Source organism: Crocodylus siamensis, chromosome 3 (assembly GCF_052110815.1).
Source record: "Crocodylus siamensis isolate JL-2025a chromosome 3, ASM5211081v1, whole genome shotgun sequence".
Taxonomy (NCBI): domain Eukaryota; kingdom Metazoa; phylum Chordata; order Crocodylia; family Crocodylidae; genus Crocodylus; species Crocodylus siamensis.
Window position 1 is genome coordinate 58,233,703 of NC_143397.1, and position 144,179 is coordinate 58,377,881.

The 144,179-nt window shown below is 41.9% G+C and overlaps 1 protein-coding gene and 1 non-coding gene across 3 annotated transcripts; both read right to left on the bottom strand.

Moving 5' to 3' along the window:
* Window positions 1–1,442: 1,442 nt before the first annotated feature.
* On the bottom strand, window positions 1,443–88,787 carry PJA2 (praja ring finger ubiquitin ligase 2). Of its 2 annotated transcripts, XM_090038360.1 has the most exons (10): window positions 88,488–88,787; window positions 47,521–47,688; window positions 43,421–43,621; window positions 39,387–40,458; window positions 31,888–32,073; window positions 24,890–25,075; window positions 20,947–21,058; window positions 6,645–6,759; window positions 6,245–6,366; window positions 1,443–2,097 (listed from the first exon to the last, which is right to left on the bottom strand). In XM_090038360.1, exons 3-10 carry the CDS (start codon window positions 43,617–43,619, stop codon window positions 1,975–1,977), a joined length of 2,115 nt encoding a protein of 704 aa, XP_089894486.1. In that variant the 5' UTR covers window positions 43,620–43,621; window positions 47,521–47,688; window positions 88,488–88,787; the 3' UTR covers window positions 1,443–1,974. The 2 variants fall into 2 exon arrangements, with proteins under 2 accessions (XP_089894486.1, XP_089894485.1); XM_090038359.1 differs by lacking the exon at window positions 47,521–47,688 and having other exon boundaries at window positions 88,488–88,786.
* Window positions 88,788–91,742: 2,955 nt separating this feature from the next.
* Window positions 91,743–91,816, bottom strand: LOC149868302 (small nucleolar RNA SNORD36). The gene has a single exon (XR_016441517.1). It is a non-coding gene; the product is annotated as a small nucleolar RNA SNORD36 (small nucleolar RNA).
* Between the last annotated feature and the right edge of the window lie 52,363 nt (window positions 91,817–144,179).

A 144,179-nucleotide genomic window follows, 5' to 3' on the forward strand; every position in this document is an offset into this window, starting at 1 on the left:
ATGTGGGGGCTTTTGGGAAAACGCACTTTTGGAGATGCATTCACTACCCTTCCCTATCATTCTGCCAGGACCTGTTTCAGCTTCCCTGTACTCTAAGGCTGAGAAACAATGTTTTTTTTGTTCAAACACTACACTAGATACAGGATACCTGGATTCAATACCTTGCTCTGTTACAGACTTCCAGTGTGACATGTGGACAAACCATCTAACATTAGTGTTTTCCCTTCAAAATTAAATACTACTCTGTGTTTCATGGTGGTGTTTTCATAGTGTGTTAATGTTTATAAGGTAATCAGATATTCCAATGGGTGCCATAATTTTGAATAAATCTCAGAAGTGGAAGGAAGAGAACAAAATTTGTATGAAAAGAGCTTATTTACCAACAGCTATTCTTCTCCAATGGCCTAGGTTCAGTTCCCTTCACAGTAAGGGGAAGAACTGTCACTGTTTTTAATGACCTGGATTTAATTCACAACTATGAAAAGGTTTTCAACAATGATTGGTTACTGAAGGGCACATACAATTCCTCAAACCTATATTCTTGCCATATGAGATTTACTTTCAATAGAAATAAAAAGTTTAAAATAACATGTTACTGATGGCAAAACAGTACAGTTTGAGAAGTCCATTAAAATCCAACCTTCTTCAGTTCCCTCCTCTTAAAAATATTAATTTTAGTACAGTCCACTGCAACCACCAGAAATACCAAACTTTTACTCCTATTTTTATACTACTGATAATACTCTGTCTTCACTCACAAATAGTTTATTCCATTACCATATTCCATTCTTTGCCTTCAGGGAGATGCTACAATTCAGCTTTAGGAGCACTTGCTCTAGTTTTCAGGCACAATATTTCCAAGAGAAAAGAAAGTATTAACATCCCTGCACACTGAATCGGCCAACTCCTCCAAAGCCTGAACATTTTTAGAACTGGACTTTAAAAGGAAAAATAAAGAAATAGAAGCCCAACTCAGAGCAATTTAATTCTTTATATCAGAAATTGGCAACCTACAGCCTGCAGACCAGATCCAGTCGGTAGAGTCTTTGGATCCAGCCTGCACTGCTGGGTGGGAGAAGGGAACACTTTTCTGCAACTAGGGGACAGAAGCTTCAGTGGAAGGGTAGCTCTCCCTGTGCTGTGCTGCAGTTGGGCACCAAGAAGTGGCAGAGGCACCTGGGTCTTAGTACCTACCTACCTCAGTCCCAAGCTGGGTCATTCAACACCCCTGTTGTAGACTGTTTTGATAATACCAGCTTTAAATGTCCATGTTCCATACATCTTAAAAACAAACAAACAAGCAAAATCCAGGAACCTTCATACATACACTCAGAAACAATTCAAGTATTTGTTAAATTCCAGGTCAGTGTCAGTAGTGATTAACCAGTGCTTCAGACATTTGGAAAAACAGATATTATGAAAAAACTCATATGAAAAAATGGTTGAATTATGCAAATTTATTTCCAGTGAAACCAAATTTTACTACTGCTGTGATCACAGAATGTCTTCACATTTGATGCAAATATGAGAGATCAATTACAAAGTCACTCAGTGGCACTATCTTTGACAAAAAAAAATAGTTATATTAAGTAAAACAGGTTATACGCGTAACTTTAATAAGCTCCAACTGCACTGCAGTTGCAAGAATTTGAACGTGAAGTGCCACATTAATGATCAATCTTTTGGACAAATCTGGCGGGTTACAAGCTTAAGACATTACAACAGAAACAGTCTACTGCAGAGAATGGGTGCAATGCTTTTTCCCCGACTTTCAGTTTGAAAATTTTAGCTATTACCATAAACCTAAACATAGTTTAGAAAGTCTTACATTCTCTTTCTAAACTAAAATATATACTATATATAGCATTTTTCTATATAATATTCTTATATATAATCATTTTTCACATTGTAATTAAACAGGAAAGATTTACATTTTTAGATTGATGGGCCAAAATCTCATTTCAGATACTTATTTTATTGTGTTCCTGAAGTGCTGTGGACTGAGGGAGGGGAATCATGATCAGACAGGAAGGAAGCGGCGGCTGCTTCAGGGAGGACAGGTGCAAGTACATGACGGCATACAGGGCATGTTCCCGACTACAGAAGACAAAAAGAAACAGATTAATAGAACAGCACGTGTGTGACTGCATGCTTATAGGTAATGTTTCTAGAATAGGATCATACATTGTAATACAGAATTACTTCAAATTTGGATAGAGTGGCTGGATGGAACAATAACAATAGCAATAAGTTAGTTAATACTGTCAGTTAAAGTGAAAGTACTATTTTACTTCCAGGGGAGCACCACCCTTAAAATCAGGCAAAAATAGATGTGACATTTAGATTACAGCCTTCTGTCAGTGGTATATATTATAAGAAACCCTGCTTTGAGGGATTCACTGTTAAGACCCATGTGCTGTTTCTTGCTGTATAACTAGGTCAAGAAGTGCAGATAATCTGTGCTTGCTCCATCTTCCTACACCAGTTCTTCAACAGCATGTAGGATTTGGTGATAAAGCAGTTTAAACAAATTATTAGTTGCTGAAATAGGAATCTTAGAAATTCTGTCAAACTGCATCCTAACATGACTGCAAAAAAACACTAATAGGACGTTATTGGGTTAAAATCACCAGCAAATTAAAACCAAGAATATTTGCAAGCAGTCTACCATTAGCTAAAGATACATACCAAGATTAAAGACAAGAAGAACTATCCAGAAATATGAAAACTTGAACTGGGACAAACAGTTTTCATTAATAACACAAAGGCATTTAACGCTGTATTAGAATCCTCTACAAATAGGTTTAGTCTAAAATAGATGAATAAAGATGGGGACTGGGCATGTGTACACGAGACGCCTAATGCACATTAGATTATTTTACTGTGCATTAGCATGGTGGGCAAAACTCATCCTATTGCACAGCAGATGTAGTCTAATGCGCATTAACATCACAAAAAAGCACTCACCTGTGCTAATGTGCAGTAGTGCCAATTATGGCACATTAAGTTAGTACTGGTCATTACAGGTATTAAAATTAATGCACATTAATGAACACGTTAATGTGCCCACAAAACAGAGTGGACCAATTGTGGCTTGCAAGTTTAAATGTTGCTCCTGAAGAAAGTCATTTTATGATGAATTATTATCTGAGCAGGTGCACTGTGCACATATCACTGATTCTGGGGCATGCACATCTCAAAAGGTGTTGTATCATATGACTTTCAGCCTCATTACATTTTTGGTTTGTAGCGAGAAACTTTAGGAATTTTGGCCACTCCTGATTTAGAATTTGCCATAATGGGCCCCTAACCTTGACTGGGGCTTTTGAGGCTGTACAGACTTAGGGATTATATCAGACTGAAAAGTTAGTTTTTACTTGATTATGGAATGATTGTTTGGCATGCTTGAGACAAGGAACCACAAGATCAGAATGATTTTGAACTGGTTAATTTAGCTGACAATAATAAATGGCTATAAGGAGTCTTAGTTTTCAATCTTCCTTAATATTATACAGTAGTAAAAGGAACACAGAACTCAGAGCTGGTATTAGGTGGTCTTATCCAAATCTCTAACATTGCTGGAATATTCCAGCAATTCACAGCTGCTTCATTTAGTCGCTCATAATCAATGAAGCATTTAAAGCCTACCCCCCTTTGGAGACAATTCCATAAACTAGCAGAACTCAGTTAAGTGTTTTTGTACAGTAACACTACTACTTCTAGTTAAATTGCTCTAAAACACCTTAATTTTTCACCTTTAGCGATGTAGCACCCTTATAGGCTTGGCAGTGCTACGCTGGCTAGCACTACAGAAGAAAGAGACTTGGGGGTCATCACTGACCACAAGATGAACATGAGCCTGCAATGCGATGCTGCGGCTAGTAAAGCGACCAAAATGCTGGCGTGCATCCATAGATGCTTCTCGAGCAAATCCCGGGACGTCATTCTCCCCTTGTACTCGGCCTTGGTGAGGCCGCAGCTGGAGTACTGCCTCCAGTTTTGGGCTCCACAATTCAAAAAGGATGTGGAGAAGCTTGAGAGAGTCCAGAGGAGAGCCACGCGCATGATCAGAGGTCAGGAAAACAGATCTTACGATGATAGGCTGAGAGCCACGGGACTCTTTAGCCTGGAAAAGCGCAGGCTCAGGGGTGATCTGATGGCCACCTATAAGTTTATCAGGGGTGACCACCAGGATCTGGGGGAACATCTGTTCACCAGAGCGCCCCAAGGCATGACGAGGTCGAACGGTCACAAACTCCTGCAAGACCGTTTCAGGCTGGACATAAGGAAGAATTTCTTTACTGTCCGAGCCCCCAAGGTCTGGAACAGTCTGCCAGCGGAGGTGGTTCAAGCACCTACATTGAACACCTTCAAGAGTAAATTGGAGGCTTATCTTGCTGGGATCCTATGACCCCAGCTGACTTCCTGCCCTTTGGGCAGGGGGCTGGACTCGATGATCTCCCGAGGTCCCTTCCAGCCCTGAGGTCCCTTCCAGCCCTAAGGTCTATGAAAGCTATGAAATTAAATAGTTATATGGGCCTTTATTCTTCTTCTTGCTAGACAAGTTAAAAAGACAAGGGCTAAGTGCAGACATTTGGGGAAGTTAGCGGGAGGTTAGATTGGGTTAAAAATGGCCACCTGATCTAACTTATTTCACCCAGATGTGGACTTTACGGTTAGACCTGGTCCCAGTGATTGGAAATCAATCTAAACCCGTAATAGTACCGAAGTTCCGCACACATAAACAGATCCAAAAATGGCAGAACCTAGTCTACAGCAGACTTGGATCAGTGTACACTCAAACTGAATTAAGTTAGACTGGTGCACTGAACTTCAGTACAGTCACCTGCGCAGCCCAAAGCTGGGAAAGCCAGGCTGCTGACTCCAGTACCAGGATTGTACTTTTTGTGCACCTGCCACTAAACTATTTTTAGTACCTCAGCCCTTTGCCACCTCCACCTCCTCCCTCCCCACTCCTGCAGACCAGCCAACCCCCTTGCTTCAAACCCCCCACCCCACAAGCTGCTCCAGGTGCCAGAATTCATCCCTGCTGGGAATCAAGGAAGTAATTATTGGTTGGGGGAGGAACGGATGCGGTTATAGGTTGAGCCTGCTTGCCCCCCACCTCCCCAAGCCTCCCTGAATGTCTTCATTAGTCAAAGTCCGAACAAGTTTAAGACTACTATTTCAAATCAGTAAGAATTTTGTCTTACCTAATCAATTTACTTTTTTTTGGTTTGAGTGTTTTTTTCTAGTAATGAGGAGCCCAAACCAGAGCATGGTATTCTAAGGGTTAGTCTTTCCATCTCTTAGCCAGTCCAGAACTAGGGCTCTGCACAGAAACTGTGCCTCTTTAGTTGTTTATTTTATCTGTAGATCTTTAATATATCTAATGGTCAAGACCAGCTGGTTTTGGCTCCTGTATTATGACTGCACCCTTTATAGGCAGTTTTTTCCCCTCCCTCACAACTAACAAATTTAGTTCCTAAAGCAGTAGTCTCTAACCTTTAAGTAGATCACCTTTGGCATTTAAAAGCAACCCAAGATCTACTGTGCACTACTGCCCTGCCCAGCAAGTAAGTCTGTGGGGAGGGAAAGGGGGGGGCAGATCAAGGCAGAAGAGGAAAAAATTATTTGGGGGTGTGTCTCCTAGCAGGTACATCCCATCTGGCCAGGACCCCACTCAACTTATCCCTACTTCTGCCTCTGTGGCACGGTCCCTCATTGTGGGGACCTTGATTTAGCCTCCTCCATTTCCCTCCCCCATGGACTGACCTGCTGGGCTGGGGCACGTGCGTGCATGCACACAGGCATTCAGTCACCCACCCCAGCCTCAAATCGAGTCCAAAAGGCTGTGAGATCTACTGCAAGAGGCTTTGAGATCTACCGGTGGATCTAGAACCACTGGCTGGTGATCACTGTCCTAAAGTGTTAAACTTGAATATAAATAAGTATAATGCAGTAATTAATAACAATAAATTACAACAGATATTGTAAAAATAAATATTAATATCCAATAATATACATACTAACATTACTTTAATATTTCTGGATACCTAATGGTCAAGACCAGTCAGTTGCAGTTCTTGTATTATGACTCCTGTACACTCAGAGATTTCTCCCTCATCACCAATTTAGTTCCTAAAGCATTCAAATAGCTAAATTAACTGTTTAATAAAAACGGAATCATAAGTTTTCAAAAAGTTACACAGAAAAGCACAAAAACAACCAAAGGAGCACGTACCTTCTGTAACCACAAAGTTACACAGGGTTTGTGAAAGAAATGGTGACAGGGCAGCTCTGTTATTATTTCATCTTTTATGTATTCACTGCAACAGATAGCACAACATTGTTCCTGACCTACAGCTTAGAAGAAAAAAACAAAACATTTTAACATTTAATTTAAAACTGAACCCAAAGCAAAATATAATTAGAAGGCATCACAACAGCTAATCATAATACAATGAATATTACAGAGTAAGCATGTCACCATTTCCAAAGTGATCTCAGTTTGTGTTCCTAGTGAATTTACTACACAGTACATCAGTCTAATTTTCTTAAATATTTCACTTACACTGTTATGCAATGTTATGACTGGACTCTAACATATTATAAAAATGAATTTTTAGTTAGTTCTACCATACCATTATGATCTTCTGTAATAACAGTTTGTGGCAGACAGTCTATGCTTTCTTTACTGGCTGGTGGATGAGCCTGCTCCACATCAACTGCAAGAGATTCCAAATGTGCCAGAGCAGTCTAAAAAGGAAGTTAAGAGGAAAGGAAAGGTCAATTTTCCTTACTCAGAAAGGGTACACGCGTCACAGTTAACAAGACAAAAAACAACATAGAACAAAAAACTTCCTTAAAGTATTACGTTTTTAAATGAATGCTTTGTACAAGATATTCAGACCAATATTACCATTTTTTCCAGTGTCAGACGACACAAAAAAGTAATACAATCACTTTATATACACATTTGGTTTCAAGCATCAGTTAGGTCATTAGCTAAGAGTTATGGTCTCAAACTACTCCCAAGTGAATATCTGCACAGAGCACAAAATGAAATTGTCATGACTGACCATTTTCTTGATAACACTGCTATCATCACTCATCACCTCCTAAAAGCAGTACCTGCGGTCTCATGTTAACAGATTTCCTAGTTTTGATTCCAATATTTCCTAAAAAATATAAACTGGTAATATTTCTGGAAATAAAAAGGGTTTGACTACATATCATATTGACTGCATTCACTGTCAATAAATGAGATGTAGATCAAATATCTAAGACCTATGTAATAAAGGAGGTGGTGATAATCTTGTTTTTGACTCATTAAACCAACATATAAAGCAGACTGGAAATGCACTGTACTCTTACAAGAGCTATGCGTTGGTTGATACTTAAAACTAAGATCTCAATTCCTCTAAGGTCATTAAAAACCTATTAGCATTTTTCATAAAAATAAGGTGCTGGTGCGATTACACAGATAGTTAGGGTCTATCTAGCTCAAATCCAAATTTCAGATTCAGCTGGATCAAGTATTTTTAATCTCCATTTACCTGAACTTACGTAGCATAACATTAAAACAGATAACATGCTCCATCTTGAGTGGAAGCTGCATTTTAGTGAACAGTGAAGCAGTCCTTTGGTAACCTTTACTTAACGTTAAGGGATTGTGAAAGACATGCAAATCAAGAGTCTCTAAAGAAATAAGTATTTTTTGGAAGAAAGATACTGTGGAAATGTAGCAGTTTATTATTTTCCTATTGTCCAAACTACAAGAATATCTTCACCACAGGACCAAAGAACTGTTGCGGCATATATTTCAGTATTACATAGAATGGATTACTTTACTGTTAAATAAATAACTAGTCTATAATGAATCAAAACAAGCAAAAAATGCTTGAATAATGGGTCACACAAAACCCCCCAAGCAAGCAATCATATTTTGAAGTCAGAGGATATCCACTGAACCACTTGAATTCTGCTTGGCAGTGAATTAAAACCACCTTAAAGTATGTGAAAGTATCATGTTGTTTATGGCGAATTACCACTGACCCCAGGAAACTATTTTGGCAGCTGGGAGTATGTTCTTTGTGCTGTAAGCCACTCTGAGCCTTTTGGACAGAGCAGAATATAAATCAAAAACAGGCAAACAGGAATGGAAGTGAAGGAGTTCATCAGCTGCACACACATCAGTGGGAGCTGTCCAGGTAGCTGGTATGGCTCAGGACTAACATGATGTGGACACATAGAGACATAATAGCATTTCAACTGTTTTCCAGACTGATGCACCAAATTCCAAGACATCAAGGGTCATGTGGTACCAGATTCTCTCTCATTAGAAAGCATATAATACACAAACATTACGTATGCCTACTTCTGCATGCACAATATGTCTGACAGAAATTCAAAAGCAAAGGAACCAGAACAATTAAGACCAACTTATGATTTATCTCCTTGACCCATTCGCCCACAGATGGACTTCATTTGTAAAAAGCAATTAATCTCAGCTATTTACAGATGTTAAACCCCCCCACCCAGAAGATGGCACTTTAAACTCAGTGTCCTTCTGCACTGAGCCCAGCACACGCCCAAAAGAGGCACTGCATTAGTTAGACCTGGCTCCACAGCATCTGTGTAGATCAATTGGTTTAGTGTGGCCTTAGTGGGGCTTTCATCTAAAACCTGATTGAATCAGCTATTAGATAAAAGCATCCAAAAGCCCCACTAAAGCACTTGATCAATACAGGTGCTGTGGAGCTAGGTCAAACTAACATGCTGCTTCTTCCAAAACAGTTATTTGTTTTTAACATTCGTAAGCAGCCATAATGACCAGGGAAATAAGCTCAGCTACTTTTTAATTTATTTTACTTTTTAAAAGAGCATACTAAAATTATACTTCAGGTATAAGGAGCCCAAATTTGAATGTACAGTTTGTCCCAGTTATGAGAAAAAATTTGAATTAGTGTGAAATACTATTGAATACTTGTCAACTCCAGTCCCCACTCTATCAAATAACTAGTCTGCAATAACACGTTATTTTAATAAGTTTGAAAATCCAGTAAAACCAGAAGAGCGGTTTTAGAATTACAGGTTATGATGCAAATTCAGTTCTTTAAAAATCTAGAACGCTTCAGCAGGTAGGTACTGAAATATGTATCAGTATCTATCGTCCTCCAAAGTGCATACAATTCAGCACAAGAAACTAAGGAGTAATAAGGAACTTGCCATGAAATAAACTTGAATTAGGAATGATAAGAAATAGATGAGGAGAATTTAGTCTCACAAAGTAAAAGAAACAATTAGAAATGCAATATATGTATGTCACAGACAAATCTTTAAGATTGTAAAAGACAACAATAAGCAATTAGTTTATTTCTGTTTTAATGGGCACAAAACGCCTTAAATAACAGGACATTGTAATATTCCCCCTCTGATACCAAGTTCTACAGCAGTCAGTAACAGATGCAAGACAAAAGAGAAAAATAGCCAATACACAAAGCTAGTGGATTAACAAGCCGCTCATTTGAATATTTTGGAGCCCCCCCCCCCACCAATCTTTAAACAGTGAGACCAAGAGAAAGACAGTTTACAGATATTTAATTCAAGGGTCCTGTTTACTGTAAATCAGGATGCATCATAGCTCATTCCTGAACTAGCTTTAAACTAGTTAGCTCGGGTGCTGGTAGCTGTGGCTGTGGAAGCACAGATCTCAGCATGGGTGAACCCCTCAAATGTTTACCTAGCTTCTTGTGTGGGTTTTGTAGCTTGTGCTGTGTTCCAGGCTGCAACGCCCATCCTTACCAGTTTGCTAGTTTAAACCTAGCTTGGGGATATCTACCAGAGCTGGAACTTCCAACTCCAAGACCAATCTCCCTTCCAAGGCCAAACAATGAAGTAGTCAAAAGAAGCATCTAAGATTCTGAGTTGAATTCAGAAGTGCATGTTATTAAAAAAGAAGTTACAGAAAATATTTGTAACTCAACATCAGGCTTCTACTTTTTGCTTAGAATTACACATTCCTTTATTTTATTTTTTTCTGTTTTTTCTGCACCTCCTGTTCATTGATTTCCAGTCAGATGTTTTAGCTCTTCCCATCCAGGTCTCATATCGACCTTCTTAAAACTGACACCATGGATTGAACTGGGGCAGCTGAAATAAGAAGCTACTACAACTTGAGCTGAAGAGACATGGGAGGTTGTAAATTATTAATATCTGCTGATGAGTAGAGGGGAACTTGAAACAGACTCACTAGTGCATTATACAGGTAACACGATCTATTTTATACCCTGATATTAACAGATGGTGATGCCAACATTTATAATATACAGTTTAATTGAAAAAGAATGTAAATGAACAGAAATAATGTGTTAAAGGTTAGTAAGTTTGCTGAACACAGGGCAAGAGTTTTCTTTGACATCACTATATGATTCTGGAATCTATTAATAAAAATTAGCCAGCCATTTTTCTCCCCCTAATTGTTAGAGTTAATTGTGACAGCTCAACCTCTCTCTTTCCTACAGAAAGATAAACCTGGATTTCTTACTTTCCCATCCCTTTCAAGTGTTTCATGGCTATAGTAAATTGGTTCTGCTGGGTAAAGAAATTTTCTAAATAATTTCTGAGCTACAGACTTAGATAAAAGTTATATTGTCATGGTTGAAAAGTATCTGGCTAATGAATTTGCTAGTTCAGATAAAGAAATTTTGGGAGGGTTGAGAAAAGGGGGTGAAATAAATTAGTAACTTGGGAAGAATAAATCACAGTTACAGGAAAGACAGGTTTTTGTTATGGAATTCAAATCAGTCACTGAAGCATCAAAACAGTGCATGGCATTTCTAGTCAGTGGTTATACTTCTAAAACACCCTTAACCTCAGATGCAAAATGTTACCATGTTGTGAAACACCTGGACTCACCATCATATACCTCATGGAAGTAGCCAGTCTGTCTGCTTTCTAAACTACAGAACAAAATGTCATTTTAAGAATATTTCCTACATTCTGGATGCTGACCTAGGGGGACCAGAAGTCCAACCCAGGAACTAGATAATCAGGAAATACTGACATGTGAAAGTGAAAAGTATATTCATGGAAGTGGTTTATCATCTGAATTTGAAAAAAAATTCACATTAATGGAGGGGAGTGTCAAATTTTTAACTGTAGGCATCCCAGAACAGGCCAGGCCAAAAGTCTTTCCCTTGCTTCCTCCCCCCAGAAAAAAATGCAGAGCTGGGACATCTGAGTAAGCAAAAGAGGCACTAAAGAGGAAAAGACTTTTTACATCATGCCTGTGTTTTGAGACATTTAAGTCATTCTCTAACCCAGTGATTTTTTTTTTTTGTCTTGCTTGGCAGTCATTTTAGTTTATCTAGTTGCAAGTTAAGTGATTTTAAGGCTACATCTACAATGGCAAAAAAACAAGATGAAGTTTTATTTAAAGCTTCCTTTAAAAGCAGTTCTTGGAACAGATTTCTAGCATTGTGTATTTTGCCACGACAAAATGGGGCTGCACTTTGTTCTGGTTTAGGTAGTTTGCACTCGCAATTTTAGTATGAAATTTATCTAGCAGAACCCAGTTTTAAGAGAACATGGAACATAGCTTCTAACTCTTCCTAAATCAGACTGTTGGAAGGCAGCACCCTAGATAATCCTAAAGGGCAGAAAAAATTTAAGGGCCCTGGTAGACATTAGATTTATGGTGCAGTAAATGTTTTAATCATGCCATAAATTGTAACATGCTACATACAATTTATGGTGTGATAATACAGTAAACAAACCACAAAGATATTGAACATTACATGCATCTACTTTACCTCATGCCTTAAAATTAAATGCGTGGCATGGATGTTCATGATCAATCCTGATGCTTAGCTGTGTACTGGGACCGGACATGGGGGCAGCCTTGGGGCCTGGGGCACAGCTGTCCCCTGTCTGATCAGGGAAACAGCTGCAGATCAGGGGGCATGGTGAGCCCAACATCAGACAGTCTCTTACTAGTGTCAGCTCATGGCACCTGCTGCATGTCCACTTTTTAAAAGGTGTGGAAAACCATAAGCCCAACAGGTAGAAGAGGCTGCCTGATGTTGGACTTAGTCCTCCACACCATTAAAAAGTAGAATGCAGCTGAAGGCCACATACCTACTTTTTAAAGTTCTCCAGGCACCACGAATCCAACATCACACAGCTTCTCCTTAGTGTTAGGCTCACAGTAATCCTGCATCTTTAGAATGGGCATGCAGCTAGAAGCCCAGCTGCATGGCTAGGCACCCACGGGAACTGCCTGCAGAATCCTCAGCTGCCACTTCACATGCACAGTGAGTGCAGCTGGGAAGGAGTGGGGTACCCACACTGCAGCATCTCACTCTGCTTCAAATTGTCTTGCCCATCAGCTCCTATCAGGGCCATCCCTGGTTGCGGGGGGAGCAGGGTGAATCAGGGCAATCACCCCAGGCCCTGAGGAACCGGGCAGAGCAGCACAGCGACTCCGTGCTGCCACCGGCTTCACATCTGGCCCCTCAGCACCTCCCCACCTCTGAATCTGGTGCATCTGGCTGCTCACCACCCCGCTTCCGTCCCACTGCCAAATCTGCTGCCAGCTTCCTTGCATCCGGGGTTGGGCCCTGCACCCTGCTCAGGTCACCTCTGGCTCCTGTGCAGGCTGCAAGACAAGGCAGGAAACCCGTTGGTGTCGGGTAGCTCTGCAGGCTCTTGAAGCAGGGCACTCCATATGCTGGTAGTTGTACAAATGGGATTTAGGGAATTTTATGTGTCGTCCCCCCAAGAAATCACACTACTTGCTGCACACCTCTGGCATGGCAGGTTGCACCATTTTGGAGAAAGGGCATAAAATTCTCCAGATGCCAATCATATGACTGCTTTAACAGTCAGCATGGGCTCACCAAGGGCAAGTCATGCCTGACCAACCTGACTGTCTTCTGTGATAAGATGAATGGCTCTGTGGATGTGGGGTCAGCAGTGGATGTAATATACTACTGCCTTTAGCAAGACTTTTGACACTGTCTCCCACAGCATTTTTGCAAGCAAGCTGAGGAAGTATGGGTTGGATGAATGGGCTGTAAGGTGAATAGATAGCTGGCTGGATTGTCAGGCTCAATGGGTAGTAATCAACGGTTCAAATGTCTAGTTGGCAACTGGTATTAAGTAGAGTGCCCCAGCGGGTGGTTTTGTTCTATATCTTCATTAACCATTTGGAAGATGGGATGGATTGCACCCTCAGCAAATTCACAGGTGACACCAAGCTGGGAAGAGTAATTGATACACTGAAGGGTAGGGCTAGGATTCAGAGTGACCTAGACAAATTGGAGGACTGGGCTAAAGGAACCTTATAAGGTTCAGCAAGGACAAGTTCCAAGTCCTGCGTTTAGGATAGAAGAATTCCATACACTAGTATAGGCTGGGGGCTGACTGGTTAAGTAGCAGCTCTGCAGAAAAGGAGCTGGGGGTTACAGTGGACAATAAGATGGATATGAGTAAGCAGTGTGCCCTTATTACCAAGAAGACTAACAATATACTAGGCTGCATCAGTAGGAGCGCTGCCAGCAGATCAAAGGAAGTACATATTCTGCTCTATTCTGTACTGGTGAGGCCACATCTGGAATACTGGGTCAAGTTCTGGGCCCCCCACTATAGAAAGGATGTGGACAAGTTAGAGAGAGTCCATTAGAGAGCAATGAAAATGGTTTGGCGGCCAGGACAGAAGACTTCTGAAAAGAGGCTGAAGGAACTGGGTTTATTTAGTCTGCAGAAGAAAAGACTGAGGAAGAGAAGACTGAGAGGGGATTTAATAGCAGTCTTCAACTACCTCAAGGATGGGTCCAAAGAGGATGGAGCTGGACTGTTATCAGTGGTGACAGGACAAGGAACAATGTTCTCAAGTTGTGGCAAGGTTGGATATGAGGAAAAATTCCTCTCACTAGGAGGGTGGTGAGGCACTGGAACAGGTTACCTAGAGACACGGTGGAATCTCCACCCTTGGAGGTTGTTAAGGCCCAGCTTGACAAAGTCCTGCCTGGAATGATCTAGTTGAGGATGGTTCCTGCTTTCAGCTGGGGGTTGGACTAGATCAGCATTTCTCAACCTGTGAGTCTTGTCATTTTTGTCATCTGCCTGCTTCTGGACCCTCTCCAACTCCTCCACTAAACCAGTGTATAGCATAGACAGGAAATGCCCTGTACCCTTACAAGAGCAAAGAGTCAGCTGATACTTAGAACTAAGGTCTTGATTCCTCCAAGGTCATTAAAAATCTTTTAAAATTGCAGAGTCCCAAATTGCATGCACTACTCGATATAAGACCTAACGAGTGATGAGTAAAGGGTCACTATCATCTCCTGTGTCTTGCACTTAATGCTCCTATTGATGGAGCCCAAAACCTCATTCACTTTTTGTGAACCTGCATCAACACAGAAGACTCATATTGTGCTTATGAGGCATCAAGACTCCTCCTCGATCCTTCTCTGCAGTGCTGTCATCCAGCCAGTTGTCACCTATTTTATATGTGTTTTTGATTATTCTTCCTAAGGTGTAACACCCTGCATATATCAGCACTGAATTTCACCCCGTTAGCTGCAGCCCAGCTTTCCAATCTCTGAAGAGCTTTCTGAATGGCACTCCTGTCCTCCAGTGTGTTTGCAATCCTTCTAAGTCGGGGTGGGCAATTATTTTGTGCAGAGGGCCGCTTACTGAGTTTTGGCAAGCCATTGAGGGCCACATGATAGGCAGTCAGGGGCAGATAAATATTAATTCTCTAAATTTTTAGGGGCCCCACAGGCCAGATAGAAATGGCCTGGTGGGCTGGATTTTGCCCACCCATATTCTAAGTTATGCATCACGTACATATTTGCTTAAAATCTCTATTCCAACATCCAAATCATTAAATAAGCACATTGAACAGCACCAGGCCCAGGACAGACCTCTGAGGGACTCCACTGAAACATCCCAACGTTCTGACATCGATCCATTTACAATTAACCTTTGCTTGTGGCTATTGAGCTGCTTGCCTAGCCACCTTGCAGTAGTTCCGTCTAGCCCATAGTTCTCCAATTTATTTATGAGAAGGCTAGGTGGTACTTTGTCATGAGTCTTGCTGAAGTCCAGATACACTATATGCACTTCATTCCCTTCATCCACCTAACTAGCAGTGGTTTGCCTTTGAAGCCTTCTGAAGGAGATGAAGTTTGCTTTGTATGCATTTTATTCAAATCTGTTATCTGCGATGCAGCCAGACGTAGCATAGGTCTGTTACTTTTAATTTGGTTTTGGTTTCAATAGGAATTTGAGTTTTGTTACCCACTCTCCAGGGTCAGCCAATTCTAAAAAAGGAAAGAAGAATGAAGAAAATGGAGTAGCTGCTCAGGACTACATACACATTAATGTAAGGGTGCAAGTCTATAGTGGGAATCAAAATCCTTGTTTAAATCAGACTCAGCAATTAATCAGAATGCTAAGACTGTTGTCTTGGTTTTTTGGCTAACAAGATTTTGATACCACTATTATACTAAATCTACTTGTCTTTATTGTAATTATGTGAAAAAGTTTCCTTCCTTTCATGGTGTGAAACCTATTTCCCCTCCAGCCTAGTAGGAAAATATTAGATATGCAAGGTTGACTTCTGAAATGCATAAAATTAGTAAAGGATTATGGATCGACTGTTACCTGGAATAAGGTCATTCGTATGTCAACAGCTAGAGCCATCTAGGTAACAAAAGAGAACACTGTCTAAAGAAAGCACAACAGACAGAACACCATCCGAATTTCAAACTGCTGAGTTCCTATGCCCTATAAAAATTCTTTCCAACATAAATGGAACTATACTGGCTTAAGGTCTGTTCACCCTGATAATGACACAAAACTGGAAAACGGAATAATGCTTTTAGTAAAAAACAAAAACAAAAACCCCAAAACAATGTACCAGCACTTGCAGCAAAGCCAAGAACTACTAACCCTTTTTTTTCTTTTTACGAAAGGCAAGACTCAGACTCCAAGATATTACTAACAGCATGTTTTCCAGTTAACAAGATGCAGTGGCATATAATATTTTTTGAGGTGTATCTTAAACTATGCCTTTGTTACACTCTACCACCTCCAACTTTCCCTTTTGGACCCTGAGGGACAATCTTCCAAGTGCTGCAGGCCACCTAGAGGGAAGGACAGCGAGTTACTACAGCTTTCCCTACCTTCCACCAGCCGCCTTCTCAGATGACAACGTGGGGATGAAGCATGCCTCAGCACGTGCTCAGGCTTCCCAACATAGGGAAGCAGGCACTGTCACATGTCCCTTTTTTCACTGTTTCCTACCTGGATCTGAAGACTCTCACCAACATTTCTGGGTTGGTCTTCAAGATATCAGTATGTGCCTACCAAAGTTTCCTTTAAGTTCCGTTTAAGAACACTTTTTTGGTGATGGGTGGTGAATAGGAATCTCTATTTATAAACTAAAAAATATGGTATTCATAAATGAAAATGGCACTCTCTCATAGGATGGTGTATTCCAGAAAGTAGAGTGAAGAGATACATGAACCAGAAATATCATAAATGCTATAGGTGGCACAAAGCCATGCAAGCTATTCTTTGAAACAACCTATTTGGCATTTATGGTCTGCTAAAAGAAGTCGGCTCCATCAGGCTGCCTTGTCTGCCACGTAATTTTGGACAACTTATTTCAAGCGCCAGTACAATCTAAGGATATTGGCTTCCTGTCCAGTCCAATATCTAAACTGAGAAGGAATAAGAACTTGGTTACAGTCATCCTTCCCCCTATTAAGTGGATTGAATGGCCCACAGCTCCTACTGATACTACCATAATTATAACAACTTTCTTAGTCAACCATGCATATAGCCACTCAGTACTGCTTTTTAAAGGTGGTGGCTGGTACAGTTATTTCTTCTGCCGTACACTAAATGATAAAGAAAAACTTCAGGTGGCCTTAAGATGCGAGTCTGATCAAGTATTAACATACAGGTACAAACGCTGCCCCCCTCCCCCAAATAGTCTGGCAAGTATTAGCAAAGAGGATTCCCCCTCTTCATACCAACTCTCATGTTCTTATGCAAATTAGTTGGGTAGTTGTCTCTGCAGTCCTGATCCCTCTGGTAAAATGAAAATCATGACTGAAGATGCTAATGACATGTACTTTTCCCATATAGCACACAAACTGATGGAAAGTTAAGCATTAGCTATTTGCAGCCTCCTGCACAAAGGAGACATGTCCCTTACCAGAGCAGTTCGATCTGGCTACATATGTCTAATTAATGTCCCTAACCAATTTACATTTAAAGCATGTTTAATGTCTTAATGGAGCAATATATTGTACTGGGGGATGGGGAGAGGAATGACAGCCCCTGCCAGCATCTCTCCAGCTCCCCTTCCTGATGAGTGCTCGCACAAGAAGTTCCTAGGGCATTTTTTCCCCCTCTAGGTAACTTGCCCTGTGAACACAAAGCAGGTCACATGGAGCAAGTTTCCAGTGAGCAATATTACCTATTGCCTGATGGAAATTATGTCTGCCAGAGGCCTAAGCAATACCATCAAAGTCAAGTAGTGCTGTAAAGGGGATAGAGAAGACATGGTGGCATGACCTTCACTGAAATTGTCTTAACCATCTATGGATTATGGGGAGAACTGGGAACAGAAATTACAGCTGATTCTGAAGAGCAATGGAACAATCTGAAGAAAAGTGATGACTACTTTCCAGTTCCCCTCTTTTGCATGTATAGTGCCATGAGAGAGAGAATGAAGAGGTCCATGATCATTACACTGAGAAAATGCATTTTAGACAGGTTTTTCAAGTGCCCTTAATATTATAACTCCATAATTTTTACAATAAATAGGCTAATTTAATCAAATGGAACAATTCGCACTTGCTATATCACCTACTAGTACTCAGTCTGGTGATTATTTCAGAACAATACATTACACTATTTAGCTCTAATTTTGCAAAATGTAATCTTGAACTGATGTCTCTAGCAACACAGGAATTACCAATCTGAATTACATCCATCTAGTTCAGTACCCTGTCCAATGACCACCAGCACGTTCTTTAAAAGATGATGAAGAACCCCACAGTTGGCAGATGTAGGATACTCTGGTGCTGCATCCAGCTCTCTAGTAATTTAAGAGAGACTGGCTTAAATCCTGAAGCATGCAACTTAATATTTTTTCAAACATATTTCCCATCATTAATTATAAGCCTGGATACTTATATGGACACCAAGAATATTCAATTCTTTTTGGAATATGTTAATGTCTTGGCTTTAATGATCTTTTGCAGCAACAAAGTTCAACAACATAAATATATATTACATGAATTTCCTTCTGGATTTGATTTGCCATCCTTTAATTTATTGATTGTCCTTTTATATTTGTGCTATGGCAAAGGAGAATTTCCAATCTACCTTTTCTATGTAATTTGTTACTCTACATATTATTCTTATGGCCCCTATTATAAGTTTCCTTTCTAATGCAGGTAGTTCTCTCACATGAGAATATTTCTACTTCTTTGATCATTCTGTTTCTGAAGCCTACCTAGGTTAGCCATTTGTTTTTTGTGCTGAGTTAACCAGTAAAGCGCACACAATTCTAGATGAAGCCATGCCACTGATTCACAGAATATCATTCTAATCATCTTTATATTATTGACAGCTCCATTCATAGTTCATCTAAACATCTTGCTGTTTTTTCTGAGTGCAGCTGCACACTGAACAGATCATTTCACAGAGTTGTCTATTTTTCCAGGATTCTTTCTTGGTTGATACAATTAATTCAGTAATATGCACAAGTAATTTAAGTTTCCCCCAGTCAACATTTCCTTTGCATAAATTCAGTACTGAATTTCATTTGACATAGGTGAATTACAAACCAACCTTGTTTGGGTTTCTCTGCAGTTCCTCAGACTCCTCCGGGTCCTGACGTTCCTAAATGACTGTCATCTTTCCTAAATAATTGTCACCTACAAGTGTAGTCACCTCGGCTGTTTACAGATGTTTTTCTAGGTTTACTCTGGACTACAGTTGTCACTATATACCTGTGGATGTTTGTAGTTTGAATTAAAATTGGCTCCAGTCTGAATTTACTAATCCTCATTGAATGAGGATTAAAAATTAATGCAGACTAGGGCAGTCCAAACTAGGCAATTTAAACTGTATTAATTAACATGTATATACAGTGTTGCTTTTAGGAAAAACAGCCCTTAGGAACTCAGGAGATAAGCACTGCAAATATGAATCCCCACAAGGGAAAGTCAGTTGGGTTTTTACAACAGAGACTATCAGACACAAGGTAACGCCTTTACAACAATCAAACATGCCAACACCACCTCACCGTGACTAAGTATCAGTTTCTGACTAAGCCCCCAGCTCTGCACAAGCACACCAACCATAAACAACTCCTACCTCCTGGAACCGAAGGGGACACTATGGTGGCAAGCATGGACCTCTCGCAGCTACATCAGCAGCAAAGGGCGGGGGGAGGGAGAGGGGGCAGCGACTGCCTGCAGAAGCCAGCAGTGGCCATTCAGCGGGGGGGGTGGGGCTGCCATGCGTTGCCTATGACACCAACTACTAGTCTGTGAAGGGAGCAGCCAACCTTGGCCCTTCCTCCCCCCACCCCACAACACATTGGCTAAGATACTCATTATCAACACTCAGGTGAACTGCACCCATTACAACTTCTGGAATAGCACTTCAGGTATCTGTCAGGAGGTTTGCAACAATGTAGCAGTGCTTAAACAGGCTTATTATTGCCTCCTAATTACTTCCAACTGCAAATGCCAAGCATGAGTCCACACAAAGAGGTTGTGAATTGGGTCTGTTAAGGGGCTGATGGTGAATGATTGTCTATTAACCCTTAATTCTACATGAAATTTGATTTGAATTGTGTGATGCAAATCAGTTAACATGGTTCAGAAAAAAATGGTGCACACAGCTACAAACGGCCCTTGCTACTAACTCTCCTTTTTCATTTATTCCAGCTGTAGGGGAACTTGAAAATTCAGGATTTACTGTCAAACAAGAATACCATACTGGAGATTGACAACTGTATTTCAGTTCTGACATAAGAATGCAAGATGCCAAAAGTTTAGAGCTACAGTCTTTATGATGCATCTGTAGCTGACCGAAGCAAAAATAAAATTTTAAAGTGTTCCCATCTGTAAATAGATCCACACTAACAAAATGCAGATTTTATTCCTGCACTGCTGTCAAATGAGAGGTAGAAAGAAGAAAAATGTACCTACAATTTAGAAGTTAGCAATAATAAAGTTTAGGTATGAATCCAGCCATATTACTGAATATCCCATAGTAAGCAGTTGTACATATAAAAGAAACTAGCAATATTCCTGAAATATTCTGAATAGCATATACACAAGGACTACCATTTCTGTTCTTTCACTGAGAGAGAGAGAGAGAGAGAAAGAGAAAAATAAAATTATTTTAAGAGAAATTAAAAATCAAATATACTCTGGCAAAATTAACACTGAAATGGCATCATGGCTATTGCTGTACAGTGAGTTCCAGGTCTAAGTATGGTAAGTACAGATGGTTTTTCAAGCTGCTAGCCCTACAAACTCGAACATAAGTTTGAAAGTGAAATTGTGTTCTTTCTAGTTCTTATTTCACCAGGAATTAAGATTTGGCATTTAAAGCTTATTTAGCAACGTTATTGATGATATCCTGTCATCAGTTATCTAGTTAAGCCTTTCAATGACTGTTTTGAACACTGAGAGAAATAAATAGAGAGTCATTAAAAGTGAGAAGATAAGGCTATCAGTACTCAAAGGAACCTGACCTGATGAATAAACGTCTGTCATTTTTAGTTCAAGATGTTACAGTATGTAGTTCATGATGACCATATGTACTTGATACAATTCATTTTTTAATCTGTTCAGTTTTTATTCATTTCCAAGGAAGTCAACTACTGTATTTCAGTACCTCCATGGCTTGTGCTAAGCGCTCTTCCAGTGCCATATATGTGAGAAACTGAGGATCCACATAAGAAATGGCTTGAGCAACTGCTAGGCCATCACCAAATTCATCAAGTAGTCTGAAAACACACAAAAATATATAATATTAAGGAATAAAGCTTCTATTTTAAGTACTGTTTTAACAATTTAAGACTTAAGTCTAGACTACAAACATGCTCAAAGACCTTTTAAGGCAGCCGAACACTGTACTTTGCTAGTGACAAAACATTGCTCTGCCACCTACTGAAGGCACATGAAGCACTCCTGCATCTTCAGGAAGTTGGCACACTTCCCAGGTGTACTTTGCAACTTGACAGAACAACAACTACTGTAATGAAGCATTAGAAGTACCAGAAGCACATAGGTAGAAATGTACTGTGGTGCCTTGGTGTTGACAGCTACTTAGCATAGACAGCAATTTGGATTGTAAAGTTTGATGAAATATGTCAAATAAAAGATGTGGCTAAATCCTCTCTTTATCAGTATTCATACTTAATCCAAAGGTAATCAGCAGTCTTAAACTGTACAAGGGGAAGCAAGAATTTAGGACCAAAATTTTAAAAAGGCACATGAAAAGCTGCAACTCCTTTGGCATATACTAAGGAGGCAAAACCTGAATATAAACTTGGTAATGCATATGTGAACTAGGTAACACAAGATCATCAGTGAGGCACACAAAAGTGGTATGTTTGACATGTTACCATTCATGACTCTGCATACAGATGACTAAACAATCTGCATGTATATTTATATAAAATAATAAAAGTCTTTTTAAAGTTATGCACTATCAAAGGAAAAACGGTATACTGGACAACCTTCTAAATTGGTTGTAGCAGTCTTGCTTTATGGAAGACAAAACATATTAATTTCAGCTCTACACTTCTGTAAAATCAAAAATACTTTAGTGATAAAATGTTGACATTGTGAGATACAGTTGTTATTATACTGCTCATGTACCCAATGTGCTTCTTGTGTTTTTATCACCCCTAAAAAGATGAGTACAAACCACAACTCTTTTTTTTTGTTTAAATTGAACAGGTCCTGCCAAGACGACAATACTGGAATTTGTACATCTTATTTATTATGCAAGGAGACGATAAGAAAAAAATATCCCAGACAAAAATAAAATAATGCTATATTTACTCAAATATGACTGACAGCCTTCACAGCCAATCAGTGGTGAGGGGAGAAGCCACCAAGCCCCTTTGGCCAGAGGCATGGCAGAGGCCTGCCAAACTCGGCCCGTGAAAATGACTGCCAGCCTGGGGTTCTGCCCGTAAAAGTGGCTGGCCAGCGCCTTGAGATGAGTAGACTGCCACTTATGGAGACTATATGCAAGTTACTACAGGTATGCTTCTTTCAAGATCAGTGTTTTCAAACTTGCCTCTCATTTGTGTGTTCAGACATAGCAGGGTCTGACAGTAAGGAGGGGGGGAAGTTGCTGTAGGGGGAAGGCAGAGGGCAAGGAGGCTACCTGATCCTCCACACCCATATTTCTTTTCCCTGCAGTAGCAGTGGGAAAGGGACAAATTCAAGGCAAACCTCCAATAGTTAGCTTCTATACCTGGAAAATTATAACAAATTTATAATTTTCCATATATAAAATCCAATTATTGGGAGGGTCATCTTATATTCTGAGTCAGCTTATATTTGAGTAAATAAGGTAATACTCTCCCCACCCCCTCTTTTTTTAAGAATATGAATTCATGTCCAATCTAGCCCTGAAAAAAATCTGATACCAGCACAGTAGCTTAAAAAGTGAAAAATAAAATAAAATGAAAAAATAAAAAAATAAAGCAACTAAATGAAGAAAAATGTTTATGGCAGGCTGTTTAAACATGTTCTTATTAATATTTTTTAATTTAAATGTTAAACTAATATCTTCAAAAAAAATCTCTCAACTGAACATGTACAATATCAAATCTTTAAGTGTGAAGGGCTCACTCAATTGATCTTTTAAAAATTTAAGTCACACACACAGAAAACCCCTTTTTGCATCAGATGTAAAAGTTAGCTATTGCAAATTCACAGAATTTAAACAGAGAAGAACCATTAGCTATCATGCAACATGAAGAGAAGGTTTATAGGGAGCAGGGCAAATCTCAGCCCGCTCTGACCAGGGCTAATTAATGCAGGTGAAGCTCTTTACTAATCTGCTATTCTTGCTTCTAGTATTTGAGTTATCTTGGGTATCTCTACTTGGTACTGCATTTGGCCACAAATACTTGCCCTAAATTTCACTCAGTTATCCCAATTACCTGAGTTCAGCTATTTTCAGCAGGCATGCCATAAATTAGCCCTGTGCCCTCAAAGTGCCCCTCCAATTCCCTTTTGCTGTCTGATCTGCTGCTCTGCCTTTTTCTCCCTGCTGTGCGCTCATTGCCTTCTGTTGCTCCAGTTTTTGCTCCCTGCCCTATCTGCTACTGTGCTACCTTCCACCTCACCCAATCTTCCTTATGATGCATACCAGCTGCCTGTGTCACTTGTTGCATCTGTGCCACAGGTTGGTCACCCTGAGGTAAAAATGTAGCTTCCAGGAAAGCAACCAGTTTTGATCTGAAGACATTAAGAGATAAGAATCCATTCCCTACTAGCTTGCTCCAACAGTTGATCACCCTGAATATTAATATCCTATTTCCAATTTGAACTTGCCCGACTGATATCCAGCCACTGGCTCTTATTATGTTTAATTTAGCAACAAAATCACAAGTTATTAATACCTGTTATTTCCTCCTCACAGGAGGTACCCCTACAACATAACCAATATTTTGATCTAACTAGTGCAAGCACCAAGTCTTTCCCTGTAAAACATTTCTCCATCTTTTAAGCCATTCTTGTGGCTTCCCCCCCGCATCCTCTTCAATCTTTTTCAACGTCCTTTATAAAGTGCAGATGGTAGGTAGTTTTCTATCAATCTCACTAATGTTGCATAGAGCAAAAAAATCTCCCCATAGGCATTTTTTGATATTTCAAAGGAACAGTATGATAAACTAGAAAAGAACCAAGTACAAAATCATTTTCTGTCATTTGCATGTGCAGCACTGTAAAGAGAAATACAACAAGGCTTAAAATACTATTTTTCAATTGTAGGGACTTGGACTTGTAACTAAGGTAAGCCTGAATCTTTACCAAGCTCAAACGCATAAAAGTGAATCATGTTCTTATTCTTGACAATTCAGAGATGAATCCAAAAATGCACCCATAGCTATGGAGGGCAGGTCCACTGAGATTTACTAAATGGAACAATCAGGGATGTATCCTCTGACATTCCTAAACCATAAGGAGTGGATGGCAGAGAGGTTATAACAGGGGGGTCTAGACATGCCCCACTTGCATATAAATCATGATGTACACATCAGAGGTCTAGCCAGGTGCCCAGTGAATCCACTTGTGGTTGATAAACCCAATTCAAGAGCGACACAGCTTGTTACCAGTTTCTCAGATCTGTGTGTTGTCTGAACTGGAGTCCAAGTTTACAGCAGATTTTTTCCTTCTTTCTCACTTTCCTTCCATCCTCTGGATCAAAGCTGCTTCAAGCTGAGTTGCACTCAAGGCCAGATGTTGTTTTGAGACTGGATGGTATTCTGCACACTCCTCCCATTCACATACTTCCACCCTAAAGCATCTATTAGTCAATATCTGACAGAACACTGGACCCAGTATGGAACTTATGTTCTTACCCTTACAGTAATAATTAGGTAGATCATAATGATTTCCAATTATACCCTGCTTAACCAGATAGTGTCCATCTGTTGGAAGAACAGCACATACAGCAAGTTGAGCTTTAACATACAGTTTTATGAGCGTGTTCAATCAGTAATGAATTTGTGATATTTCCTAAATACAGGAAGGGAATTAATTATTCTGTCACTTTAAGTAATGAGGTCCCACAGAGAGAACCTATTACATACCTCCACTCCACATCTAAGTCTTCACTCATGCTGGAGTCATCTTCAAGATTATTGTTCCCATCCAACATGAAGAATCCTGGGTGCACAAAATGGCTAACTGGGTCATTTTCCTCATCACTGCTACTTTCAATTTCTTCGTGGTACTGTAGCCAAGGAATCTCTCCTTCTTCCAAAGAGATCTGTTCCCTTTAGATAAATATTAGAAGATTAGTAATTAAAAAAAATATCATTACCAAATCATACTTAAGCAATGGAACATATATCTATTAATCTTAGGGGCTGCAAATCCACAGGCCTCAGAAGCAATTTTGCACAGGAATCTGAACCAAGTGATGCTTGCCAACTTCTGAGCCAATACATCTGAGCATAACCCAAGTCAAGCCCCTATGATATCTGTGCTCATGGAACTCGGTTCCCCAAAACCAAACAGAAATTCATTAACTTTACTGCACTATTTGTCAATTTCGTGTAGCCATTTGCAGTCTGCTCTGCCAGGACCTGAAATCTCACTACTATTTGGTATTACATTCTTTGTGCGTAGTGAAGTCACCACATTTACTCAAATCCAAGATGCAGCCACCTATCCCCTTGCACTTATCCTCCATAGATCTGGCTCTAGCCCCACTCTGGTCTGGGCAGTGGCATAATCGACAGGGGAGGGGATGCGGCCTCTCCAGCCGGCACCCCCAGGTGCCGGCTGGTTGGGGAAGCGCTGCCTGGAGAGGCCGCAGCACCTCCCACGTTTTGTGTGTGACCCACCTGCCAGGTTGTAGCTTTCTTTAGCCAGAAATTCTGGCTGCCCTCCTCCCGCAGCCAGTGTGTCATGCTACTAATCCCCCTGTGGAAGTGCCATGGGGTAGGCGGCAGGGCCCCGCACCCTGCCTGGATCATCCTGGGGGGTCACAAATGCAAGTGTTGACTCCCAGGCACCACAGACCCATGGTATGCTGCTGGATCTGGGGCACAAAGCACATAGTAGCTCTGGCTCCTGACCAGCCACACAGCAGCCCTGCAAGGAGCAAGGGTCAGGAGCCACTTGACTACCCTACCCCCTGTCCTCCCATCATTTGCCCTCCCAACTGATGCTTGCCCTATTGCAGCTATGAGGGCAATTAATTTAAGATGATCCTGCAATAGTTAGATTTTGTACATGGAAAAGTATAGCACATTTACAAATGTTCCATGAATAGAATCTAATTATTGGGCGGGTCATCTTAAATTTAAAATAATCTTAGAATTGGGTAAATATGATAATTGGGTCAGAGGGCATGCTCCTTGAACTGTCCCACTAAATGGCAGCATTTAGTGCACAAGAACCAAAAGATTGGCTTGTAAACATGAAGTAGAAAAAGCCAACTGAGCTGCCTAAATAACATTACTAAACTGTTCCAGTTCATTTGCTATTATGTCTACAATGCAAGTAGAGAGGGAAAGTTCTTTATTTTTATTTCAGATTTCTCCTGGGAAAGTTAGAGGCAAACGCTGTTCTATAACAGTGGTACTCTTGGCCTTGCAGGCCAAATGAATGCCATAGTGCCATACCTCCCGGGCCAGGAATGGGCTCTGCGCTGTCCTGCACATCAGACAGGATCAGGTGCCAAACAATGGAATCAGGTGCACAGGGCCATGCTATCTGCCCCTCACCAACTTTTCAGAATCACTGGGAGTCCCATGGGCTGGAAAGCACGATGCCAGGGCCCAGAGCTGGCCTGTGGACAAGGAATTGAGCACCCCTGTTCTATAGAATATGAATCCTAGCAAAAATGCTGATGGTTCCAAGGAAAAAAAAATTGTTTTGAAATTAAAAAAAACAAAAAACAAAAAAACCCCAGTATTTTAAAATCACATCCAAATTTTGTACTTCTGTACAGAAACAAAACTATGGAAAAAAGGACTCTTCTGGTTGTAAGCCTTTAGACTTTTTTTTTTTTTTTTTTTTATATACGAAATCTAGCTCCATGCTTCAAACCCAGTCATCATCCAAGATGTGAGGAGTTCAGGTCTGGGTGAAGCATCTTTCTTTTGCTTTGGGGCAGCAGGCTTGGGAGCACTGCCAAACCTCTGGGCCCTTGAGGCAAGTGAAGAAATCTGAACTGCCTTAGGTATACCAGAGCTATTATTATTAGGATGACCAAATGATGTTATGCTTTGCAAAACACCCTGGGGATTAGGGGAGTCAACACACAAGCATGAAAAAGCTTATGATTATTATTCAGATAAAGCAGCTCAATCCTGGGATATACCCAGTCCTGGATAACTTCTTAAGGATGAAGTCTTTGTCCCCATCTTTATTTCTAGAGATGTGTCTGCTTACAGCATTGCTTTTGCTTTGGATGCAATGCACATGAACCAAAAGAGACGTATCTGAAAGTCTTATGAGCCAGTTCAAAAGTGATGCTGTAAGCCAGGGGTGGGCAAGATGTGGCCCGTGGGCTGGATGTGGCCCACCAGGCCATTCTATCCAGCCCATGGGGCCCCTAAAAAATTTAGAAAATTAATATTTATCTGTCCCGGCTGCCTGTCGTGCCTCGATGGCTTACCAAAGCTCAGCCCTCGATGGCTTACCAAAACTCAGTAAGCAGCCCACCGCCCAAAATAATTGCCCACCCCTGCTCTAAGCTTATCTACTGACATAAAACAAAAGGTCCTGGGACAGTCCATCATTATCTGTACTAGTTGTCTAGAAACGTACTTCCAGAAGGAATCATTCTCCGCAGACTGCTCTGTACTCCAAACATGCATTCTTATCCCTCACTGGGCCCAGAAATTCTGAACTCAAGAGAACATGAAAATCCCAAACTAGCAGGGAAGAATCTGTGAGAACAACTCTGAATGGTAAAGAAAGGAAGGAGAACTCACTTATAAACATTTGCCAGGTCCTTCAACCATTTCTGGAAAGGCAGAGCGTGAAAGAGAAACATCACTAGCATTTATAAGGAATGCCTGGCCTTTGGGACATGCTGACTTTAACTAGTCCTGTGTACATTGGAACTTATTTCTCTTCCCATAGACTGGAGGTACTAAATCCAGGCCTAACAGGAGCAAGGGTAAGAAAGGAGGTAAACAAAACCAACAACTCTCCTCAGCATCTACTGTACTTCCAGAGATTACGCTATGGCAAGAAAAATCGCAGCAGCCACATCTGCAATAAAAAGAAGGTTATCCTTACTATTACGTGTTTGCCTTTCTGCTTCCATTTTTGCAGCATTCTGGCACACTTACCAGTGTATAGGGAAGTGTTTGGAAAGGAGATGGGATCTCCTGCTAATTGCTGGAGGGAATTGCTTCCTCTTTCCTCTCTGCTTATTAACTTTAAGGGAGGGGCTGCCATTGCCTACCCCCTCCCTAGGGGTACAGGGTTTAGAATACATGTAACTCTTCTTCTTTCCCCTTCTTTCCAGCCCTGCACACAGAGTTGAGAGCAGTAGGGCTATAGACTTCCCCTGCTAGTGGAAATAACTAATTTTTTTCCTAAGTTAAAGGAGCCCTTCAATCCCATGCTTTGTTTGTCTTTCAAGTCGCAGCCCATGATGACCCTGACTTTTCTATGCTTAGGATCAGGGAATAAACAAAAGGTAGTTGTCCTTAAAAAACTACTATAAATATGAAAATGTGAGTTTTACTTCTGCTGCTCTGCAAGAAACATGCCTTCTTGATAATGTAGTGCTCAGAATAGAATCACATGACTTAAGTCTCAAAAAACTGAAGCCACAAGCAATTCCTTTTTCAACTGTTTTTATGGTGTAGGTGGAGAAAACAAGCCATTAGCTATATTTTTCTTCCAATTAGAAAAAGTCCAAATGCTTCATGAAGATGAATCATACAAATCTCAGCAGTTGTTTGTAACAGATCATTACCATGGCTCTGATACTTCATCTGGTGTGAAAAAGATGTATTGAACAGACCAACTCTAATAAGACAATGGGTCTTTTGTAGTTGTATTTAACACTCACAACTGAACAACAGGATAAATTTAGACACTGATGTGATGTAAAGCAATTTCAGATGGCAAGTTTACTAACTAGAGTTCTTGCACTTTGCTGGCTGCAAGCCATTTCCTGCAGTACAAAGAACTCTAATTTTTTCAGGAAAGAAAGCTAGTCTAAAAAACATTAAGTATGTTCAAATAATTCTTCTATTTCATGTAGCAAACAGAGAAAATACTATACCCTGAGGAATACAAGGTTATACTTCAATAAGGTTTGTTGATGCTACAAACCACAAGAGTGAAATCTGAGTGGCTAGAATGATAGTAAAAAAAGAAAAGAAAAAAAGAAAAAGAAAAGAAAACAAAGAAAGAAATCCGTAGAGAGGAACCTACATAGCCTTTTACTCATTAGATAACTAAATGTACAGTCCAGAAAAGTGTCCCTGGTAAAATTACTTTTTTAAAAATCCATTTCCTTTTGCATTACATAGTCAATGACCTCTCAAGTGCTGTGTTAAATACTTATTGATCTTCCCACTGTGACATACAGTGCAACTCAATGAAATGCCCGTGTCATAGTAGGTCTCAAAGTTTTGACAAAGATGTAGAATGTTAAGTTACAAGGAACACAACAGCAGTTCATATTTTACTGGAGCTTTTTATTAAGGTTTTAATGGATTTTAGACAAAAACGTAAGCATCCTTGTCCCCCTTGCCAATTCCAAATCCCAGACTTCTCTTTCACTCATTACCTTAATTTTCTGGTTAATAGAAAGTCATAAAGAAGTTGGAGAACATTAAAACATTGTATTATAAAAGTTGTTTTATTGTTTCTTAGTTATATTCCACATTTGGTACAATATTATTTCCTTTCTCTGAATGCAGAGCAAGTAAGTATCTGTTATTACCAAATCTGTCTTTATCATCTACTCCTAATTTCCAGATTGCCTTACAGTTTGGTTCCTCCTTCTTATGTTTTTGCTACTCTTTCAATTTTTTTGGAAGAAAATTTGATCATGGGTGAATTTATATTAACTACCCATGTAAAGGCAAAAGTTTACAGACAAATTCTTGTGCAACACTGGACAGTCATATAATGGAGCTCCAAAAAAATTAAGTCAGATCATGCTACTTGAAGACTGCTCCACGCACAACAAACTTTTTAGGACTCTCTCACTTTAACAACATATGTTTCACCACTGTGATATATGCAGCTCTATAAATCAGCTTGAGAACTGCTGAGTTAGAATATTTTTAATTACACTTAGACTGTCAACAGAAAAGCAAAGTTATTTATTCATGTTTTAGAATACTGTTATTTTCTTTAAAAGATTCAGATAGTACTACCTATTTCATTGGCAGCCATTGGTCTCAGAAGTCCATGGAGACTGCACCTTTGGTGGGTTACTGGATACCACCACAGCTTCTCGAGTGGCTGAGGAGTCTGATGCATGACAAGTTGCACATAAAAACTAGGTTGAGCTTGTACTAGCATGCTGAGTACTGTTTTGTCTTGCCTGCCTCTGATGCCTCTTCTCTAGTTATGCTTGAGAAGTTATGCTACCTGTAGTAGACAATGTTTATTAGCAGAACTACCTGAGCTGTACTGTCAACTGCCCATATACAGGCATTCAAAAATCAGTGCCTAAATACAGACATAAATGACAAGTCAGTGTTGTGCTTAGAGTATCAGCAGCTTGTCAGGAAAAGAAAATGACCAACCAGAAATTCCCTATATCTTTTAAAGGGAAGATTTTTTTTTCTATATATGCTGCACTTCTGAAATAGATTTACTGTGTACTATTAACAGACCTTGCTGTTATGTGACAGACCAAAAGCTTTTGCTTTCTTATAAAAATGAGAGGAGTTTACTCTTCATGACAACTTGATTTTTAAACAGAGCCATGGTTATTGTTTGATATAAAACTTTTCCTCCTCCATTCATGAAATACCTTAATTAAGCGGACTTTAGCCATTTTTTTCTACTCCCTTAGGAAAATACCAAGTATCTTGAGAAGTCAAAGGCTTTACGTTTTCATAACTTAAACTTTATTTTAGGCCAAAATCTTCAAGGGTTTAAAGTGGTAATAAAAAACAACATACGCGCAAAGGCCAAATACATACCAATTAATGTTTCACATTTATTTCACCCAGCAAGTAATATATCTGATTTCCAAATCATATCACTATGGTTACAGTTGCAAAGATAGGAACAATCTTGTGCCTGGACTGAAATGTATGTAATGTTTTAAGATGCAATTTTTTCACAAATTTGTGAAAAAACATTACATATGAAATACGGGGGAAAAGCATAATGGAACAGGCTTGTGCTGAAAAGCAGAGAGCACCTGAGAATAGGAAAAACCAGGGAAGGAAGGCATGACTGCTGCTGTTTAATAAAAACGTCTCTAGATAAATTGAGAAACTGACTCACAGGGCACTGTATCTAAATCCTCATAAACACAACATTTCTAAGCTTAGTATTGGGTACAGGTTAATGCGTTCACTGCTATGACTGCAGGAAAAATAGACAATGATAAGTTCAGTGATCATTAAAAGAAGAGAAGTGAGAGGAATTGTACAGAAGTGTGGAAATAGATTTATACAAGACCGTTTCTAAAAGCTGTAGAAATATGGTAAAGAGAAGGAGAGACAACAATGAATATGGCCAAAGACTAGATAAATCGTCTCTCGCTACGTTAGATGAATTTACCCACTCTACCAAATCATCTCTCTTTTTTTTCTTTTTTGGCTTATATGATTTTAGTAATTCTGTAATTGTACTAGAGTACTGATATCTACTATTAGAAGTCAACAGTCACCCAAAGTTCATTTGTATGACTCACCATGATTATTTCCTAGTCTAAATATAGGCCAATACTGTATTGTTTCTAATACAATTGGGAGACGATTGTAAATCTGAAGTAAATGCTGAACTCATTTGAAATAATATTATATATCTACAAACACAATTGGGCATACATCCTCTTAATACCAACTTTCTACTTGGAGAAAAAAAAATCATTGCTGAAGAAAAAAAACAACATTCTGAAATAATAAAAAAAACATACCCTCCTTGCAAACAGAATTCTGGGTTCTCTTCTTCTAAGCCACTACTGTTGCTCTGCACTTCAGGTTCATGTTCTTCTCTGCCTGGAAGAGTCTCCCAGCTCTCATCACTGGAGGACTGGTCTTTTTCTGTAGTAGCGAAGTAGGAGGGTAAAGAGGCAGACCATTCCCCATCACTGCATTCAGAGCTGCGATTAAGACAAGTCAATGTTACACTTAGAGTATCAACAGCTCAGCAGGAAAAGAAAATGACCAGAAATTTATTATTTCCTATTTCTTTTAAAGGGAAGATATTTTTTTCCTATATATGCTGTACTTCTGAAATAAATTTATTTGTGTACTATTAACAGATCTTGCTGTTATGTGACAGACCCCAAAAGCTTTTGCTTTCTTATAAAAATAAGAGGCATTTACTTTTCATGATAACTTGATTTTTAAACAGAGCCATGGTTATTGTTTAGTATGACTTTTTCTCCTTCATCTTATGTGAAGTCCATGAAATACCTTAGGAAAGCTGACCCCTGCCATTTTTTTCTACTCCCTTAGGAAGATAACAAGGATCTTGAGAGAGGCCAAATGCATAAGTGAATGGTGAAGGCCTCATCTCTGAATATGCAAGGCTTTATAAACTTGGGCAAGGAACCTGTTGGCAGGGGGAGGGGAATGCCCCACACTCCAAATTTGCTTGATATGCAATTTTGAGGTTCCCACTGAAAATATTTGTCCGAGAAGACAAAGTAAAAGGTAAGAAAAATGAAAGTATTGAAGATTAATTGGTGCATTGGTCCAAAAGACCAAATAGAAAGTCTGCTTAAGAACAAGGTGAAGAATTATGAAATTTAGCCTTTAATCATTAGACCAAACAGTAAGGTACAGGAAAATGTCTGGCTGGATGCCACTCTTATGACCTAAGCTTCAACATAACAGGAGTATTAACTGATTATTTAGAACTAGGGTACAGAACTTATCAAACAGCACTCTAAGATATAGCTCTTAGATCTTTTGTTAACAAGAAGAAAGAACATATCAAAGCGAAAATAATTGTGTATGTTACTCAAAGAGATACAGGGAACTTTAATGGACAGACAAACAAAAGAATCATTGGTTGGATGAGCAGATAACATATATGACTGTAAATAGTCCTGGGACTTCTACTGTTCAAAAGTTTTAATTTGATAGTCTTTATGAAACCTGTATGTCAAATGTGATACCTTCCAACTCACAAGAGGAGACTTTTCTTTCCATCTCACAGTAAAAATACAAGCTGAAAAGATTTGCTGAAAAGTGTTTAACCAAATAAAAGCATCTTTGGAAGGCCACATTTCAAATGAAAGATGAAGGAAAAGTTGCATGAACTGTAAATGTATTTATTTCTCCCTTTGAAAAAGGATTTACAGTTTTATTACTCTCTTGGATTATTCTGACACAATAACAGTAAATAAAACCTGTCCAATAAGAGCTTTCAGCCACATTAACTGCTATTTTGGATTAGTTCATAAATACCTTTGAGAGCCATCTGATCTACACAGGAAAAGATACTTGCAGGTAACAGGAGTTTTTGTGATGTGATATCCATAAGCATAGTTTCACTGGGAATGTGCCATGTATCTCAAGCATTGCAGCTCATAGACTTTTCTGCCTTACCTTTATCCACATAGTACACTTCGTAACCACTTCTTCATGCATAGTGCTAAACATGTAAAGAGGACTGCACACTTCTTGCTACTCAGTTGCTTCAGACAGGGGTGGCCAACATTTAGAAAATTTACATTTAACTGCCCCGGCTGCCTGTCATGTGGCCCTCGATGGCTTGCCAAAACTCAGTAAGCAGTCCTCTGCCTGAAATAATTGCCTGCCCCTGCTTCAGAGGGATATGGACTATAAATAAAATACCCCTCAGAAGAAAAATTATTCTACCAGCAGATGGAGTTCTCTCTCCTTTGAGGACTTGTTCACGTGTGCACTCTCACTGTGGGCGACTCCAAGCACACTGCCTAGGATTTAGAAACCCACTTCCTGGTAAGCAGCAGCCGCAGCATTAGCCTTAAAGACTTCCACAAGAGTAAAGATATGTACAGTGCTGCATGCAGCTTCAGAAGATGCCCAGTTCTGGTGGAATGAACTCTGACAACTAAAAGTGGGTCCATCTTGTGCTCTCATAGCTCATTTGAACCCTTTAATCTGATCAGATTCTCAGCCGAGGCATGGGTGGAGGGGGAGAAGGCACCTTTGGTTTTCTTGCTTAAAAAGGCAAACAGCTGAAGAGGCTTCCTGAAAGGCTTATCCTATACCAGTACAGGGACAAGGTTCTCCATGTCAAGTGCTTATAGTGCCTCAAACTCTAGAGGAGGAAGGCTCTAGGAAAATACATCAACAGCTTGATTTGTTGGCCCAATTAAACCTTAAATGGCAAACTTAGGTAAGGAATTTTGGACAAGTAACAGCTCTGTGACAATTAATGTTGCCACCTCTATCCTGCCACCAAACTTCAGGACCCACTGGGGAGCCTCATAGGTTGGGTGACATGATCTCATGAGCCAGATCACACCACACCAACATGTGGGGTCAATCTGCAGCCAGATCCAGCATGCAAGTCTAAACCAGCGGGCTGGACTGCACCAGTGGACCTACCCCACATGCCACCCCACAATATATAAGGCTTGCATACCAGCCCCGTGCCACTTACCTGGCCCATGGGGCTGGACAGGTTGAGCACCACCGACATAAAAGATAGTTATTGATTTCCCACTCATGAAGCAAGGGTGCATGCACACTAAGTCTGTCCATTGATATTCTGGAGCCCTGGAAGATGCACCATTAAAAGGTGCATCTTAGGGCTGACAACTTTTCCTCACACGTCCCTTTTTGGCTGATATCAAACTGACTACACTGTCCTGTCATGCTCTCCATACCACTCCCAAATCCAGAGCATTCAGATTAAAACTTTGCCTCTGACAGGCAAAAGAACTCTTTTCCTTGAAGGCAACTGACAAATTCTTGCCACAGCGGTTACTGACTACTTAGAGGGGAGGAATAGGGCTTCCTTGCATATATTGGATAGGAAGGATCTGATCAGCAGATAATTTACCTTCATAGCCAGGGAACATCTTCCTAAGAAACATACTGACCATAACCATGACTGCATGTCTAGTATACAGGATCACAAAGATATGAGAGACTATGTGGCCTAGAACGGACACAGTAATCCTCACCAGTGTCGTTCAGTGAAGCTGCAATGTGGGTAGGGTAAAGCCTAGAACAGGCCCAACAGCAGATGAACTCTGGCCAGAAGGGAGCCCAGGGTAACTCCTATGAACTCCAGTCCCTGAACAGACAACAGGGTTGGTTTCTATATGGTCTCTACGAGACTCAGTGCTTGAAGCAAACACCTAGACCTATTTTGTTGAAAACTGCTTGGATATGAGGCACACAGCAATTTATGGTACGATTAACATGCAAGCTGTGCCATAAATGCAATGCCTGCCATGGGTCTAAAATGCAGTTGCTGAACAGTCCCAGACACTGGAGTCATAGGCATATGAGAATAAATGAAGTTTTCAGACCTCATGGTCTGTGAAAATATGAACCAAATAAACATTAAAAGAAGTCTAATAAAAAGAACCTAACTGTTTAAAGTCTTATGATTTCTGTGGTCCACTAAATGTTTGGGGTTGCCAATATTGCAATCTCTTAACAGTTCTAAATACTTTTATTTTACACTGTGTTTAATCCAAATCAGTCAATATTAAATTAAGATGCGAGACATACAAAATGAACAATTACAGAATATTTATCCACGTTTTAGGACGTCAGTCCCAGAGATATTTCAATTTTAAGACTGTAAGCTGAAATGCCTAGAGGCTAGTCATATGCATAAACTAAACCTAACTGAACCAACTACAGAGTTTATCTTAAAGGGTTTTTGTGTTTGAAATACTGAGAGGCTTCAGGAGCGTTTAAATCTGGCTATATTTAATGTTTTGATTTGTGAAGAGAATGTAATGATTTATTTAAATTAGGCAGTAATTTTATCCATGCTTGAAATAAATTGAAGCTATTGTGTGTTGCAATACTAAAAAGAAGACAAGAAATTTGCATGCAATCTATATCTTGAAGCATAAATATTTTCTCTATCTTACCAGTTTTATACTTTGACCAGTGTAAGGCATGGTTTTTTCAAGCACAAAACCTATAGCAGTTGAGAAAGAAATTCTGGTGTTTTATCATATGGAACAGGACTTGCTAAAATCTAAATCTGAACTGATAATACTTTGCATTTTACAGTCCTCTATAAAAATACCATTAAGAATATACTGTACTAAAACTCCGGCTATCTTCCTCTCTAAACTCTTATCTCACTTTTCCATGTATCACTAGCTAAAAGTAACAAATTTTAGAAGAAATTCACTTTTATTTATATAGAAATTTTAGTGCAACTACATCATTTCTAATAGTGATAGATGTATGTATTCAAGTTGTCCCAAAGTTGTCTCTAAGTTTACACAGATATTTTCTGTTTAAAAATAATGTTCAAAAGTTCACACTTTACAGGGCTGCCCATTTCAGCTCATCACAGTCAGACTTTTTGATACCCAAAGTATAAGAATTAAGGAAAAAGGCTAGTGCCCACACAGGATTCCTTCTTACGTTATGCTATCATCATAATAGCCAAGCACCTCTTGTAGGGGAGAAAGCAAGACTGTAATGTCACCCATTTCTGCAAGCTAGCCATCTGAAAGGTGTGTTTGAAAGGTTCTGAATATGAAGTTGGAGGCTGCCTGTCATGATATCCATGCTCTCTTTAAAATCCTTTTATCGTGTATGGGTATGAAATTTTAGAAACCCTGAAACATGCAAATTTTTCAAGATATTTTTTCCGCTTAAAGAATTTTCCAGGGTAGAGTCACATGCACTTTACTAATTTACAAGGATAAGTCTGTAGATGAGTCAAAACTTTTATATATAGTACATTTTCTACTACAGCATTTGTAGGTTTGCTTGGCTTTTTTTTTTAATCTGTGTGTCCTATTCAGTGGTTTCTTTTATTTCCACCATTACAGTGCAGAGTACACACAAGCATATGGCCCATATTTTTCTTACCTGCCACTCTACAGCAAAGCAATAGGCTGCATCATGGGAGCCAATGCTTAAATTGTAAAGTGCAGTTTCTCCTCATTTAACATCTGGTAGCAACAGAGGAAAAAAAGCAAGGTTTTACAGCAATAAACCCCTAGAATACATACCTGTTAATGAGTATACCCTCATGTTCACAATCCTTTTCAGTCCATTTTTTTAAATTTAAAGGCTTCAACTTTTGAATTTGTTTTGTTTTTGAAGGTTGGTTATTTTTAATAACATGGTCAATTTTTCTTTTATAGCAAGAACTTCTTGCAGTACTGGCCTTAATAGTTTATGCAGAAAATTTTTCATACTCTAAACATCACTTAAGTGATGGAAATAAACCAGTTTAATAGGTCTCATGTAAGCATAAATAAAGTCCCTATCAGCCTGATTTTTCTATGAGTCTACCAAAAACTAAAGAGGAAAAACTTTGTTAGTAGATGCACAGGATGAGGAGATATGTTTCTAATCTGTAACCTATCCTGTTCTTACTGAAGAACTGACACCCCTAAACCAACCCTACTGGGCTGCACCAGGCAGTAGCAGGGAAGGGAAAAGTTCAAGTTACTGTTTTCTTCCCACTTGGGCAATAATTTTAAATAGTATCTGGAAAAGAGCTTCTAGAATACGTAGATTCAAGGTCATGGGAACAGAAATACTTAAGCATTTTTACAGGACTTCCCATAACATGAGCCTGACCATGGCTCTTAAGACAATTCCTAAACATGGTAAAGACAGTAGTATACCACTGCATTGACCACGTATGTTTTGCAACTTAATTAAAAAGTGTTGGGGAAAAAAAGTTTCAGACCCAGCTAAAGGCCCAGGTTTGAAGCCCTTTCTCACATCATTAAGTTCTTATCCAGAGAGTCCAACTTATTTCAAATCGGATTTCTCATCAATAAGTGCTCATCAAATTAAAAGGTGCTTCATTTAAACAATAAAAAGTTCAGTTTGATGCTCGAGAGGCAATGAAAAACGGTGGGAGGGTGAATTATACCATATGTGTTCCTTGCCCTCAGTCACTTATGGCCCTAATCCAGCTCTCAAATTTGTGTTCATGATTATACAGGGCCATTTTCTATTCTGTACCACACTTTTCAGTAAGAATTCTACAACTGCTTGTAGAGACAAGACGGAATTATGTCTTTCTGTGAAAAAGTAGTTAAGGGCCAAAAGATGAAGGGATGTTATCCCTAACAGATGTATGCAATTTTTATAGAAAATAATACAGCCTGCTCAAGAATACTTCTCTCCCAGTCAAAAAACCCATTGCTCCCTAAACAACCCAGCTGAAGCAACTAGATGAAACCGCCAAAGTGAAGGTGAATGAATTTACCCTCTTTTCACCAGCCCTTCAAGTAAAATGATCTTTGAACTGTAGGCAGTTTGCCTCTAAAAAGCTTGGCCACCTATTTAAGTTTATATTCTGATGGGCACTTTAAGAAGCTTGGCTTGGATCCCTTGGAAAGGGAAGAATTATGCACGCGAGTATGGATGACCTGGGAACTTTGCTATATTAAAGTCACACTGATTAAGGCAAATCCAATGTCCCATTATTGCAGGGTTTTTGTATTAGTATTTTTTATAAACCAACCGCCTCAACCCCTGCCAATCCAAAGGCTGAATAACTACTTTAAGACTGTTTTTAAGATCATACTTTCTTAAGCATTTAGAATAATTCTTCTTTTTGATACTATACCTGCTTTTTTTTTTGCTTACCTAGGGCTAATTCTTCTATCTATATTAATTAAAATTCCAGTGAGGATTATAAAAACCAGTAAATTAAAATTGTGAATTTATCTCTCATTGTGAAAATTAAAAAAAGAAAGTATTTTATGGATTTAAAAACTTAACATTTCATTCATGATGCAAGGGTATTACATAAGGCAGGTTTCCATCCTATACTAATCACTAGTTTGCTGTTGTCAGAGGATACACAAAGCAGACTGCATCATGAAAAATGAAAAACAAAAGTTCCAGATGCTAACAAGTTTCACTTTGCTGCTGGGCACAAACACTCCTTGGAAGTCATAAAAGAAATAGGAAAACTTTTAAAAACAATACAGGCTGCTTACTACAGAAAGTTGCCAAAAAATCTCTTTAAATTCCATTAACCCACTCCAATTTCCAGCATCTTTACAATTTCTGCACAGAAATCTCAGACAAGAGAGTTGTTTAATACACAAGAAGGTCAAGGATAATTTAAATTTCTTGTAACTTGTTTTATATGATCATTCCTGCCTCCCCACAAACTTTTTTTATTTTTAGATATTGCATCTTCATGTTAGTTGCTAGTTATTCAGGTCAGTACATTATTTTACAAAGTAAGATGTGACATTAACACTCAAGCATGCATGCACAGAGAGTAAAACCTTACCTGTCTTCATCTTTGTTGGAGCCAGATAAATGTCTGTTGCAATCTTCAAACTCATCCCAGAAAGTGCTATCATCTAATATATTTTTTCTTTCTTGAACAGTTACATTTTTTATTAGATCACTTTTTGTTTTCTTTTGAGCACCTTCATAGTCCTTTGGGTCAAAGAATATACTGGAATTCATTTTTTCTTTGCCATTTCGCAAGGCACAATCTCCACTGCCTGGCTGGACTTCAACAATCTCACTCCGCCTTCTAGTACTACGTTTCTCTTCATCATCACTAGTAACTAGCAGCTTCTTTCTATCCAACTGGTTAGTAGCATTCTGTTTTCTAACTTTAGGCCTCACAACCAGCTCAGGTGAATTTCCTTGTTCAGTCTTACCATCATTGGCATTTGATTCATTACAAGTTCCTATAGGGGTTCCGATTACAACATCTGCTACAGTTTTTCTTTGTTGCGTTTCAAAACTAGCACTACTTAAGTTATTTTTTAGGGCAGCTTCATCTGCAGAGGTCTTTTCAAGTGTCCTGTTGTTTTGATGGGCAAGGTCTGAATCTATGCTAGAACGCCTCATAAAAGGCACTGATTCTAGTTCTACCAAACCTTCTCTAGATGTATTCTGGTTAAAAGTAGACAATCGTGACTGCAGACCATCCGAGGACTCTACCCCTTTCTCTAACTCAGAAATCATGCTATCAGGACTTTCTTGAAGTGTTTCTGCTTCCTTTTTTGTCAAAGAAACACCAACTTGATCATCATCATTGTCTTCTCCATCACTACTATCTGGCTCATAAGAGTCAATATTTACAAAAGCAATTCCATTTTGACCGTTCAGATCATTACTCTCGCCAGAAATAGAATCTGAGCAATCTTCTGACTTTTCATCAAGATTTACACTGCTCCCTGAGGTTTGGTCATCTTCCACATTGTAACAAACTGGAGAAAATGGCAAGTCATTTGTTGCAATAGTTTGGCTCAATATAGTTCGACAAACAGGAACTTCAGATCCAATGCTTTCTATCAAAGGTTCATCTGATAAAGCAGAACAAACTGGAACCAACGGACTGGAACCTTCATAAAAATTGCAAAGAATATATTGAAGTGATTGAATCTGCATTTACATATTCTTTTTAACAATACTCATGAACAAGCTGGCAATTGACTGGAATTACAGTGCAACTAGATGATCAGACAGTTACCACAGGCATTCATTATCAGCTAATACATTAATAGTTCCACCTTTTAAAACTGAGCCCAAAGATGGCAATGAGATTTTTTTCCCCAACAAATATTATATTAGACTACTCATATACTAACTGGGTAAACAGCACTTATTCCCATGGTTTAGAAAAGACTACATTATGGCATTTTATAACAGAATAGCTTGTACCTGCAATATACAACGCAAGTCTTGATTTATAAAGGAAAAATTAATATGAAAAACAAATGCAGAAGCTCCACTTGGCAACAGTGAGTCCCACCCAATTAGGTTTGATGGACTCTTCTGAAAATAACATGATAATGAATATGAAGACAATTTTCAGACTCTGAAAACTGCTGGCAAACTTTTAAATAAAGAAAATTATTACATAGGATTAGCTTTGAAGTTAAAGCTGGCTATAAAACTTCAAAAGCATGCACATTTCTGTATGACCTTGATAAATGCACATGCAAACTAGAGTTTGAACTTGCACAGACAGTCCTCAACTTGCACATTCATGCACTTAAATTTAATTGCTGTTAAAGGCACAGAAAGCTTTATGTATATGAGATACAATGGTTTCAGATAAAGAATGAGATAAGCATGGGTGAACAGATATGTATCAGAGAATATATATGTGCTTAAAGAAGAGCTAGTAGTGAAAAGTCCTGCACAATAGGGACAGATGCAGGGGGAAAGAAATATTTGGCTAAATGAATGTTAATGTTCAAAAGCAAATAATTCAAATATATTTGTAGTGAGGAAACTGCTTAAGAAACATTTGACTTGTGCAAATTTTGTACTTGTATTTCCTTGTATTAGAAGTGGCCACTACCTATGATGGTTCTCAGTCTTTTTAGATCCAAAGCACCCCTCCATAACTTCTCTGAATCTAGCATCACCGCAACGTAGAATCACTGCTGAACTGTCCCAGCTTACCTCAGTGGTTCTCAGCTGGGGCCCTGCTGCCACCGCTGTCAAATGAAAACTTCCCCGTGCACCTCATGTGGAATCAGATCAAAGAGCAACTGCAGCAGGAGTCCAGCTAGACTCTGCACAACATGAGTAGGACAATTTTACTTGGCTGCAGCACCCAGGCCACAGAACCCCTAAAAAACGGTCTCACGGCATATTGGGGTGCCATAACAACCCAGCTAAGACACCACATGGTAGCTCAATATTTGGATTTAAAATGAACTTATTAGGCTTATCTGAACAGTTACTGCATGCCAGAAATAAGTTAAGTGATAACACTCATTTCTGAAACAGAAGGCTGTGGACTGATATTTCCCACATGAGGATTATGTATGCTACCACTGGAGTACTAGGCATTCACTGTAATGTTAGAGGAGGCTCTTTACCTAACATTAAACTGAAGTCCTTTCAATCCATGTTGTGGCTGTTCAGATAGACAAGGATACCCCGGAAGTAGCAGGGAATGCCTTCCAATGTTTTGGTCAGGTTTTTCCTCAATATAAAAGGGGAATTAATTTACAAATATTCAAGCTAGGGCATCTGGGAAGAAATATACCAAATACACAAATATTTGATGAATGAGAGAAAACTGGAAAATAGTCATGGCAAAAAAGACAGAGAGATAATATGACACAACATTATTAGATATAAGTTGGCAAGGAAACAATATTAAGAAGAAAAAATATTCAGTAGATTTCATGGCTGTATAAAGCAGAGGAATAAGCATGGACGAAGACAGTATATATTCCCCAATTATGTATTTCTTGTAAAAACCTGAAAATGGAAATACATAGAATTGTACTATAAAAAAAACAACAAAAAACAGAGACAAAACTAGAGGTATTTGAGGGGATAAACTGAAAAAAAAACCCAAAGAGAGTCAGGGTCTAGCCCTCACTTGAGGCATACACTAGCTAATGATGCAAATGAGGTAAATATCTGAACATAATTGAGCACTAACTTTTGCAAGATGTAAACAAAGAGAAATAATGGAATAGCTCAGCATTATAAAAACCTTCAAGAATAACAGAAGGAAATTTAGTGTCAACTGACAGCTAGGGAGAGCATAAAGAAAGGTTTCCAAAAAGTGAAAACTTTTAGCTGGTCAAATAATTTCCCAAGGGAAGAAACAGAATGTACTAGATGGAATTTAAAAATCTAGACTGTTAAAAAAACCCACTAGCAGATGCATAACAGGTACCAATCTTGCACTTGAAAGGAAATATATATATTATCTAATAGGTCATTATGAATTTCTACACTGAGTTATTTTAACTGCACTCTAACTTTGTAAACAACTAATATAATTGGAAAAAAAACCCACCTAAGAGAACTGAATAATTATGATGCTATGGAATTATTAAAACTGAAATACAGATGGAATTTTAGTCTTTAAATATTCACATGTGGTTAAATTAATTCTCAATATAGCTCCACCAAGGTAGATGGAATTGCACCACAGAAAAATGTGTTGTTCAGTGGTATGTAAAATATTTTGTCTTCTGGTTATGTTATGAGAAAACATATAAACACAAGGTATTTTCTTTCCAAGTGGAAATTATGCAAGAGTTTGCAGCTGGTAAGATATGGCAAGATATTTATCATAATATATTTACGATTCAAATGATAATATTTAGCTAGATTTTATAAACTAATTCAGTGTAGTCCAACTTTATTCTATGACGTGAATTTAAACATTTTAAAAGACAAACTAGTTTTAATTAAACTAGTTTTAATTAAACTGCTGTGAAAGACGGGAAATATGGTTGTATTCATATAATTTAACATATTTTGTATATTCCCACCTCCCTCTTCTCCCACAGAAAGCATCTCAGTTTGGAATTACATGGCACGCACATAAAGACTCCTCTTTTGGAACATCATCTAATTCTAATCCTTCACATTCTTCATTGTGCTGGTTCACATTTCTGTCTTGATTGGTCAAAGATGGTCTAAAACTGACATAAGCATGTCTTCTTCCATATCTTCTGCCTGTAATAGTCTGATATCCTCCTGCTGGTTTGGGCCAAGCAGGTTTACCAGCCTCTTGACCCATTGCTGTAAGGAAAAAAAAAAAAACAAACCAGAAACTAGAATTAGATTAAATAGAAGTGAAGGGAAAACAAATCCTTGCAAGTTTCTATTTTTTTCACCATTTTTATAAGCCAGAACTGTTTTTTTCATAGAATTGGTTTCCCCTAAATTTCCCATTTTTCCTCATTAAGGCCTCATCTTCCATAGATAAAGAACCTAGGCCTGCAAAGAATTAGCTCTACTGTAATTTATAGCGCAGTCCAGTTGAAAACAGGAATATGACACACAAATTTGCTGTATTCCTGATCCCTATCATTCCTCATATCTTTCATGTCTCTGAATGATGAGGCCATGAATCATTATTGTAAGCCTCTAAAAAAATCAGACTTCAGTTGACAAAATTGTCCAAAGCACTATTAAATTAAGCCCCATTTTTTCACAACAGTCTAAGCATATTAGGCTCTTTCAGATCTGCATACTTTCATGTACTGCACACTGAGTTCAAAAGTTACAGTAGCTCACCAGCCACAAGGAAAGAAAATATACTGCCAATAAACATAATGACAATTTTGTCTTAAATACACACTAAGAAAAAGAATGCAAGGACACCTGCACTTTGTATGTGGCATTTCTTAAATAGCACTGAATTAAAAACAGTGGTTCTGTGAAGCAGCTGTTTCAAAAAGAAAGTGATTTTTATCCGAACTGATAAGACAAAACACAGCAGAAAGTTACAAAACCCTGCTTACTCCACTCTACCAGGTCAGAAGACTGGCATTTATCCATAAATTTCTATTAACATATTCCCTGTTTTCTATAATTTGTAGTCTCCCAATCCCCATAACTTTATGTGCAGAATTAAAAAATAGAGCAAGAAGAACATTTTACTCTTCTTCCTTGAAAGCCACGCATTGCTGCTAACAGGTCTGATATATGGCACAAACTTCTGTTTGTGATTAATCTCATTAACGGTGGTATTCTCCCTTTCCATCCCATAGGATGAAGGAGTGATGTAGGGTCAGTCTGCCGGCCTGATCCACTGTGGGGTTGGAACGTACTGCACCCCGCTAAGCATGACCCTGAGTGGAAGCCCAACCCATGAACTAGAACTGACTCTGATACAAGCCTGCACGCTGGCTCAATCAGGCACATGGGGCCATGTCATCTGGACTACGGGACACTCCGTGAGTCCAGAGATTTGGTAGCAGCATTAATTACCACAGCTCTGGGAGTAATTAATCCCAATACTGTTACCCTGCCACCAAATTTCTGGACCTATATTGAGCCCCACAGGTCGGATGGCTCTGAGAGCAGGAGGTTGAACACCACCGCTATACAAGTTAAAACTAAGAGCAATATCACAGGAGTTAACTGGCCCTAGTTCATCTTTCTCCTGGATGGAAAAAAGAGCATTAGTCAAACCACATCTCCTAGAACAAACATTCCAGGTCATAAGGGATAGTGATGGATTCTTTACATTAGGTAACTTCATTAAGTGTAGCGATGCAAGATAATAACCCATGTGGGATCTTAACTCTGTAATAAGACTTATACTAAATGAATCATTCTGCTTTTACTAAGAGGGTACAGTAAAAGCTTTAAGACAACCTGAAATAATATGTAAAAGATCCTGATCTACTACATAGCAGGATTTCTAGTGCAAAATGGATTTCAGTTTCAAACAACCTAAGAGAAAAATGCTCTCAAGTCCAATACCAAGGGTATATATTAATAAATTAAAATTCACTTCAATTGTTAAACTGCTTTTCAGCATTCCAAATAAGTAATTTTTTATTCTTCAACTTGGAAGATCACCTTTTACACTCCTTGGATATACAATTAATTTTTTTTTGCTCTTGAAAGCCACCAAAAAGGTGGATGGAGAATTAAGTTTGTGTCTTGGAGCCCATGATTTTAAGTAAAAGTTCTATTTTTCCTGGTTATTCCAGGAATTCTTTCTTCAAGAATCATGCAGGTCTCAGTAGAGTCAAGCAGGATCAAGTTGCTTGTTTAAGCTGATGGCAGGGTGTTTCTTTATGTGCACTTTATCTATGTAATGTCAATACCTACATTACATCAACTGCCAGGAATGGTGCAGCTGCACAGGTGGCTTTTACATTCTGGCATGAAAACCTGAAGCGCTGCTCAAATGCATGCTAAATTTGCTGGTGATGACATACCTACAGAAGGTTATTTTCTGTGTTAAGCCGGATGCCACTAAAGGCTGTTCTTGGAATCATAAAAACTGTTCCCCTGACCCTAGAGCAGGGGACACCCCAGAACTGTGGTTATTTGAAAGCATAATTTGGCTGTAGAAGTCAGCTATTTTACTTAAAGTTCTGTGGAATCAAGCACTTATTTTCAGTACCGAAAGCCAATCTATAGAATTTCTTGTCTGGTAGATATTACAAAAGATGTGTGTAAGCCACACATTAATGGACTATTTTTCACTTAAGTTTTAAGAACTGCATTATAGGCTGCTGGCAGATTTTATAATTAAGACAAGATTGACCTGTTAACTGTGCCATAAATAGTAATATTGCCCCATGTTCAAGGACTTAATGGTGGGACAAAAGGGGAAACAAGCTGCAAAAATATTCCACAAAACTTGTAACATTTGTGGCTGATTTCCATTGCGTCTTAATTTAAGTATGTGACAGAAAACAGAGCTGGCTTAATAGGTAATAATTCCTACCTGTATACCACATCCAGCATCATATTGTTTAAGCAGTATCTTTCATAGCTGTTCTGCTGATCAAATTAAAAGTTTTTCTGCACTGAATTGTGCCAAATGATTTATATTAGTAGAGGATGGGAGTATTTCCATCTTTAAGTGAACTGATGGCACAAGGGGAAAACATTCTATCCAAATACAGAATATCCCTAAAAAAATTAAGAGCCAGATACACAAAATAACCTATGTAGGATGTTTGTACCTAAACATTCATTTACATTTTGGTCAGAGCTCTCCACAAGCCAAAAGTTCTGCTTCTGTACCGAAAGATCCTCGGTCTCAACCAGGCTGAACAGACGGGACTTAGGGGTGAACAAAATTCCAACCAGGATCATCAAATCAGGAGTCCCTTTGACTCCCTCCCTGGCAGGGTCTAACCCTGGCAGCACACTTAACTTTTATATGGAACATCACTGGATATACAGTCATTGAACAGGTACCAGAATCCAGGACTTCTACCTGAGTCAGCATCCTTCTTACCCCTGGACTGCAACTAATTGCTTCCTCCTTCTGGCCCAATGAATCTTAAAAGGCTTTCTGCAAAGTGACACCATTTCAAACAGCCCATTCTACTGAACAGGCTATAATGCCATAATGTTGTATGTTTGAACGACTGAGTTTTGCTCAATCAAAAGGATTCAGAACCGATTTGGTTAATTTGACCTAGAATATGAAAAAATTTCCACAAAAAAAAAAGATGAGAGATAACAGACCTGATTATCCACCCATCAGCCCTACTGTCTCTCTGCAAGTTTGTGTACACAGCCAAGCCCTTACCCTTCTCTAAAAGTCTAAAAAGTTTCAAGAAGTTAAACAAATAAAGGCTATCAAACAACAAGAATGCACTTTCTGTAGATTAAATTGAGGCTTCCTAACTAGTGATTTAAATCATGATTTCAATCATGATTCACACTCACATCATTTGGCCCCAGTATTCTTTCCTGCCATGAAACTATCAATTAACTCACCTGTGTACTAGGAGAAGGAAAAAAAGAAGAAGAAAAGTTGGGTGTGAGAGAGTAAAGTATATAGTACACACTTCTGATGTGGTCCAAGTAATTAACAGACAGTTGAACCAATAGCTGATCTAATAAGAGAGTATCAGATTTACCCAAAGAACCCCGTCTGCCTATGTCTTTTGCCCAAGATGGCTACAACACATACCCTTGAACCAATACAAGACACTAACCATAACCTAGATGCAGTTTTTCAATGGGAACATTGATTGCAGAAGCCTCTTTTACAGGTGCCAAGTTTTTTTTCTTTTGTTATCCTTAGGGGCTGCAAGCTCTTGAGGGACAGTGAAGCAGGATCATCCTACTTTAAAGTCTGGAAACTGCCTAGTACATAGAAGTGACTGTAAAAATAATAACATTGGAAAATATAGATTAGGGAGTAGTGACATTAAGAAGGCTGGCTATTCTTGCTCCAGGAAACAAGCATGTAACAGATGATATCCTGATCACTGAATCCATCAACAAGTCCTGGTAACTCACTGGGACCTGCCAAGATCTATTCCTTTCTCTCAGTAAACACTGGCTATATTGAGTCAATGTTATACTGGCTGTACTACCTTTTTAGTTTACAGAGCTTAATTAGATGCCAAAGCAGTGAGAAGCTGTCCCATTTACTCATTTGCTAATGCAATTCTTTCTACATTGTAGAGCCTGGTTTGCAAGTGCTCAGCAGATTCCCACCCTGGCCGCCCAAAACAGTAGAGGGACAATATAAAAAAAAAAAAAAAGCAGCAAAATCTTGCATTAAGATAGCTCTCCGAGAGACAAGTTTTCAAGGATAGAAAGCATTTCTCACTGTAACAGTTATAGCCAGATTGTCAAAAGGGATTAGCACATTTGCCCCAATTATGGTAAATCTTAAAAACCTATCCTTCTGGTCCTAGCACTTTCTCCAATCCAGGGTTTTTGTTTTGTTGTGTTTTAATACATCAAGCAATAGTGCTTACACGACTTCCACTTCAAGGCTTTTGAATACCTTTTCTCTCATATTAATATCACCATGTTAAGTCTAACCCATTCATTCCCTAGCTAGCATGTTTCTGAATAGGGCTGTAAATATGGTTTTAAAAAAAAATTCCTTTAACCTCCTCTAATTATATCGGTTAAATGATTGACTGATAACACAGCAGCTCAGACAACTGCTGCTGGGATCCACTCCTGCCTCCCAGAGCCCTCTGACTAGGGGGAGGTAGGGAAGAGGCAAGCTCAGCCAGACAACACAGCCCATGTGACGCCCTCTGCTGGCAGGGAGAAGCAGCTAATTGCTTAACTGATGAGTCATTAGGTTGCTCCTGTTTTCTTCTTAGGCTAGGGTGCTAGTCCCCCTCACCCCTCCCTTCCTTTTGCCTGCCCTGCCTCCTGCTGAGGCACCATGTGACTTCCCTTCCCCCCCTTCCTTGGCCCACCCGGAGCTAAAGGATAAGCTAACCAGTTGCTCACTTATCAGTTAAACAATCATTTCTTTCACATCCTTATTTCTAAACAAGTCCTCTCCTTCCTTTTGTTTGTATACTTCAAAATGTTAGTAGGTACTTGACCCATTCCTTTCTATATATATTACAGTAGCTAATTGCCCATCAAGAATGACAGGGGGGATGGGGATGGAGCCCCATGAAAGGCTCCGCACCCCACCTTCCCCAACCATTCCTTGTCTAGCCCCACTCCAACCCCCCTCCTCCCCTCCCCCCACTGTTTCAGGTCCAACCCCATCCCCCTTCCCCACTGCCAGTTGGGATCCGACCCCACTCCTCACCCCTTCCACTTTGGGTCTGACCGTGTTCCCCCTGCTCCTCCGTTGCTTTGGGTTCACCCAGCCTGCGCCCGTCTGCTTCCCCGCTCTCCCATCCCACTCCCTTCCCTCCCCACCACTTCTCGCCCCACCAGCTGTTCGCGGGGGGGGGGGGGGGCAGCAGGTGAGCGCTGCCATCATGATCCCCCTTTCACCCTCTGGCACAGAAGTGGAGGCAGGGCAGCCCTGCTGCCCAGGCAGCTGGGGCACGTTCCCTGCTGCCAAACTTCTCCGGCAGTGGAGCAGATTTAGGCCCATGCAGACTGCCCAGCCAGGTACATGTGCAGTTGGTCAGAAACATTAGACAGACAGACAGACAGACAGACAGACTAAGCCTTTTATTATACTAGGATAAACACTAAATGAACAAATACATTGTATTTACAGATAAACACATTACTTCTTATAATTCCTTGCTTTCTGGATGTCCTCCCATCTGTCTGTATTTTCTAATATTGATGAAAATTCTAGATTAGGGGTCTGAAACGGGAGTCCTGAAAAACTTACGTACTATTTGCATCAACCACTTGTTCCTTTCAGTTCAGTGCTATAAATCTTACTGCAATGATTATGTAGGGATGCAATTTGTAACACAAGGGGGGAAAAAAGTCAATTCACTATATTCAATCAATTTAAATAAGAATTTATAGTTCAGCTTCCTCTCTTCTTCTGTAACTCTCTCAAGAGCAAAGACACTAATTTTAATAGATTTGTTGCTTTTTAAGGCTAAAGGAACTATTAAATCATGTACTGTGATATCTTGTATATCATAAGCAATTATATTTCACTCAATTGCCTCTGTACTGAGCCTACATTTAAGTCCGACTAAAGCATAAATACTAGAGTTCATCCTTCAGAAAGGCAACCAGTCTTGATGTGAAGACACAAGAAATGAAGAATCTGCTTCTTCCCTTCATAGTTTGTTCCAGTGATTATTTATCTTTGCAGTTAAAAGTGTCTCTAGTTTTAAATGAGAATGCCAAGATCCAATTTCCAGCTTCTGTTCTTTGTTCTTCTTACATATTTTTCTACTAAAGACCTAGGGCATTTGTACATATGCTTTTGCTGCAGCGCTAGGTGCTTTTAAAAGCATCTAGCGCATGCATTTGTATATGCGGCGAAATGCACATCAGCGCTGGGAAAATGGCAGTGGCGCACATTTGAACTAAAACACATTGAAGGTGCTTTAGTTTAAAAACGCACAGCGCTGGGCGCATCAGCTCAAATGAGGAACAGACTCAATTAATCAAGTCTACTGATGTGCTAGACCTCCAGCACATCTTTGGGTGTTTATACCCTCACAGCTGTTTACTGGAGTAAAAATCACCTTCATTTACACTATTTACTATTTCCCAGCTTATACATCTAAAAGAATCACATTTGCCTCTTGCCACAGTGGAACCCACATTCAATTGTTAGTCTTCTATAAACTTAAATCCTTTTCAAAGTCACTGCTTTCTTTACAACTTCATCCAATATTCTAAATTGCCTCTATATGGCTTCCCTATTCTCACCATTCTTTTCCATTGTTCGTGTCATTTGCAGTTTTTGTTAGCAGTAATTTTGCATTTTACTTATGGACCATGATGAAGGAACTGAACAGTGTCATATCCAGGGATCCTGGTTTTCTGTGTTTAAAAATTCAAAATTTAACACCTCCTTCCCAACCCCCCAAATCTGTGTTTTTCTGTGATTATTCATCTGAGAGTGAGAGAGAAAAAAAAAAAAAAGAGAGAGAAAGGGAAAGAGAGAGAGAGAGAGAGAGAGACAGACAGACAGACAATGTTTTACTGATATATTAACACTTTTAAAGCAATTTGGAAGCCTACCAGTCCCTCAATCATTATAAAAAATACATTTGACCTATATATGTTGGTGTTTGATTTTGGTTTTTTATCACAGAAAAACAGCTCTTTCCTGCCCCCCTTTGATCACCAGGATGAGGATCCAGCTGCAGCTGTTCCCAGAGCTGCTTTGTGACACTGAACAGCACTTATATGCCAGTGACCTGACCCTGCCCATGCTGTTGCCACCCACTCCCAACCCATAGCCCCCCCCACTTGCTCCCTCCAGGCAGCAGCTCTGACCCTGCACTAGGCCACAGATCCAACTGCAGCGGTCCCATCTGCTGCTTTGTGACTCTGAACAGTGCCAACCCCGGCTGTTCTGCTCCCTGCACCTGTGCCCATGCTGCAGCAGTCCCTATGCCCTACCAGGGAAACTCTGGACTGGGATTCAGGGACTGGACTGGGTCTGCCTGTGGCTGGGCAAGCCCCTTCCCTTTGAGGCCAGCCTCCCCCTTCACAGACTGCTTTAACAAGGCCAGAGGTACTCCAGGCCTGGCTCTGGAGACTGTTTCTACCCAGTGCGCCTCCCCCCACCCCTCCGCCACCATCTTTCTCACACACACAAACACCCCCTGCTGCCACCCATAGCCCACCATACACAAACATAAACCCTGCTGCCACCTCCACCCCCCTCCCCCAACCCATCACAACCCCGCTGAGTGGTTCCCAGGACCAGAAGCCCCCAGGGCAAGCAAGGCTGACATACCTATATATGTTGGTGTTTGATTTTGGTTTTTTATCATAGAAAAACAGCTCTTCCCTGCCCCCCTTCGATCACCAGGATGCGGATCTAGCTGCACCTGTTCCCACAGCTGCTTTGTGACACTGAGCAGCACTTATATGCCAGTGACCTGACCCTGCCCATGCTGGGCTGGGCAGAGCAGCAGGTGGGCCAGCTCTGCTGCCCTTTCCTCACCTTCCAGTGTCCTGCTGCACAGAGCAATCCAGAGGCCCACATTGTTACAGGGCTCACAACGACAGCAATGGAAAGAGCTCTGCCCCTACTGTGAGCCTCCTGAGGTGCAGAGCTTGCAGCAGGGTTAGTGCGGGGCAACACTGCTCCCACTGTGAGCCCCACAGCTCAGGAGCCTTGCAGTGGTGACAGCATTCCCCTATGGAGGGGAGCTGGAGGAGGCTCACAGGAGCAGCAGCGTTCTTTCTGCAGCTGTTTGCCCCACAATGATGGGGGCTGCCATTCCCCATGTTGCCACCTCCGTAAGCCCCATACCTCAGAAGGCTCAAAGCAGGGACAGCAATCCTGGCACTGTTCCCTCTGGGAACCCCACAGCCCACATTGAGGCTCACAGTAGGGGCAATGTGGGGAATGCTGCCCCTGCTACAAGGCGTGTCAACTGTGGGGCTCGTAGCCGCAGGAGCTGGTGTAGGGGAAGCCCAGGATCATCATCCCAGGTTCCACCTGCACTGGAGATAAAGCAGTGGGATCTAATGAGCAATCCCACAACCACACCTCCTGCCATGTGTATGTGGCATAATTGGGTGGATTGTGCATTTGATTCCATTGTGCCTTCACCTGCACATGTAAAGGGGGCTTAATAATTTTAAACATGGTATTTTTGACTCCTAAGATACTCTTAGGCAAGCAAGTTAATATACCACAGTAAAAAGGTGTACACAACAGACCGCTGTTTGCCTCTTCCTGTTGACCCTTTGCCATACTTTTTGCCATTTAAGATAAACACCTTAAGCAGAGAGCATCTAGACCCTCATCCACACCTGCAGCAATCAACAAGCAGCAGTACTTTTCCAAGATACCCACAAAAAGAAGTGATTCATGCCCTTGGTGCTCAAACACTTTTAGGGGGCAAACAGTTTTAACATCTGAAACATGTCAAACTATAACTTGGTTTGAAACTTTTAAGAACTGGAACATTTCAGCCACAATCTGTTCCATTTCAGCCTCCCAACTTAAACGCCTCAAAATCAGCATAACTGCATGAAACTTGCTTTTCAGCCATGGGAAACCACCGGGCTCTGCTTTTTCCCCTGCCCCACGGGAGGAAAAAGTGGAGAGGACTGTCATTGGGCCTCTATTGTTCCCATCTCCTGCACTTCCATTTCTACCCCCTTCTCTCAACCACTGAGCCTCCCAGACACTCCACCAGCAGTGGGCATTTATATACACACCTTTTTGTGCTGTGACACACCAGAGATCTGACATATTGGAACAGACTTGATTGAGCCTTGCCACATGTGGGCTGACATGCAGTATGCTGCGTCGCATGCAGTTGTATAAATGGTGAAATACACATCAGTGTGAAGAAAACGGTGGTAGTGTGCTTTTGAACTAAAACACCTTTGATGTGCTTTAGTTCAAAACCATGTTGCTGTCAGTTTTCCAAATGCTCAGGCACATTTTGCAGCTTATACAGACGCATGCACTTTTAAAAGTGGCTGGTGCTGCGGTGCAAGCATGTGTACAAAAGCCATGTGAGGAGGGAGGGACACAGCATCAGCCAGGACAAGCAAAGATGCCTGAGGACCCACCCGCAGTAGACCTAAGGTAGAACAAAACAGTACAAAATAGTACCTGCTCCCTCCAGGTTTATTTTTTCCATGCTTTGGAGCTTTCTGCATGTCTGTGGACTAGTTTTTTTTAAAATATATCACATGTAATGTTTGTTTGCACTACAAGGAGAAAAATATAAAGCAAGACAAAAGGGGGGGGAGGAGCACAGGAAAGACTGTATGAAGCAGAGAAGCATGAAGAAGAGTACAAGGAAGAAGATATACCATAGTAATAGTGCTTTCAATTCTTGCTCTTGACATTTCTTCCCTCTTACTCAGTAATTATATGGTACACCAAAACGCATAAGGTCAGTATTGTTGTGACCTTCTGACTATGTCAACAGTGGAGCCTCTTTTATCAGCTGCCAGTTTTTGTTCAGTTACATTTTTCATGCTTTCTGGTTTAGCCAATTCTTTCTGAGACTTCAATTAAAACATCACGTCAGAAGTTTTCAAAAACAAAAACAAAATCAAGGACCGATAACTGAGTTGTGAAGTTCTTGAAAGGAGCTTTGACATCAATAATTAAATTAGTGACTGATATTTAATACTCAGAGATATATTTGGAAATTTTTGCAAATTAAATAAAATACATTTGTGGGAGAGGGAAGGAAGGTAACAGTTATTCCAGTCATTTCATGTCACAAAAAGAAAGGTAAAATATTGAAGGTGCTTACTTTAAAATACAGAAAGTGACAAAACAAAAACTAGAAGTGACGAATAAAAAGAAATTATTGCTCTTCCTTCCCCAATATGGTCATTCCTCATTCAGTCTTATCACAAAACATTTTGAAATGCATTTAGAAACTGCAAACTGAACCCATGCTACTCTTCTACTTCAAGAACCAGGCTACAAGAAATATTTTAATATTCACTTCAGGCAATTTGATTTATTCATCTGGAAGTAATTTCTCCAAGATCTCAGGGATTAGCATTTATTCCAAATTGTTCTGTAGATTACTTGAGAAACATACATTGCTTGTTTCCATATGCAGACTACATCCTGTTACAAGGACATTAACAAATGGTTGCGTTTCAGTAGTTTATTCTTAGGCCTTAATTATTTTTCTCTTTTTGTTAACCTTCCAGGTCAATATGCTTTCCTCTCCAAGAATATGTATGCCATTGAGTTAATGTTTTTATTACAGCTCATTATCTTTGCCTCAGGTTGAAAGCATCCTATAGTCTGATTTTAATAAGCTGGCAGGTGGGTTTTCCATTGAGTTGACTTTAAATGAAATTAAAACCATGATTTTTGGTTCACCTCCCAGATTATACAAACTGACTGCTTCATTAATGACTGAAACACCAGCTGGTGATGTCTTCAGTGAAAGTGACCAATTTAACTATCAGGAATCTGGCTAAATAACTTTTCAGCAAACATGTGAAATATATTTTCAATATAGGAGATCAACTTTGGAATTACTGTATTTAATATAAAGTCTGAACAACTATTAAAAAAAGCAGGTTCCTTGACATAAGCCTGCCCATACTATGGACTACAGGAATAACTCAGTATTTGAAGTCAGTGGAGGTCTGACATACACACACACACACTGGAAAAATTTAAACACAACATGTTTAAACGTTTTTGTTACCTTGAAACACACCACCAGATCCTCAACAGTGAAAATCATAATCTAAGTCACTACAAATTGAATACATAGTATAACATCATACCGTATCTACTGGGAGAATCGCCATTCTCCTGGTAGAAATAAAGCATACAAGCTTTCATTAAATTTCTCTTGCAGAAAACACCTCCAGTTTGGAAGAAAGGTCTTCTTCTTTCCCCACTACTGCTCCCTATGCCTTTCCCAGACTAGGATCATCCTGGTATGGGGAAGACACAGGGAGCAGGGCACAAAGGACAGCTTCAGGCTGGAGAGTCTGTATGCTCCTTCTCCCAGAACAATTTTTAGTGGTGGAAATTTCCCAGATGTTTTCAGTACAATAAATGAACACGTGCTCATAACTGTACACCTATACCCACATCCACAGAATAGCTTGGCACAAGCATATTTACACTCACATATCAGGTGTACATACAGTGCATGCTATTGGCTTGAAAAATCTATCAGATTTTTAAATGTTAGAGTCAGCAGACTTTACATGACAGGTGTCTTCAGTTTTGCACAACTGAAATAAATTATTTATTCACATACCACACTCACCGCCCTCCCCTAAACAAGGAAACAGATTGTGAACAGGAAAGGAAAGTTGAAAGGAAAAAATATTTATTTCTTCATTTTTCCTTTCCAAAACAAGGTAGTGTCTGTCTTCCTTGGGGGGGGAAAGGGGGGGGAGTATCATATGTGAATAAATACAGTATCTATTCCATTAGTACAGCTTCCAAGATGCTTGGATTTGAGGGCACTTTTTATTTTTTGGAGGGTTTTGTGATAAACAGACTTGTTAACATAAAAAAAGCTACATTACAACTCACTGATGCTGTTATAGCTAGAACTTGATAATATTATTTACATGGCACTAAACAATGCTGTTGTAATTTGCCAGATGTCCCTTTCAGCCCTCTCAAAAAGGTATTTATTTATCCAACAAGAATGCACTAAATAGAGAAAACAAAACTCAAAACATAACAACCCCCTCTTCTCCCCACATACACATAGCATGTTACAAATTAATTTCTCAACAGAAAGAAGATCAACCAAAAGTTCTTCCTAAATTCAGAGGAGAAAAATATAAAGTAAAACATTTAAAATACTTCAATATTAAAATGGAGCTTTCAGGGGAAATAGGAACTCCAAAAATCCTTACAAGTCAGGATGTGTTTGTGGATTTTGTATCATAAAAATAATTCTACACTGTTCTAAGAAAAGAGATAAATCAGAAGTAACTCTTATATTGCACAGAGGGCTTTTTTTTTTCAAGCTACAAGATTAAGATGCTAGGCAATAACAAGTTAAAAAGGAGGAGGAGGAATATTAATATTTCAGTGGGTATTCTTCTTTCAGTTAAATGCCATAGTACAATCAGATCTCCATTCAAATCACTGGGAGTTTTGCCACCAGCCTCAAAACGGACAAGTGCTGGTATGGTGAAATAAAGAATTTACAATTGCAGCTTTTTTATGCATACACAATTGTCACAGGAGAAATGTATCCTGAATGCAAGGTAAAACATTTTTTGAAAGCACTGAAGGGGGACAAATAATTGGTGTTTCACCTTTCTTTTTAGACCCTTCCTGTAGTAAAGCCCAACTATCCTCAGTTCCTCCACTTCCCCCCCACTTACCTCACCAATACCCTCAGATAGCAGTGCACTGATAGAGATTTTGGGGGCTGATATCAACAGCCGATTTTTAAGGAGGCATATTGGCCAATACCAACCAGATTTCCAATACAGCTGCATGCAGCTGGTAAGTCTGTTGTAGTGGAAGGGGAGGGGAGAGGGAAGGAGCGTGGGGGCAGATCAAGGCCCCTGCAGTGAGGCAGTAAGGCTGGGGCAGGTGCTGCCCATCTGGGGCAGGGAGGGACACAGTAGGGTACAGAGTTGCAGCTCATCCAAGGGGCACAGAGGGGGGTGGTTCCCACCACTACAATTACCCCAAGAGGGCATGGTACAGGTGTGCCCCCATATCTGTGTGGAGAGGGGCAGGGCAGGCTGCAGCTGTGGGCTGGGGATGTGCCAGGCTCTTCCCAGAGGGGGCTGGGCTTGGGGCAGGCAGCAACAGCACTGGTAAGGGATGCAGCCACCCCAAAATTCACCATAGCCCCCCCCCCCCCCACAGCGCTGCTACCACCTGCCTGAGCACAGCTCCCCCCACACACATGCTAGGAAAAGGCCGACACACCACTGACCCCAACCCACAGCTGCAGCCCTCCCCACCCCACTCTCTCGTGTCCCCCCCCCACACATCTGGGGGTACAGGCCTCCGTGTGCCCTCTTGTGGCGCACAGTGGTGGGAGCCACCGCCCCCCCCCCCAAGATGAGCCATGGCTCCCCCTCACACTCCGCCCCACACAGACAAGGCCCGGTGCAGCCCCTGCCCCAATCCCTCCCTGAAGGGGCCGTTGATCTGCCCCCATGCCCCTTCCACCAAAATAGACTTACCAGCTGCACACAGGTCTCCAAGCTGCCGGGCTGTGCTCCTTGCTGCCTACCTGCCATGCTGCAGCTGCAAGCATACACAGGCATTTATCCACCAAATTATCAGCCACATCAGGCCAATTTCCGATGCAATCTATTTTCTTTACATCGGTGCCAATATGATAATTGGACCGATGCATCAGTGCACATCTACCCTCAGAGATCGTTTTGCTGCTGGCAGGTAAGAAAGCCACAAAGCATTACCTTTACAGCACATTAAAGTGTTTTTTTCCCCCCTAAATCTAAGTGGTGCCCATCTATGACATACCTATGGTTTTCAACATACTCCCTTTTGTATCTTAATATCTGTTCTCTTTCATCTGTTCCATTTCTGTAAGTAAGTCTTGTTATCCTCACGCCTACCAGATCATCTTCTCCTGTGTCCTAATCTCCCTCCTTCCCAATTCAAATCCAAAGAATGTGTCCATATCCTATTTATCTGTGGTGACAAATTCCCCAACCCTAACCACCTCTTCATCCCCACCATCACCACCCCACCCCACCAGTCCCTCCTCCCCTTATGTGCACTCTGGTAAAAATTACACCTAGCTGCCTCCTTTTTGGGGTCTTTAAATGCCCACCATATTACTGGAAAGATTTCACTCATATGCAACTTCATACCTCCCTCCTGCTTCTTGCTCTTCTAAAAGTCTGTGTAATGGCACTGGGGTGAACAGTGGCAGCCCATGTGCCCAGTGCAGGGTGAAACCGGGATGTGGGATCCTAGAGTCAGCTCTGATTGGCCTGGAGTCTGGCTGGAAGGTAAAATTGGGCTGGCTGAAGGGAAGATTTCCCACAGACGGGGAGCACAAGCAGGATGGAGCTTGTGCAAGCTACACGGAGGCGTGGAGTTGCCCGCAAACCAGACAGACTGGAGATGGTGCAATATGAAGCGGGATGTCAATGGCCTACAATCATCTACCAGCAATGAGGCTCTTAAAGCCACAGGGAAAACAAAACTGTACATGGACCAGTAAGGCAACAGTTTACAAGGTTTTGTGGCCTGAGATACGGGACTAGATCATAAAATATGGGCTAGTGAGTAATGGACACTGGCCATTTAGACTTAAATAAGAGAGTTGCTCTCACCAGACTCAAAGAATTAACAAACTAAATTAATTATTTGTGGCTGGTAAGCCAACCAGTTGGTTAGACCATTGGGCAAACTGATTAATGAGATGCAGACAGACTTTAGGGCTGAGCATCCAAGGGTTGGATATAATACAAATGAACTGAAGACCTTAAAGGAAAGATGCTGGATTGATATCAGCTGCAGATGGGACATCAGTTAACTGATAGCTCAAGTCAGTAATGATGATGTGACGGTGGGTATCAAGGGGAGGTATAAGCCTCGATCAGTTAAAGACAGAATAAACTGGATAACTGCAAAGCAGATGACCAGCCAATTATGAGGCTTCAATTCTCTATCTGCGAGAGGACAAGACCCTGAGGTAGGTTATACACTTCCACAGGAGCAGTAAGGATAGACCATTAAGGGAGGCGGTCCAAAGTGAAGGAGAGTGGCGGCTGATCAGTCATTATCAACTACAAAACTCCCATAGACTGTATCCCATTAACTGCCTTTGGAGCTGCCTTCTGCTGGAGAGGTCTTTCATAAATGCAGCATGAGATGAGACACCAATGGGGGTATTAGGCTGCTCCTCTTCATTTCCTGATGGCTTCAACTTCCCACTTTTCTTTTTTCCCAGTAGCATTTTTTCATGTTGCTGTCATTAACTCTCCATCCAAATCTTCAAAAGCAATCTTTTTATTTTCTGACTCTCTCTCTCTCCACATCATTCTTACATTCATCCCTGGTGACTTCAGCCTCAGTGACCAAAGTAATCTTTTTCAACTCTCAACATCACACATACCAGTTTACTAAATTAATTTACCCACAACATTTCTAAAACAAAAATAAAGTGGAGAGAAAATTGGTTTGCTTGATTCTTACCCCCCATCCTTAAAATTTAGACCAGGGGATAATTTCATCTAGCATTCAAAAGGACACTCTACTTTATGCTCTGAACTAAACATCAGAAAGATCAAAGGGAGTTTATAATATTTGAAGACCAGAGGTGACCTGGCAAACCAGAACAATGCATTCTAGATGTTTAAGGAGGAGTGTTTACATATACTTTCACAACTTTTTTTTTTTTGTAACCATGTCCATCCACAACTCACTCATAGCTCTCTCCATAGCTCTCTCCTGCCTCGAAGCCTCTGCCTTCCTCCTTGCTTCCTGACTTGTTGGCTTCAGAGATGTTCTCCCTACACAGTACCTAGCACAGCAGGATCCTGATCCGTAACTAAGGAGCTTTGGTGTTACAGCAATATGAAATGTAAATAATAGTTTTTAGAAGTCGTAACCCAAATACTTTTCACAATTTGGAGCTAAACATTTTTATTTCTAAAATGAAAAGTTGCTTTCACTGTAAAGTTCTGCTTCCAGTTATTGCTGATTTCTTTTCATGCTGTTTCTGCAGTCTAAATAAGAGTGCTTATTATTTTAAGTCTTTTCATTTAACTAGTTATAAGATCTGTCTGTATCTGTTCTAAAAGCATATTAAGACCCAATCCACAGGCTAGGGTGACCACCCTTTCAAAATGGAAAGGTAGGACACATGCCTGTTTTTCTTCCGCGTCCTGTCACCTCCCCCACCCCCGCAAACAGTATCTCCCCCACTGCCAGCAGCACGGCCAGAGCAGAGCTGAGTGGGAGTGGGAGTGGATGCAGGCTTCCCACCGTGGGCTTGGGGCTCTCCGCCCTACTGCCTTTTCCTCAGGAGATCTGTACCAGCTGTGCACCCCTACCTACCCAGCAGCATTGGGGGGGGGGGGGGCCGTGGCTCCATGCCACTGCTACCCCTGCTGCTGCCAGGAGGACAGAGGGTATGCAGCCAGCACAGGGCTCCTGAGAGAAAGGCAGCAAGACAGGGAGCCCCAAGCCTGCATTGACCCCTGGCTCCTGCACAAATCTGGGGGGGGGCACATGCCCCCCCCCGAGGGTGTGCACAGTGGTAGGGAGCCACCCCCTCCCACACCAGCTGGATGAGCCACCTGTGGCTCTGTCCTGCTCCATGCCCGAGCCCCACACGATGCCTTGGCTGGGAAGCACCTCCAGTCCCACTCCCTCCCTCACCATGGACACCTCCTCTATGTCCCCGCAGTCCCCCAGCTTACCTGCAGGGAGCTGCTTTCCATGGTGCCTGGCTGCATTTCCCAGCCACATGCATGTGCGAAACACTGCCGGCCTGCAAGGGGAAACCCACAGTTTCCTGATCCCCGCACAATACCACGAATCTGGGACAAATGCTGTCCCAGAGTCATACAGCTTGGGACCAGAACTTGATGATCCCATTCCAGGAATGTCCCACCCAATTAGGGATGGGTGGTCCCATAAATCACAGGCCCATAAATCAACTGAAAGGGTCTTAGACTTTTAATGAGTTTGGATGAGGCTTATAAGACTGAAATTAATGATGTACAGGTTTTTGTGATTAAGTGTTATAGTATGTTCCCCAACCCATCCTACTATTCCTTTTTTCCTATCATAGAAATTGAAGCATAACTAGAAAGGAACCAAGTTCTTTAAATAAAGCAGGAACGACAGATTTTCCATGATATGGTTTATTCTGAAAAGACTGACTCTACATAGCAAAGAAAGTTCAAGGAGATTTACTAGAGCAATCTTTTCTAAAAATCTAAAAAAGTATATGGTCGAATAAATAAATGTTTCTTAATCAGATTATCAATAATCTTACAACCACTCTACTATTGTGTCTGTGCAGTTTATAGCACTGTACAACATAATGAAATTACTCTAGAAAAGCAGTAACATCAAATTATATAATCTATGCATTTATTTTCAGTTATTATTGATATCAAGATGACATTCGCTTCACAGATTTCCTAAAGCGTATTAAACTCTTAAGTCTAATTTCACATGTTTGCCTCCTCCTTCTGAGTGGTTCTTTTTAAAGCCATTAGCTCTTTATTTAAAGAAAGTATTAAAGAATGAAGCTTTGCATCACCTGAAATTTGTGTAAGCATTTCCATTACAACAGACATTCCTAAATATATTTTGAATTGACTATGGGAAGAAAGCTGTGCATATATACAATTCTCAATTTAAGTGTATATTTTAGTTGTTTCTTAAAATACTTACTGAAATAGTGGTTTAAAATTTTAAAAAAGCCCAACAAAACAAAAATGCACAACATTCCTTAAGTTTCTAATAAGAGTAGTTTTGCATTATAAAAGTAGGACAACTTAGACTAACCTCTTTCGTTATTCAGGAAAAAGGAAAAATATTAATTATTTAAAAGTACTGAAAGTCTTTGGAAGCAACTACTATGCATATAAAATAAGTATACGGTCTAAGTAAAGATAAACACTGCTCCATCTGAAAACCACTCTTCTACTTTAAAAAAAATATACAAAAAGGTAAATAACTAGTAGATTAAGAGTCACTACTGTGGGGCACTGTACTGAAATATAGTTGCCACTAAAGCCATGATTTACTGCCTATGGCTTGGTGATTTGTGCCTTTTTCCCAACAGTACACAAATAGTTTACATAGTTAAGAGTCACACTAAACTATCTTCAACAAACTAGTAAACCTTTTGTGTTGTTTTTAAAAACCAATGAAATACCTTTTTTCCTTAAAGAGATCCAACTGCCGGATGCATGCCATCTCTTTACAATCTCAACCCTCCCCAAAAACAGGCATGAATTGAAAAAACAAAATTTTAATTGCCTATCCTCTTTTCCCTTCTTTTGACATAATACTGTTCTAGGCTTTTTATTTAAGTTTTATTATTTGGTGAAGGGACTGTGACATTTTTAAAACATAGGTATCTGAACCGTTTAATAACTGTTTTATTAATAATGAGACTGGTACTCAGGAAAACATGTTTTATTTCTAACTGACTTTAAAATCTTGGATAACTCACTTCCCCCCTCTGGCTAAGTACAGAGGTTCAAAAAGCCCAAAGTGGAATCAATGTAATCTTTGCAGGTTTTCATAAACTGCATAGATTTAATTAACAATGAACTGAACTGACATTCACTGTTCCAGCGGCCAAAGCAGGCAGAAGCCTGAACTGGCCCAAGTCAGGAGCCTGGGGGCATTCACACATGCCTCCTGTCATGCTGGACACTGACAAAGGCTGCTGAATCCAGCCCAACAGCAGCCCACACCTAATTATCTTCTGGCTCTCACATGCTATGGGGGTAGGGGGGAGGACTAGTGCCAGGCCCCCCCCACCTCTCAGAGGGGCCAGCGAGGGGGAAGGGCTGGGAAAAAGCCACTACCAGGGGGGATTTCACTCCACACTGTGCAGACCCAGAGCCAGGGGGCAGAGGGGGAGACAGATCTGTTTTGCCATCCTGATAGGTACAAGCAGGATGCAGCCTAGGAAGCAAAGACTTTCTTAACTGAGCTCTGTGACAACTTGGGGTGGAGCCAGCCCTGCTCCATCAGAATAGACAGCACAGCCCAAGGATGCAAAGCTTCCTGGGATACTGGGAGACTGTGAGGCAACTGGAGTTAGGGAAAAGTTTGATTTAACCTGAATACGTTAAGTCTGATAGCTGGGTGGATAACAATAATTTTTTTTTATTTCAATCTGATTTTTTTTATTTAGTCATATTCATAGATTTTCGGGCTGGAAGGGACCCCAGAGGATCAGAGTCCAGTCCCCTGCCTCAGGGGCAGGAAGTCAGCAGGGATCATAGGATCCCAGAGAGATAAACATCCAAAAGTGTCTTGAAGGTGTGCAAAGCGGGTGCTTGAACCACCTCCGGTGGCAGTCTATTCCAAACCTTGGGGGCTCGGACAGTAAAGAAGTTCTTCCTTATGTCCAGCCTGAAACGGTCACAGAGGAGTTTGTGACCATTTGATCTTGTCATCCCCTGGGGGCACTCTGGTGAACAGACGTTCCCCCAGATCCTGGTGAACACCCCTAATAAACTTATAGGTGGCCACCAGATCGCCCCTGAGCCTGCGCTTTTCCAGGCTAAAGAGTCTCATGGTTCTCAGCCTCTCGTCATAAGGTCCGTTATCCTGACCTCTGATCATACGCATGGCTCTCCTCTGCATTCTCTCAAGCTTCTCCACATCCTTTTTGAATTGTGGAGCCCAAAACTGGAGGCAGTACTCCAATACTTCATTTATTTTTGTTAAGATGCTTTTTAAAAAAAAATAAAACTTGTATACAAATACCTTTAATTTAAAATATGTTAAAGCACAAAGATATCATCATGCAAAAGGGATTATAACTTCTAATTATATACTATTTGAGACAATATATTCATGTTACCTTTTTAGAAGTTTTATAAATGGGTTACAACAGGACATAGACTATATTAGGGGCCCAATCTTATGGGGTTTCCAGAGGCCCCTCTACAGATTAGTAAAGATTAAAGATAACCACTCTACCCAGTGGGACTCGGGGCTCACTCTAGAAGATCCCATTAAGCATCTCTATGATGTGGATTTGTGTCTCCACATATCAGAGACAGACAAGGTTCTTTGGGTAGATGCAGTATCTTTTATTACACTAAATAAATAGTTGGAAAAATTGTTCTTTGCAAGCTTTCAGGCAGAATGCCTTCTTCAGGCCTAGGGAGAGTTTGTCATCTCCAGAGATAACATCTTTGTTAACAGCAGTATATAAAATGAGAGATAGCAGACTTGATTACCCACCTATCAGCCCTACTGTCTCTCTGCAAGTTTGTGTACACACAGTCAAGCCCTAACCTCTCTAAGTGCAAAGTTTCATGAGGTTAAATAAATAAAGGATATCAAACAACAAGAATGCACTTTTTGTAGAAAAAAAATTATTAAAAATCTTCCTGACTTTCTGATTTAAAAACAATTCGATTTAAACCAAATCTACCCTGTCTGGTACTACATCCAACCAAGTTTAACTTAAATCAGGCTTGGCCATTTTGAAAGCAGTTTGTGTACACTAAACTTCTGTTGAATTACAGGTTAGAAACCACTTATACCAGTTTATGTGCAATTTCTATCCCTAGCTTCTGTATCTCCAGCTGTGATTTTTTGGAAGGCAATTTCTTTGGGGTTGGAATACAATGATTGATTTCAATCAGCAAGCAGTAAACCATTAGGCAAGAGAATATAATCTTGTTTTTGACTTGACTGTAAGTTATTTGATTAAATAATTTACCAGTTCACATCAATTGGTAAGATATGGTACTTCTTTTTCTTAAGCAAAAAGATACAAATAGCTATATATATTTATGTATAGTGTACAGCAGTATTTCCCAACCATTGTGCCGCAGCAAACTGGTGTGCCATCAGGCACGTCCAGGTGTGCCATGGCATTTTGGGGTGGAGCCATTTCCCCCACCTGCTGCTGTGGACATAGACAGGGAGCATGGCTCAGCCAAGCTGGGGGCATGGCTCCAGCCCAAAATGTCATCCAGTTGGCCATACGCCACCCCCTTCCCCACCCTCCATCAGCATCTGGCTGGCTGCATGCCACCCACCCCTTCCTCCTCCATGTCCAATGTGCTTTTTTTATTTAGGTAAGTGTGCCATGGGGCGAAAGAGGTTGGGAAAAACTATTCTACAGTTTAACATATATTTATTCAGATTCTTTATATTCTAACATAAATGTAGGAAAGAATAATATATTTTATATTTACTAGAACCTGATCCAAATTCACCTTGAACTAAATCACTGAAAATTTAAAAGGAATTGAATTAAAAAAATAAAATAAAATTTAAAATAGTTATTAATTGACTAGAATTACTTTAAGGGAGTTGAATATACAAAAGGAAACATGTTTTCAATACAAAGTGTGTTCTGATTAAATTGATTTGTCCAACAGTATCAATTGTAAGGAATCATGACCAGAAACAAATCCTTCAAGGTTTCAGAAGGTATACATCTCATCTTCCTGGACCTATTATTTAATTACTGATTTGAGGAGGAAAAGGAAAACAAGCCTTCCTGTTTTCTCAACTTCCTATTGTATTTTAACCTCCGAATGAGTTTGTCACTGACCTGAAATACTGAATAAACTAAAAGGAAGAAAACATTTTCAGTCCACCAGCAGAAAAAGCTAATGCTGTCAAAAATTATTTACAACTTTAAGAAGCTTTGGTTTCAACTATTTAACTCATGATCCCCATGTAACCGGGAACCTTAACCCTGTTACTAAGAGACAGGGTGGTCCCTTTAAGTCCAGAACCTTCCAGTCACGGCCAGCCAGTCAAGTAGGGATTAAGGCTCAAGCCCTGCCAGCCAGCCAGATGACAGGGAGGGGAAGGCCAGGACCCTACAAATGACAAGTGGAGAAGGCTAGAGGGGCAGCAGGGAGGTGGACTCCCAACGACCACGGTGCCGTGGCTGCAGTCTGTTGGAAGATTATGCCATGCCCTGAGCCATCCTCATGATCATTTGAAGCAAGCAGGCATGATGCCTCTCTTGTTTTTGTATTAGAATTTTTCCATTACGTGGCCTTAGAAGCCTATGTTTTGTGTTGAATGTTAAGACCAGTGGTTTGGGTGAGGCTATGTGAGGAAGAAGGAGGCCTCATTGGGGGGCTCACTGCAGTGTGGGGACGCCAGCGCCAGAAAGGGCGCAACATTCAGGGGTGAGCATACCCAAGTGCCAGAGAGGGCACAGTATTCGGGGGTGAGTGGACCCCAGCGCCAGAGAGGGGCAGGAGCCCGAGCGAGGTTTTTTTGAGAGCTAGAGCCTGGGAGTCCAACCCTGATTAGTGGGGGGGGTTTTGACTAACAGGCCTAGCTAGAGAGAAAAAGGGTAGGCCCACAGCAGCCGAGACCCCAACATAAAGAAGAATTTACAAATACCATCTGCAAGGCTTGGGCTGCAGCGTAGGGGAGGAACAGAGCCACAGATAGCTCCCCCTGGGATTGGGGCATACAATGGGCAGCCTGCTGCTTGATTAACAACAAGGCATGGCAGACAAGAAGGCAGGCGGTTGACCCGTAACAGGTAGGTGGGGCCAACAGTAAACGGACCCCCAGCAGGCCCCCCATTACACCCCACTTAATCTGTGTCCTCTCTCTTTAAAACTTCAGTAACACATTCATCATTTGTTTTCCTTTCTGATCCATTAAATATAAGTTTCAGCTCAAGTTCAACCCTAACAAAAGTTATCATTACTCCAAATTTTATTTTAAATATTGTATTTTTAAATGCATTTAAAATAAAAAAAACTTGACAAATCAAGATTGTGTTTTTTAGAGTATAGATATTTATTCGGATTGGGATAAAAAGCTCTGAATACACATGTACAATGCTTAGCATAATAGGATCTGACTGCAACTGCAGCTTCCACAAGAGAAATATTTTCTATTTCTTACCTTGTTTAACCAAGAAACTGTATTTCTTTTATAAAAACAGTTTATCACAAAAACTACAGTCTGCTCATAAAATTAAGACTTGATAAGCAAAGTCAGCAAATTTTAAAGTCAGAAAAAGAAACTTTATCGGCCACATGGAACAACCTTTCCCCAGGGTAAGCCCAGGACAAATACTCCTAAAGTGGTGGGTTAGACAGACACCACGAAGAAAAAAAAGCCTCATGAAGTGTTTTTCTTATGGCCTGGAAATGGGGAAACTTCATATTATGATGGAGCTGACTGATTTTGAGATAAATGACCTAAAATCTGTCATGAAAATTCAGAGACAGGACTCGCTCTTTGAATATGTAAGAATTTCTACTCCTACCGTTCTAATCTCCCTACTTAAGCCCTCTCCCCCATAAGCTCACCAAACAAACTTTAGTTAAAGCACCCTCACCACCATTTTGAAGCATGGGGATGCTGATACACAAGATGTGGAGGCTGCTGGGGTGCACACTAATTATTAGCAAGCTCCAGCAGACTTGATTAGTATGTTGGAGCAGCATCACTGCATGTCTATAGGCACCCACCCTTTCTTATAGAGTTAAATCCTGTTTCTTTAAAAGATCTGCTGTTTGTGGATGTTTCAAGCAGCCAATCACTAGTTTCAAAAAAGGAAATGTTTTTACCTTTAAGCACTTCTTCCACTAAACTACCTGCTCAGTCTTTATCAAAGTTCCTGGACAAACCTGTCCTACCCAAATTAAATACAAGCCAGTCTCTTGCAGAAAATGATCTCAAAGCAGTAGGATGACAATGGTGGTTACAGATTACAAAATATCTATCTTTATGAAAATTAGGACAGTACAGTTGTTGTAGCCCCAAGGACACTTGTGTTCAAAAGCTGATCTAATATCTCCACATACTATACAGCTGGTCAAAAAAAAACCAATTACCAAAAGACCTTGCTTTATAAAGAAGTATAAGAATGACTCTGATGAAAAGGCCTTTTTTTTTTTTTTTTTTTAAGAATAAAGACTCCTATAACTTACATTTAGTACAAGAACTAGAGCTTTAATAATAAATTATTCTTGAGAAAAGTCTGAAGATCAATATGCATTCATCTCCAGAAAATAACAACTTTAAGTGCCTTAGGAAAGCTTTTTAAATGGATATTATCGTTAGCACAGTGACTGAAATCATTCACTGATCTCAAAAAGGTCAACTATTAAGCCCTGAAACTGTGGGCGCCTATACATGTGCAGCAAGGCTGCTCTGACACGATGCAGTTAATCAAGTCTGCTGGTGTACGGTAATTACCATGTGCCAGCAGACTCCAGTGTCATGTGTATCAGTGTCCCTGTGCTGAAAAATGGCAGCGGGGATGCTTTAACTAAAGATAATACACGTGACATTCTGGGAACTTTAATTAGAACGGCTCTTGAAGCCACTCTAATTAAAGCCTCCCCCCAACCCACACACTCCTGAAGCATAAACACCCTTTGGCACTACCTTCTGATAACGTTTGTAGAACTGCAAATTCCACTGAGGCCATCAAAAATATTCTGACCTCCACCACTCTTCCCTTCCAGGACTCAGAGGTACAGAACTGAGAGAGAATTTATGATGTACCTTCCCATTATCGGTACTGAAATGAGTACACATTTACTTGCTTTTGAGAGTTGCTTTCAATAAAAGCCCCAGCCCCACAGTCTCAGACTAGAACCACAAGTCTCGTGCAGTCCACAGGGTTTGTCCAGGGCACATAATGCACATGGCTGGTCTGCAAGCATTATCCAAACTGCAGACTGGCTCTGAGCCACCAATCTAACTTGCAGGGCTTGATGTGTTTGACAGTCCTGCCATAAGTAAATTAGAGAAATGTAGGCTAAACAGAATTACCACTGGTGGAAAAATAATTGGTTGTGTAATTGCAAACCCAGAGTAATTTTTAATGGATTTATGTCATAACAACAAGACACTTCAAGCAAAGTTCCAAAACAGTCTATTCTTATCTGGAACATTTTTATTAATGACTTATATTCAGGGAAATAACATTAAGTTTTCAAATGACAAGACTGGGTGGGTATACAAATACTTTGGAGTACCTTAATAATTAGAGAACTGGGCAATAGACTCCAAAATGGGGAAAAAAAACTCTAGAGAGGAAAAAATAAAAATAAAAAATCAAGTATACACATATAGAACCATGGCTATTGCATAGCCAGTTGTCACTGCCAAGACAAATTTGAGGCGCTCAAACTCTGAGTCAGTAATATGAGGTTGTAACCTGCCCCCCCCTCCAAAACCTCTCCCAAAACAAACAACCACACACCAAATGCAATATTGGGACGCATTAACAGAAATCACAGGAGATTATAATACCACCAATTAGACCCCAGCTAGGATAGCACATCCAGTTCTGGGTACCACATTTTCAGAAGTGTGTCGAGAAACTGGAGGGAACCCAGAAGTAAGAAACAAAGATGATAAAGGTGCTAGAAAGCAAGGTGTATGAGGAAAAAGAGAGAGCATTAAGTGTAATGCAGATGGGGAGGAAGGGGCTAGACATGGTGACAAGTTATTGTTTTTCTAATATTTGAAAGCTGCCATAAAGAAAAGGAGGAACAACTTTGAGCTGCTCCCTTGCCACAGAAGGCAAGACTCAAAGCAGTAGATGAAAACTGTTTTTAAAAGTTTAGATTTAATCTCAGAGGAAACTTTCTGACTAATAATCATAGGACAATGCAACAAGCTGCCTAGGGAAGTTGGGGGATCATTGTTGAAGATTTTCAAGAAGTTAGACAGGCATCTGCATGGGACAGTTTAGAAACAGTGCACACTCACGTACTGAGTTGTGCTAAATGACCTTACTCTTCAGCCCAACAATTCTAAGATATATTTTTGAAGAATTCTCCTGTGACATTTCACTTGTTGCAAGGTGACTACATTTACCTCAAAGTAAGGCGATTCTCCTGTATTTTCCTGAAAGTCTAGTTACTGCTTGTAGTTAAGATTTTCAAGAAGCTAATATCTAAAAGGTACTCATTTACTTTGAACAGTAACTGCCATTGTTATACATCTTCAAATGGATGAGTGATAACTACTGTAATGAGTTATAGTAGTATCTATTTGAGAAGGTTATGCTGATTACAAATCTACTGAACTTTATTTTTGTGGATTTTTTTATCATCTGCTTTGCTATTGGTGTACAACTGCTTCTTTCAGTATGTTTTAAGAAACTAAATCCCTATTACTTCAATGAAGAGAGTGATATAAGCTTAGTACAAAATACAGTGCTCAGAGGAATTTCAATGTATCCATACCTAACCCTGGCATTTCATAAAAATCTAAGGGACATAGTTGACCATAACAAAAAAGTACAGAAGTAGAACGAGTTATCTGCTAGGCCCAATACAAGACCACTGTATACCATACGGAGCTATTCAATCTCAGGGTGTGAACATAAGGTACCTTTTATCACAGTGGGAAGGGTGACATTTTACAGGGCACCAGCTATTTTGTGGTAGGGTACAACTTTGTGGTAACTATGCATATATATGTTGCAACCCGTAACCCATGGCAAGCAAAAACTAAAATGTAACAAGCTACCACTCATCTACTGATAGCTGAGCTAGCAAAATTGAGCTGCTGCTCAAAGTAAGAGCATGCACATGGACAATTACCAAAAAACCCCAAAACAACGAATAATTTACAGTAGCAGTAGGCAACCTCCCGCATGAATGCTAATGTGGAACGCAAAGCCATTCTGCCTGGCGCACATACCTCGAAGCAGATGGCAGGGAAGAGGCTGGGGCAGTGCTGCTACAAGAATCAAGCCCCTCATGGCTCCTCCGCCATCCTCCCCCGGCATGCCAACATCCTACAAGTCAAGATTGCTGGTGTTTTTAGCACCCTGCCCAAAAACTTTGCTGACCCTTTCACAAAGCCGATGTTCACACCCTCATTGCTGCCTTTAATCCCATCAGTTCTATCCACCTGCTCTCCCACCTTTTATATACGAAAAACAGTCATGTATACAATAAAGTTTGCTCTTTTCCATGGCACTTAGCATGCCATGTCTCTGGGTTGTAACAGGCCAGGGGGCAGTGCTGAAATACAAATAAATAAGAAAAAAATCAACATAAAAGCTAATATTTAATTTACTATAAGCGGTACATTTATTTGTTTTAAGTTCTTCCAATTGATCACAGATTTTATTTCTAATGTCTTTTGAGCTAAAAGACTTTGACTGCTGAAAAATTGTTGCCTTTCTCTTGATATCTGAGTTTTGAACTCTTATCCTGATGGTGTGTCTTAACAGGGTTATCATGTAAAGCATGCACTTTTCCAGGAATTCACCAATATTTGTTTTGCAACTTACTACTGTTCTCTAAGTCTTATTCTGAGTCTAAAAATTATATCCTTCTGCATACGAAAAAAAATCTTAACATGGAACATCAAATCTTATACAATATCTTGAATTCATCTGTACTTCCTTAAATCTTTCCTTCTACACCCTATAGTTTCATAGTAGCTAGAGTCGGAAGGGGCCTAGGTAGATCATCTAGTCCGACCCCCTGCCTTGGCAGGAAAGAGCACCGGGGTCAGATGACCCCGGCAAGGTGCTCATCTAACTTCCTTTTAAAAATCCCCAGGCTAGGAGCCTGCACCACTTCCCCTGGAAGCCGGTTTCAGGCCCTAGCCGCCCTGACTGTGAAGTAGCGCCTCCTAATATCTAATCTAAACCTACCCTCCGCCAGCTTGTGACCGTTATTTCTGGTCAGTCCTGGCAGCACACGGGGGAACAGGGACTCCCCCAATACCTGCTGATCCCCCCTGACCAGTTCGTAGCAGGCCACAAGGTCCCCCCTTAACCTTCTCTTGTGGAGGCTAAACAGGTTCAGGTCCCGTAGCCTCTCCTCATAAGGCCTGCCCTGCTGACCCCTGATCATACGAGTGGCCCTCCTCTGGACTCTTTCCATATCGTCCACGTCCCTCTTGAAGTGTGGCGCCCAGAACTGGACGCAGTACTCCAGCTGCGGCCTGACCAGTGCCGTATAGAGGGGGAGGATCACCTCCCTGGACCTGCTCGAGATGCATCTGTGGATGCATGACAGGGTACGGTTGGCCTTCTTGACTGCCTCCCCACACTGCCGGCCCATGTTCATCGTGGAGTCAATGACGACTCCAAGGTCCTTTTCCGTCTCTGTGCTGGCAAGAGGGGAGTTCCCCAACCTGTAAGTGTGGTGCCGGTTCTTCCTCCCCATGTGCAACACCTTGCACTTATCAGTGTTAAACCCCATCCTATTCTCATTCGCCCACCGTTGCAACCTGTCAAGGTCAGCTTGTAGCCTATTGCACCCTTCTAGTGCACCCACATCCCCCCACATTTTAGTGTCATCAGCAAACTTGAACAGGGTGCTTTCTACCCCCTCATCCAAGTCACTGATGAAGATGTTGAACAGTGCGGGCCCGAGGACCGAGCCCTGCGGAACCCCACTGCCCACGTCCTTCCAGGTCGAGAAGAACCCATCCACTACCACCCTCTGGGTGCGGCCCTCCAACCAGTTAGCGACCCATTTGACCGTGTGGGCATCGACACCACAGTCTCCCAGCTTTTTGATGAGGACAGGGTGAGAGACAGTGTCGAAAGCCTTCCGGAAGTCCAGAAAGACTACATCCACAGCAACCCCTGCGTCTAATGATTTGGTGACCTGATCGTAAAAGGCCATCAGGTTGGTCTGACAAGACCTGCCACTGATGAACCCATGTTGGTTGCCCCTGAGCATGCATTCCCCCGCAAGGCCCTCCTGGATGTGTGCCAGGATAATTTTTTCAAAGAGCTTACCCGGGATTGAGGTAAGACTAACTGGCCTGTAATTTCCCGGGTCCTCTTTTTTTCCCTTTTTGAAGATAGGGACCACATTGGCCCTCTTCCAGTCCTCCGGCACCTCACCAGAGCACCACGAGTGCTCATAGAGCCGCGCCAGGGGTCCCGCAATGACCTCGGCCAGTTCCTGTAGAACCCTAGGGTGAAGATCGTCCGGACCAGCGGACTTGAACACGTCCAGCCTCTCCAGAAGTACCCTAACTAACTCCTCGCTAACCCCTGGCCCAGGCGTGTCTCTCCCGGGGCCTGAGGGGGGCCCAGCAGGGAGGTGGCTGAACTGGTCCCTACTTAGGAAGACAGAAGCAAAGAAATCATTAAATATGTTAGCTTTGTCATCTGGCGTGACGACTAAGTTGCCCATCGTGTCCTGCAGGGGCCCCACATTACCCGGGACCCTCTTTTTACCCCCTATGTATTTGAAGAAGGACTTCTTATTGTCCTTAATCCGGGAAGCTAGTCCTATCTCCATCTCTGCCTTGGCCTACCTGACTGCCCCCCTACATCCTCGGGCAACTGTAACATAGTCCTTCTTGGTGATGACCCCATCCCTCCATTGGGTGTATGCCTCCCTTTTAGCAAGGAGACATTCCCAGATGCTCCTAGTGAGCCATGGGGTTTATGTGCCCTCCTGCTCCCTTTGACCCTTGTTGGGATTACCTCCCTTTGGGCATGGAGGATCGTCTCCTTAAGGAGCAACCACTCACCTTGGACATCTGGCTCCCTTCCCCTCTGGGTCCTCAGCGCTTCCCCAACGATCCTCCTTAGCTTGTTGAAGTCAGCCCTCCTAAAGTCTAGGGCTGTTGCCTTGCTGCAGCCCTTTGCCACCTTATGCTGTTATCTCTTTGACATCTGTAACCAAAGGTCTTCCTACAACCACAAGAAGTAAAATGCATCTTCAAGAAGTTTGTATCTTTTAATGTCCTTCATGGGAAGCAGTTAATGTATTCTTGCATGCTCTGACAAATTCTACAAAAGCTTTCCATCACAAGAACATCTGCAGCATACATGTCCTTTTACACCATTCAAGGAAGATACATGAATCCCTTACCCCAAACACATTTTACTCAAAAAGGACAGAAACACCAGAGTTGTCTTGTAGTCTGTGATGAATTTTATTATCACTATCAAATTTTATATGCAGGTAGATTTGTTATACTGTCACCTGTCACTGTGCATCTAACATGCTATTCCAAAACAGCTTACTACAGAAGCTAGTTGCTGAAGTCTCTTCAGTAAAACTGCATCTTACTTACAGCACTGACAGAGAACCTGTCACAGTTTCTGAGATTTCATAGTTTCAAGGCTCGGAAGGGACCTGAGCAGATTGAGTCCAATCCCCTGCCATGGCAGGAAAGAGTACTGGGGTCAAACAACCCCAGCAAGGTCTACATCCAGCCTCCTCTTAAAGACACCCAGGGTAGGGGCCAGCACCACTTCTCTTAGAAGTTGGTTCCAGACCCTAGCCGCCCTGACTGTGAAGTAGCGCCTCCTGATATCTAGCCTAACCCTACCCTTTGCCAGCTTGTGACCGTTATTTCTGGTCACTCCTGGTAGTGACTTCCCCAGTGCCTGCTGGTCTGCCCTGACTAGTTTGTAACAGGCCACTAGATCCCCCCTCAGTCTTCTCTTGTGGAGGCTGAACAGGTTCAGGTCCCATAGCCTCTCCTCATAAGGCCTGCCCTGCTGCCCCCGATCATGTGAGTGGCCCTCCTCTGGACCCTCGCCATGTTGTCCACATCCCTCCTGAAGTGCAGCGCCCAGAACTGGATGCAGTACTCCAGCTGCGGCCTGACCAGTGCTGCACAGAGGGGGAGGATCACCTCTCTGGGCCTGCTTGAGATGCATCTGTGAATGCATGACAACGTACGGTTGGCCCTCCCGACTTCATCCTCACACTGCCTGCCCACGTTCATCTTGGCATCAATTTCATTGGTTTATAGTGACAATAGTAGAGTGTGCACCCACAGCCCTTAAACAAAATTAACCAGGGCAGTTAATTTGCAAATGAGAGAAAATAGACTATTTTAGGCAGAGAAGAAAATTACCTTGCAAAATTTTCACTATTATTTTTTTCCTATTTGTAACTCATAAAGCTTTACAGCCTGTTTTATCTATACTATTACCCTTGCTGAGGTAGAATCTGCCTGCCTTTTCTGACTTTTGCTAATTGTTTCATTTAATGGGATAAGAGTCCATTTGCAAATGAATGAAAAAGAATTCCTGTTTTACAACCTCTTAACATTTTAATTGCCAACCCTGGAGTATTTTTTCCTCCCATTAAGGCAAATTATTCAATGTGTAACCTGCTCAGGATACTTCAAGTTCTGACCGATGTAGCTCTTCATCTTTTCAGGATGAACTACAGCATAATATAAATCGGTTTATTTTTTTTTATTTGTTTAAAAAGCTGTGAAGCCTTTTAAACTGTATGCAAAGTCGCAGAGTACCTGAAAAGAATTATATACATAACCACTGTGCAAAAATAGTTCTGCTAGCATTTCAAAGATGACACACCTACAAAAAAAGCAAACCTAAATTGAAATAACCTTTCAGATGTATGCTGCATAACTGTTTCATTTGCCATTTCATAGGCACCTGATGTGGAATAGGAGGCTATACAGAAAAATCCTTATGAAGAAAAGAAGAATTGGATTTTTCCTATTGAAGTCTGGAACACAAAGGGGATGTTTCCAAAACTCAGCATCCATTGGGCATTAAACAAAAAAAAATTACTTAATCCTTGAGAATATGCATTCATTATCCTTGAAAAGTCAGAGCTCAAAATAAATCATAACCACAGACTTAAGAAGAAAGAAACAGGACAGTTCAGCCTTTGGTTGTACTACAAGTCAATTATATAATTATTAATGACACAAAATTTTTGTGCTTTCTATTTTTTTTCTTAGACAGTTTTCTATTTTAGCAGTCATAGAGATGGTGAAGGCTGTTTGCACAAAGCTTTTCTCGAAGAAAAACTTGCTGCTTTCTGCTTTACGTTTTCCTATGTCAGTCACACAAGACCCCAGATAAGCTGGATATTTAGTATTTATACTTCTTAAATATCTCACATTTGATCCCAACACTGAATCAAGATGACAGTATTGGGAACAGAAGGATTTATAGATGTTTCTCCCATTGTCATAAACATTCATCTTAATATTTCAGGTTTGTAACCCAAAAGTTCTCAATGAACAAGACACCCCTTTTTGTCACAGGGTTGTCATTCACATCAATGAAGACATGCTCGGATGGGATGGGCTCCACCTTTCCCCTAAATGCAAATGTGTGTCTTCTTCTAGGTTGGTGGACCTTCTCCAGCGGGCTTTAAACTAGGCTCATTGGGGGAAGGGGAAGACAAGGGTGGAGGAATCATCGGACTGCCAGACCAAGCAACACCCACAAGTACAGCCCAGCCTAGACCGACGAGCTAAACGCATACACAGGTACGTGACAGGAGCCAGGGTAATGCTGTGATTAGAGAGCCAGTACACACATCCACAGGAGGCCTCAAATGCCTCTACACAAACACTCATAGTATGGGTAACAAGCAGGAGGAACTCACCCTCCTGCTAGCTGACACCAACCAGGACATAGTGGGGATCACTGAAACGTGGTGGGACTCAACGCATGACTGGGCAGTGAATGGCAAGGGCTATAGGCTGTACAGGAGGAACAGGGTAGGAAGGAAAGGTGGGGCGTGGCACTCTATATTAAGGAGGAATACCCATCCTCGTCAATTAACAAAGAATCAGAGGAAGAGCACTCTGAAGTGCTTTGGGTTAGAATACAAGGCAGTCAAGAGGAAAGAGACTTAACAGTGGGGGTCTACTACAGACCTCCCAACCAAGGGGTAGCGCTCGATCAGGAATTCTGAAGTCAGCTCACAGAGGTAGTTAAAGGATGTGGTGGTCATGGGGGACCTGAACTTCCTGGACATCTGCTAGGAAGAGCAGTCAGCCAGAACTGACTGCTCACGTAGGTTCTTAGCCAGAATGCAGGAACTCCATCTAACCCAGAGATGCACAGCCCCACCAGGGGAGATGCCTTGTTGGACCTGGTGCTGGCCACGGGAGATGACCTGGTGAGGGGGCTGAGGGTACTCGACCATGTGGGCAACAGTGATCATCGCCTGCTGGAATTCACCATCCAGCACAAGGTGGCAAAGGCCTGCAGCAAGGCAGCAGCCCTAGATTTCAGGAGGACAAACTTCAACGAGCTAAGGAGGATAGTTGGGGAAGCACTGAGGTCCCAGAGGGGAGGGAAGCCAGGTGTCCAAAGAGAGTGGTCACTCCTTAAGGAGACGATCCTCCAAGCCCAAAGGGAGGTAATCCCAATGCGGACCAAAGGGAGCAGGAGGGCACACAAGCCCCCATGGCTCACCAAAAGCATCCGGGAATGTCTCCTAGCTAAAAGGGAGGCGTACACCCAATGGGAAAGAGGGGCCATCACCAGGGATGACTATACTGCAGTTGCTCGGGGATGTAGGGGGGCAGTCAGGAAGGCCAAGGCAGAGATGCAACTGGGACTAGCTTCCCAGATTAAGGACAACGAGAAGTCCTTCTTTAAATACATAGGGGGTAAAAAGGAGGTTCCGGGTAATGTGGGGCCCTTGCAGGACACATTAGGAAATTTGGTCGTCACACCAGACAACAAAGCTAACATGTTTAACGATTTCTTTGCCTTCATTTTCCTAAGCAGGGACCAGAACAGTCACCCCCCCGCCAGACCCCCCTCAGGCCCCAAGGGAGGCACACCTAGGCCAAGGGTTAGTGAGGAACTAGTTAGGGAACTTCTGGAGGGACTGGATGTATTCAAATCAGCTGGTCCAGACGATCTCCATCCTACAGTACTAAGGGAATTGGCTGAGGTCATTGCAGGACCCCTAGCATGGCTTTACGAGCACTTGTGGTGCTCTGGTGTGGTGGCAGAGGACTGGAAGAGAGCCAGTGTGGTTCCCATCTTCAAAAAGGGGAAGGAGGAGGACCCGGAAAACTATAGGCCAGTTAGTCTTACCTCAATCCTGGGCAAGCTTTTTGAGAAAATTATTCTGGGACATATCCACGAGGGGCCAGCAGGGAAGGTCAAGCTTAGGGACAACCAACACGGGTTCATTAGTGGCAGGTCCTGTCAGACCAACCTGGTGGCCTTCTATGATCAGATCACCAAATCATTAGATGCAGGGGTAGCAGTGGACATAGCCTTCCTGGACTTTCGGAAGGCCTTCGACTGTCTCTCACCCTGTTCTCATTAAGAAACTGGGGAACTGTGGTGTTGACACTCACACAGTCAATTGGGTCGCCAACCGGCTGGAGGGCCGCACCCAGGGAGTGGTGGTGGATGGGTCATTTTTGGCCTGGAGGGATGTGGGCAGTGGGGTCCCCAAGGGCTCGGTCCTCGGGCCCGCACTGTTGACTTGGACGAGGCGGTAAAAAGCATCCCTATTCAAACTTGCTGATGACACTAAGATGTGGGGGGATGTGGGCAACTCTAGAAGGGAGCAATAGGCTACAGTTGGACCTAGACAGGTTACAGGGGTGGGCGGATGAGAATAGGATGGGATTCAACACCGACAAGTGCAAAGTGATGCACCTGGGGAAGAACAATGGGCACCATACCTACAGGTTGGGGAACTCCCTTCTTATCAGTACAGAGGCAGAAAAGGATCTTGGAGTCATCACTGACTCCAAGATGAACATGGGCCAGCAGTGTGGCGATGCAGTCAGGAAGGCCAACTGCGCCCTGTCATGCATCTACAGATGCATCTCAAGCAGGTCCAAGGAAGTGATACTCCCCCTCTATGCGACACTGGTCAGGCCGCAGCTGGAATACTGTGCCCAGTTCTGGGTGCCCCACTTCAAGAGGGATGTGGACAACATGGAGAGGGTCCAGAGGAGGGCCACTCACATGATCAGAGGGCAGCAGGGAAGGCCTTATGAGGAGAGGCTACGGGACCTGAACCTGTTCAGCCTCCACAACAGAAGGCTGAGGGGGGGATCTAGTGGCCTGTTACAAACTAGTCAGGGTGGATCAGCAAGCACTGGGGAAGTCCCCGTTCCCCCGAGCACTGCCAGGAGTGACCAGGAATAACGGTCACAAACTGGCAGAGGGTAGATTTAGGCTAGATATCAGGAAGCGTTACTTCATGGTCAGGGTGGCTAGGATCTGGAACCAACTTCCAAGAGAAGTGGTGCTGGCTCCTACCCTGGGGGTCTTTAAGAGGAGGCTAGATGTAGACCTTGCTGGGGTCGTCTGACCCCAGTACTCCTTCCTGCCATGGCAGGGGGTCGGACTAGATGATCTACTCAGGTCTCTTCCAACCCTAGAAACTATGAAACTATGAAGACTACTCAGCGTGGGTTTAGTACAGAAGCCAGGCACATAAGTCCACTTGTGTTCTTTGAGTGCACTGAGAAACAACTGGACAAAGGTGATTTGGTTGATACATTATATCTGGACTTTCACAAAAAACTTTTGACTGAGTGCTGCACCAAACATTCTTAAGTTAGGCTGCTGCACCATTAGATAAACCCCAGGGAATTATGTGCAGAAAAATTCAAAATTATGAAAAATTACTCTCTTTATTTACAGGAAACCCTTGCTATTCGCGGGTTCAGCATTCGTGGTTTCAAATATTTCCAAATGCCAAACCCACATTTTAAATACACTTTATATGCTTACAGGAGCTTCTCCAGAGCTCTGTGCTTGCTGCTGCCAGGCTCCCACCATCGCCACTGGAGCCATGGCCCCCATCTCCCCCAAGGGGCACTGAACACAGTGCCTTATTCACAGATTTCACAATCTGCAGGGATCATGAGAACATATCCCCTTCAAATGGCAAGGCTCGCCTGTATTTTTACAAATTAAACTAAATAAACACAATTTGAACCTTCCTTAGGAATACATGGAGGTACTTTCTATGGTTGGGGGTGGGGATGTGCCCCCCCCAATCACATGTCCTGACCCCATATACACCCTCACCTTTCACACAATATACAATAATAATTTTGAGCCATTATGCAATCACCTCTATATAGGCTACTCAAAAACATAAAATCAAGACAAAATTGTTTTTGAAATAAAATTAAAGTAATAATAGTTGTTTGATTTTTAGTACAATTTGGTTTTTGTTTAATTCGTTAAAATCATATCTTTTGAAAAAGTGTGGGTGTGCATTCCTCAACAGCTCACCAAAACACATGAAGTGGCCCACCAGCCAGAATAACTGCCCACCCCTGTTAGAGAGGCTGATAATTTAACCATGTTCAAAAGAGGAATAGACAGATCCAGGCAGGATAGGTCTATCAGTAGGTAGTAACCATGACAGAAAGGCTGAGACCCCTAACCTAGGACTTTCTAGGCCTCTAAGTACTGAAAGCAGTAAGAAAAGAGGTGAGGAACAGATCAGTCTTTGACAGGCCCTGCATAAATCCTTTCCCTTTAGCATCCTTGACGCAGTATACCTCGACTTCAAAAAAGCCTTCGATCTGGTATCCCATGATCACCTCCTGGCTAACCTGTAGCCTTGACATCACCACAATCCGCTGGCTGGGGAAGTGGCTCTGCAGTAGGACCCAGAGGGTGGTGGTCGACGGGAGCCAATCTTCTTGGTGCACTGTGACCAGTGGGGTCCCACAAGGCTCTGTCCTAGGGCCTATACTGTTTAACATCTTCATCAATGATGTGGACATTGGTGTCAGAAGCAGACTTGCCAAGTTCTCCAATGACACCAAACTCTGGGGTAAAGCATCCACACCTGAGGATAGGAGGGTGATCCAGGAGGATCTGGACAGACTCTTGAAATGGGTGGACGAGAACCTGATGGTGTTCAACACCAAAAAATGCAAAGTTCTTCACCTTGGGAGGAAAAACCTGCACCATGAGGCTCGGTAGTGCTATGCTGGTTAGCACTACAGATGAAAGGGACTTGGGGGTCATGGTTGACCACAAGATGAACATGAGCCTTCAGTGTGATCCTGCGGCTAGTAAAGGGACCAAAATGCTGGCTTGCATCCATAGATGTTTCTCAAGCAGTTACTGGGACGTCATTCTCCCACTGTACTCAGCCTTGGTGAGGCCACAGCTGGAGTACTGCATCCAGTTTTGGGCTCCACAATTCAAAAGGGATGTGGAGAAGCTTGAGAGAGTACAGAGGAGAGCCATGCACATGATCACAGATCAGGAAAACAGACCTTAAAACGAGAGGCTGAGAGCAATGGGGCTATTCAGCCTGGAAAAGCACAGGCTCGGGGGTGATCTGGTGGCCACCTATAAGTTTATCAGGGGTGCTCATCAGGATCTGGGGGAACATCTGTTCACCAGAGCCCCCCAAGGGATGACAAGATCGAACAGTAACAAACTCCACTGTGACCGATTCAGGCTGGACATAAGAAAGAACTTCTTCACTGTCCAAGCCCCCAAGGTCTGGAATAGACGGCCGCCAGAGCCAGTTCAAGCACCCACTTTGAACACCTTCAAGACACATTTGGATGCTTATCTTTCTGGGATCCTATGGTCCCTGCTGACTTCCTGCCCCTGGGACAGGGGGCTGGACTCGATAATCCTCCGGGGTCCCTTCCAGCCCCAATGTCTATGAAATCCAGTCTCTATCAGAATTATAGAAGGATCTGAGGTCTGACACATGGTGGCATTTCTTCTGTCCTTATGCATTCCCCTCTACTAAACCTTTAAAGACATAGGATGACAGGAATCACTAGATCATAGGAAAGTAGGGCTGAAAAGGACCTCACAAGGTCATCTAGTCCAGCCCTCTTCTCTAGGCAGAACCTTCTCTGACTAAACTGCCCTGCTCTTGAGAACTTCATGTCCAACCTGCTCTTAAGAACTTCCAAGGATATAAATTCCATCCAATTTCTTTAATCTATCCAGCTAATTCTGGATCCTAGCCCTACCTCTGGACCATCTGTAACTTGGCATTGTTGACAAATTTGCTAAGCATATGCTCAATCCCAATGTCCAGATCATTATGAAGATATTAAACACACAAGAGCAAGGACAGACCCCTGTGGAACCTCACTAGATATTTCCTCCCAGAGTAGATTATTGAATCATTGATAACTACTTGTTGAATACGATGATCCATCCATCCATCCAGCTGTATATCCATTTTCCAGTACTTTCATCATGTCTGTGTTTATTTAGCTTGTTAATGAAAATGTCATGAACAGGGATCTGGGTTTTCCATTTCCGAGGGGAAAAATAGGGATTTCCCCCTTTAAAGGAGAAAAATAAAGGTTTTCCTTTTTGCAAGCAGCTCTCTGCAGGCTGGCAGAGTTCCAACCTTCAACAAGCTGCTTGCAAAAACTGCTTGAAAATGTTAAATGTATCAATAAACCATTGTGTTCAACTGACACACACACACAGTGATATTTCACTTTAACCACAGAAAAACACAGGGGGTAGGGGGTTATCAGAGATTTTGGTACATTTTCAGAGATATACAGGCTCCCTGGTCATGAAACAGTGTAAAAAACCATGCTTAAGTCAAGGTATGTACACCCACTGCTCTTCCCCTTATCTACACAGCCTGTTACATTACCATAGAAGAAAATCAGGTTGGTCAGACATGATATGCTCTTCATGAATCCAAGCTGGCTGTTCCTGATCATTAGGAGATGCCTTGAAAACCTGCTCCATTATCTTTCTAGATATCAAATTCAGGATGACTGGTCTGCAACTCCCTAGATCTGCCTTCTTCCTCTTCTTAAAGATGGACATTATAATTGCCCTTTTTCAATCATCCGGGACCTCATTCAACCTTCATAAATTCTTAAAGAGGATAGCCAATGGCTCTAAGATTACCTCAGATAACCCCTTCAGTACCCCAGGGAGCATCCCATGTGTCCCTTTTAACTTGAAAGCATGTAGTTTCTTTAAGTAACCCCTAACCTGTTCTTCTACTACTCTAGACTGTTTGTCTCCTTCCCTATCTTTGCTACCAATGGCATCTGTCATCTGGTACCTGCCCCTATTTGTGAAGGCTAAAATTAAAAAGGCATTAAATAATTCAACCATCTCTGCAATATCCATAAATAGACTGCCTTCTGAAAGAGATATATGGTTCCTGTGGTCTTCCTTTTACTTTAACATACTTGTAGAATCCCTTTTTATGGCCTTTTATATCCCTTGTCAGTTGCACTTTAAATTGTGCCTTGGCCTTCCTAATTTTCTCCCTGCATGGCTATTCAGTGCTCTTATGCACTCTTCACTAGTGCTATGACCCAATTTCTTCTTTTTTATAGGATTCTTTTTCGAGTTCCCTCTCTTTGAAGAGATTTCTGGCTAGCCTTCTACTGCACTTCCTATTTTTGCTGTCACATCAGCACAGCTTTCTCCTGTGCCCTTAAGAGGGCCTCCTTTAAGTACAACCAGCTTCCCTGGCTTCCTTTTCCCCCACAGACTCACCTCCCAGGTGACTGCCTACCAGTTCCCAAATTTGTTAAAGTCTGCTTTTCTGATGTCCACTGCCCTTATTTTGCTGCTTCTTTCCTCCCCTTAAGATCTTGAACTCCATCATCTCATGGTCACTGTCACCCAAGTTGCTGTCCACCTTCACATTCTCAACCAACTCCTCCCTGTTTCTGAGCAGCAAGTCAAGAAAAGCTTCACTCTTAGTTGGTGTGCCTATCAAAAAGTTGTCCCCACCACACTCCAAGAACGTTATGGACTGCTTGTGCATTGCTGTATTTCCCTCCCAGGAAATGTAAGGTCCCCCATGAGAATCAGATCTTGTGATTTGGAAGTTTCCTTCGGCTGCTGAAAAAAGGGCCTCATCCACCTCCTTCTAGTTTGGTGGCCTAAAGCAGACACCCACTATGACATCCCCCAACCTTTACCCAGAGGCTTTCAACAGGCTGCCTTCTCCTTTGCAGTACACCTCAGAACATGTGTGCATTGCCTTTAAGTACAAGGCAACACCTACTTTTTTCCCCTGCCTATCCGTCCTGAAAAAGTTATCCATGACTGTACTTCAGTCCTGTGAAATATCCCACCACGTCTTCATAATCCCAACTGCATCATAAATCTGTGATTGTATTGGGACCTCCAATTCTTCCTGTTTGTTCCCCAAACTTCTCACATTAGTGTAGAAACAGTTCAGGTACTTTAGGCAAACACTTCAGTTTGCTTCTCATATTTGCCTATTATGCCACCAATAAGCATAACCTGCGACTTATTTGCAAGCACTGTTTCTTCCATTCTAGTACCTTTATTCAGTTTACTACAGGTTTTCTTTTACTTCACCATATTAACATAGTTTGAACACCATGCCAGGAGAGAGAACTCCAAACATTTTCCTACAGCCAGTAAGGCTCAGCTCAAGTGCACTGCTATTCATGGAAAAGAACTGACTAAATAAGCTCTACACAAACTGCTTCCCAGACTGCCTGGTGTTCTCTCCACCAAAGAAAAGCTTCTGGTAAGAACTAATCCATTTCACCAGTGTCAGCCTAACAGCTCTAATCTCTCTGAATCTCTAGTGCCTCCAAATCAACTCAACAGGACACTATTACAAACATATAGCACATAATATGCTACAATAAATTTCCAGTTATAGGAACCCCCCCAAAAAAAAGCCAAACAAAAAAACCAACAAAAACAACAACAAAAACATAACCAGTAAGTTCCACTTTAAAGCTATGCTGATCCACCTTTTGAAAAAAAATAGGAGACAACATGGCATGAACCCAGAAGGGAAAGCAACAGTAATAGTGTTCTGTTCCCCTCTTATGTTTGAGTTTATTTGCTTCAATAACACTACAACACTATTTCTAAAATGTCTTAAAACTTTAAAGTTATTGGACATTTGTTCTTTTAAGCACATTGTGCTCATCTACTAAGCCAGGTGTGGGCAAAATACAGCCCACTGGCTAGATTCGGAGCAATTTTGTTCAGCTCTGCTGGGCAGCGCTAGGGTGCCCCCATCCCATTCCTTCCCACAGCTCACCCCAGTGCCACTCTGCTCCGCTATGCCCCATACCAAGCTGGCAGGGCTGGGGGCTGCTGCTGCTGCTGCACAGGCATCCCTGAGTAATCTGTAGGCTGGTGTGGGATAGGGGTGCCACAGCACCACCTGCCCCCTTTGGCCAGGTCATAGCCACTGCTTCTAAGTATTGGAGTCACCACCAGAGCCACCACCATCCCTCCCTTGCCTGTGGGCTGTCCGCCCCAGGCCAGGGGAAGAATCAGATGAGGGGAGGTGGGAGAGATGCTAAGTTCCCCCCATTTGGTGGGCTCAGTAATGACATGTGGCTATCCACTGCCCCTGCCTCCCCTCAGCCTCCTCCACGGGGCTCACAGTGCTTCTCTCCCCCTCATGAGTGCTGCAGCCCACCAGTGGCTTCCAGTCCTGCCCTGTGCTGTCACTGCCCCAAGATCCTGGCTCCAGCTCTGAACACAGGTCCAGGGAGTTGCACAGGAAGGGTGCATGGGTGGGTGGAGAGCTGTGTCCAGGGTTGGGTCAGGATTGTAGGGTGGTGATTGCATGAGGCCAGGGCAGGGCAGAGTTGCAATCTGTTCCCTGCATTGCCCTGCCCACCTCTCCTTCTCCTAAACACCACTGCCCAGGGCCCCATCCCACATAGCAAGTTTTAGCAAGTTGTTGTAGAAGGATGGGGTAGGGAAAGAGGGCGTGCTGACCCAGCCTGTGACAGCTCACCAAAACAGATTATCCACAGCTCTGGGACCCAAATAAATTGCCCACCCAGGTACTAAGCCAAAGTAGATCCTAAACAAAACTCCCAGGTCTGCTTGACTGTATGCTGAAATGCAGAAAGTAATGAAGCTGCTGAAGCTTATGCCCGCTTTGGCGTGTTAACTACATTAGTAATTTTTCCAGTGCTTAATCTGTTCAGTGGAAGGCAGAGGGATGATTTAACATTCTGATAAGTAAACTGAAGTATACGCAATCCCAATGTTCCTATTTTTTCCTCCAAAACATTAACATTATTCAGAAGTAGTGCAATAAATCTGTACTAAAGTGCAAATGACATGTTCACATCTTCAATTACCTAAGATTGTAAATAGAAGAAGACAGAGACAGTCTTTGTTACACGTTTTTACAGTGCTTAATACAATAGGACTATGACCTTCTAGCCATTACCACAGTACAAGATAATGGTATTCATTTCATTCAAGGCTGCTCAAGCCAGAGAGGCAAAAATTCAAAATAAACTAATAAAAACACACCAACAAGCTAATAAGTACTGCTAATTATATGTAAAACAGTGCACTTTATAATATGTGACTAGAATGTTAACATACTATGTTAGAATTTTTCTGTTAACATACTGAACATTGTCCTTCTGGAAAGACACTGTCATGTTAACTTCAACATCTGAACTAACAAGACATAACGAGTAACATATACCTTGCTTAATATTGATTTAATTTTTAAAAGTAAGTTAAAATGACTGGTTTCTACTGCACTGTTGTAAGAAACAAAATTACATATAAAAGAACACCACATTTATATTAAGCTGAGATTAAGTCAAAGCTTTAAAAATTATACTAGGTTCCCTTCAGAAATACAGTAATTTGTTTCACCATACATTATGTGGCCTTTCCTTAAAGCCTCTCTAGTGAGGCTATGTTATGATTACTATGGGGGACTTCTTTGATTCTTGTACATTTAAAATAAACATTAACAGTGTTTGCAAAGCTTCACATTTCTCCTTAAAAAGAAAAAAAAAGGAAAACAGTGGGGGTGATATCTCCTTTTTAGTCTCCAATTCAAATGCATACATGTCCAATCAAGTAAACAAAAAGCTTTGCATCTAGCATGAGATGCATGCAGTAACAAGTCCAGAACTCATTTTTAAATGGTATTTCCCATGCCATCCTGTCACTTGATCTAAAGTGAAACCAAATTGACAATGCAAAGAAAATAGAAGATTTTTTAAAATCATCAGAGCACAAAAATAAAGTCCAACAATTTTCTCTAATGTTGGATGACACCATTTCTCTTTTCTAGCAAGCAAGAAATGTTTTTTTTAATCCATATAAAAAAGATGCACACACACTATTTCAAACCCAATGGTTGCATGGATTCTGGGGATAAGTGCATACCTGTTATTAAAAGAACTCAAGATCTGCCCCAGAAAATTTGTGTCTGCACACAAAGGATACAGAAAAGCATCTTAAATACAGGCAAGTCACTGAACTTCATGTCTTTTCAAAAAATGATGTACTCTCTCACTAATGGCCCCAACCAATTTACAATTCTGAATTCTTCAAATTGGTTTTAGGACTTTACAGACTGCATGGTACATACATGCTTACATTAAGAAACTGAAACTCATGTTTTCAAACATGAGTCATAGCGAAGTAGGACTGTAAGAGACCGCCAAGGTCATTACCCCCCTCTGAGGTAGGATCATCCCTATCCAAACTATCCCATAGGAATCATAATCTAAACTCTACATAAGACTACCCTCAACCCTGGCACAACATAGACCTAACACCCTAACCTGCCACAGGTAAAGCAGGGGAACCACAGCAGCCAATGTCTCGCTTCTATAAAATGTTGTCAAAATGCATCCAAGAGGACCCGGGTAGAGGGCCACGCCCCCGACAGAGGAAGGCAAAACCCCCACATGCTCAATAGCTGGTCTACCATCCTGTAAGCATTTGAAGCTGAGTTTGAAGTAATGTCACTGGGGCCATTTCTACATAGAGTCTCTCACTTAAAAGTTAATCAAATAAAGGCACATATATTAGGTTGTTAAACCACCAAGTAGAAGCTCTCATTCAGCTGTAAGGTACCCTTAAGAGGCTATTTGACATGTAAATGAGAGCCTACCCACACTGATCTAACTTGCTTGCTTTTACTCTGCCCCTTTAGTCCATTCACCACAACTTTTGAGTCCCAGTGGAAAAGAGCTCCCAGGGGCTTGATCCTGCACCACTGAAAGGGAATGGAAATTTTGTCACTGACTCCCCAGGACCTCCAAGCAGGCAGTTCCATCCTACGCTCATGTAGCCCATGCTGATGCTTGCCTAGTGGGTGCTAATTCATATTTATTCCCACTTAGCTCAGTGGTATTCGTAGACCAATAAAGGGGAACCACCTCCCCTCAAAGGATGGCAAACAACAAGAACCCTTTTATCTCAAGTTATCTGAAGATGCTTGGGCTCCACAGCTCTTTCCTGAAGAACCGGGCCCTCAGGAACCTGTGGATGTAAATGCGCGAGCCGCTAACTAGGTGGGCAGCAGTCAGAGGCCATCCGAGGCAGGAAGGTCCTGCCCCAACTAGCACAATAGACAGGCAGGGACATGGGTGTGATGTGGAGCAAAGGTGGAGCAGACTGGCACCTGACACACTAACTAAAGCACATACATGTGCATATGCACACATAAGCTCACTTCATGGGGTACAGCGAGGGGAGGGGGTGGGAGGCTAGGCCCCCTGCCCCCAACCCGGGCCCCTCGAAGCCCCGCCCCCTCAGGCCCCGCCCCCCGCTCCCCTCCCCCCACCGGGGCCTGCGCAGGCAGCGCCGCCGAGGCCAGCCCGCGCCCCAGGCCGTCCCTGCCCCCACCCAGAGACGGAGGGGAAGGGGGAGGCGGTGGCCCGCAGCCCCGAGCCCGCCCCCTCCCGCCACCGGGCCGCACTCACCCCTCCCGATCCCGGCGCACCCGCCTCCCTCGGCCGGACGCCGGCAGCGCCACCGCCACCCCAAGGCCTGCGCAGAGCGCGGCGCAGCCAATCCCGATGCGCGTTGCAGAGGCGCCGACCAATCCCAGTGGCCGGGGGGCGGGGACTGACGAGAGGAGTTTGGGGGGGGCCTCCCGGCCCGCTGCAGGGCGCCGTGACAGGGGTGCGCGCACACACGCACCAACTCCGCGGGGCCACCCCCACTCCAGGACGGCGCGCATGCGTGCGCCTTCCCAGACGCGCGCGTGCGTACAGTCAAAGAGCTGCTGCATTCGGTTCTTCCCACAATGTGCTTCGCTCCCCTCGGAGCGGCACCAGCAGCCACGCCCCCCGCCGACGTCACACCGCTTGCGCCAGGGTTCTCCCGGGGGCGAGGAGCTGCGTTTCTCCTCCTCCCTTCAAAACGGGGCACCTGCACCCCCTCCTCCCCATGGACAGGCCGTGTCCAGGGTTGCCAAGCGTTGCGATAGGTGGAGCGTCATGCTAAGCTTCACCTGCGAGGAATGCGGGGGTTCCCAGAGCATTTGAGCCTTCCTTCACGTTTTTAAGGCCGTCACCAGCCCTCTTGGTTGCAGAGAGAAACCCCTCCCGGCCCCAAATGTCATCTGCGTGGAGGGAGGCAAAGGGGGAGCCAGGAGGGGAAACGAGTCCTGCTTTTTAAAAAAAAAAGGGTTTCTGTAGCTTGTCTTCAGATTTTCAAAGGCAGCAGTGACTCTCACCAAGAGTGCCACTGCACCTTGGGGCACCTCGAGACCCTTTCAGGGTTGCCACCGGCTGCCAACACTGTTAGAAAGAGGAAGAGGTGGCGTTTTCCAACGGGTGCCTAGAGTCTAGTGGAGAGTGCCTTGAGTCATTATAATAAAGTTGAGAAGGACTGATCTGTATCATACAGGAGCCTCAAAAGCTGTCGTCTACCCATGCATGCAGGGTAGCCGTGTAAATCCTGACGTGCATCCTGGCCAGACTTGCAGAGGCACTGCTCTCAGTGTCAATAAGTAAGGGATGCACCCACCTGAGAGCGCCAGTGCCAGCTATGCCAGCTGGGGTGCAGCGATCGTGAGCGGGGATTCCCCCCAGTCAGTGAGATTGGCCAAGGGGGACTTCCCCCACATACACACTGGTCATAGGAGAACCACCCCCCCAACAGAGAGATTGGCCATGGGGGGAAGCCCCCTGGTCGCTGGGGGGGCACATACCCCTCCTGACTAAGGTGGAACCAGTTGCCCATGACTGCACTGTAGGGAGAGACTTGCAGAGAGGTGCTCCTTAGAGCAGCCTGTGGATAATGACCCAAAAGTGAGTCACAAGAATATATGAAAGGTCACAAACAAACTTTTAAAAATAGATTCTCCTTTAAAGGAGAAAAATGTGGTAAACTGTGGGTTTTCCCTTGCAGGTTGGCAGAGTTCCAGCTTGCTTGGGGCCCCCATGCTCCACATACCTCCCCCCCGTCCCACACACTGGGAGGCTGGAGCCTGGGCGGGAGGCAGTGGGTCAGGAGTGAGGGGCACTGGCAGGGCCAGTGGGTTGTTTCCCACTTAAACTATTTGTTGTGTCAGGACTAGCCATTGATGTTTACAAATGGGTCCTGGTACAAAAAAGGTTGAGAACTAGAGGGCATATTTGCAGCAACTGAGCAAGTTGTACCCATAGCTCTGACAGACATGTCGGGACTGTATCCTATTTACAATTCGGTATGCCTACAAAGTATTACTGAATTAAATTGACTTGCTTACTCAGTGAAACCAAATTTTTTCATTTGGGTTTTTGTCTAGTTTTTGTTTTTACTGTCAAATAAATTATTGTTAGCCTTTTTATCACTATAAATAGTGTGGCAAAGGGGAGGTAGAATAAATTGTGCTGGTAATTTTACATTTCATTTCTACAAACTATTTTACTTCTCAAGGAAGCAAGCTAAAAAATAAAATATACACTCTTACAATACTGTAGACAGACAGGAAGAAAGACGTATAGTAGGAAAAAAGAAATTTTGTTTTGTGCACGTAGGGAGTAATATATATTGTTCTAGAGTAGGGATTTTGGAGCAGGGGGCTACTTTAATGGAGTTCAGCTTTGAGTGTGCGCCTTTTCCAACCCAACCTACCTCCCCACTAGCATAATCAGTGTTTCTTACACATAGTTCCAACCCCCCCTTAGAAACTCCCCAGCTGCCAAAACACTGCAGAAGCCCCCTGAATGCTGCAGAAGACCCTGACTCCATGGGCTGGATAAAGCGGCTTTGGGGTAGCAAGAGGGTGCATAGGTTGCCAATCTATGTTCTAGAGAACGGACTAGGCCAAAAGCCGAGTGTACCGTACTTAGTGCACAAAACCAGGCATGGAGGAAGAAAGATTGGTATTGATCTTGGTATACAAATATAAAGAGAAAGAGGCATTGTTCTGTGCATCTAGACAAACCGAGGAAGGTGCTGAGTTTTGTATATAAAAAGAGATTTATATAATGAATTTTGGGGCACTAATATGGTCAGTGAACACTTACTGTGGTATGCATTTAGCGAAAGCTCAGTTAATTTCAGTTATGTTACTGTTATTTGTAAGGCTGAAAAAATTACCTTCTGTACTGCAAGAGGTTGGATCATAAAACCCCTCCTTCACAGTCATCAGAGAAAAGACCTAAATCACCAGCTTTGTTTAGAATATTTCAAATGCATTATGATTACATACACAACTAGGTAAAGGTTCCCCCGAACACTGTCCTAATAGTTAAAAGAAAAAGCAAATGTACATTGAAAATGACAGAAGATTGTCAGTTATGACGGTTTCTTAGTCTAGTTCAAAGGAGAACTTATCAAAATACTTCACTCACTTGTATATATCACCCATCAGCTCTCCTCCCATTATCCAGATTATGGATCAAGTCAAAATTAACCATTTGTAAACACAAAGGATGCTTATTGGTACTGACACATACAGATTGAGAACTGAAGGCATCTCCACAGAAGAAAAATATCAAATATTTGTGAGACAATGTCTTATCACACCACTCCATGGAAACATATGCATAGTTTTGACAGTAATGTCAGTCTGAATGGAAAGAAACTGCTATATATATATATTTACATTAAAGGATCAATTTGCACTTCTCAATTATGGAGCAAGATAGGACTCCTCAGACAGATTTGTTTCAAGACCATAAAAATAACAGAATCATTTACAAGGCAATATGGACATAATATAAATCAGGGAATGTCTTTCCACTGACTTAAAAAGCTTTAGATCAGATATTCACGTATCTGTGTCAGTGAAAGAATGTACTATCATCATAATCAAGATACTAAATAGATAAATGCATGCTTGACAAACACCTCAAAGACAGACTCTTCACCTGAAGAGCATTTATTAAATTTACTGAGTGGGATAAAACAGTGCGATACAAATTTCACACGTATTAAATCTCATTTCCTTCTCTTTACCATTTATGAAAAATGCCATCTTATATTCTCTTTTTGGTTTAGTTCATAAGCCTTCTGATTTTTCCTATCAAATATTTTAGGTCTTTATTTAAGTTATTTTTGTTCTTTGATTACTCTTCCTTCAAGTACTAATCTCTTTATTCATTGCTTTTGACTATTTTAGTCACTAATTTTTAGTATTAAATCATCCATTTTTACCTTTTCTTGTTAAATTAAACTTCATCTATTATTTCTTTCTTTTATTCTGCTGCATTTAATGCTATTGTGATGGTAAGCCTGTCTTCCTTTCAGCAATCAATTCTTCCTCTTCATTTATGACCAATCCTCTTTCTCCTGAAGATGAATAATTAGCTATATTCATTTTGTGGGTCATACTGAAGTGAAAAGGTATGCTCGTATTGCTGTCACTGGTCTTCACATTGTTCTGATTCTTAAGGAACTGCTGGGGAAGTTTTATGACTTATCTGTAGAAGGATGTATTGATGGTGGGATTCTTTCCCATGTGGCAGTATGTTAGGGATATGGCAACTTCCTATTACTATCCAGATAAGTGGAGGTGGGGTGTTTTCTCATGCCTGTTCTCTTCCTCTGAAGGCTGCTCATGATTCTCAGGTAATTATTAGGACTTATTAAAGGGCTGAATGTAGGAGATTATTGATTGGATTCTGCTTCCACATGGTGCTATATGAAAGTTTTGTGCCCCACAGCAGCTCCAAAAGCAGTAGGAAGGGACAGCAATAAAAAGAATAATCATACTTGTTACACAGCAGTTAGTCTCTCCTGTATTAATAATATACATTTTAACAATACATGACTGCACAACATAAATCCCTTTTTATAGAATATCAGACCAAATGGGAACATAAGGATCATCTAGTCCAGCATCCTTCTTCACCAATAATTCAAATAAAAATGTGAAAGAGGACAGAAAACACAGACATGGAAAAAATGCAGTGATACATTTCTGAACAAATACTAGTCAAACAACAGATGACATCAGTGTTAGCAATGCAGTCCTTCTGAGAATCTCCCAGAGCAGCAAAGCAATCTCTAACGTAAAAAATCAAAATAGCACTGCAAATTAAGAGTCAAGAAACAGTATCTGAGACTTACAAACTAAGCAAGAAGATATGGGGAGTTCCAATAGCCACATAATGTTAATGTAACACTGGCTTGACAAATAAATGTACATTCATAATATAATGATAAGGGGATGCTGTTTCAATAAATTGAAAGGCAACAAATTTAAAACTGGTATGAGGAAAAACTTTTTAGTATAAAGCACAGAAGCGCTGTTAACTTATCCTACTAGGTATTATTGAAAATAAGTGTAGCAGGGTGCAAAAAAAAGAAGAAAAAATGATATTTTATACGTAATGTGATCATTCAGAATTTCAATAGTAAAGATTACAAACAATCCAAGGATGATGGAAATAATATGATCTATGCCTTGAAGCTTAAGGATTTAAAACAAAACTTAACTGAATTTTATAAGAATCAACCTTCCTTATGGGCAGGTTATTCCATAACTGTTCCGCATTATCTTTTCTTCTGAGCACTTGATGCACACCACCATTGAAAACAAAATATGCAAGCAGCTTGACTGATCTTGTTCAGAATGGCTATCCTATAGTTCTAAATGCTTTTCAGGTATTAATTATATGTTAACATAAATGAACCTAGAGTTGTAGATAGTTTGAATAAAAATCACTTCTCACATTATCAAAGGCATTCCTTTTTTCCTGTGATGCTATAATCCCTGTTGTCCACACAGAGTCATAGAATCGTAGAAAGAAGGACCAGAAGGGGCCTGTAAGATCATCAAGTCTGGCCTCCTGCCAGGGCAGGAGGTAATTGGACTCCAATGAGCTCAACAAGGTATTTGTCCAGCCTCCTCTTAAAGACTGCCAGAGATGATGACTATACCACTTCTGCTGGAAGTGTGTTCCAGATTCTAGTTACCCATATGGAAAATAAGTTTTTCCTTATGTCCAGCCAAAACTTTTCCTTGACTAGCTTGTGTCCATTGGTCCACACCTTCCTGGGAGGAGGAGGGTGCTTTTCTGAAAAGTTGTTCTTCTAGATCCTGGTGTTCTCCCTTGACATATTTGTAGGTGCCTATCTAGTCTCCTCTCAGCCTTCTTTTGCTCAGGCTGAACAAACCCAGATCCCAAAGTCTCTCCTCATAGGGCCTGTTCCCCAGGCCTTTGATCATGCGGGTAGCCTTTCTCTGCACCCTTTTGAGCTTGTCCACACCCTTGTTGAAGTGCAGTGCCCAGAACTGGACACAGTATTCCAGTTGTGGCCTCACCAATGCCGAATAGATGGGGAGGAGCACCTCTCTGTATCTGTTGACGATGCATCTGCTAATGCACACCAGAGTCCTATTTGCTCAGCTGGTGACTTCATCACACTGGTAGCTCATATTCATCCTCTGGTCAACTGACACTTCTAGGTCCCTTCCAGATGCAGTGACAACCAGTGGACCACCACCCCTTGTATAGATATGGTAAGGATTCTTCCTACCCATATGAAGAACCTGACATTTGTCCCTGTTGCACCTCATATGGTTTTGTTCAGCCCATCAGACCAGCCTGTCAAGGTCTTCCTGAATCCTTGACCTATCCTCTGATGTGCCCACTTGTCCCCACAGCTTAGTATCATCCACAAACTTAATCGTCTGCTCAAGTTATGGTCCTTGAAAATAGATAAGGCCCAAATTCCTAGTATGAAAAATAATCAAAAAAGAAATGTTTCTAGACATTTTACATAGAAAACAATAACACAAAGAAACAAGTCAACTTCTAAAACAAAAAGGGGCAAAAACTGAATACAAGTTTTTGGGGTCAATTACAAGAAGTCATATAGTTCAGATACTCTTTGGCTAAGTACAGACATTTGGCAGGTTAAATTGGGTTCAAAATAGCAACCTGATTAAAACTTAGCTCATCTGAGTGCCAGCCTTGCACTTACAGACCCGGTCTCAGCAATCAGTCTAAACCTGTAACTATACAGTAGTTCTATGCACACAAACCAGTCTAGAAATTCCAAAACCCAGTTTAAGATAAAATTGGGTATATGTAGTATCAAACGTATTTGATTTAAGTCCAACTGGTGCATGGAACTTCTGTACACTTTCCCTGTACAGCCCTGGGGCTGGGTAAACCCAGCCATTGACCCCACCCCCAGAGTTGCTCTTTTCACCCCCACCTCTACACTGAACTATTTTTACACCCACCTCCCACCCTGCTAGCCCTCTCAACCCCCATCCCACAAGCCGCTCCATGTGCAGCCACTTTTATCAGCCTTCTCCACTGCTGCAACTGAGCAAGTAAGTCCCGGTAGGTTTCACACGGGGAGCTGGGGGGCTAAAAGTAGCCCCTGATCCACCCCAAATCCCTCCTCCATGGACCCTACCAGACACTCCCGGACCCCAGCAAAACCCTGTGGCTTGCACCTTCACCCCTACCCCACGTATTAGTTGTACCTGCCCCATGACCCCTTGTGGGTTGTGCCTGCCTCTCCACCCCACCCATTGGTCATGCTTGCCCTCCCTTGCTCACTTGCAGATTGCACCTACTCCCCTACCCGCTGGCAGACCTCCAATCCCTTCCAACCCGCTGGAACCCAACCCCCTTCTAGCCCCACCCCCCATCCTGACTTACCTGATATTGGGCAGCCATTTTGAACCAATTGTTCATACTTAGCCTTAGCTAAATAACAGCCCTGAGGCACTTCCAAGATGCAACAAGAGTTAGCATTATAATGTGAATGGTTGTTTGTTGAAAAAAGGCCCAATATGTAATGGATATTATTCCTAATAAGTTATTAACCACTTAATATATGGCTTTCCAGCTAACTGTATGTTTATAGAGGTCTTTCTTTTATAGAAGAAATTTGGACGAAGCACTGTCCCCATTCAAGACAATGGAAGCTTTGTCTTTGATACTGGGGAGGGAGGAGAAGGTTAGGAATTCACTTAGGGCATTTGGGTGTTTTATTTTAATAAAAGCTGTGCTTTTGTCCCCTAAATCACCTGCTAATGAGCAAGACTTGTTTGATTTTTTATAATTTGACTCCATGAATGCTGAGTGAATATAGAAGTCTGTTGGGCAAATCAGATTGTTAAAGTTACACCTGGGTTTAAATGTTTTGCTGGACTAGAGCCTAAATATCTCTAGATGAAATGTCTGTTAAGTGCTGATACCATGATCATGCTACTTTTACCAAGGCACCATGGCCTCCAAAATAATGTATGCTTGTGTTAAAATGCTGCAAAAAAGTACTCCCTAGAGAACACCCTGAAAAAAGATTTTTAAAAAAGCCTCCAAAAGCCCAAAGCCTAAGTTTTCAGAAAAATTCCAAGGACAACTAAAACCAAGTTAAAATCTTATTAAAATCCTTAAAACTGAATACATTCTCAAATATACATACCTCAGGCTCATAATAAATGCATCAGGGAGTTCCAAGCAATAAAACTATAAACCCTTGTCTCAAAAGAAGTCCCAAAACACAAACCCATTCTTCAGACCTTCGTAACCCGCTACAAACACCCCTGCTAACATCTGCAGATAATTTAATTCAACCCATTCTGCTAGAACAGGGGTGGCTAATCTGCAGCAAGTGCCTCAAGTAGAGCGGGCAGCCTTTGTATGTGGGATGTGGCAGATCAAGGAGTGGGCAAGCAGCACAGGGTAGAGCAGAGAGCAGAAAGCAGAGCAGGAAATTAGACCGGACCAGGGAATCAGAGTGGAAGGGTGTGGTGCTTAATTCATGGCATTCCTGCCAAAAAAGGTTGGCCCCCACTATGCTCAAGAGTAATAAAAGTTTAGGACTACATATAATTGGAGGTCCTATATAGAATGGGACAGAATCCCAGTAATGAAATCCTTGCAATGAAATTCTGACAAGTCCTATATAACAGGATTTCTCCCAGCTATACATATAGATGTAGGACCCTGCTAATTCATATGCAAATTAAAAAAGAATTCCCTACTTCTGGTTTTACATTAATTAACCCAACACACACTAAGATGAAAACACTAAAGGCCTGAGACAGGGAAACATTCCTATTAAGGAAAGCATTTAAGCATATGCTTAACTTTAAATATATGCTTAAGTGTTTTTCTTGAATAGGGAAGTTTTCTCTGAAATAGCTACCAATTCCTACAAAGAGGCTTCTAACCTAATTTAAAAAATACTAAGGTCTGAGTAGTTCGTGGAATAAGTAACCCATGATGTGCTTTGGCAAGTTTTGGAAATAGCTGTCTCACTCCAACTTTTTTAAAATTCCTGTTTAAAGGGATATATTGTTATTTGATCTTTTCCCCACTGTGTAGTTACTCCTATAGTTTTTAACCTGCTAAGTCTTAGGTGTGCAATATGTAAAAAAATAGTTTGAATTAGTTATTTGTCAATGCCAGGCAATATTAAAGTGTTAGGTAATGTAAAAGCTGAAACGTTTAATATTATCCTGACATCATTACGTCACTATTTTATGCATCCAAGTTACTGATTCAATTAAAAAATAGAAACCTTGGGCACAAAGTAGATAGGAGATGAAAACTATAGAGTTATCCTGGGTGAAAGACATATATATCTGAGCCATATGAAGCTATACTACTGTGTCCAAACCATTTGGTAAAGTACCTTCAGGTCTTGCACTGGCACAGACCTCCATGGATTAATTTCTACTTCTTGGAGCCTTCACTGTAGTCTGCACCAAATAAATGAATTTAGTGTAATAGCTATAGCTTTCAGGACATTTTACTATCATCCTGGAAACAAGATAGCGACTATATAGCTGGTATATCCAACATATTTGTTGATGTTCAGGATACAGGACAATTACTATATACTGGGCGCATCTACATGTGCTGATTTAAGGCACATTAGCAATTTTTAAGGAGATCAATGAAAGTCACCTCCATGTAGTGATCCCTGGTAATGTCTCTGACAGCCAAGAGCTCCCAAATTGAATGCCAAAGTGCACAAAAATAAAAATATGGACACCGTTTTTGTCATATGAAAGAAGCCATTTTTAAGGTGCATTAAGGGCGTGGGTCTACACCTGCACACCATTAAGGCACTTTAAATGTGGCAATTTTAGACTATTTGTGCCTAAATTTGATATCTGCAAATCAGGTATGAAATTTAGTTGCAAATTGCTAAAGCACCTTGTCACACGTGTAGACATGCTAAGGCGGTGTATGTTGACTGACCTGGGACTAACTTTAGTACCAAATCAGTCCACACACCGCGTTCATGCACCATAGCACATGCATGTGTAGACGCATGCCTAAATCGCCTTAATGCACATTAGGTAAATTCTCATTATGTTTAGGCACACATAAAAGCATGTGTAGACACCTCCATTGTTGCTGATTTGTTAGGTATACTTGTGTATACTGAACTAATTTCTGCTCTCAGTTATGTGTGTGCAAGTACATGTGGAGCCAAGAATGGATTTTATTTTTTTGTGACAGTATGAAATGTTTTCCTTCGCTTAAGTAAATGGAAGGTGCATTTGCATAACTGAGAGCAAAATTTAGAATGCTGTATTTAAGAGTTCCAAAATAAGCCTGCAGCCTTTGTCCTGACATCTTTGAACATGCAGCTGGAAACACCTTTTTCCTTTCTACCCAAAGTGATAAAAACCGTCTTCAGAAGAGACACAGTATTTATTGCTTCTGGCATTTTTTTAGTTACCACATAGTATGGGAAAAATCACTCCTAAAATTACTGAAACTATAAATGAGGTATAAAGTTGTTGCAACTTGGTCCTTCAGTCTCTCATGTGTATGAGTGGTTCACAAAATTACTACAAAAATTATTATTTTCAAAATCACCAACACTTTTATTTTATCAATATAAGGCTGATTTTTTCATCACCAGCTGTAGTAAGCTGAGTTTTTCTCCATTTCTAGTGCTCTTTTATTGCAGTCATAGACTTTCAAATCCACTGTAGTGATAGCACTCTGTGATTCTCTGATTTTAACAGTCCCTACTCCAAAAACTTATCTTTTGATCTTATACATACTTATTTTTCATGGTTTTAAAACTAAGAATTTTTTGCAGCCTTAATTCTGGAGAAAAAGGAGATTGTAAAAACTCCTGTTATCAAAGGAGTTTCATGCCAATTGTTCTCATTTTTCATATTTGTTCCTCTTCCTTGTATATAAAGAGTTGATGCACTATTGTATCCAAGGATTTAAAATTTAGTTTATCAAACCATTAAAATAATGAATCAGTTATGTTTAAATGAAAAAAAATCATTGTTTTTTGTTACTTATTTACAACCACTTCAAGAAAAAACTTTTAAAGCTGTGTCTATATCCAAATCACTGATTCTCCAAATTGGCATCGAATCTTCAGATTTGGATTTGGCTGAATCAAATCAGGGAAAGTGATTCCAATCAATAAATAGAATCACTGTCCCTGATTCAGGCCAAATCCTAATCAAATAGGGCCCGCTTTGCACACCCTTAATACCTGGTCATTCTGGCTGGGGGATCTAAAATAGATTGATGTGATGTTATCTACATAACTCCTTTGTGTATTGTATGCTGCAGAAACTAATATGCCTTAATTACTCTAGCTGTATTGACTGCTTGACAAAGGACATTTGATCTTGACCTTGAGTAAGAAACAATTTGTTCCCCAACAGGCTTACAACCTACATACAGAAAATGGATAAGAGCTGAGAAAAAAAGAAACATTATTATGTACATTTTATAGAATGAAAACTGAGATACAGAGAACTTAAATAAGTTGTACAAAGAAGTCTTTGGCAGAGCTGAGGATTAAACCTAGATCACCTGGATCTAAGTTCAGTGCCTTAACCATAATACCACACTTTCATATTGTCTTTAGACCTCTATGCAAGATTTTTAGAGGAAAGCATCTCTGGAAAATGTAATGCTAGTACATTACCCTACTTTTTTTTTTTTTATTAGGGCTGGAAGGGACCTCGGGAGATCATCGAGTCCAGCCCCCTGCCCAAAGGGCAGGAAGTCAGCTGGGGTCATAGGATCCCAGCAAGATAAGCATCCAATTTACTCTTGAAGGTGTTCAATGTAGGTGCTTGAACCACCTTCACTGGCAGACTGTTCCAGACCTTGGGGGCTCGGACAGTAAAGAAAGTCTTCCTTATGTCAAGCCTGAAACGGTCTTGCAGGAGTTTGTGACCGTTCGACCTCGTCATGCCTTGGGGCGCTCTGGTGAACAGACATTCCCCCAGATCCTGGTGGTCACCCCTGAGAAACTTATAGGTGGCCATCAGATCACCCCTGAGCCTGCGCTTTTCCAGGCTAAAGAGTCCCGTGGCTCTCAGCCTGTCATCGTAAGATCTGTTTTCCTGACCTCTGATCATGCGCGTGGCTCTCCTCTGGACTCTCTCAAGCTTCTCCACATCCTTTTTGAATTGTGGAGCTCAAAACTGGAGGCAGTACTCCAGCTGCGGCCTCACCAAGGCCGAGTACAAGGGGAGAATGACGTCCCGGGATTTGCTCGAGAAGCATCTATGGATGCACGCCAGCATTTTGGTCGCTTTACTAGCTGCAGCATCGCATTGGAGGCTCATGTTCATCTTGTGGTCAATGATGACCCCCAAGTCTTTTTCTTCTGTAGTGCTAACCAATGTAGCACTGCCGAGCCTATAAGGGTGCTGCAGGTTTTTCCTCCCAAGGTGGAGAACCTTGCATTTTTCAGTGTTAAACACCATGAGGTTCTCGTCTGCCCATTTGCTGAGCTTGTCCAGGTCAGCCTGGATCACCCGCCTATCTTCTGGCGTGGATGCTTTGCAATAAATGCAGGAATTCTGTTTCCTATTGCAGTTTAATATGGGCAAAAATGTTTGACATGTCCAAATTCACACCTACCAAACTAAATCCAGTCTTACCAGAGCACCTAAGCTGATGCTGAAATTTTAGCATAAGCTTAAATACTTTTTCTGAATATTGGCAGGACTACTAAATTGCTTAAGTGAAAACATGGTAATGCTTTGCTGAATGAAGGCCCTAGTTAATACACAGATTAACCTCACCCATGGGGCCCCTCCAGGCCTGTAGGTAAAGGCATGATGACATTAGCACCACAGAGGGGATCACGGGGGAACCCCCCCCCCCAGTCAGTGATCCCCACCAGTCAGCAATCTGGACGCACCAGTCACCCATGCACAATGAAATTTTATGCATGATCCACACAGTCATGTTTCCTGCCATGCCAAATATGCATGGGAGGAGGTGTGATTGTGAGATCACGCATCAGATCCCATTGCACCTTATTGCCAGTTCAGGCAATCACAGTCCTGGGTCCCTCTGCACTAGCAAGTAGCAAGCACCCATGAGTGATGGGGAGCCTGGGGCTGAGAGCCCACACTCCATATACCCCTGAGATTAGGAGCCCTCATCTGATGGGGCTCTCAGCCATGGGGACACACCTGGCCACACATTCAATTAATGGAATCATAGAAACCAGCCACAAAGTTATTCCACAAAAAATGTGGAATAACTTTGTAGTTTGTGGCAGTGCATGTTTGGGTGCCTGCCACTTTATAGGGCAGAGTTAGGCAGCTCCCAGGTGCCTGATGGTGGCAGCTATTTCAGAACAAGGGATATAAAGGCTGCAGTTTGCTGCTGCCAGCCTAGGAAGAAACATTGCCTGGCTGAGCTGCAGCAAGAACATCTAGAAGGTAAGAGCAGGAGGGAGGCTCTTGATCCTAGACATGACCTAAAACTGCACCCTGTTGGGGAGGGGTGGCCTGGTGGGGCTCCTAGTGGCATGGGAGCCCCCAAGTAATGCCAGGCCAGTTACCTCCCCAGTGAAAGATGAGGGGGACACCTTAACTCCAGCCCCCATCTTAGGGCCAGGCATGGCTGCAGCCACCTGAATCCATGAGGGGGTGGAAGACCCCAGGGACTGAGTGTGGTGGGTCAGGAATGGCAAGTGGAGTGCCACCTGAGCCTATGGGGTGGTTGACCCTGAGGCCCTGAGAGAGGGTGGTGTAGTGAGGCCCTAGGGAAGAAGGGAGAGTTGTGTGGCCCTGCACAGAGTAGGGCTGAAGGGGAATAGGCTTGAAGGACTGTGCGCAAGGGAGGCTGAGTAGAGCTGAACAAGGAATAGGCCTGAAGGGCAGTCCCAGGAGCATACTGAGTAGGGGTAAACTGGGAGTAGGCCTGAGGGGCAGTGCAAGGGCCAGCCCTATAAGTAGTCAAGTGTAAGGATGTAGTTGAATGTGAGGAGGATGAGAAGACCCCAGGGTGAGGTGTGGTGTAGAGTCCCTAGAATGGCTGCAGTAGGAGCCCCAGGAGTGGGGAGGAGGCCAACGTATGTCTTCGGACACCTGAGGCCTTAGTTGGGCCAGAGGTCGAGTTGGCGGCTCAGCCAGAGATTTACAGGTGAGTCTTGACCCTGGTAAGTCCTCCACTGCAAGGAGGTTGAGTGTGGGTTGAAAGAAAGACCTAAAGGTTGAGCACAATAACCTGAGTGAGAGTCCCTGTGAGACCTGAGACCACCAGTCGTGGTGTGGGTTACAAACATTATGTGGATGCCATCTGTGAGGCATGGGCTGCAGTGTAGGGAAAGTTTAGAGCCACAAATAGCGTCCCCTGGCATCGGGGCTGAGAATGGGCAGCCTCCCGAATTATACCACCCATTTATGAGAACAGAAAAGTCGTGGCAGGAAAGACTGGACGGCCTGCCCCATAGAGACAGGTGGGTGGGCTGACATGAGACTCAACCCTGAGCTCGCCCCCTGTCGCATAGCTTATTCCTTGTTTTACAATGCCATTAATTGCTTTAAGGTATGGGCTGGTTACAATTTAAGATGTGATTAACTGGTTAATCATGCCTTAAGTGTAACATGTGGCAAGGGCCTTGACTACCAATTTGCTTAAATGGAAGCATGTGGTACTGCTTTGCTGAACAAAGATCTTAGTTAAAGAGCAAGCAATCTCACCCATAGATACTGTATTGTTCTGAGTATAAGGCCCCTGCTACACATTATATATATATATATGTATATTAAACAATTAATTGGTCAATCATGCAATAAACTTAGACTGGTCACACATGCAAAGTAAGGCCAGCCACATGTACAAAAGTTATTATCACACAATAAAAAGGATTATCCAGCTATAAAAGGGGCAACCAGCTATCAAGTCAGTGCTTGAAAATGTGTAATAACTTCATAGCTTTTTTCTATCCAGTTTTAATTTGAATATTTAGCAGGGCCCTAAGTCTATGCTTTTTTCCCCCTCCAAAAGAACACTAACAATTGCACACAAATTATATATAGGGCTGGTATTTAATCAAGCCACACCAGTTTTGATGCATACAATAAAAATATCAAGTCAGAATTTTTCTAACATTTTATTTTTGTATTTTTGGTGCATTTAACCCTTTGGCTCTCTCCTTTGTTTTTTTAATTCTTCTTTGAGATTTTGTAAGGGCAAAGCAGTTCACAGCTTTTAGCTATAATTATTAACATAAATTCAGGGGAAAGCTTTTTTTTTCTAAAATGAACCCTGAAAATGTGGGATCATATTATATAGGGGGTAGATTTGTAATTAGAGCAGTGTTGTATTGTTACTAAAATTTTCAGACTCAGGTGCCTGAAGTTAGGCATCTCAATCCTTTATGTATCTAAAGAAATTGCCTACTTTTCATAGATTCAAAGCATCCACAGCTCTCATTGCACATCATTACTAAGCTTTCCTCAAAATTAAGCTACCTGGAACTCAGTCCTACAAAATGCTTCATTTGGCTGATTCTTTACATCCTAAGGGAAACAAGGATATGACCTTAGTTAGACCTTAGTTAAATATAGATGTAAATATCCATCCTCAGATACACGTTTAAAATTAAATTTAGATGCCCATGTTTAATATTAAAATAGGTAGCCAGTGCTTGTGCTTCTCTGGAGAAATGTTGAGAGAGAGAGAGATCTATATATATAGCTTAGTCTGTCTATCTGTGTGTCTGTCTGTAATGCTCTTTAAATGTGAATAGCTTGAAAACTGTAAGAGAAATTTCTTTGCTAAAACAGCATTTGTTTAGTGACTATGTCAGGATGATCCCAACCTCCAAAACTGGGGAAAAAAGTCAGGGGCCAGGGATGTTTCTACTGAGCTCCTCCTGGGAGGGCACCAGGAGCCTGGCATGGTGGGGATGGCAGAGGGAGAGGCCAGCTGAGGAAAAGCGGGGCCCAGGCAGAGGTGCAAAGTAGAGGGCAAGCAGTGGTGGCCCAGTCCCGAGCCCTGAGCAGGGAAGGAGGCACTCGGGCCTGCTGGACAAGAGCAAATCCAGGAAGGGATTGGTATCTTCAAATGTTCTGCCTATTTTATTTAAGTTTTATAAATATTTAATTTATATAATAAATATAAAAAGTAAAATCTGTTTGTTTTTGTTATTTGAAATTCATCCGGCATTCTTGATGGGCAAGTCATTCTTTATTTAATAAAGAGAAACAAAAGAGACTTCTCTGGAACTCAGGGGAGCATTGATTTCTTGGCTACATAGTAAAGATTTGGAGAATTGGAGGTATCTACAGGAATAGAAATGTAGTGGTCCTGTTTCTGGTATCTTCAGCAACCTACTCCAAAATAACTGAATGTCCAGGGAGCTCTGACTGAGACAGAATACTTGCTCTTCCCCCATTTTTTTGTTAAGGAAAGGTAAATATTGTTGCAGTGAAAATTAAGTGATTTAAGATGAGCTTTCAGAATTATCTAACAATTTACCTCAGTTTCATGCTTGTTAAAAAGTAAACGAATTTACCTGATGCTACCTAGTAAGTTGCTAATATTTGTTTTCAGGCTGAAGTAAATACCATTTAAAAAATAGGTATAGGCAGTATCATTCTAGTTAACAAAGAGCACAGAAAATCAAAATATAAAAAATTTTAGTTGAGTAGGATGAAATTCAGAAACTGATTTTTTTTCACTATTATGATATCAGTTATGCTACTGATTATCCTTATTACATTGCAGAAAGAGATCCTGTAACAGTTTATTGATTTAGGCAGCAAATCAGTTGGTAGTTTTGTCTAATCTTAAGGGAAAATGTCTTTTTTTTTTTTTGTTTTTTTCCATAGATTGTAAGGTTGGAAGTGACCTTGCAAAATCATCAGGTCCAGCCCCTGGCACAAACCAGGAAAGATAACTGGGGGTCAGGTGACCCCAGCAAGGTGACTGCCTAGTCTCCTCTTGAAGATTTCCAGGGTAGGTGATTGTGTCTCCTTTGGAGGGAACTTATTCCAGTCTGGACACCCTAATATGAAGAAGGTTTTCCTAATGTTGAGCCTGAATTGATCTTCCAAGCGTTTGCGGCCCTTACTCCTGGTTTTCCCCTTGGATGCCCTGGTGAACAGTTGCTCATCGAGCCCTTGATGTACTTCCCTAGTGTAGCAAGTTGCTACCAGGTCCCCTCTCAGCCCTCTTCTCTTCAGGCTGAAGAGTCCCAGATCGCTCAGCCTTTCCTCATATGGCTTGTCATGTAAGACTCTGATCATACAGGTGGCTCTTCTTTCATCTCAACCTCGTCCATATCCTTGTTAACTTGTGGCATCTGGAACTGGATGCATTACTCCAGCTGTGGTCTCACTTGTGCTAAGTAGAGAAGAAGAATCACCTCCTTGGTTTTGCTGGAGATGCATCAATTCATTCATATTGATTGAGTATTATTTGCCCTCCTGACTACAGCATTGCACTGCTGACTCATATTCATACTGTGGTCTATTATTACCCCTAGGTCTCTTTCATTCATGATGCAAGTCAGTTTGGTGCTGCCAAGCCTGTAGGTTTTTTGGAGATTGCTCATCCTGAGGTGGAGCACTTTATATTTCTCGACATTGAACTTCATCAGATTCCAATCCGCCCAACTTGCTAGCCTGTCTAGGTCTGCCTGTATCTGTAATCTATCTCCAAGTGTTACCACGCTTCCCTATAACTTGGTGTCATCTGTGAAATTAACCAGTGAGCTCTTTATGGTCACTGCATATGATAACTTGAAAATATCAAATTGAATATATTGGCCTACTTCTAGTCAAACCATCTTTCTAGTTTTGTTGATAGTCAAATATATATTATTGGATTTCCAGAAAGATACCTATCCTCCAGAGATTCCCAGTTTTGGGTCATCTCCTTCATATGTAGAACTTCAGGAGATCATTGATTAAATCTAAAAGTTCTACCTAACTTCTATGAACCTATCATATCATAGACAAAAATGCAAAGGCTTTTTTGTATCTTATGAATTACAAATTCATTTGTTTCCTGGCAAAGAGAGATGAACTTAGATTCCAGTCTAAATCTCGTAGCTACTCTGTTCATAATCTTTCTTGGCCACCCAGGCAGCATCTTCAATTCAGGCCACTTCATAAGGAAACCAAATCCTACTATCTCACTTAAAGCAATTATTCTAACATGTAAAACTCTGGTCAGCTTCTCTTATCTCTCCATTTACTGCTTCCCACATTTATAAATGCCTGGGTATATTTTGTCATTAGCACTAATTTATTTCATATAATGCCTGGAAAAATAGTCCAAGGATGTCTCCATGGTAGCAGCATTTCATTTAACTCCAAATTGGAGTAAAATCTGTCAACAGCCAATTCCCTGTCAACAGCATAAGCACTGATTTCTGTCACCTACCAAACAGATAGGGGGTAGAAGAGTTAGACAGTCAGATGTGAAAAAACGTATGTACCTCCAAGCAGATGCAAAGAAGTAGCAGTCAGTTGTCAGTGCCCTAGAGATTCGGACAAGAGTTTTGACCCAATATATTAGTCTGAAAGCCAGACTATCTACTAAATATGGTGATACAAGAGGTTTGGCTCCCTAACTCAAGAAAGATGCATAGTAGAGAGAAACTAATCATTCATATAGGATATCAAGCGGAAGGCTGGCCTGCAGGAGTGTCATGACTCACTGCTTACATCAATTAATTCTTCTCCCTATCCTTCAGAATTATCCTACTCAGATAATTCTCAGATTCATAAGTGCATTGAAACATTCATGCATAAAAAGAAGATATGTAGAGCCTGCAAAATACAAAGAAGAGTAAAATAAATCTGTGACTCAGAATATTCTGAGGACACGTAAATTCATAGGCTGAGCAGCATCCCCTCTGAGCAGAAATTCCAGAAGGAAATGTCAAGTGCCTGCCTACAGAAAAATCCTCAACGCCATATCTTATCAGCCATGCCCTGCAAAGTTAAAAAGAGCAAGCAAACCGAACACTGACTAGTTTCTAACAGAGCTGTAAATAATTGTTTGTGTCTAAATTTCAACAATTTTAAGTTTTTATATTTTATCATATAGAAGTAAAAAGAAAGTAAATTAAGTTGCTTTAAAATGGAAAATATAATTACTTAATTCCAAGTTCAGGTGAAATGGAATATTTTAACCTTGTCAAACACTTTCTTTCAATTTTGGTTTCTAAATGAACTTGCACTAGAGATGTCAAGTTCTCCCAAGATAGTTTGCTTATGACAAATTAAAATTCCTAACAAAAATGTTCCTTTGTATAATTTCCAAACATCTCCTGTTTGCATCCAGGCTAGAACCAAAATCTATGGAATAGTTTCAGTGTGCTGACAGAATGTCATGCTGTGATTAAAGTATGGGCTATTTCTTTTAAGAATACTTTGTTTCAGTAACTTCATTATAGTTGTAGCATTTGCCAAACAATAAAGGGGATTGTCCCTGTTCTGAAGATCTTGCAGTTCAAAGACAGACAGATAAATAGAAAGGGTACAACATATACTGAAATATATAAGTGTATATATGAACATATTTTTAATGAAATGCAGTAGCTAATCTCTTTGCAATTACTCCTAAAATGTTGTTAGTAGTCAACTAGCTTTTTGCACACTTAGGCTCAAAGTTTACAGACTTATTATAACCACATTAGAATGCTGAAAAATGCATTCCCCTCAGTTCCCTTAGACTACAGACGTTGATAGGATCAAGAACCTGAAAATCGCATAAATCCCTAATGAGCCCAGCTCAGGGTCTCCAGCAGTGTCTCCACAGGCAATGTAGCTCTGCCATTTAAAAGGAGGAAAGTTAAACATAGTAAATCAAATATTGAGATACTATCAAAGCTCTGAAACATCCATTAAAGAAAGGCAAATTTAACTGGACTTATCAAAGCTGAAGAACCTTAGGAAGAGAAATAATTTTAAGGTCTTTAAAACTTAGAGTTGATGAGTGAAAAAAGCAGAATCCATTGACTGCTCCCTTAAATTTTCTAAAGAGACAGTCTTAAAAAGTGTACAGCTGCAAGTATCACCAGGCCAAAAGGAATATAACTACCTCCGCAATGTAAAACACATCTAGCAGAACAGAGCTGGCTTCTGAGTACATGTAAACTGACATCGTATATAGCAAGTTAGCTGATGTTGAGCTCTGTGCTGCCATGGCTAGACTGCTACTGGTATCCAAGCTAGTTGTTTTCAAGTAAGGTAGGATGTCTGTCTTTTCACTACTTTGCAGTTATTTCTGTGATTGAGTATAGGTATTTGTTAACACACCCATACTTTAGGCTTCAGACTACTTGGTACAAAAAACAACTATGCTTGGACAAGGAAGACAGAATTCAAACAATTTAAATAGCAAGTTCTGACCAGGAATAAACCAGGGTGGCAGGATTTGGAACTGTGAACTCAGCTGAAGTCACCTTATGGGCTTAAAGTGCCGGAAACACCCCCGAAACCACTGATTCCCGGAAGACTTAGAAGACTTGATAGCAAAGATTCCAGGTGTGTAACTGTAACTGACCTGGCAACTTTTTGTAGTCACTTAGTGTAGAAACTGCATGGAAGCACATGCTGACAAACTGCCTACTCGCAGCAAAACTATTATTAATAGCAGCGGGATTGGCTACGTAGCAAAGTGAAATCCTTCCAAACTACCATTGTCATCCACCATAAGATCAAGCATACTCTGTGTGTCAAATACTAATTCACATAAGAGTTGAGACCCAGAGCCTGCTATAAGCAGGGCTGCCCAGGCAGCTTACATTAGGGAATTTGCTTTCAGCATTCACTGTTTTACTGTAGACTAAGGGATAATCAGAACATCCCATAGGAGCCACTTCTACCTGTCTTTACAGGGGTTGCAGATAAAACTAAACATATGCATTTGCAAAACATGTCCACATCATAAAATAATCACAGCAAAACCAAAATAATAATGTTCTTGAAGAACTATGGGCATAACAAGAAGCTAGGCCTGCCATCGTTTATCCACGAGTGCCAAAGCATTTGCAGTAGCAACAAAAATGCTCCCTTTCCAAGCTCCTCCAAATGAAAGCTAACCTAGACAAGGTGTATGCATTACAAATGTAAAAGAAAGGGATAAATACCATAATCTTGAACCTAGAAAATTACACGGATGAAGAAAATATATGGTATAGCAATATGCTAAGCAAAATATCGATTCCTCACTCTTGCCAGTTTATTGGTCTCAGGGACTGGCTGCCTCAAAAACTTAAGCACAGAATTTCTCCTCCCTTTTTGTGTCTAAATGGCATTTTCCAGCCACATAGCTGATGGTTTGGGCACTTTCATGCAAGTAGTGATTCAGCTTCCCCTGCCAAGTGGATGTGTGTACTGAGTGTCCACTGCAGTCTATGCATTGTCTGGGCACATATATGACTACACATGCGTGTACCTCTGGGCAGCTAGGAGAGGAAGATGTGTGTGGCCAGGAGGAAAAAAGCATTCTAGCAGTTCAGTAAGTTTTATGTTAATCTGGCAGGGACAGACCCTGGATTCTAGGCTAGAGCCTTGCCTGTAATAGGCCAGGAAAGTTCCCAAGTTTACTCCATCCAGTGACTAGGAAAAGCAAAGACCACCCTCGAAGTGTTGGCCTCAAAAGGAGTTGGGAAAATGCCTAAATTAGGGGTGGTCAAAATGTGGCTCACGAGCAGGGATGGGATCCGGCCTGCTGAGGGATTCCATCTGGGCCATGGTCAGATTTTTGGCCTTGCCAGGCCTAGGAGCAGGTCCCATCGCCCTTAGGTGTGCAGTGGGCCTAGGGTGGTGCAGCAGCCAGACTCACTTCCTGGTGTCACATGGTGGCAGCTCCTTCTAGCTGCCACTGCCAGTCTCAGCCACCACCACAGGACCTGGCCCTCCTGCCCTGGCACCCCAGCCTGTCTTCCCTGCATCCACTGCCCTCCATGCAGGGAGGATGCACTCAGCCGGGCAGATGGCATGGGGCCACAGGTGGGAATAAGCATCTGGGAGCAGGATAGGTAGGTGAGGCCGGGATCGGGATCATGGGGCTGGGATCTGGGGCAGAGCCATGATCTGCTACTTGCATGTCCCTGCAACAGGCACCAGTTCTGTGGGCAGGGTTGCAGATCATGTCTCTGCCCCGGGCCCAGGCCCTGGCCCTATGTTGTCACTGCCCCGCAATCCTGATCCCAGCCCTGCCTACTCATTCCACCTCCAGACACCAATGCCTACCTCTCCATGTCCCCATCACATCTGTCCATTGGAGAATGCCATGCTGTTGCTGGTCCCAGGCCATTCTCCATGGAGACCCCAGGATTTCCAGCCAGTGACAATATGGGGCTGGGGCCCATGGCAGAGCCACAATCTGCTCCCTGCACACACATGGGACTGGCATCCATCCCAGGCATGAGGGGAGTGGATCATGGCTCTGCCCCGGACCCTGGCCCTGCACTGTCACCACCCCGCAATCCAGATCCCAGCCCTCCCTACAGGCTCCACTCTCAGACATTGCTCCCCTCTCGCCCATGGCCCCATCCCATCTAACCAAGGGGGATGCTGACCTATCCCATCTGGCGGGGAGTGCTGACCCTGCCCACAACAGCTCAACATTCCCTAAGTGGCCCTCCAGCCTTAATAACTGGAGGGACGTGGGCAGTGGGGTTCCGCAGGGCTCCGTCCTCGGGCCCGCACTGTTTAACATCTTCATCAGCGACTTGGACAAGTACCCTAGGGTAAAAAGCACCCTATTCAAACTTGCTGATGACACTAAGATGTGGGGGGATGTGGGTACCCTAGAAGGGAGCAATAGGCTACAATCGGACCTAGACAGGTTACAAGGGTGGGCAGACGAGAACAGGATGGGATTCAACACTAACAAGTGCAAAGTGATGCACCTGGGGAGGAACAACCGGCTCCATACCTACAGGTTGGGGAACTCCCTTCTTATCAGTACAGAGGCGGAAAAGGATCTTGGAGTCATCATTGACTCCAAGATGAACATGGGCCGGTAGTGTGGGGATGCAGTCAGGAAGGCCAACCGTACCTTGTCATGCATCTACAGATGCATCTTGAGCAGGTCCAGGGAAGTGATCCTCCCCCTCTATGCGACACTGGTCAGGCCACAGTTGGAGTACTGCGTCCAATTCTGGGCGCCGCACTTCAAGAGGGATGTGGACAACATGGAGAGGGTCCAGAGGTGGGCCACTCATATGATCAGGGGACAACAGGGCAGGCCTTATGAGGAGAGGCTACAGGACCTGAACCTGTTCAGCCTCCAAAAGAGAAGGCTGAAGGGGGATCTAGTAGCCTGTTACAAACTGGTCAGGGGGGATCAGCAGGCACTGGGGAAGTCCCTGTTCCCCCAAGCACTACCAGGAGTGACCAGGAATAATGGTCACAAGCTGGCAGAGGGTAGGTTTAGGTTAGATATCAGGAGGTGCTACTTCACAGTCAGGGCAGCTAGGATCTGGAAGCAACTTCCAAGAGAAGTGGTGCTGGCCCCTACCCTGGGGGTCTTTAAGAGGAGGTTAGATGAAGACTTTGCTGGGGTCGTTTGACCCCAGTACTCTTTCCTGCCATGGCAGGGGGTCAGACTAGGTGATCTACTTAGGTCCCTTCCGACCCTAGAAATTATGAAACTGCCTATCCCTGGCCTAACCTGTAGTGTGACCACTGTGCTGGGATGTTGGAGACACGTAGAGGTTTAAACACCTTCAGGCAAAGGCCCTTAGAATACAGGTTTCCAGCTTCATGGATAAATGCCCTAATTACTGAGGCTAAAATGTGGAAGTGGGTATATCATTCTTCCCCCCCGGATGCAAAGACGCAACCTGCTCCTGTGGCATTTCCGTCTACTCACCGCCAGCTGTGCTGCTGCTGTGATGTCCTGCACCAGGCTGCTATTGCCTTGGCATGGGACTGTTGCTGCAAAGACTTCCTATGGAGCTGCCATGCCAGCACCTTCTCTGAGTCAGCACCCAGGGCCAGTGCCCCGCTTGTCCACCCCAAACTATACTGCTTCCTGGTTGTACATAACTATAAGTTTTGTTTCCCTGAAAATTTTAGAAGACTGGGAACAATATGTGAATAATTATACACATGGCAACAGTGAGCAAAGGTACCGTATTTTCTCGCATATAGTCCACGGGCTATATAAGTTTTTACAAACATGACAGATGGGTGCATGAGTGCGGGCTATGCAGAGTCTTTAGAGCCGTCTTTAATGAAAATTAAAACTGCGCTGTGCCCGCCCGTCCCTGGCTGTGGGCTGATGTCACGGCAGCGGCGAGCTCCAGCGGGATTGGCTTGAGCGCGGCTGGCGGCAGTGACGGGGAGTGAGGCTGCCTCCCCCCCGCTCGCAGCTCCTCATCTCTCCCCTCCCCTGCAGCAATTAGCATCACTTTTAGCCGGCTCCAGCTCTGGTGGCCATGCCCAGCAGAGCCCATGCTGCCTCCCTCCCGCCGCATACGGGAGCCCCACGCCCAACTGCACTTCTCCACAGCTGCGCAGTGGGGCCTGGTGGGGGCCACCCGGTGCCTGAGGTCCAACAAGGTGGCCGTGCTTGCGGCCATGTCTCAGGGGGCGACTGCAGGCGGGTGGTGAGAGCCCGGTCCCCACATGGTGGCAGCGAGCACCCGCAGCCGGGGCCAGCACCTCTCAGGCTCAGTAGGCTTAAAATCGCCCCCAGCACCAACACTATCAGGTGCAGGGAATACATGGGTGCAGTCTATACAAGGACTATTTTCCGAAAATACAGTTTTCCACCGGTTATTCATTGGTGCGGGTTATATCAGTGTGCCGGCTATATGCAAGGAAAATACAGTAATTCTGTGTCTGTGCCTCTCAAAAGGTGTTGTGCCAATATCTTGGAGTTCCACTCAGCTTATTAAAGCTTTACCAGTACCTTTCTCTACGCAGCTCTACATTGTTGTCTTAAAAACTGAAAACAATGACTTGCTTCCGAATAAGATAAGGCTGATCATCTGCAGCTCATTTCTTGAGTAACATATTGAGGTATTATTATCCAACCAGTCCCTTTTTAGGAACAGGCCAGATAAGATACAGAGAGAACCAAAGGGGACAAATGAGCTGAACAACTTCCGAGTGACTAAATCATGTTAATTTTCTTGATAGAAAAAGATGATAAACTGACAGGTATCAACTTGGAAAAGCACAAATAATAAAATAGCCTAGGACATAGCATAGTATCACTCTTCTCCTTCTTTACTTTTAGTTGAAGGTTGACTCTTAAAAAAAACCAAATAATTTGTTTTAACTAATGGTAAACTTTGTCAGCAGTGTTTGGAACGGAACTGATAGCCAAGACCTTATAGGGTTTTGAGCTCAGAGAGCATGGTGAAATACAGCATCTGCTGTGTGGGTGACGGCAGGATAACAGTCACAAAAGCATTTACTTTAGGAGCTGGCAATACATGTTGTTCTTGTAGCTTAAGACCTAAGAGTGTGACTGTATAATGACCTGCAATTTTGAACTTTTGAGGAAGTTGTATCTATTATTATTATTATATAGAGAGATCTTCTGTCGCTGGATCCATCAATACAGCACTTTGTACAGGCACTAAAACGAGCTAAAAAAGGATTATTTAAAAAGATGTAAAACATAAGGCTACAATAGTTGCATCTGCTAAAAGGATAGGTAGTTAAGGGTTGATGCAGGAACCCTAGCAAATACTTGGGTACGAGCAAAATAGAAGCTTTTGCTTCTGTTAAGGAAGACATAGATAATTTGTTTGCTGTGTAATTTCCTACTTGCAGTGGTGAAATCCCCCCTTGCTGGATTGCAACTCTATTTTAGGAAGTACTGGAATCTGATACAGTGCCAGAAATAATGTTTTATTGATGAAGAAAACTCAGTTCCAGGGGCTTCGCCTTCCAAGGACATTACATTTGAGGGCACTGAAGTCAAATGAAAGAGCACAAAGAGGCATAGGGAGGCCATGGCACATATATATCAGGTATTTCTTTTCATAAATTCTTTCTCTTTGCAAGAATGTTGCTGGTCTAATTTTATGATGTATTTAAATACAACTTCAAACTACTTTCTTCAAGTGCAAATTTGGGTCCTCTTTATTTTGCTAACCGTAGGTCTCTACTAAAAGCTTTATCTTTGAATAAATTAAAAATATACATAATCTGAATTTCATGATAAGACGATGATTTTACTACCAGAAGAGGAAGCATGTTAGTTCAACATGGCTCCCCAGATTCTGTATAGAATTCACTTCAGCGAGGCTTATGGGAACTTTTATCTAACAGCCGATTTAATCAGCTATTAGATAAAAGCACCAAAAAGCCATTGGGTAAGCCAGCTCAAACTAACATGATGCCTCGTCTGGGCATGTGCTGCGCTCAGTGTGAGGACATGCTGAGCTTTAAGTAAAACACTGTTTTGGGTTTTTTTCATGTCTGTAAGCAGCCATTGAGATTAGTACTATAAACCAGGACTGGCCAACTGCTAAGTGGCTGGGGGATGCATAAGCCAGAGCCATATACAGCATGGGCTCACTCCCACACATATGGATGGGTTCCCTGGGCACTGCGTGCTGTGCTGCACTAAGACCCCCTCTATACATTACCGGTATCAGTCAATTAACAGGTTAATTGAGTTATTACCTTAAAACCAGTACATAGCCAAAGTACCTATCACACGATAAAAAGCTCCAACCAGCTATAAAGTTAGACCTTCAAATGTGTACTAACTTTATAGCTGGCTATCAAGCTTTAATTTGCACATGTAGCAGGGTCTCCCCTCCTGCTGGAAGCCCCCTCAGCTGACAAGGCTCTCAGCCACAGGGGTGCAGTGTGCCCAGCATGAAACCTCCAAGCCCTGGGGATTACAACTGCTGTGATCCCCAAGGCTGAGGATGCCTGAAACCCCTGCTCCACAAGGAACCTGACCTTGCTACTGGGAGCAAAGGTCAGGTAACTCCACGAGAGTCTTGGCAGCTGGCAGGGCTCCCAGTCCCAGCTGCACATCATGGAAGTCACTGCCAGGGCCAAGAAACCTATCACATGTGGGGACTCCTGGTTCTAACTGCATGTAGCCCCTGCAGCTGAAAGCCCCCTTCAGCAAAGGTGGCTCCCAACTATAGGAAGCTGCTTCTTGCCAGTACAGGGGGAGCCCAGGATTGGCAATAAGGCAATTGGATCTAATGTGCAATCCCACAATCATGCCTCCTTCCATGCACGTGTGGTATGGCAGGAGGCTCAATTGTGTGGATCACACATTACATCTGATTGTGCCCTTACCTATATGTGTAGAGGGATGTATGCGGCCCCCGGGGGTGGGGGCAAGAAACAGAAGATGGAGGAGGAAGAGGGATTCTAAAGCTCCCGGCTGCTGGTGGAGCCGAAACAAAGTGGGGAGCAGTGGCTGGATGAGAGCCGGGAGCCGTATGTTAACTTCTTAGGGAACACATGCAGGCTGCAAGCCACCAGTTGGGCAGCCCTGCTATAAAATAAGGAGGAGTACAATGTTAAATGATAATTAAATGATAATTCAAAGAACTTTCAACTTTTCAACCAATCTTTGTTAAATATTTAAAATTATAGGTGATAGGCTACTAAGAAGATACTTTATTTAGTCATTTTTAGTGATTATGGGATTCATCATAAATTAGCAGTCATTTTGTATTTACAGGGTTTCTTGCCTTCAACACACTACTTGCTTTACTGGTTTCAATTTGGAAACGATACCACTAAAAGGTATCTTCAGGCCTTCCTTCCTTTTCAATCCTCTTAACTTACCCTCTTGTTGTCCGTCCATCTTTTCAGTATGTGCAAAATGTTGCTACCAACTTTACCAGTCAAAGAAGTGGAAACATATTATCGCTATCCTGAAATTCCTCCTTGTTATGCCATAATCATTGCAGAATCTAGTTCAAATTGTCACTTTTGTTTTAAAAAACTGTACAGATTTACTGCATCTCATCTCTTGGAGTTTGTCTGTGTCTCTTCCCCCTCCACTGTCCATTTCCTTTTTTAGCTGTTTCCTGTCTTTTTCCCTTCCAGTAATTTCTAAGCAACTGGTGCCAGATCTTCCCTCTTTGCATTTCCTGCCATCTGTATCTTACTTACTTATGAATTCCCCATCTCCTTTCAAATTTCATTTTACAATTTATACTTTCTCTCTTGCTGATACTTTCTAATTGCTCTTTCTCTCGCTACTATTGGCTTTATGATGGAATGCTTTAATTTATTCATCATATAATGGGCTTCTATCCTTTCTGCAGTGTGTACCACTCTCTTGTTTGATCTCAACTCTTTATGAAATATTTTCTCCACTAAAAAGCACTGGGTGGTGGAAAACAAAAGCCTGCCGAGCACAGGAAAATTGGATTGAGAGACAAAGGAGCTTTGCAAGGCTAGCTAGCTGAAAGGTGGCTGCTACTCACTATACAGCCATTACAGTCGCTGTCACACCAGGTAGGCATATCAAAAGGATGTTTGGTCTTGCTACTGGGAGCAAAGGTCAGGTTACAGCTGCTGTGCATGGTAGGGGCTTCTCTCCAAGTGGCATACATTACATAGTATAAATTTCAGTGCTTAGAGCAGTAATAACCCCTCTCTGCAAGACACGTTGCCAGTTCTGGACCAGGGAGCAAGAGTTAGGCAGCACAAAGATGTCCTGAGATCCAAGCAGCTTTTTCTTGATTTTCCTGTGGATGCTCAGTCTCCAGGCATTCCCTTGGCCTTACCTTCCCAGTAGCACTATGTCCAGCTGGGAAGGATACAATAGCTTTTTCCCGCACATGTCCTTCAAGTTCTGTTTCTGCATAAAAATGTGTTACACTTGAGAATACCATTTCTCTGGAACACACAGTATAAAAGAAAACAATATTGTAAGCTTTATACATTGGCAATGTTTCATGCTACATGGTAGCCCAGCATTAGACATCGTGCCTAAATTTAAATGAGAATACACTCCTGTGAATCCATAAGCATGTACTATTTTACTGAATTAATCTGCCACCAGAGCTGTCCATAGCCAAATCCTCCGTTTCTGATACATTAAAAGCTATTTTCTAACATCTGTACTCCTTTCATCACAGACATATCCCAATATAGTTACAGATTAAGTGCATCTGGATAATACTGCCCTATTCAGGGATAATGACACAAGGCCCAAGTTAACAGGCTATCCATATTCTCAATTACTTATATAGATAGTGAATGATAGATTCTTACAGCTGTTGCTGTTGGCATCAGTTCTGCTGTATGGATCATTGTATCTGTTAATGTTGTGATTTTTTTAATGTGGCTTGTTTCAGGAATTTGTGCTCAGTTTATTTCAGTAGATTTGCTTGCTTTGTACATGCCAGCAAAAGAGAAGTAAGTGATGAAGAAGAATATTGACATTCTGTTAGCTGTTCCAGAGAATGTGCATCTGGAGTTAGAGTTCAGCCCCTATGTCACATGGAGGTTTTGTTGCTTAAGTAATTTTAATGCTGACAGTTTTTCAAGAAATTATTAATAAGAAATGCTAAGGGTTATCCAAAGCACTGTAGTATGTATAGGCAAATTTGTCTGGGCCAAGTAAAAAGAAATGCAAATCTCTGCCCAGCCCAGAGATGGTATTCTCAAAATACTATCAATTATGAAGAGGTTATAGTTGAAAAGTTGGAAACTTCTACTGGGTTTCCAATTTTGACCTTCAGATTGGTTGCAGAAATGCAAAATGTCTAAAATTTCATATGTTTCGTTCTTTCAAAAAAGAGAATTATTTTAAAAAGGTTGAAGTTAACAAACAGAGGAATCACAAGAGATGGGAATTTAAAATCTGAATGTTGTGAACAGTCCAAAAAGTGTTGTCAATATTCTCTTATCACCGACTCCATTTCTGGTAACAGAATCACAAATATATTTCATTCCATGGGCCTTTCTGGTGATGACTGGCTGGTGCTATTTTTTTTTAGGCAGAGATCCCACCCTCCTTCACCTAAAGGTCACGATTGAAATGGCAGGATCATTTTGGCAGCTTCTAAATCCCCTGACTTATTGTCCAACAATTCGTGCTTAGACTTCAAGTAGGTGGGAAAAGCTGGTGTCTGAACATGCAGCTGGGCTTCACTCAAACTCTCAGAGAGTGTAAAGGAACATGAAATAAAATACTCAAAAAGCAGATTTTTATAAATTTCACACAGGTTTATTTGAAGGTTATTTTGTTGCCAAAGTAGGTGGTTTCTGCTTAGTTATTTTCTTTATACAAATCCCCTTGCTTTGTCTCTGTTCTGCATAGTATACTCTGAAAAACTTCAAGAATAACACCTGTAGGAGTAAAATTATGCTCTTTCCTTCTCCAAAAAAAAGAAAAGGTTTCTTTCACTGAGCCATCTGGTCTGCCCCATCAGCTTGCAGGTAATTTGTGAAATGATATGTTTACCAAATGTCCCTGAAATTACAAATAATGCTCTGTACTATAGACTTTCTGTTAAGAATTTTTAAAAAACCCCTAAAAATACACCTTAAATATTCAACATACAGGCATACCTCATTTTATTGCGCTTCGCTTTATTGCGCTTCACAGATACTGCGTTTTTTACAGGTTGAAGGTTTGTGGCAACCCGGTGTTGAACAAGTCTATCGGCGCCATTTTTCCATCGGCGCCATTTTTCCAACAGCATTTGCTCACTTCGTGTCTGTGTCACATTTTGGTAATTCTCGCAATATTTCAAACTTTTTCATTATTATTATATTTGTTATGGTGATCTCTGATCTTTGATGTTACTATTGTAATTGTTTTGGGGTGCCACGAACTGCACCTATATAAGACGGTGAACTTAATTGATAAATGTTGTGTGTGTTCTGACTGCTCCACTGACCGGCTGTTCCCCCGTCTCTCTCTCTCTCCTCGGGCCTCCCTATTCCCTGAGACACAACAATATTGAAATTAGGCCGATTAATAACCCTACAATGGCCTCTAAGTGTTCTAAGAGTCGCACGTCTCTCACTTCAAATCAAAAGCTAGAAATGATTAAGCTTATTGAGGAAGGCATGTCGAAAGCCAAGATAGGCCAAAAAGCTAGGCCTCTTGCGCCAAACAGTTAGCCAAGTTGTGAATGCAAAGGAAAAGTTCTTGAAGGAAATTAAAAGTGCTACTCCAGTGAACACACGAATGATAAGAAAGCGAAACAGCCTTATTGCTGATATGGAGAAAGTTTTAGTGGTCTGGATAGAAGATCAAACCAGCCACAACTTTTCCTTAAGCCAAAGCCTAATCCAGAGCAAGGCCCTAACTCTCTTCAATTCTATGAACGCTGAGAGAGGTGAGGAAGCTGCAGAAGAAAAGTTTGAAGCTAGCAGAGGTTGGTTCATGAGGCTTAAGGAAAGAAGCCGTCTCCATAACATAAAAGTGCAAGGTGAAGCAGCAAGCGCTGATGTAGAACCTGCAGCAAGTTATCCAGAAGATCTAGCTAAGATAATTGATGAAGGTGGCTACACTAAACAACAGATTTTCAATATAGACGAAACAGCCTTATATTGGAAGAAGATGCCATCTAGGACTTTCATAACTAGAGAGGAGAAGTCAATGCCTGGCTTCAAAGCTTCAAAGGACAGGCTGACTCTCTTGTTAGGGGCTAATGCGTCTGGTGACTTTAAATTGAAGCCAATGCTCATTTACCATTCCAAAAATCCTAGGGCCCTTAAGAATTATGCCAAATCTACTCTGCCTGCGCTCTATAAATGGAACAACAAAGCCTGGATGACAGCACATCTGTTTACAACATGGTTTACTGAATATTTTAAGCCCACTGTTGAGACCTACTGCTCAGAAAAAAAGATTCCTTTCAAAATATTACTGCTCATTGACAATGTACCTGGTCACCCAAGAGCTCTGATGGAGATGTACAATGAGATTAATGTTGTTTTCATGCCTGCTAACACAACATCCATTCTGCAGCCCATGGATCAAGGAGTAATTTCAACTTTCAAGTCTTATTATTTAAGAAATACATTTCGTAAGGCTATAGCTGCCATAGATAGTGATTCCTCTGACGGATCTGGGCAAAGTAAATTGAAAACCTTCTGGAAAGGTTCCACCATTCTAGATGCCATTAAGAACATTCGTGATTCATGGGAGGAGGTCAAAATATCAACATTAACAGGAGTTTGGAAGAAGTTGATTCCAACCCTCATGGATGACTTTGAGGGGTTCAAGACTTCAGTGGAGGAAGTAACTGCAGATGTGGTAGAAATAGCAAGAGAACTAGAATTAGAAGTGGAGCCTGAAGATGTGACTGAATTGCTGCAATCTCATGATAAAACTTTAACGGATGAGGAGTTGCTTCTTATGGATGAGCAAAGAAAGTGGTTTCTTGAGATGGAATCTACTCCTGGTGAAGATGCTGTGAACATTGTTGAAATGACAACAAAGAATTTACAATATTACATCAACTTAGTTGATGAAGCAGCGGCAGGGTTTGAGAGGATTGACTCCAATTTTGAAAGAAGTTCTACTGTGGGTAAAATGCTATCAAACAGCATCGCATGCTACAGAGAAATCTTTCGTGAAAGGAAGAGTCAATCGATGCGGCAAACTTCATTGTTGTCTTATTTTAAGAAATTGCCACAGCCACCCCAACCTTTAGCAACCACCACCCTGATCAGTCAGCAGCCATCAACATCGAGGCAAGACCCTCCACCAGCAAAAAGATTACAACTCGCTGAAGGCTCAGATGATGGTTAGCATTTTTTAGCAATAAAGTATTTTTTAATTAAGGTATGTACATTGTTTTTTTAGACATAATGCTATTGCACACTTAATAGACTACAGTATAGTGTAAACATAACTTTTATATGCACTGGGAAACCAAAAAATTTGTGTGACTCGCTTTATTGCGATATTCGCTTTACTGCGGTGGTCTGGAACCGAACCCGCAATATCTCCGAGGTATGCCTGTCTTCACTTTGTATCTACACGTTCTTCAATATTTTTAAAAATACACTGGATTTGGAAGAAATTTAAGGTATGTCTATACCATAGTACAGTGATCTTACTGGGGTCACAGGCAGGCATTCATTTCTACCGGTAGGAATTTCTCTGACCAGGAGCTGGAGTGTTCCTATCTGGGGTGATTTAAAGACAGAAGTACAGGGAAGTAGGACTATGGAGAGCCCCTCTGATCCCAGCTCCCAGGCATTGAAATTGCTGCATATGCCACCAAGCTGGCTGGCACATGTTACATTTAAAGCACTCAGGGCTATGAACTGGGGCAAGGGGAGCTTCCCCAGCTCAAGTCCTGGCACTACAAGCTTTGAGATCCACATCCATGCAGCTCAGCTGGGCAGTGCAGGTGGCAAGGCTGGGCACTGAGGCAGGGATAGCACTTCTGGCCCTGCAGGCTTTGCAATCCCTGGCCCTGCTATCCAGCTGAGCAGCAGGAGCAACAAAGGGAAGCTAATGGGGACCCAGAACCAATTTTGGGGGCAGCCTCCCTGAGCCTGACTCCCAGCCTGGGAGTAATGTAGCTACATCAGCAAGAAGCTCTATGACAGCCAAGTACCATGTCTAGAAGTTGGTTTAAATCTAATTTAGGTTTAAAGGTTGCAGGGGGCTTGTCTGCACATGGCCCTTTTAAGCAGGATTAGCTTAAATCACCATTCTTAAGGTATGTGTCCATACACACATGCCCTTAATGCATCTTAAGAATGGCGATTTTAGGCTAATCCCACCTAAATTTGATACCTGCTTAAAGCAAATACTAAATTTAAGGTGGCATAGCTAAATTGCATTAGCCCACATGCAGATGATTAATGCTCATTAATGCGGTGTGCATCAATGTGTATTAGTGTGGCTACACATGCACTAATGTGACTTACCTACGCCAACTTAAATTTAATGTGCCTTAATACGGATTAGTGCGTCTATGTGTAGACACATGCCTAAATCACCTTAATGCACCTTAAATAAAGGAATCAGGACTCGTGGTAGAGGTGTATCTTTTATTAGATGAACTTAATTTTTGAAAAAAAAATGTCTTTAATTGCAAGCTTTTGGACACACACACCCTTCATCAGGCATGGGAGACAAGATTGTGAAAGTTCTCCCAGGTAGAAAGTTCATATTTCATAGGAGTTCACAGTGGAGTCAATAGATGGATACTCTTCTGGGCAGGCATTTCTTATCTGGTAAGGCCTCTCTGAGCTCTGTAGTGAGGCTCTGTGATGATGCAAATTACCTTGAATTAAGGCAGGAGCAGTATCTCAGGTTTCAGGTGGTCAAAGTTGGTTCCCTCTTGTAAAATTAGGACCCCATAGGACTCCCAAGAACCTCCATGCTGCCAAGCTGGGATAAGTGTATCTTTTCCCGCTGGCTACCTGTAACTGCTGGACAGATGACAGGGAAGCAGGGGGAGGCATGTGCCAGGTAGCCAATGTGGAATGGCCCCTACTCAGCTGCACTTGGGCACCCTCAGCATTGTCCAGCAAGCTGGGAGGCATACAGAAGCATTCTCCACCTTCTGGCCTTGGCCAGTGCAGACATCTGTCTGCCTCCACCTCACCGAAGGGCAAACATCAGTTCCATTCACTCCTGATCTAAGAGAAACCTGCATAGATTGGATTGATTCTGCCACAGGCTTTTTGAATGTCTGTACTTAGCCTTGAGCTCTTCCTTGCTTCTGTGCTAAAGAAATAGTTCATATATGTTAACTGAACTTAGCTTCTTGAAATAAAATTGTAGTAATAGTAATGATATGCCAAAAAAGAGGTGTAGTCAAATATCACCAAGATGTTTTCATTAATATCATCCCACATAGAAACAGCTTTAAAAAAGGGAATGAAGCATGCCTCTTTTGCAATTTTGTCACTGTGCCCCTGGAACTCTAGCATTAAACAATGCTAATTGAGGATCTCCAGTCCCTGGGAGACTTAGTACCTGCAGGGACACCATAATTAATTTAACTCATTTGTTATATAGGAATCATGTTGCTTATGGTAACAACTGTGCAGACTGTGGAATATGTATGCATAGCATCTATGAATAATAACTTAGCATGGAATCACTGTCTCTGTTACTGACTTGTTTCTGAACAGGTCGCATGTCTGGTCTGGGTGTTAAGCCTGCTCATTTGATCATGCTGCTGAAGTTGGGGTTTCTTTTTTTCTTTATTTTTTTGACTAAATGTAACTATATGCTGTGTTTTCAACAAGTATTTACATGACGTGAGAAAAAACTGTGCATTCCAGTGCTGACAGCACTACAGGGCAACATCAGAAATAAGACTGCATTTGCAGCTCTGTTTGACATGGTTTATAACAGCAATATCTGCAAACTTTCACACCAGAGTCAACTGAGCATTTCTTTTTGCACACCCCTGACTTACATCAAGTGTTATAGGTTATCTCTCCTGAGAGTTGTGACTTCATTTCCATCATTCACTCATCTTGTACTGCCTGTCAACTGAGACTGCCTCTGTTATACATGAAAGGGAGAAATTTCACATCTGAACTAGTAGCTATGGTTGCAGGCAATCTGCTTTGTTCTTGGTCTGAGGGAGCTATAAATGAAGATACTTTTGCAGTATCTGGGTAAACATGGCCTTTTCCTCAAATGGAACATTTGTTTTCACTATAACCACTTCTACTAGTGGCTGAACACATTGCAGTTTTGCCTGGCTTGGATAAATTGATAAGATACAGATTGTCCTTTCATTTTTGGGAACATCTTTTTACTTTAGTGATTTTTATCATAGAGGGGAAGATGTGTCACAGAGGTTTTCTCCCCCCTTTTGACCCAGTTCCTTTTTTTAAAAAACAATATTAGTTCTGTGGGAAAAAGAGGCCACTTACTCCCATGAGTAAGAGGCCGCTTACAATTACAGCTCCCCCTGACCCCTTCACTAACTAGGATGTGGGGACAACTGCTCCTGCCTGCATGTCTCATCCTATCTGGCAGCTGGGCATGATGGGTGCATGATGGAGGCATGTGGGGTTTGCAGGATGGGGGTGGGAAGAGGTGTAGGGGGATATGGGTGGGTACGGGGTGTGTGGGGGGCTGGTAGGTGTAACTTCCCCCCACAGGACCCTAGCCCCACCCCCCTGCAGGGCCCACAGATCACCCCCACAGCAGCAGCAGCTGTTGAGCACTCAGGGCCCCTGTGGCCACAGACCCCAGTGACACAGCATGGCGCTGACCACCTCAGACACAGTGCTGCCTGGGCCACTTATCACAGCAGTGCAGCACAGGGTGATGTACCTTCAGGCAGCCTGGGCTGCTCAGGCTGTAACCTGGGGCCCCATGACACTCACAGGGACTGGGTGTTGTCCCAGGCCAGGACCTACCTCGGCAGCAGCATGGCCGGACCTAAGGCGTGCGTAGAGAGAAAACACATGGTGGTGCCCAGCATGGCCCGCTAGCATGCCTTTGTGCAGGACAGAGAGGCACACCAGGCGGGTTTTCCATGAAGCTTGGGTGGCAATGCGCCATGGTCATTGTAGGCACAACACTGTGGCCGAGCATCGTCGCCTGAGCCTTGCGGAAAACATGCCCAGCAGGGCCAACGCAACCCAGCCCAGCCTACACAGCTTTGGGGAATTCTATATGGAAAATAACACTAACATATCAACTTCAACTTCTGCAGTTTTCATCTCCACATGTTAAAATCCTCCACTGTCTCTACCCCATAGATAGAGGCTTGAGGCCAGATGGGACTCAATAGGAGCACAGAACCACAGAAAAAACAGCTTTAGGAGACAAGGAGCCTTGGAAGTAATGAACAACCCTCTGCACAAGTGTCCCCCTGTTCCTTGTGGTATCTCAAAATCAATAGGATTAAAGAACAAATTAATTTTACCTGCTGCCTGTTCCATCTATAGAAAAGTCCTACTTTCCTGACAACAACTAAAGGAATCTTCATGAATCCAAATTCACAGAGTTCACCAGATGAATATGATTCATAACAAAAAAGTAACATCTGACAAAGTAGTTTGTTGCCTATAAAAGCTTATGCTGCCTTGAAACAGTTAGTCTCTAAGGTGCCACCCTACTCAACTTCTGCCTATCAAAAATGATATAAATGTTGACTAGGTTGACTTTAAAGGTCCAATTCTGCTTGCCTTTTGCCACTGATTTCTACAGGAGTTTTGAGAATACAGTGACGTTTATTTAGTATTGACTTTCAGACAAATATTTTTTTTTAATTTACTCTAGGATTCCAACTATATTGATTCATTGAATTTAGGGATTTTCCTTCAGATTTACATCAGGGTAACTGAAATGAGAATTTGGTCTTTTCTGTTAATCCATGTTGGTATGGTCATTCAGAACCCTACATAAAAACCCAACAGTTGATTTGATGTAAACGAATCTCTTCAGTTATGCACACACCAGCAGGAATATTTTGAAAAAGACTGAAATTCCAGTGAACATCTAGAAATTTCTGATAAAATAACATATTGCTGTACTTGATTTATAGAACTTCTAAATCTGCTCTAATTTTTTTCTTGAATAAATTGTCAATAAAAAAGTAATCTCCTGTATGAACAAACTCCTGCCAGATTGGGAAATAGAAATATTATGTAACCAGTGTTTATTCTGCTTGGTCTTCATTTTATATTCAAGATTATTAAGAATTATTCATGGAGTCACAGTTGTATTTCATGCAGATAACTAGCTTAATTTGGAATGAATTGGGAAAATGTGCTCATAATTTCCATACATACTTTGTTATTGTTAATTTGAATTGCAACCATTAGTTTAGGCTCAGGGAGTTTAAAAACGGAAAAGACATCAACCCATCATATGGAAGACTATGCATCACAATGTCCCATGAATATAATTTATTAGATTTTACAGGGCAGCAAAACTCACCAAGAGGTGTGTATGTGCAGTCTGCCAAAGCTGAAAAAAACAACTGTTTGATGAGTGTGTTTCTTCCTTTGCAGCAGCCTACCCACTGAGCTGGTAATTATTCTTGCTTTTTATCTAACGGTTATGGGACAACTTTTATGTGAACAAAAAACAATCTCTTTCCCACTCTCCTCCCACAACTCAATGAAAGACTGTAAGCTCCTTCACTGTGTATCATAACTGTGAACCTAAATTATTATATATTTGTCCTAATATTTGTAATGAACTTTGTTCCAAGGAATCCCTGTATAATAAATTAACTATTAATTTTTTCTGGGGCATCAAGAACTCTGGTTTTCAGTATGAATTAGATGCTAATGAAACATGTAAAATAATAAATGCCTCACAATCCAAAAATAAAGCACTTGCCTACCCAAATAATTGCAGTAGCTTACTAAATGGTTTTAAGCCACCCTTCAGGATTAGATAAATGCAGCCACTGAAGAAATAACACTCTTTTGATGATGTAAATGGATTGACCTCCTACCTATCCTGTTATCACAGAGATGGGGGCTGGGAAAAAGTCTATGGAAATCAATGGAAAAGTTCCACTAATTAGATCATAGTCTGCTACAGGATCCAGGAAAACACTGATTCAGAGTCAGCTGTTCCCCCATTTTTCCCACATGGAGCATTTAAAGGGAACATTCCAACTAATTTTAGTGTTACCATTTATTTTGTTTACCTAATGAAACATTTGAGATATAATAAGATTTTCTTACAGGAGCCTAGGAGTCCAAAGTCAACTGAATTTCAATGGGAACTGGAATTCCAGCTTCCCTTTAAAATGTTCAAGTAACATTTCTTTTCCTGCCATATTACAAAGAAGTTTTAGCGTATGACTATTGGGTAACTGGGTGCCCAAACATCATTTTTGTGTATAAAATAACTTTTATTTGTAAGCTTTTTGGAGCAGAGACTGTTTATTACATGGTTCTACAATCCCTTGCCAATAGTGTTCTGGCTTCTAGGTACTATCTTGATATGTCCTGGGGCAGATATATCCATGATATACCCAGAGAGGGAAGGGGGCAGTGGCTGTGTGATGGCATCCCCTTTGGCTGTGGGCTCCCACTGGAGCAATGCATGTGGTGTGAGCTCTAAGCTCGTGCACTGGTTAACACAGGGTATGGCCAGGGCCCCTGCCTACATGCAGTTCAGAGCCCAGAGGATGAGCACCACTACTATTTGTGCTTCTTCTCCTTCCACTCCCTCTCACCACCACTAAATTTAGTGGCAGAGAAGAAGAGGGACAAGCAGCAGTGGTGCTCAGCTTTTGAGTTTCTGAGCTGTGTGAAAGCAGGAGCTGAGCATCACCACTGCTTGTCCTTTCTTTCCCCCCCACTGCTGAATTCAGGCATAGCAGGAGATGGAATGGGAGGCCAAATGGCAGCTGTGCTCACTCCATGGGCTCAGGACCCACTGGAAAGCAGGGGCTCTGGCCACCGCCTGAGCAGACCAGCTGGTGAGCTCTGAGCTCACTGGCATCCAGGAACACAGAAAGGGCAGGGTGCAGCCAGAGACCGTTCTTCAACTAGGCATGCTCCACAGCCAAAGGAAGCATGGCTGCACTCTCACCACCATGATCCTGGATCTGTCCGTAGATATGTATAAAATAAAATGACAATAATACATTATATTCTATATTCTATGGTATAGAACATTCTATAAAATTCCATTTGTAGAGATAAATGTAGCTTTAGTATATTCAGACAGGTGTACAAGCAAGTTTTGTAGGTACATTTTGGAAATTCAGTAATATTATTCAGAGGAAAAAGGAGTGCTAAGAATATGGGTGTCCATATTCTCAGAACATGAATCAATTTGATATCTGAGCTGTTCATGCTGAAGGGATTTATTCATTTTCTATTTTTTCTTGTGCTAAAAAAGGAATGAGATATAAAAGCTAGGGAGAACTAGAGGCCAATTACAGTAGTGAATACAGAAGAAAGGAGTAAGAGAGTGATGAATGCTTGGGAAAAGAAAAAAAGGAGAGAGAGACTGAAGAAAATAAAAACCAATATATATGGATATAGTAAAGGAGACGAGCAAGGCCAAACCCAATAGTTAAGATGATTGTTTCTGACTGAATTTTCTTTAAGAAAATTTCAAGGAGTTTTGCATTCTCCTTGTGCTGTTTTCTTACACAGCTGTTAGAACCTTACAGATTGTTCTCTCTAGTTTTCTGTAGACCTACAGAGTTGTCCCAGAGGTCGATGACTGACTGGTACCCATGTCTTTTTATCTTCCAAAGAACATAAATATTATTTTTTCAGCTCTGATAAAAAGTTTATCTTCATCAAACTTGATTCATCGTATTTAATTTGTTCGTGTTTGGCGGCATTAAATATTTCTAAAGTCTGCTGATGCAATGGCAGAATCAAGAAAACATTCAATCAGACTTCATTGATGTTGCCGGTGTTCTAAATTGCTCTAGCAAGACTGAGATTTTTATTTTAATAATTAACACCATAATGACCAGTGATTCATTTTAAAATAGAATTCTGAACATTTTGTATGTACTTTTATGTCTAAAACATATGACAAAATCGGAGCAACAAAGTCAAAAGGGAATAAAGTGAGTCATGCACAAATGCTGAGAAACAACAAAGCAACTAATAACCAGAAAGAAAGTCAGAGAAACCACACGGCTTGAAACAAAAAGAAAACAAACTGGGTAATGGAAGACATACCGTGCAGAACAAGCAAATACAAACAGCACAGGATAATGTATGGAAAATTACTGACTTGGGGAATGAAACAAAGGAAAACCATTAATGATGCATTTGGGAGAGCAGAATCCTGATGTGCTTTTTAAGGATAATTCAAGAGGAGAAAAATATGAAAGTACAGTAAGACCAAGCAAAAATGTTATTCCAAACCCACAAACTTACTGTCCTTACTTGAACAAAACTTCTATTAAAGATAATGGAAGTTTTACTAAAGGCAGAATGTCTGGACTGAACCCTGTTAAGTGAAACATCTTGCATCTTCTTAGACATTACCCCCCATTCAAAGTGAGTACAAAGGGAAAGTCAAACACTCTCATTCTGATATGGTAGCATTTTTTTTCTTCTTGAAGAGGCCTTTGTATAGGCCTAAGTTACTTCACAGGTACTTCTGGCAACATAGCATCTGCTCGTTTGTAAAGTGATGTTCTGTTTTACTTACACTGACATATTTTCTGAACATCAGCAAGAAGAGGAAGAGGACTACAAAGAGAAAGAGGAAAGTGAATCAGCTTCAGGGAGAAACTAGCACACAGTTTTCTACAGCTGTTTTACTCCCTACCTATACTTCAGTCAGCCATTGTTAAAATGGCACATTTCCTGTTAGCCAGAAGTACAAAAAAACTGAAAGGCCCCAAGGCATAAATGACTATCTGAGGTGCAACATAGTGACCATTTAGGCCCTCGGCACTTACAAAGCAGTAGTAGAAAAAGAATAGAATCATTTTGTTTACAGAGCGTTGGTGGAGATCTAGAAAATGAAGATGCAAGAGTTTTAAGGGGAAAAGGAGAAGATGTGATGAAATATATGTGTAGATGAAAAACTGTCTAAACTAAAATCTGTGGGAGTTTTGTGCAGCAGTCTAACTTGATGGCATAGCTACAAAGCTCAGCATTACACTGAAATAAAAAGGAGGTTGTATTTCCAGCATGATATTTTTCTCAACACCAGGCATCTTTTTAGGTACTACATAGACACACAACCCAGTACATCTTAAGGAAGTGGGGCAAAGTTGATAGCTATCTAAAACAACTACATCCAGCTGTATTAGCATATTGTAATGAGGGACTGATATAATAAAGATAACCACTTGTCACCTGCTTCTAGATTGACTTCACTTGCTCTTTGAGTTGAGTCTATGGCAGTGATTATTAACCAGGGTGCTCTGGTTGGTGCCCCAGGGTGTCCAGGGGTGCCTTTAAATCTTTTCAAGGGTGCTATGGGGTCCCTGTAATGTTAGCACTGTTAGGTGTGCAAACAAGATTCACAAGAAAGACCCAGATATTTCAAGTAGGAATTCAGTGTTAAAAACATAATGACCTGTTTTGGTCTTTCTTATTTCTTCGCATCTAAAAAGGTTGAGAACCACTGGTCTCTGGTGACCAGCTTAGAAGAATCAAAAAGGAAGGACAACAGTAGTGAGAACCTGATGGCAATGACCAAAGAAAGAAATAGCTTCCTCTTTGAAAACCATTCTGTTAGCTATGGAGGTTACCCTGAAGGAGAGACTCATTAACCAAACACATTGTATCATATGAATAATGCCATGGAGAAGTCTGGAGGATGTGAAGAGGCTAGCAGTGCCTCTTTGTGAGATTGCGGTGTCCCTAGCTGTGAGTTACCTGTGAAGAAGATTGCCACGCAGTGGAGGGAACTCCTGGCATGCCTGGAGCCAGTTTTATTACCTTGTCAGGTATTCCAGATTGGTTCTTCTGGTACCCAGGGGCTATTTCCGGCTGGGCAGCTCCAGCAAAAGGGAGAGGAGAGTGAGGGAAGGCAGGCTGGATGGACGGATGGACCCTGTGATGGTTGACCTTGTCTCTCTGTATCCTTTTATAATCTCCCAAAGAGCTGTAAGTATCCTGACTTTCCCGCATGCCACATCTTAGATGTTATTATAATATGTTCTGCTTTATGATGTCACTTGTCAGGAGGGTTGTTATATATATATTTGTTGTTTTATTTTGCTCTTTGGGTGTCTCTATTAGGAATCTCAGTATTATAAAGGAAAACGTCACTTGATTATTTCCACACACTCACTGATATATATATATTCACCATCAGATGCAGATTAACACTAGTCTTTATCTTTATTCTTTATAACACTATACAAACTTTCATTATCTTTAAACAGGAGTGGTCCTTTTTTTCTCTTTTTTTTAATAACACTTATATCAACTTTGTAATTCTAGCTACATACTGTTCTTATTTAACCTTTATCGGTTTGGTTGGACTGAACTTGGTGTTAGTAAACAAAGTCCCTTTAACTCTGGTTTGTCCATTTATTTCCTTTTTTTTTTTTTTTAATCTTTTTAGAGCAGGCTTTTCTCTTCAAGCCTTGTTTTCTCTCTCTTAAATTTTGCTATCCTGAGTGTGTACCTTTCCTCTAGTGGGTGCCTGAAGCCTTGAATCCTTGTGGTCAGCACTCAGTTGTTTTCACTAAGCTTGTGGGAGTGAGTCAATTCACTCTTCTCTCTTCTTTGTTTACTTCTCCCCGTGGCTGCCAGCTGCGTCTCCGGTGCCTCTTTAGGGATCTGTCCCTCTTTCTCAGAGCTCCACTCTCTCCAGCAACGAGAAAAATCCTGAGGTAAGTGTCTTATCTCCTGGAGATCTTCTTTCTCCCTCACTTTCTCCTTCAGATGCTCTTTTTTTCCTCCCTTTCTGAGACTCCCTTCTCCTCTGTTTTTAATTTTCCCAGAGCTTCTATCCTAATATGGTAATAGCTCTGGAAGTGGCGTTCTCCGGCTCTTTTTGCTGCGTCGCTATTTACTCTTTCACAGACCCACTGAACATTGCATTTGTGGAGAACTTCCCCAGCAACAGGGTGGCAGGTAGATTGATCTGAGAGCTCAGAGGAGCTCATTACTCATAACTCGGTGTTAATTGCCAGTGCAATCTCTCTATTATCTCATCGGCATGTCATTTAATTGATTTGGCTGCAAAGATTGTGTGGCAGGAGCTGCAAGAGCCAGCAGGTTATAGGCAGGGCAGCAGCTAAGCCTGCCAGCTGAGTTTTCATTCCTTTTCTTCTTTTCTTTTTTTTATTCATTCTTGTTTTCTTTCTCCTGGAGCTGAACCCTCTGGAGAAGCCCACAACTGGGTCACACTGGGTGAACACCATCTCTCCAAGAACCCAGTAAAACATCAAAGTCATGGCAGGCAAGAGCAAGAAGGAACCTCGGTCTGGCTAAGTCACCAGGGATTTCTTTTCAGTGAGGGCAGGCTCCTGGATGTCATTGGGGTGCAAGGGCTGCATTCTTACACAGTGGTTCCCTGACAGAGGACACCAAGAAAAAAATGGGGCACTTCATCTGGTGCCAATATGAAGACAGTAGATTAAGCAGTGGCTGAAGTTGGGAGCCTGTACCCAAGATGGAAAACAGTCTTTTCCTCAGAAAGACAGCATAGTATTCCAGCCTGGGATGCCTGAAGCCATTCATGTACTGAGGAGGCGATCACAATCTTCATTATCTATCAACCTGCAAAAGAACATAAAATAAACATTTTTCTCTTACTCCTAGATTAAAGTGTCTAAGTGCAACCATTTCCCATTGATCTCCCATCTGCATCTTGAAACTCTGAAGTGTGATCTATTGTGCCACTATAAGTTTCCCCAAGCTGACCCCAAGAGCAACAGGGAACCGAATTTTGGCCTATCCTGTTAAAAAACCCCATGACTATAGATGAGACACAGTGGACCTGATTTTTTTAAAAGGTATGTCTAATTTGCAGTCATAATCACAACTGCCCATTCAAATAGCTTATTAGATCCATGTCATTAGTATACTACAAATTCTAGATGTTTAATTACCATAATTGGACACACCAAACCTAATTTTTATGAAATTCAAGCTCAATATAATTAGCAGGAATTCTGCCCAAGTTTCCATTTCATAAGCCAATGGTAACATAATATGCGGGTTCAGGAAAATTCTTCTTTAGTGGAAACATTAACTGAATTGGTTTAATATTTTAAATATCTTACCTTTGTCTTGATTCTAGTCTAGTTTACCATAATGACAACACTTACAAGGTATGCAGTTGAAAACAATAGTTGATAACAAGGTTCAAATATCCTTTTATTCAAATTAGCATTTAACTGAAACCATCAATAACACTTTCAATATTTCTTCATGGAGATGCAACATTTCGCTTTAATATCAAACTCTCCAAAGGCTTTGTTACTTGAAGTACGTACTATGTATCATTTGGAAGTTCAGTTTACAATGCAGGCTCATTACCATACTTATTATTGTGAATTATAGAAGTTGCCTGGCTGGCCTTCATTAACCATCTGGCAGTTAAACACTGATTTGTGTTTTAGATATAATGCTAATTTTAGAAAAGCACCTGAACATCTACTGAAAACAGTTGATTTAATCTGTTTCTCCATATTCCACAATTCCCACAATAACTACACCCGACAACAGAACTATCACCATACCTGGATCTTATACCTGCACCTCCAGAAATGTAATATATCTCATCCAGTGCACCAAATGCCACAAAGGAAAATACATAGGAGAAACTGTGTGCTTGAATGAACACACACTAAAAACTTATGAAAGAAAAAAAATACCCAATTACTTGTGGGTGCACATTTCTCCAAGACAACCACTCTCTCCAATCTCTCACTTTTAATACTCAAAGGGAATTTACAAAACACCTTTCATAGATGAGCCTACAATCTTCATTTCATAAATCTACTGAATACAGAAGATCATGGTCTAAATATAGATATTAGATTTATGGCACATTATAATCTGCCTGCCATCTGATAACCCCAGGTAACTTCTCTACATTTTACCAGCTACATTCTATCACCAGGTCAACATTACCCTCTTTCCCCCCACCACCTACCTGTCTCATGCATATTAACTCCCATCCTCTCTGATCTTTCCTGCCACACATTTACATTTTCACAGGCTTGAATTTTGCATATTGATTTAAGCGTCTATTCTACCCAGGATAGTATATAAACACTATCAGACTCTTCTTATGCCTGAAGAAGAGTGTTTGTGCCTGAAAGCTTGTAAAGAACAATTTATCCAACTATTTAGTTGGTCTAATAAAAGGTATGCATTTACCCAAAGAACCTTGCCTGTCTGTGTCCTTAGACCAACACAGCTATAACTAACACCCCTGATAACATTCTACAAATTCAAAAAGCACTGTTATAAAAGGATGATCAATTGTTTTCCATTCACAGGGGGCAGGTCAAGGAATAATGGATTAAATTACAAGAAAAGATATATAGATTGGATATAGGGAACAACTTTCCAAACTATAAGAGTAGACCATTATCTGGGGAAGTTATGGAGTCCCTGTCATTGGAATATTTTAAGTTCCGGCTAGATAAACGTTTTTCTGGGATATTAAACAAGGATAATCCTGTTTTGAGCAAGGGGACGGGTCCTCTTGAGTTTATTTCTAACCCTTTTGCTCTATGATTTACTGAAACTTCCATCAAGATTAGGTTTAGAGATCATGTCAGCCATTGCAGCTTTTCACAAAGCAGTTTTCAGTCCCCAAATATTGCAGCCTGATCTTATTTCCTCATATAAGTTTTCAGTTTTCTTTTGTAAGTTACTACTGCAAAGTTCAGAAAAATGAATTTCTGTTAATTAAAAAGTACAATATTTCAGTGACTTGCAGGGCATTTAATCTAGTCCCACAGGATCTAAAAAGGATTGCATATAGGAGAGATCTAGTTCTTAATTCCCTTGTCTTTTATAAAATTGCTGTTCACTGTAAGTTTTGATCGTCCATAACCTTAAGTGGAGACAAATCACTTGTAATTACCCCACCCTCATTATCAAACACATTAAATCATTAAGGTTTCCAAACAGCCATTTTCAAAGATTTCAAAAATCTTCTTATAAATATTGCATTATGTAAACAGCTTGAAAGCCTCTGTAATAGCAGAGTCACTCCATAAAATTCATGGGAAGTTTATTAACCTCAAATTACAATACATTTGCACATTCAACAAATTCTCCATCCTTCTTCCTAGTTGTATATTGTCTCTAATTACCAGTTCTTTGAGCCTGGAGAGTAGTCATTTTCTTTGTTCTTTTTTCTCAAGCTTTCCCAACTGAACGGTTATGCTTCCAAATGCCCAAACTTTGGTTTCAGTGCCACTAACAAATGTAAAATTCACTACAGCATAAAGTAAGTTAGGCTTTCTCAACCAAAAAGACTCTGTGTGATGAGGCCCATAGGTAAAGCAGCTATGCCTAGAGATCGCTATGCTACATGCCTGTGCAAAGAAGTGACAGATCCATTGCATCACTTTGCACTTAAAGCTACATGTAGCAAATCAGATGAGTGAAATTCCACGGAATTGAAGGCACAGGCACATAAGGAGTACTGTAGTGGGGCAGACCAATGGCCTATCTAGCCCAATATACGGTCTCTAACAGGGCATGTTTATACAAGACACTTCACTGCACAGTAGACTAATTTCTACATCCAGACATGTGCACCATTTAGTGTGCAGTAAATTAGTATACTGTACAGTTAGCTACTACCTGTAAATAGAGGTACTAAATAGTAGATACTGCACAGTACCGCATGTCTAGACGCTGACCAGGAACAAGTTTGCTCCTGGTTGGCCCCAGTGCCAGTGGCCCACAGGAGATGGGGAATTCCAATGCAAGGGGCTGGGAGCTGAGCAGTACCAGGATGGAGTAGCTCTCTGCCCCTCTCCCGGCCCCCTCCGGCCCCCTGGGCTGCTCAGCTTCTGGCTCCCACAGGAGAGAGCTGGCTGGGAGCTTCCCCAGAAGTGGTACAGCTCCACTCCAGTCCTTGGCTGTGGGGGGAAGCCTCACTGGGCATGCCATTTTTCCCCATGTGCACAGGGCTGGGAGAGCTCTGCAGCAGCAGCTGTCTCCCAGCCCCATGCTCATCTGTACATCTCCTGATGTGCATGGAGCCAGAAGACAGCTGCCACCAGTTGGCAGAGCTCTTCTGGCCCTGTGTGCATTGGGACTGGCCCCCATGTTCCCTGCCAGGCCCTGGGCTAGCACCCTGTGGAAGCCTGTAGCTTCCCCTAACTGCTGCAGGGGGACAGAGCAGAGTAGGAGCTGCCCTGTACTAGGCTGCTCCCATTGGGAGCATATATATTTTCTGCAAACAGGCAGCACATGTAGATGGGCTCCCAGGAAAGGCTCACTGTGTAGTATTTTATTGCACAGTAAGCCTTTATAGTATTAATAGCACATGTAGATATCCCCACAGTGGGTATAACCTGGGTGACTGTGGGGCTGTTACTCCTCCACTCTTGCCTCTGGGCGGAGTTTCACTGGTTAGTGTTTGCTGGGTCCTTGGAGTCATTTGAGGGGCAGTGGACACTGACCAATATGCTCTGCTCAGTTTCCAGGTCCCTGCTTTGAAAAGTTGTTATTGACATTTGACCTATGTTCACATCCCTAATTTCTCTTTTTTCGTCCCACAGAATCACTGATCTAGAGCAAGGGTGGGCAATTATTTTGGGCAAAGGGCCGCTTACTGAGTTTTGGCAAGCCATTGAGGGCTGCATGACAGGCAGCCGGGGCAGGTAAATATTATTTTTCTAATTTTTTTAGGGCCCCTGCGGGCCATATAGAATGGCCTAGTGGGCCACATCTGGCCTCCCCGATCTAAAGTGGTCTGTCCCTTGTCATACCCTCCCTAGCATTCACCACCATTTGTTTAGAGATGCCAGAAGAGATATCCCTGACTGTTTGAATGTGTATTAATGGACTGAATGTGTATTAATGGATTTATCACTCATGAATCTGTCTAGACCCTTTTTGAACCCAGCCGTACTATCTGCCTCTACAACCTTCTATGGTACTGAGCTCTACAAGTAAGCTATGCTCTGTGTAAAAAAAAGTATTTTAGTTTTAGGTACTTTTAAGCTTGTCTCCTGCTTGGTGGATACCCCTAGTTCTAGTATTCTGGAACTTGGTTAATAACATTTCCCTATTTACTTTGTCCATATCCTTCATTTTTTATAGACTTCTATCATATCCCCCACTCAGCCTTTTCCTGTCCAGAATTGAAGAGTCCTAGCTTTATAAAGTCTCTTCTGGTATGGCAGCTGCTCCATAGCTCTGATTATCTTGGTTGTTCTTCTCTGTACTTCTTCCCATTCTACATCCTTTTTGAGAAGCAGACACCAAAACTGTACACAGTATTCAAGATGTGGGTGCACCATGGATTTGCATAGTGGCATTGTGATGTTTACCATTTTGTTTTCAGTTAATGATGCCCAACATTTTATTAGTTTTTTTGTTCATTGTTGCATAATTGAGCTAACGTTTTTAGAGAACTATCTACAATGACGCCAAAGTCTCTTTTCTGAGTCATAACAGCTAGTTTAAAACCCAGGTGATATAAGCAAGTAATATAAGCACTTGGGGCTGAATCCATTAAAGGACTTAGTTAAAAATAATTCACAATCCTTAGGCTCCTTAATTTCTGATTTTAAAGTTCCCTAGCTGCTTCTGTACATGCCCAGAACTACCTCGGTCTCAACAGGTGACAAACAACTGGGATTTCAGATACACCCTGTGGTCAGCATTTTCTTTTTGCTTAGACTGCTGGTTACTTTGGATCCTATAAATAACTCTCTTCATACACTCTGCAGGGAACCCTGACACACAGAACAGGGTTCTAGCATTCGTTCTGGGGGCCAGTGCCATATTCATTTACAAAATACATATCTAAGTCTGATGTATTACCAACAGCACGCTTTGCCTCCTGTCCCGTAAGTTCTTTGTACCTTCCATTTCCCATAGCTGATGCAGTGACCTACAAAGTGACTAAGAATTTTGTCTGGCTGGAATAAGGATAGTAAGTATAAGACTACAAGCATAAAAGTAATTATTGTTATGGTGTATAAAAACAGATATGCTAGCCTCTATCTAACTGGTAACACTCAATGTGCTCAACCTGTTAGTGGGCACATCTACACAAGATGCTAACTGTGCAGTAGCCTAATAATACTGTGCAGTAGTGTGTCACAGCTACTGCACAGTATTATTAGGCTGCAGTGCAGTAGTTCACTAAAACGGCATTTGCCAGCTTTAAGTCTGATTACTGTGCATTTATTTAGTACTTGATTATACAAGTACTAAATTAAATGCATAGTAACCACTGCACATCAATGAACGTGTAGATGTGCCCTCTGAGTCCCAAATACTGTGCCTTATGCCTAACAAAATTAACAAAATAATGTTCAAACTCTTGCATTCATGTAGGCAGACTACGTAAAAAAGCTGATACTATACCAGCCTTGACATCATTAAAACCTTCCTTTTAACTCTTAATTACTTTTAGGAAACATGCTATATTATGTTGTATGAGGAGATAGTCCGCATTAATAGGAATGGGGCATGCTGTTTGTTGTTACTAATATATAAGCTCTTTATGTAAATAATAAATGTTTATATGAGTAAATTACTTAGAAGAGTTCAAGTGCAATAGTCTAGAGATAAGATACCTGAACAAACTCTGAATCTTTTGACATTTATCCAACGTATATGAAACTCTTGGGGGATTCAGCAGTCACACTGCTTGCTGTCCTCAGGGTTGGTCAGTAAGATGTTCTGGGGGTTGTCTGTTTTATCACAAATAGTTAAAAAGCATTCTGCATATTTTTGTGAATATATTTGCAACGTTAAAGATATAGTCCTAAATTCATTTTAGATATTTAATGAAAAAAACAAACTTTAAAATATAATCATATTTTTCTAATTAGAAAAGTTTCCCAAACAATGAGCAATATTTTACACTGCAATTGTTTTTTAAATTGTTGTTCACTACCTATGAAAAATTAATTTCTGAGTGCAGATATTGTACATCTATTAGGCATTTATTATTATGTCTTCATTTTCATTCTCTGTTCTAATGAAATTTTTTCATACATAAGTTATTACTATTACTAACTTTATTTTAATAACTTATTTAAGTAAACTGATGTAAACTAATAGCTTAATTATCTTCCTCTCTGATGTTCATTTCCTCACTTGCCATGTTCTACTGGAAACACAAACAACATAAAGAGAGAGTTTTATGGCTTCACTATTTGTGTGAAAGTTAATCTAATTTTAAACAAAAATATAATAATCTTGTGGACTGAAGCATGAGAAATGGAATGAAGTTTAACAAAATGAAGGTCTGTCACACACTTAGGGAACAATAACTAGAACTTCAGCTATGAGATGGAAGAAAACAGACTGGTGACATCTGAGGAAGAGCGGGTCCTGGGCATACTGGTGGATCATAGAATGAAATTGAGCTGCTAATGTGATACAACTGTGAAAAAAGACAAATTGAATCTGAGGATTTATTAATGTGATATATTTAATAGAAAGGAGGTACTAGAATCATTGTACAAGGCATTGATATAATGACCCTGTAACAGGCTGCAAGCAGCTTGGAGCAATTAGCCTGCTGGCCACCCACCTAAGGCGCTGCAGTTGGCTCAGTCTATTAGTAAATGAGGGGAAGTTGACTGGCTGACCTGGAAATAGAAGGGGACAGGAAGAGGAAGTTAGGGGGAAGATCTGGAGGGGGAAATTGTTCATGTTGGGGAAGCACAGATGTCTCCAAGGAAGAAAGATGAGAAGTAACTCTTGCTTCTGGGTGTTCATTGTGGACTGTTTATATTCTCTGTTGTGCTTTGTGGTGTGGATTAACCCAAGGCATGAAGCCTATGCTGGGTTGTTTGTATTTTCTACTGAGCTTTGTGGTGCAGAAGAAACCAGGGCATTATCAAGCAACCCATCATGCCCATGCTCCCACATGTGGCAGAAGAAACCAGGGCATTATCAACAACCAGTCATGTCCATGCTCCCACGTGTGGCCTGACAGGCCCTTATAAATGTGTGCATTGAAGCGCTTACTCCATGCAAACTGGCTGAAGACCTTGGCTTCTCTCTGAACCGTGATGAGGTCCATGGTCTCCTCTTGGCATTAGTTGTGGCCCCAGGAAATGGTGTGTGCTGTCAGGGAGCATACCAGCATGACTTCCTCAATGGCTCATGGGGCCTCCACGCAACAGTCCAGGTGCTGTGGGGCCTGGGCAGGTGCCTGCAGCACCCAGTACAGGGGCACGGTACGAGATAGGCAGGCACACAATGAGGGTTTGCCAGGTACCAGTGACAGGGCTGGCAGGCTGCCATGGGTAGCCTGGGCCCAGCTGGAGCAGGACCTAGAGGTCAGATGTTGGCTGCATGTGGCCCAGGGTTCTGGTGGGCCTGGCAAGCTCCTGCAACACCCAGCACAGGGCCATGGTGCAGGCCTGGCAGCTGCAGGGTGAGGTGGTGCCAGGGAGTGGTGCTAGGGTGCAGGCAGGCTACTGCAACTGGCCTGAGGCCTCTGCAGGGACATGCAGTAGCCAGAGGCTGGCTGCAGGTATCCCAGGGCCCCAGTATCACTGCAGACTTTTAGGGGCCTGAGGTTGGGGCAGGCAAAGAGCTGCTCCAGCCCTGGAAGCTGAAGAAACTCCCAACCTCAGGACCCCAGGGCCAGGCTGCAAGTGGCCTCTTCGTGGTAGGGCTGACCAGGAGCAAATTTGCTCCCAGCCAGTGTGTACCCTGCAGTAACTACCTGTGCATAAATTTGCTTCTTGTATTTACAGGTAACAAATTTACTAGCAATTAGAGCAAATCACTGTACAGTAATCATCTGCACATGTAGTAATGCTTACTGCACAATACTTTGTGCTACTCTCAAGTAAAATGTCTCATGTATATGTGCCCACTGACTATGGATAAATTTAGGCTGGGAATTAAAAGACTTCCAACTGTCAGAGGAATCATAGTCTGGAATGGTCTTCCAAGCAAAATGGGCAAGGAACCTATCTCCCTTTAAGACTGATCTGAATATGTTTCTGAAGGAATCATATTGCAGGACATGGAGTTCCAGCATACCAATCGGTGTGTGTGACGTGGAGTTATGGGATTATAAACCCCAGTTCTGCTCTATAATGTGGCAGATATCTGGTAATCCCATGCCTCAGGGTTTTGTTAGTCAGAAATTGGGGCTAGGAAAGAATATTTTACCCTTCATGAAAGCTACTGGTTTCTGGGGCTCTTTTGCCTTCTTCTGAAGCTCCTGATCACAGTTGGCTAGAGGGTCTTGCTCTTCTGCTCAAGGCTGTATCTATCACCAGATGTAGGGGCAGAAATGAATTGTTCCCTTAGGTCAGATTGGTATTGAGGATTGGATGCGGTTTGCTTTTCTATGCAGCATGGGGCTCTTCCAAGGTTCTTCTGAGTGTATTTTAACTATTTCTGAGTGTATATTAAATATTTCTCTGTTGTTGCAGTGGAAGTGGAATGGAAGCACCTTCATCTGCCCAGTTTTTTGCCTGTGGCATGCTTTAGGGTGCTGTTGGCATTTTGTTATAGTTGTATTTGATGGATCAAAGTCCTGATGTGGGGTGTTTCTTTAGTTAATGGTAGCCTGAGAATGGACTTGATAGCCCAGAAGGCCTCTTCCAGTGCTTTGTTCTTATATCAGTTTTGCTGTAATATATAGCACAGATTTTAGCTTTTATTCCTGAAATCTTCTGCACTGCAACATACAACAATCCCTTGGGTGTCAATCTCATGATCTGCATTCTTAACTACAGGTTCTGAGAGGTGTCAACTTTTCAAATAGTCTTCTGCTAAGTACATTTAACCAGCAAACAGATACGTAACAGTTTAGTTTAAATATTACTTGATGCATAGACTGATGGAATCCATTATTTCTTCTGTGTGATTCAGTGGCATAGCCGGGGGGTAGAATAGGGCAACGACCCTTGGGTGCTGACTTGGGGTGGAGCAGAACAAAAGCAGCTGCTGCTGGCGGCTGCACAATCACAATCATGATCACGGTGGCAACCAGAAGTCATCACTACCCCTCTACCCTAGGCATAGACGGAGGAAGAAAATATAATTTGAGGGTGGCCTGAGTGCGCACATGCGCAAGCACGCACCCCCCCCCCCCCGCCAGCAAGCATGTTTGTTGTGGGGAAGGGGCATGGGGAGTCAGATCGAGGCCCCCACAGTGAGGGAGTGAGTGGGGCAGATACAGGGGCAGGGACTGGCGTGAATGAGGCCAGGGGCCAGGGCAGGTTGTGAGAGGCTCAGAGCCTTGAATGGCTTGCTCAGGCATGTGGAGGTATGGGCTGGGACTCCCACCACTGCACACACCTCCAGGTACAGATCAGGGCACCCCCTGATTTGTGCTGTGTGCAGAGCAGATGTGGCTGCCACTGTGGGCTAGACTCTGCACCCTGCTGCCGGTGCCCCAACAGTCTCATGATGCCAGATGCCTCCTGTGTTCTGGCTGTGCTGCCTGCCCAGCAGTGGGAAACACATGGCAGCAGGCCCCACACACTGTACAGATCGGGGTGGGGGGCACATATCCCCTGTGTCTGCCCCAGGGGTGAGAGCAGCAGCAGGAATGCCCCCCTGCCCCCCCCCATGCCCCTGATAAGCTGCCCAGGCTCTGAGCCTCCCACAACCCACCCCAGGGTCCCATTCACCCTCCCTCCCACAGAGGCTTTGATCTGCTTCCCCATGCCCCTTCTATCCCCTGTACCCCTTCCTGTCCACACATTTACCTGCTCAGCTGGGCGCTGCTCCAGACAAGGCCAGGCCAAGCTGAGTTCCTGGCTGCATGCTGGCTCTGGCTGCTTTTGTCTCCCTGTGTGCACCCAGCCCCCAGCTGCAGCTGACCAGAGCCCGCACCCAGGCTGCCTGCATTGGGGGTGGGGGGGGGCTAAACACCCTTAGCCCCAGCCTTCTGCCACCTATGTCCCTAGGTGCCTAACTGCAGTCCTAGGCTGCTGGGGAGATTTCCCACTGGGCTACAGGGACATAATGATATAATTATATGAACATAGGTAATTGATCACAAAGAACATTTTGATCTTTGTCATTATCATTTTATTAAAATACTAATAGGTAAATCAGTATATAGGTGTCTTCACCAAAGTGCATTGACATTTGATTTCTGAGTCATACAAATCATCAAGAAGTAGGACTGGAAGGGACCTCCATAGGTCATCTTATCCACCCCCATGCCTGAGGCAGGATCTTCCCTATCTAAACCATCCTATATAAATCCACAATCTAACCTCTTAGTAAAACTACTGTCAATCCTGACACAAAAAAGACATAGCAACCTAACCTGCCACAGGTAAACAGGGGGACCATGGCGATCAATATCCTGCTTCTGTAAAAGGTTGTTAATATACACTCAAAAGATCCCAGGTAGAGGGTCATGCCCCCACTACAGAAGAAGGCAACCCCCCTGCAGTCTGTACCAACCCAATCATGGGGTAAAATTCCTTCCTGACTTCAAATATGGTGATCAATCTGGCCCTGAGCAGAGAGGCAAGACCCACTAGCCAGAAACCACCAGCTTTAAGTCCCAGCAAGAGCACAGGCACACCTATGGCTATACTATCTTGCTCTCATCTTTCTCTGTTTCTCTTAAAGCAGTTCCCATTATTATGCACATTATATCATGACAATATTCTCCTAAATCTATGATACATTTTGAGATAATCAGTTCCAAGCAATTATTAGTTTAACCACCTTTGCAAATTCAAACATGAATGGCCATTCAGAATGTTTACAGCATTTTCCAAAGAATTAAGTTCCTTCTATGGATAGTATTCGGTATTTTCAAGTTCATTCTATTATTTCTATTGTAGATCATTCTGTTCTACAATAAAATTATATCCATTTATGAATTATGCTGTTACCTTTATTGATCTTTGCTGCTCTGTTGACATTGTATCCATAGGGCATCTTTACACATGCTGCAGGGGGAGGGTGCTTTAATTAGAGCGACTCTCTGCAGCGTCTTGTGTGTGGTGAGCCTTAGTTAAAGTGTCCCTGCTGCCATTTTGAAGCACAGGGGCGCTGAATACACAAAATATGGAGGCTGGTGCAGCATGTTAATTAGCACACTCCAGAAGAATCTACTAATTGAGTCTTCTCTGATATGCTATAATGACAGCACATCAGAGCAGCATCCCCACACGTCTACAGGTCCCCATAGTCTCTCCACCTCAGTCTGCCCAATATATTTCTGTACTCCTCTCCTGTGAAAGAAATCCTTATGTATTACTGGAGATTGAAGCTGTCTTTATATGAACAGTTGGTACTGCTCTTCTGAGCAGTTGTGCATACGTTTAATCTAGAGTTACAAATATAAATCTTCCAGAGAAGCTTTTGGCATCAAATAAGATGACTTCAAATACATTTGACTATCACCCTGTGAAGCTCCATACTGTGAGTGTCTGATCCAAACCAATAATCAATGCCTTAGCTGTCATTGTCATGTCTGGAAAACCTTTGTATCCTAAATATATGCAATAGCTGTTAT

Coding starts and splice junctions, on each gene's coding strand:
- PJA2 (XM_090038360.1), bottom strand. CDS start 43,619: ATGGGTCAAGAGGCTGGTAAACCTGCTTGGCCCAAACCAGCAGGAGGA. Junction 32,074..39,386: donor TCCAACAAAGATGAAGACAG/GTAAGGTTTTAC, acceptor TCTTAATCGCAG/CTCTGAATGCAGTGATGGGG. Junction 25,076..31,887: donor GAATTCTGTTTGCAAGGAGG/GTATGTTTTTTT, acceptor ATTTATCTAAAG/GGAACAGATCTCTTTGGAAG.